Below are 107,549 nucleotides of genomic sequence, written 5' to 3'. Positions count from 1 at the left end.
ACTCATCCAAGAGCCATAAAAGTAGACAGATGCCATTTCAACACCTCCGTACAAAACATTCTGACAGTCTGTCCTGATCTCCCCAGGCCCGCCTCAAGTTTCCCATTTCTGGGGGGGGAACCGCTCCTTCCCCAGTGGCTGGGAATACCAGATGCTGAGAACCATAGAGTGGGGTTGCACTCATGACCTGCTTGCAGACTTTGAATTGAGGCATCAGGCTGGCAACTGAGAACAAGCTGCTGGACTAAATATGCCTGAAGCATGATTCAGCAGGGATCTTCTCAGTGTTCCTACGTCTCTGTACTTCCTAAGCTGCTTTTTGGAGGGCAAGGAAAGGCGTTTGCTTGTTAAGCTATACTCATCTGCCTCTGACATTACGTTTTTGCTCTAACTCCGCAACTGCTTTTGAGATTGTTGAGCCTTTGCAGTGATCGTAGCTCTCTACACTCCCGAAACATTTCAAATAGGCATGCCTAATTGGGCCCCGGTGCAAAGTGTTGTGCAACCATTTCCCCGGGAATCCGCCTATCCAGTAGGTTTCTTAGGCTTTAGCACGAACTCTAGCAAGATGTAGACCAAGGGATGCCTGAGTACAGTAAAGCCTTCAATGGCAAAATGACTCAGAGCTGATGTACTTTTTAGGATGGCGAGAAGCCTGCCATGTAGCTGTGATGGGATTTATTAGCAGTCCTATTGAAGCTGGCTCATTTCATGCCACTCTTTAGGGAAGGTTTAAAAAAATATGCCTTTCAGCTGCAGGGCTAAGCATGCAGGATTTGCAAGTGAGTGCCATTGAAATCATAGAACCGTGCAAAGAACCCCAAGAGTGTTATCGACTGGTTGGACGCCGAGGAACCAGCTGGGGAACCCCCAAGGGTAGAAGGCTCAGAGTCTGGGGATTGGTGGTGGGATGTTAATGAGTGGTCAGAGGGAGAAGACTGGGAGGAGGTGGTGTCAGAAGCTGAAGAGCTAACAGGGACAGGGTTTAGTGAGCTGGGAGAGTCTGTGGCAGAGAGAAGTTCAGATGCAGAAATGGAAGCAGAAGCAGGAAAGGAGGGAGACAAGAGGCAGAGATCAGTCTGGCTGGCAAGGAAGCCAAGTTGCCTCCCCCTCCTGCTGTGACAAGCTCCCCTCTTCCCTGATCTCCCAGAACCAAGGGAGGCATGAAGTGGGAAGAGCAAAGGCAGGCATGCCTGCAGAGTCTCAGATTGCTTGGGGAAATGATTAAATGAGGAGGGGAACCATGTACACTACTCCTTTGAGGAAAAAGTGGTGTGTAAAACAAACACTGTAGGCATATCTGATTTTTATATACCTGTGAATGATTGCTGTGGCACGTATTGCAGAAAGTAAGGCATGTTTATTTGAAATTGGGGTCAGTAGAAACGTGATCTTTCATTCAAGCGCTCTCAACACTTGTCCTATTCCTGTGAACAGACCAAGAATTAGGCTTTCTTCACTAGGTGCTGGTTTTTGTTTTTGTTTTGAAAGAAAGGCAATGAAGGGCTTTCCCCCTGGGATGTCATGCCCACTGCTGATTTAGAACATGTGCAGAGAGGAGAGCAGGGAAAGACTTCCTAACTGTTAATGTAAGTAGCAGGTATTGTCAAGAGAGAAGACTAGGCTACAAAAATTATTCCTGAAGCCCTGGCTTTCAAAAATTTAACAAAGGATGAGACGATAGAATTAGAACAAAGGGCGGGAATTATGACCGCTAAAAAGGTGAAATATCTTGGGGTGTGGATCACGACAAAAAATATCAACCTATATAAAGACAACTATGAGGTCACCTGGAGGAAGATCAAGAAAGATTTGGAAATCTGGGAGAGAATGAAACTATCCTTTCTAGGAAGGATAGCGGTAGTTAAAATGAATGTTCTGCCCAGAATATTGTTTTTATTTCAAACAATTCCTGTACTCAGAGGTTTGAGTCGATGCAAAGAATGGCAGAGAGCTCTCGCAAGATATATCTGGCAAGGGAAAAGACCCCGAATAAAAATGAAAATATTGGTGGACAAAAAAGAAAGAGGGGGCTTTTCCTTGCCGGATTTGAGTCTTTATTACGAGGCGGCATGTTTGGTATGGCTAAAGGATTGGATAAAACTGGAAAACACAGATTTACTGGATTTGGAGGGCTTTGACAACAGGTTCGGGTGGCACTCGTACCTGTGGTATGGAAAAGCCAAGATACACAGGGGGTTCTCAAACCACATCTTCAGGGGACCTATATTTCAGGTATGGGAGAGGAACAAAAATCTTTTAGAAAGAAAGACCCCATGGTGGATTTCACCAATAGAGGTACTAGCTATTAAGAAAACCAATATGGAAGAAAAGAATGCCACATATAAAGAACTTATAATTAAAACAGAACAAGGTGTCAAACTTAGACCGTATGAGGAGGTTAAAAACCAAGTTACTAGCTGGTTGCAATACCACCAGGTGAATGGTTTATTAAATGAAGATAAAAAGAAAATAGGATTTGAAGATAAAAAATCTAGATTCAATGAAGAAGTGGTAGAGGGTGAGAGTAAAGTTCTATCTAAGATCTACAACATACTATTGGACTGGTACACAAAAGACGAGGAGGTGAAGGAGGTAATGACAAAGTGGGCGATGGATATCGGTCACAATATCGAGTTTGAAAGATGGTTGGAACTATGGAATAACAACATAAAGTTTACGGCTTGTATGGCATTGAGGGAAAATATCTGGAAAATGATGTATAGGTGGTATCATACGCCGGCAAAATTGGCAAAAATGTATAGATTAAAGAATAAAAGTTGCTGGAAGTGTGGAGAAGCAGAAGGCGACCTCTACCACATGTGGTGGTCTTGTAATAAAGTGAAAGTTTTTTGGGAATTAATTTATAATGAACTTTAAAAAATCTTTAAATACACCTTTCCCAAAAAACCTGAAGCCTTCTTGCTGGCAATGCCAGGCAAAGAAATCCAAAAAGAGGACAAAATGCTATTCCTCTATGCCACCACAGCCGCAAGAACCATGTTGGCGCAAAACTGGAAATCGGAAATAATACCTAGCATAAGTGACTGGAAAGTAAAAATGGTAAACTATGCTGAACTTGCTAGATTAACAGACAGAATACAAGATCATGATGAACAGAAATTTCAAAAAAACTGGAGTAAATATTGGAAATATATTGGAAATGAATTCTAGAAAGCACTGGCGGTTTTAGGACTAACACTTACAGAGAAAAATTAATATTTAAGATTAAAAAGAAAATACGTGATCGTGGAATTTATTTGATACTTACCAAAAGGGTGGAAGGGAGTCCAAGGCTCTTAAATAGAGCCCAAATATAGAGAATTTTATGGTGGTGTTTTTGTTTTTGTTTGTGTTTTGTATAAAAGGGGAGAGAATATATTGTATTATGTAAATTATTTAGAATTAATATGTTTATTAATAAGTGTATTTTTTTTTTTGTTTTTTTCGATGTGTGTGATTGTATATCTTGAATAAAAATGTATTAAAAAAAAAAAAAAAGAATTCAGACATGCAAATCGCTGCCACCTGCAGTCCTGAAGTGGCTGAGTCCAGGAATTGTTTTACCTGCCGGATTCTGCAGTTTGTGTAAGGAGGCCTTCCCAGGGGAATTGTGTGGAGGAAGAACCTGGAAAATTCACGCAGCTTTGCTCTAGTGTGGAGGGGCGGCTATGGTCCTGTAGTATCTCATTGCCCGGTATCTCAATTCACCTGCATCTTTTCTTGCGAGGGAGAGCAGATAATTTGGAAGTGCCCATCTTCAGGGGTAGGAATGGTTCCCATACTCCCTATGCCAGCAGTCCCTGCCACGGCGGCACTCCCTTCCATCCCGGCTTGGTAAGTCCTGTGACACGCCCTGGTTTCTTGAACAGCAGGGCTTGCTTCTGGGAAGCAGAAGCCGCAGGTTTCAATGGGCTCTGGTGTCTGGCTGCCGCTGGATCCGCTCCCCACGCTCCCTGCTTCCATTAGACACTCTGAAAAATAAGCCCATGTGCATTAAAGCGGGAGTCTTCCCAGAAGCTGCCAGTGTGGTGTGGCAGGCAGTATCAGGTAAGGAGCATGAAGACACGAGTTCAAATCTCAACTCAGCCATGAAAATCACTGCATGAGGTTTGGGCCTTTATTTATCCAGGCCAAGTGTTCCTACTTTCCGGGGACAGTCCCAGATTTACAGAAGCCATCCTGGTTTTATCCCGGAATGTTCCACTTTGCCTTAGGACGTCCCTATTTTGCATCAGAGAAATATTGAAGGTTATGGGTCCCTATTTTCATTGGAGAAATTTTGGAGGGTATGGAGTTCTGCCAAGGAGATAACTAACTATACAACCTTTAGAAGACATTTGAAGGCAGCCCTGTACAGGGAAGGATTTTTTTAAAATGTTTAATGTTTTATTATGTTTTTATATATGTTGGGAGATGTCCAGAGTGGCTGGAGCAACCCTGTCAGATGGGTGGGGTATTAATAATAATGATGATGATGATGATGATGATGATGGTGTTATTAAATAGGATATCCCCATTTTCATTGGAGAAATGTTGGAGGGCATGTTTATCCATTATATTTATAATCCATCCAGAAGGCAATAAAGCTGGGCATTTGCTGAGGCCTCCACACCAAAAGAAGCACAACAGAGTGGAATGGATGGCACAATGCACAAAGAGTATCTGAGGAGGCTGGGAAAGGCGTGAGAGAATTATTGGGTTGCTGTGAGGTTTGGGGGGCAGAATAGAATCTTGCACACTGTCCTGAACTTAAGAAGAGGAACAGTGTGCGCTAAACAATACCTTTCACTGCTTGGGGTACATCTGTTGGTTTTATGCCAGTCTTAACTGCTTCACATGCCCTCCCAAGTGTCCCTATTTTCCAGGGACAGACCAGGAATTACAAAAGCCATCCCTGCTTCTGATTTGATCCTGAAATGCCCCTATTTCCCCCATCAATCTCTTTCCCTCTTGGGAGAGCCCTTTCCCCTTCACAGAACTACTCCACAGGGAAGCAAGAATTAATGTCAAAGCCTAACCCTGTAGAGTACATACCAGTGTCATTTTTTTTTAGCTGCGCAGCTGGGACCTGTAATAAAATGTTGTAGCGTGAAGGCTCTTTTTTGAGGGGGGTGTTCCTTCCCTTTCTTGCGCTGCTGCAAACCAGGGGGTTCCACCAGTCCCCAAACTCCCTGTTGTGCATGAGCAATGCTGTTTTGGCTACATAAACAATGGCACCCCCAGCCTGAGCATAAGGTAGAATGGTACTTTCCTCTGTTTTTCTCCTTTCTCTCCCCATCACTGTAATTTTTAAAAGTAAGAAAATAAAAGTGGAGGGGAGATAAAGGGGTGGTTGTTGCAGCGACCTGTGGCATAGGCTACTTGTGGAATCTTTCCTTCCAGTTGAAGACCAGTGTGGTATAGCTCTTGAGAGTGTCAGACTGGGATCTGGGAGACCAGGGTTCAAGTCCCCACTCAGCCACAAAGCTCACGGGCTGACCTTGGGCCAGCCATTATCTCTTGAGACTAACCTATCCCGCAATCTTGTGGGAATATGATTGGCAAGGGGCAGGGGGAGAGAGAACCATGAACGCTCCCTTGGAGCTCCTTGGAGGAAAAAGAGGCTGTGAATGCAGTAAATAGCAATGTCATAGATAAAAGACAAATGCATTAGGGGGGGGGAAAGGCCTCTATGAGGCTGAAAATGTAAATGAGAAGAGGCAGTGGCATGGTGCTAGGTTTGCCAAGCTTCCAGGCCTCACTCTGGCTCCCTGCAGGTGGCAAGTGGAGCGCTGGCATCAGAGTGCATTTAATAGTATTAAGAAGACTGTGTATGTGTATGCATATTGCAAGCTTCTGCCCAGCGGGAACCGACTGTGGATATGAGTCTGGATGTGTGTTGGCTGCCTGCTTCCATTTCCCCCTCCCAATTAACCTCCATCTCCAAGGTTCACTGATGTGACACCACCGGAGGCTGCTTCTAGATCTCAGGTTTCTAGATCTCTGAAATCTCGGGGTCTGGGATGCTCCTGGCCTGGCAACCCTACACAAGGCAAGCCACTGTTGAGGGAGGAATCCAGCAGCCTACGAAGCCTGAATTTTGCTTTGGGAAAGGTTCCAAGTTCTGGTGGCAAAGACGCACTTGAAGATTGTAGACCAGGGAGGTCTGAGGAGATGGGGTGTGGGCTAGGGAAGTTTTTTGGTGGTGAGTGTGTGCTTTGGAGATGGGAGTGTGGGGCTTCCATTATCTTCAGAGTTTCCTGCAAAGTCCCCCTGGCCTAACAGAAGCAGGAAACAAGCGAGCATGTTTTTAAGTGGGTTAAATAATTTATACAGTTTTTCTTGGCACAGGAGGGAGAGAGAGAGAGAGTGAGTGTGTGTTTAGGGCTGTCCTCTATTGAAAGAGATTTGTTTGATTTCTTATAGGCACTTGATCACTTAAACTAGTGAAATACAGAAATCCACATATGGGTAAACAATTATAAAAGGGGTGGGTGGGAGAGAACCAAATTATTATTTATTGGGTGGGGGGAGGGTGTTAGTGCCTGCCAGAACAGATGAAAGCATTCTCTGTCCTGTGTATGTCACTTTTTTGGGGGAAATATTAAATGTTTCAAAAAATTAAATTAATGCCAGCTTTTCTATTAATCTAATAGATTAATTTACTGTGGGTTACATCTTTAGACCAGAAGAGTTTACTGTGGCATAAACACAACCTTTGATAAAGCAGAAATGCTGAGGTCTGATAGTAGACTGTTCTCCTTTAGACTTCAGTGGGGAATCATAGTTTTTAACATTCTTCAGACAAACCTCACTGCAGTTAAGAGTTCTAACTCAGCCAACTTTACGCTCTCCTTTTCCTCTTGTGGGGAAAGCTTAAAAAAAATAAAATAGGAGGAGCATATACCAATGTGATTGCCACACCTATTTATCTAAAGCGTACAGTCCTCCCCACTACCTGATTCATTTTGTTTTATTATTTTATTTTATTTATCTTGACAAAGTAATAATCATAAATAAATAAGAATAAAAATGTGCACCCCACCACTGAGACCATTCCATTGTAACTATCCAACCTCCCAAAACTTCAACACCTCTTGCGACGGTTTAACCCCTTTCCATTTTAACAGTACAAATTCTACAAACGCCCTCCATATCTCCTCAAAATCATTCCTCCTGCATATTCCACCGTCTTACCTTAATGGCACATGTTAATTTATCATTAATAGCTATATCCCACACCTCTATACCATTCTTCCATTTTATATTCTGCTGCCCCTTCCACTTCCTAGCTATAATAACTCGTGCAACTGTCAATAAATTTGTGAGCGAGTCCTTTATTGCCTCCCACCACCTGATTCTGATGCATCTGTAGATCTGACCCGATTCTATGCTGGACAATGTAGATTCTGCGTTTGAGAAATCTGAACTCAAATGATAGAAAGCATTTACCTTTGGGGCTGTCATTTCCTTTCCGGCAAGCAATGGTACCGGCTTGGCAGATCGCCGCATCCACCCATTTCCTAAAGTGAACCCAAGTCAACAGCAAGGAGAAGAGCAGAGTACACAGACAGATGCCCAAGACCATGTAGATGACCATCCGCTGGTCACACGCACTGTCCATCTTGCACTGGACACCCTGGAGAGCAGCCACCGCTGGTAAGGTAGGTGTAGCATCCTCTGAAAGTCAGTGGAGGGGCAACGAGGTCAACAGCTGCTTATCTAGCAGGAATCCTCCATGGAGCTTTGGTCAACATCCTGTGTACAGTGCCTAACGCAGGAATCAGGAACCTTTACCAGTCCAATGGCCACATTCTGTGCTGGGAAACCTTCCGAGAGCCACGGGCCAGTGGTTGTACAATCTTACTTTGTACACACACATTACACTATTCCCCACCCCCACCCCCACCCCCAATCTGCCTGGTGTGTTGGCACATCAGCCGTACACGCTATACCTTTAAAGAATTCTGCGCACTGTAGTTTCCCCCTCACAGAGTTACAATTCCCAGCAACCCTTAACAAACTACAGTGCCCAGAATTCTTTTTTTTTTTTTTTATAAAATTTTTATTGGGTTTTCACATTTTATAAACACAAACACACACAGACAAAGACAACACATATAAAGTTTCATATCCTTACATTCCTAACCCCAGTTCTTGACCTCCCCCACCCCCCCTTCATACATCCTAATTCAATTGAATTAGCTCAGCAAGCTCATGTCTCTCATCCTTTACATATTGTTGTTATATATATATATTAAAAAAAAAAAAATACTGCCCAGAATTCTTTGAGGGGAAGGATGTGCCTCAAATGTGCTTTAAAGCCATAGCGTACACTGGATCTTAGCAGCAGCACAGAATTCTGTCCTTTATCCCCAAACGTTTTGGTTTATACAGGTATCCTCTGACACAGAAGCTCTGTAATCTAATTCTGGAGTGTTGCGTCTGGGCGGGGCGGGAGGGAGTTGAGCTGTATTTACACTCTGAGAGGGAACGCTCTCTCTATATGCCTGGAGGTATCATCTGGGGCTGAGAATCCAGTGAGGAAAACCCTGCTTTCCAGCTCTAATGTGGCCCATTCATCCCAGGCGCTTACTTTTGCAAAAAGGGTTGCATTCCCTGGGGTGCTGCCCACAGATAGAAACACAACTGAAGCACTGCCTCAGGAGCCAATCATAGTAGAAGCCCTCATGTTTGCTGCAGTCCATGGAACCTGAGGAGACAAAACAGGGTTTGCATCCATTGTATTAAATAAATAACGAGCGAGATGCTCCAGTCACGAGTCAGCATTTTCTCCGGTCCAATCTTGGGCCCGCCTGCAGTTCATTGGCTACCGGCTCATGTTGCCATGGGAACAGCAGCATCCTTGAGGTTGGCGAAAGCTGGAAGAGGGATTGCTCTCCTCTCGCCACTGAACTGCTGGAGCATCTGGCTTGCCAGCCGGTTCACCTTATTCCGTGAAGCTTTTTGCACCTATTGCCAGCTGTTAAATCAGCCTGCATCTACCAAGCATGGCTGACGCGCCCTTCAGATGTTGCAAAGCGCTTGTTGTCAGAAATAAGTGGTGATAAATAGGGATCGTGATTATTTTTATGGGCTTCATAAATTAGCTCATTATAATATTTTGTTGTGACGGGGATGGGGGAGTCTGTGGCACTCCCAATGCGGTTAGACTCCAGCTGCTATCAACCCCAGCCTTCGTGGTCAGGGATGATAATAGTTGTAGTTCAAAATACACGGAGAGTCGCAGATTCAACATCCCTCTTCGTAAATGAGCTCCGTAACCCATGCCAATTCCAATTAGGGTTGCAGCTATATTCAATTAGCCATTAGACCGATTGATTAAAACCTTTTCAAACAAAGAAAATATGCTTCTTGCTCTGGAAATTATTATTGAATTGCATTTATAGCCCACCTTTCCTTCAAAGGGGGATGCATGGTTCTTCACCGCCTCCTTGAATCTTACAACAACCCTGTGAAGCTGGTTAGGCTGGTTAGTGACTGACCCAAGGTCGATGTCATGGACTGGCTGGGCACTGAGGAGTAGTGGGAGCTACCATCTGGGGAACCCCCAAGAGACAAAGGCTCAGATCCCCGAGATTGGTGGTGGGACGACAATGAGAGGTCACAAGGAAGAAGAAGAAGAAGAGTTTGGATTTGATATCCCGCTTTATCACTACCCGAAGGAGTCTCAAAGCGGCTAACATTCTCCTTTCCCTTCCTCCCCCACAACAAACACTCTGTGAGGTGAGTGGGGCTGAGAGACTTCAGAGAAGTGTGACTAGCCCAAGGTCACCCAGCAGCTGCATGTGGAGGAGCGGGGAAGCGAACCCGGTTCACCAGATTACGAATCTACCGCACTCAACCACTACGCCACACTGGAGAAGAGGGAGAAGACTGGGAGGATGAGGTATTGGAAACTGAAGAGGTAACAGGGCTTAGTGAGCTGGGGGAGCCTGTGACAGAGCAAAGTCCAGAAGCAGAAGCTGACTCAGGAGAGTAGGCCAAGAGTCAGAGGTGAATCAGGCTGGTGAAGAGGTTATGGGTGTCTCCTGCTCCTGCTGCGACAAGCTCCCTTTGGAAAGTATGTTGGCCAAGGCTGAGCACCACTGGGAACATCTGGTGGACTCTGGAAGAGGACTCTGATGAAAACACCCCCTCTCCAACCCTAGAGTTTCTTTCCTACTTGGTGGAGCTCCCTATTTGAAGGGCTGTCTTGTCCAAGTCTGGCCAAAAGATAAATACTAGAGTTGTCAAATCAGGAGCATCCCCAATCCTGAGGTTTCACATCCCAAACCTCTGAGCTAGGGTGGCCCCTGGTGATGTCACAGGATGGGCCCTGGAGATGGAAGTTAATGGGGGGGCACTTCCCCACCTCCAAGTATGCTACAATTTGTAGCTGGCTCCTGCTGGGCTTTGTAAGCTTGCAAGCTGCATGTAAGTCTTCTTAATAATATGTATTATTATTAAAGGGACTTTTGTCCACCTGGAGATTCACCTCCATCTGACATCTACAGGGGGCCAGGCACACCTGGAGACTTCAGGTCAGACTGGAGGTCTGGCAACACCAATAAATACCCTTTAGAAAGGAGGGCAAGGGCCTTTTCAGCTTCCCATCAAAGGTTAGTAGCACCTGAACAGCAGGCTGTGCAAAACACACAGCTCACTTGGCCGCCCATTTCCCCAGGACAGAGAAATGCAATATTAAATCATAGTCACACATTTTTCATTTAAGCTTACAAATTAACATATTCAATTTTTGTGCAAATTTTATGCAAATGAACATCCTCTTTTTTCTCTCTCTTTTTTTTACAAAAAAATTTATACCACCATTTTTCCAGGAAAGCGTGCCAGGAGCCGGGAGAGATTATCTTTCTCTGGGACCATCAAAGGCTATTTCTGAACTGCCATTGCAAGGGGAATGCAGCAATTGATGTCAGCTGATCTGATTCCAGGATCTGGGAGCATCATGGTTGAAAAGAGGCACGCAAATATTGCAACTTTTTTAAAAAATAAAACATCACATGTTCCCAGGACACTCACTGCAGGCATCGGCACATCCTTCAAATGGGCGCGGGTGACATGTGACATTACAGGATACGCACTCTTGCAAGAGCTCGTCCCAGAACTTGTCCTTTGTACATGGCATGGCAACCCAGGAAGACTGTGGAAATAGGGAGGGGTAGAGTGAAAATCCCACTGTTAAGTGGCAATGGTGCCAGGCTCACTCTCTGCAAAAGGGGAACTGGGGGACCACAAAGAAGGGTACGAGGGGTGGGTTTCTCTTACCCCACAATCTCACCATAAATTTAAAGCAGTATCATGCCACTTTTAAACAGTCGTAGCTTCCCCCCAAATAATTCCACGGGTTGTGGTTTGTTAAGGGTGCCAAGAGTCGTCGGGGAACTCCTCTTCCCCTCCTCAGAGCTACAATTCCCAAAGTGGATGAACAATCAACCCCTCTTCACAGGAAACTCTGAGAATTGTAGCTCTAGTGAGGGGAACAGGGGCCTCCTAAAATGTCTCAGCACCCTTCATGAACTACTGCTCCCAGAATTCCTTGGGGGAAGCCATGGCTGTTCAAAGTGGCATGATACTGCTATAAAGGCATGTCGTGAATGCGGCCTTAGTTCTCTCTTCTTCTTTTTTCAATCTTAAATTTCAATCTCCAGCATCCTGTTCTCACAGTGGCCAACGTAGGAGCTAACTCCTAGGGCAGGCATAGGCAAACTCGGCCCTCCAGATGTTTTGGGACTACAATCCCCATCATCCCTGACCACTGGTCCTGTTAGCTAGGGATGATGGGAATTGTAGTCCCAAAACATCTGGAGGGCCGAGTTTACCTATGCCTGTCCTAGGGGCTGAGGTCCCTTTGCTCCCCTTCCCATAAACCATCTGAGGGGGCCTTGGACCCTCAAAGTTGATGGGCACTGGCATTCAAATGTTGTGTGTGTTGTGGTTGATCATGTGTGTTGTGGTTGATCATGCTTAACTGGGCCCCCCAACGTTTTGTTCAAGTTGGTACCCCTGCTGGACAGCCACATGCCCATGGACAGCCTAAAAGCAGGACCTGAACCTCTCTCCCCCCCTCCAGCTGTTTCCAGTCACTGGCCTAGGCCTGTTTCAAATCCATCCAACTTGGTGACCCATCACTGCTTCTTTGGGGAGCAAATTCTGTAGTTTAACTCTGTGGTTTGTGAAGAAGGAATCACTGAGGAGTTGGAAGGGAGCCTGAGGGTTATCTAGCCCAACGCCACGCAATTCAGGAATTTCTGTTGTCTGTCCTGCGTCTTCCAACATTCTGCTTCTTTGGGTCCCCAAAGGTCTAGCATTTCGAGGGAGAAGAACTACTTCTCTGTGCTATGTATAATTTTATGTGCTTCTATCATGCCCAAAATGCTATAATCTGTCCTAACAGAGGAGTCGTTTCATCCCCCTTGATAATTTGGGTTGTCCTTCTCTGAACCTTTGGGGGAGGTAAAGGTAAAGGTAAAGGGACCCCTGATCATTAGGTCCAGTCACTAACAACTCTGGGGTTGCGGCACTCATCTCGCTTTACTGGCCAAGGGAGCCGACGTTTGTCTGCAGACAGTTTTTCTGGGTCATGTGGCCAGCATGACTAAGCTGCTTCTGGCAAAACCAGAACAGTGCACAGAAACGCCATTTACCTTCCCGCCGGAGCGGTACCTATTTATCTACTTGCACTTTGACGTGCTTTCGAACTGCTAGGTTGGCGGGAGCTGGGACCGAGCAACGGGAGCTCACCCCGTTGCAGGGATTCGAACTGCCGACTTTCCAACTGGCAAGCCCTAGGCTCAGTGGTTTAGACCACAGCGCCACCCGCATCCCAAGGCTCCATACCGGAGGTGGAGCTCAGAACCTATGACAGGCAGAACCAACGAATTCCCCATCATCATCCTTGCTTATTTCTACAAGGGGCAACGTTGAGACTTAGCTGACAGTTTATAATGAAGAATGGAAACCCTTTTTGGAATACCTGAGAAAGAACTGTAGTCAAATGAATTTTGAAAGGGTTTGAATTATGAGCAGCGGATTAAGAAGGGCAATAAGTGTAACAGAGGAAATATGTTATTAGAGTTTGACATAAAATGCAGCAGATTATGGGTTGAAACAAAAACACCACAGTAAGGTAAGGGTGGGAAGCCACCCTGCTTATTTTGAAATAAAAATGTATGCAGAATTTGAAGTTATTGTGTTTTAAGTTTTCAAAATGGAATAAAACGTATTAGAATTGGGGGGAGAGACTTAGCTGATACTACAATCCTCTGGAGTGGTTGCAAGTAAGAGGGTTGACTGACGCTGGTGGGGCAGTGCCCCCCCCCCATCTGCCCCAATGGTCAAACCACCCCTGAATGCTGGACAATACATTGAGGCCAGTGAAAAAGGATTGTGGCAAAGGAAAGTGATACCTTTTTTTTAACCTAATTTCCCAAGGAGAGTCTTTGGACTCCATTCTAGTTGTTTGCCCTTTTGGAAAACCAAAAATTTATACAAGACGCAGCAATGGTTATATTTTCTCTCTTTCGAACAGTTGTTAGAGCCTGCATCAGATGGCTTCTCCAAGCTCATTCTCCTGTGGTGCTTTCATTGAAAAACTGGCACTGTTAACTGTCTCTGAACTGTGACAATTTCAGCTTCAATACGCCCTCCTGTGGTCGGATCTAGTTGTTGCCATGGCAGGGCAACGCTTTCTTCTGTGGCAAATGCCAGAATGTGATTAAGGATGTGTGGCTCTGGCTATTTCCATTCTGTGCTGCCATTCCCTCCCCACCCCCACCCCCCACGATATACATTTAAAGCAGCAACATATCACCTTAAAGCAGGGTTGCCGTATTTCAAGAAGAGGCTAACATCCATCTGATATTATCAGATGGAGAAGCCATATGATGCAGGCTCTTACAACCTCGAAAGTTGTTGAGCTTTATTTAGGAACACCCCAAAGTTGTTGAGCTCTTTTAAACAAAAACGCCAAAAAACCTGCATTTTTTCAGTTTGACTTGCCTAAGATCCAGGACAATGTGTCACCTTCCCCGCCCAGACGTCAATTCCACCTTTGAAAGCCCGGACGTATGGCAGTCCTGTTTAAATAGTCAGGAGATATCTGGCATTCCTTTTCGTGGAAACGAACCTGCAGGTAGAAAACAAACAAAAACAGGGTGGGATCCAGCCTCCTTCAGGAAGGGCAACATGCAAGGAGCGGTGACTTTTCAGAAGTTTGAACCGTCTGTGTGCCAATCTCTTGTGAGAAAGAGGGCTGCTGTGTCTGTCAGTGATTTTTCAGCACCAAAGACTTTGTTTTTGTCTTCTCAGATCTTTTAGCATCTTTTAACACAATTGATGTCATCCCCTCCCCCCCAGGAATTACAGAATTATGACAATTCTACCAGTTTTAGGTTTTAGCATATGTTTTGTTATGCTATATCTATCTATCTATCTATCTATCTATCTATCTATCTATCTATCTATCTGGTTGGCTGCCAAGGTTTGATTTGTTAAATAAATTGGAGTTCTTGTTATTAAAAGCTCTGTTAGAGTTTGGAATCTCTATTTGAGTTTGTAATCCTTGTCAGAATACATACTTTGGAATGGATTAGTTTTTATTACAACTATTAATTTGCGAGTAGGAACCACTCCCACTATTGAAACTTACATTGGCCTGAGTTCTTGGTGTGCTTTTTTTCAAGGTTTGATTTGTGCCTGCCGATATATGTTGGCTTTTATGAGTGAATTTTATTATTTGCTATAGCTGGGTTGGTTTCTAAACTAGATGGCATGCTATTTAAATTTGTCTATTTCACTCGGTAAGCTGCCTAGAGAATTATTATTATTATTATTATTATTATTATTATTATTATCATCATCATCATCATTATCATTATCATTATCATTATTATGGCAACTCATGAAGGAATAAACATGGAGAGGCTTTCAAAAACGGCATTTCCCAATACCAATGGCTGTTGGTGTCCATTGGAATTGATAGGGCAGGTGGCAGGGAGGTCAAGAGGAGGGGCAGCCAGAGCCAATGACAGGCAGGACCAAGTAAATCTATATTCATCCCCTCTCTACCTCTCTACCTGATCACCTCATCTGTCTCCTGAGAAATCTCTATGTGGGACAAGAAGCTACAGTTAGAACTGGATATGGAACAACTGACTGGTTCAAAATTGGGAAAGGAGTACGACAAGGCTGCATTTTGTCTCCCTGCTTATTTAACTTATATGCAGAATTCATCATGCGAAAGGCTGGGCTGGATGAATCCCTAGCTGGAATTAAGATTGCCGGAAGAAATATCAACAACCTCAGATATGCAGATGACACAACCTTGATGGCAGAAAGTGAGGAGGAATTAAAGAACCTTTTATTGAGGGTGAAAGAGGAGAGTGCAAAATATGGTCTGAAGCTCAACATCAAAAAAACGAAGATCATGGCTACTGGTCCCATCACCTCCTGGCAAATAGGGGAAGAAATGGAGGCAGTGAGAGATTTTACTTTCTTGGGCTCCATGATCACTGCAGATGGTGACAGCAGCCACGAAATTAAAAGACGCCTGCTTCTTGGGAGAAGGGCAATGACAGGCCTAGACAGCATCTTGAGAAGTAGAGACATCACCTTGCCAACAAAGGTCCGTATAGTTAAAGCTATGGTTTTCCCAGTAGTGATGTATGGAAGTGAGAGCTGGACCATAAAGAAGGCTGATCGCTGAAGAATTGATGCTTTTGAATTATGGTGCTGGAGGAGACTCTTGAGAGTCCCATGGACTGCAAGAAGATCAAACCTCTCCATTCTGAAGGAAATCAGCCCTGAGTGCTCACTGGAAGGACAGATTGTGAAGCTGAGGCTCCAGTACTTTGGCCACCTCATGAGAAGAGAAGACTCCCTGGAGAAGACCCTGATGTTGGGAAAGATGGAGGGCACAAGGAGAAGGGGGCAACAGAGGACGAGATGGTTGGATAGTGTTTTCGAGGTTACCAGCATAAGTCTGACCAAGCTGCGGGGGGCAGTGGAGGACAGGAGTGCCTGGCGTTCTCTGGTCCATGGGGTCACGAAGAGTCGGACACGACTAAACGACTAAACAACAACAACTCTACCTCTCAGCTGAGTTATGCAAGGGCAACGCTGAGTTTGAGGAGGAGGAACAAACTGATAGACAGCACAAACACACCCTAAGAAAGCACCCTTCAACACTCCTCTAATGAAAATAGGGACTTCCTATTCCATAATAATAATAAGTAATAACAACAATAATAATTTTACTATTTATACCCTGGCCATCTGACTGGGCTGCGCCAGACACTCTGGGCTGCTTCCAACATATATAAAAACATAATAAAACATGAAACATTGAAAAAACTTCCCTATACAGGGCTGCCTTCAGATGACTTAGGGGTCAGATAACTCCATACCCTCCAACATTTCTCTGATGAAAATAGGGACATCCTAAGGAAAAGCGGGCTGCCATGGGACCAAATCAAAGATTAGGACAGCTTCTGTAAATCCAGGACTGTTCCTGGAAAATAGGGAGCCTTGGAGGGTCTGGGGGAGGTGGGTACTGGCTGAGGCCAGACTGAGGTTGCCCTATTTATCCTAATGGACCAGCCTCCACAGCAGACTAAAGTGAGCCAATCTACCTCAGGATTCAATCTCCTCACCCTCCCTTTCAGGTGTGGCCCTCCAGGGATTGCTGGACTACAGTTCCCACCAGCCCCTGCAAGCATGGCCGATGGCCAGGGATGATGGGAGTTGTAGTTGTAGTTCAAGCAACATCTTGAAAGGCCAATGGTTCCCCACTAACGGTTCTCTTGCCTGTTTTTCACCAGGCTTTATAGATGCTGGCTCTTTTTTCTTTTAAGTTTTGCGCTGACAGAGCCCATACAGTTAAGCAGGCCGAGGTGACGGACGGGGTGGGACACAAGTTGAATCTTCCACCTCAGGTGGACAGCTGGGCTGTCTCTGGGTTTTGGTACTGACTTTCACAATGGCATGGCTGTTTTCAAGCTGTGTTCTGGTGAACTCTATGGTTCCTCAACGAAAACCGTAGTAACAGTGCTCCGGCTTCCCTCAAAGCCAGGCAGCCTGCCATTGTCCATCTCCACATGCAATGCAGCCCCACAGCGTGGTATTGACTGTGTTCGTGGCCACACTCCAACTAGACCAACAGGCCTAGTCAGGGAATGGAGAGTGAACCCTTAAAATATGCTCTCCCTACCCTTCACCACGATTATAGCTGTCAATTTTTCCCTTTTCTTGCGAGGAATCCTATTCGGAATAAGGGAATTTCCCTTTTAAAAAAGGGAAACGTTGACAGCTATGACCACGATCCTTTGTACTGCACAAGGGGTTCCTGGGATTCCCCAGCAAACAAGCCAGAAAGTTCCCATAAGGTGGCAGTTTTGAAAGCTACTGGTTTAGTGACCTGGGCCATATCCCCACAGTACATTTAAAGCACACTCATGCCATTTCAACAGTCAAAGCTTTCCCCCCAAAGAATCCTGGGAACCATAACTGCCAACTTACAGATTGGAAAATAAGGGACCAGCAGCCTTGAAAATAAGGGATCAGCAGCCAAAATAAGGGATTTTGCTTAGCTTATGCACATCGTGGCTGCCGCCGTCCTGGCGCGAGGAGTTCCATCGGCCCTTCCCCACCCGAGAGAGAGGGAGGGAGGAAGAGAGACTCTCGCCCGCGAGCCCAGCATGAGGCGGTTGCGGCGCCCTTCTGCGTCTCTCCCCATCCCCTCCTCTTCCTCCTCCCTCAGGCCGCCTCCTCAGCCGCCTCCGGCTTCCCCTGGCAGCACGGCGGAAGTCTCGCAAGAGAGGGACTGCCTGCCCGCCCGCCGCCACCCGTCTCCTCACGACAAGCCCCTGAGGGGGAAAAAGGAGAGACAGAGACGCAGCAGCTCATGCGCGCTCTCTCTCGCGGCGGAGGACCCCGAGCCGCTGCTTCCCTTCCGAGCCGGGCGAGCATGAAACCCGGGAAATTTAAGGGACATCATCAATCCTGGACAGCAGTAGGACACGGCGCTGGGATAAGGGAGTTTCCTGCCAAATAAGGGACAGTTGACAGCTATCCTGGGAACCATAGTTAAGGCTACCGAGAGTTGTTAGGACCCCTCTTCCCCTCACAGATTCCCAGACTTCCCTGGGAAGCAGGATGGACTGCTAAACCACTCTGAGAACTTGTAGCTCTGTGAAGGGAATAGGAGTCTCCTAACAACTCTCTCTCAATCCTAAATAAACTACAGTTCCCATAATTCTTTCGGTGTGGGATGCCATAGCTTTTAAAGCAATATATGAATACTTTAGAACTTAATGGCATGCATGTGACCTTAGCGTGCTTCCACACGGCAGCAACTTGGTACAGCTCATGCATGCAGGGTTTTTGAAATGTCTGCACCCTGCTGGCGTCACTCCATACTTCTTCCTCCATGTAAACTGGGTTTGCTGTTTCCATGTTGTTTGCTTTATTACTTAGTATTACAGGGCATTGCAAGGATGGTTTGCATCCATGAACAGCACCGAGTCCATAATGCAGAAGTGCCCTAAGGCTCTCTGGGATTACAGTGGGGAACCTTTGGCCTTCCAGAAGTTACTGAACTACAAATCCTATCAGTCCTAGCGAGCATGGGCAATGGCGAGGGATGATGGGAGCTCTAATTCAGAACATCTGGAGAGCCAAATATACAGCTCCTCCATTATGCGGATTTATTGTTAACTGCTAGCAACTTCACACATTGGAAGAGATGGCCTATGCATTTTAGGCTCCACCTGCACTATGCATTTAAAGCAGTATCAGACCACATCATGGCTTCCCCTGAAGAATTCTGGGAACTGTATCTTGTTAAGAGTGCTAACAGTTCTCAGAATCCCCTTGGAAGAGGAGTTGGTGTTTAAATCTCTCTGGGAATTGTAGCTCTGTGAGGGAAATTGGGGTCTGCTAACATCTCTCAACAAACCACAGTTCCCTAGATTATGTGGGTGAAGCCAAGACTGTTGAAAGCGGTATGATACCACTTTAAATGTATAGCGTAGATGTGGTCTTTAAAACTTAATAAACCTAAACATTGTCTGTGCAACACTGATTCTTTATTCACAAGGCGTATTGAATAAGAATAATCTTATTATTTATACCCTGCCCATCTGGCTGTGTTTCCCCAGCCACTCTGGGCGGCTTCAAGCACATGTAAAAACACAATAAAACTTCAAACATTTAGAACTTCCAATAGTAATAATAATTTTACATAGCCTCCATTTGAAGCAGGGATGGGATGTTGCTGGACTCCAACTCCCATCATCACACTGGCCATGACCATGGTGGCTGAGGCTGATGGGAGCTGGAGTCCAACACTTTCAGGAGGACCCCTGTCTCAATGCCATTTCACAACCAGGTCTTGTCATACGTGCGGAAAGAACACGGCTCTGCTTGTCTCTTTGCTAAGACTGCATAACTATTGCATGTGCTGGGGTCAGGCAGAATCCCAGGTTTGTAAGGTTTGTAGGGGGGGGGGAGAATTGTCACAAGAGAGCCACTCTTTGAGGTTTGCACGAGGCTCCTGTCATCTTGAATACGACATGGTCGGCTGCCAGGACACCGCTTTGTGCTGTTTTTTCTTTCTCTTTTTGGGGACAGAAAGCTCTCAACAAGTCACTCCAGAATTAGGTCTGACTGAAACCAAAAGCTGTGTAGCTGGGCTCTTTCTGACTTGCCAGGGTTGTTTGTACAGTATTCTGCATGTTAAGGCGTGCTAACTATCCTGACTCTCTGTGGCTGCTGACGTTTTTAAGGGCTCGGAATTACCACAGCTCATGTGAATTTTAGAGTTGGGAGATCCAAAAGGATTTCCCCTGCCACTTTTCATTTCCTTACGTCACAGCTTGCGATAGCTATGCCTGCAGCGTGCTCTGGGTTTTCTCAACCAATATGGATTGGGTCCAGAGTAGGGATGGATGGACCCATCTGTTCCAGTTTTATCATTTTTTTCCAGTTTTAAATTGAGTTTTCCCCATTTCTACACCATTTCATGATTCCCCCCCCCAAAAAAAAGCTTATGAAAATTCACCAGCGTTTTAGTGTGAATTTCTTATAATATACACGTCTGTGTGCAATTATGCAGATTGTTGGAAAATACTTTTCCCTAATAGAATGCATTTTTCTTTGCTGTTTTCAGTAATATGTGCATTTTTAAATGCACAATTTACCTTATCAAATGCATTTTTGTACAAACTATTTGGCTAGAGAGCTACACTGCAAAACTTAGAGAAGAGCAGGTTTCGAAGGGTGGTTGTGCTTCCGTTTGCATATTGTTTCGGTAGGTGTGAATTAAGTAGCTTTGCCTATAAATGTGAACCTAATAAAAACTCTCCCCCTGTCCAGGAGGAAAGGATAAGCAAATGGACCACAACGAACGGTCAGGAAGAGGCTGGCCCATTCCTAGAGGGGGCAGATCCACTGAGGGCCTTTTGCCCAAGTCCTCCAAGCTTGTAGCACTTGTTCTGCCATCGCCAAAGGCCCAGGAAAGCTGCCTTATACTCTCTCAGAGCATTGATACCTCCATCTCAATGTTTCCCAAACTTGGGTCTCCTGCTGTTTTTGGACTACAATTCCCATCATCCCTAGTTAGCAGGACCAGTGGTCAGGGATGGTGGGAATTGTAGTTAAAAAAACAGCTGGAGATCTAAGTTTAGGAAACACTGCTCTAGTTCAACACTGTCTACAATGACTGGCAAAAGTTCTCCAGAGTTTCTTGCAGGGAGTCTCTCACAGCCCTACCAGGAGATGCCTCTTACCTGGAGATACCACTGGCATACCCACCAAGGGCTCTGGAAAAAATGGGACATCTGTTTTTTTGCCTGGGATAATGGGCGCCATTTTGGGTGCTGTGCCCTCACGCACACTTCTTGTGCTTTGCTCTTGCCCAAAAAAAGTGCTTGGGGGGGGACGAGAGCAAGGTGTGGGTCACGTGACACACCCGGGAGTGCATCCTGGAAGACGTGTGTCTCTGTTTTGGGTTCCCAAAATTGGGACGATATGCATTGGGGATTGAACCCAGCTGCTCTACCACTGAGCTATGCCTGTTCCCCTGCTGATCCTGAACTGAATTTGTGATACAGGTCTCAGCACTGGTTGCAGATATTGTAAGACCCCTTGGACAAAGCACCCTTTGCGGGACCCCCTCCTTCTTCTTTATTGCTCCAACAACATGCTTTCTAGCAAGTCAGATGGCCGCTACATAAGTCGTCACCGCTCTTCTTTTTCCTGGGCCAGAGTGAGAGGCCGGTGAACGAGCCAGCAGGTTTTGGCGTATACCGGGGGAGCAGGTCCAGGGGTCTTTTGGCAGTGGGCCCCCTAACTGTGGTAGGGCCCCCTCAGCAAATGCCCAACCTCGCAAAACTTTGGCGCCAGCCCTGATATAGAAAAAGCCATGCTTGTTGAAATTCTCATTCCTAGATAGCTCTCAGGGGTCCCAGAGTTGTGTCCAGACCTGGGCCTAGCAACTAGGGCAAGCTGGTCCATTAGGACGAACGAGTCACTAACCCACAAATCTCAGTCAGCCCCACTCATCTGCCTTCCTACTCCTATTCATCATCCAGTCTTGGCCATGCCTCCCTCCCAGACCCTCGCGACCACGTAGGAAAACAAAAGGACTTGCGTTTACTTACACTTCCCCACCTTCCTGGTCTGCTCAGAGATTCTCCCAGCTGTAGGTCATCTCATCTTTGAGCCCTGAGCCCAGTCACTCTGGTCCTTGACAGAGAGATTTATTATTAGTACTTGATTTGAGTAGCCTCTCTGCTGTTTGTTTCCGGGGGGTTTCCCTCGCATTCTTTTGATGCAAATGAACCCCACAATGAATCTCTTGAAATGGTAGGAGGCCCTTTTTCACAGCTGTGTCAAGGGGACAGAGAAACTCCTTGCCACACCTTTTTTTCTGAAGAGAGAGGATACAGCTTAGTTTCTAAATACCCAGGGATGTGAGTTGCCAGTTTGAACCCTGCCAGGGGTCGTGGACCTATAAGGAGGGGCAGATTCTTCCAAATATGGCTCTCCCTGCCCCCAATTGCTATACACGTACTATTCCCAATTTAGTGGGTTTTTTTTTAATCTGAGAGATTGGTCATTGTTTTCCAATACTAACTGTTGGTTCAGGTTTTTTTCACCGTCACATTGGGCCTAAAGCTGGGGAGATGGACTAAGGGTGGGAGAGAAATTAATTTTGTCTGCATTTTAATGAGAAACTGCATCATTCACACTTTACAAATTTGCACTAGGCGACCTGAAACACAGTTCACACTCCTCCGAATTTTGCAAAGCCATTCTCCAACTCAACAAAGTTTAATGAACTATGCAGAATTGGTGAAATTGACATGCAAATGACAAGACAAGGACAACTGTGATTTTAAAGAAGAATGGGAACCTTTCACAAATTACTTAAAAAGACAACAAAATGAACTGGACTCCTTGGCAGGTTTTGAATAAACAGACACAAATTTATTGAGGGTCAACATAGTAGATAGATAATATAAAGATGTATTTACAGATAGGTAGCCGTGTTGGTCTGCCACAGTCAAAACAAAATAAATTTTTTTAAAAAAAAAATTCCTTCCAGTAGCACCTTAAAGACCAACTAAGTTAGTACTTGGTATGAGCTTTCGTGTGCATGCACACTTCTTCAGATACACTGAAACAGAAGTCACCAGACCCTTCTATATAGTGAGAAGGTGGGGAGGGGTATTACTCAGAAGGGTGGTGGGATTGGGTGATTGGCAGATAGCTGTGATGAGCCTGTTGACGACTCTTAACGACTGCAATAGGTCTTACAGGAAAAAGCAAGGGGTGAGAAGGTGAAAAATGGCTTTGTCATGTATAATGAGATAAGAATCCAATGTCTTTGTTCAGACCAGGTCTCTCCATGGTTTTAAGTTTGGTAATAAGTTGCAATTCAGCAGCTTCTCTTTCCAGTCTATTTCTGAAATTCCTTTGTAATAGAACAGCTACTTTGAGATCTTGTATAGAATGTCCTGGGAGACTGAAGTGTTCTCCTACTGGTTTCTCTGTCTTGTGGTTCCTGATGTCGGATTTATGTCCGTTTATTCTTTGGCGTAAGGTTTGGCCTGTTTGTCCAATATAGAGAGCTGAAGGACACACTATCTGAAGAAGTGTGCATGCACACGAAAGCTCATACCAAGTACTAACTTAGTTGGTCTTTAAGGTGCTACTGGAAGGATTTTTTTTATTTTGTTTTGATAAAGATGTATGTAATTTTATAATATGCAGAAGTTAAAATTGGTTGAGAAATCAGAGAGAGAAGCTGAGGGAAGTCTTAGGGGGGAGGCAGGGAGGGTTTGCTGGGGAGGGGGAAATGGGGGGGAATAATGGAGATGATTTGTTTGGATAATTTGGTATGTGAAAACTGTTAATAATGTTTTTTAAAAAAACACCACAAAGTTTACAAAAAAACATAGAATGGGAGAAATGTACATAAAAGGCATATATGGGGGTACATACTCAAATTCATTATATTGTGGAGAATTGCTTGCAGAAGTGTGTATATTAGTCAAAACTGATGGGGTTTTTTTAATTCTCATGCAAATTCATCAACATTTGAGCAAAAATTTCTCCTAATAATCCTAATAAAATACATTTCCCCTAATAGACACATTTTTCCTAATATTTATATCTTCCCTAATGTCATGCATTTTTGCATCGTTACTAATATATGCATTTTTATGCACAATTTATTTCAGTCCATGCATTTTTGTACACGCTACTTGACCAGAGAATTGCACTGCAAAATTCAGAGGAGTGCAAATGTCAAAGGATGGCTGCACTTTGGTTCTCTTCTGTTGCTTTGGAAAGCGCAAATAAGTTTGCCTTTAAATGCGAACTGTGCCGAAATTCTCTCTGGTCTCTTATTCCCCACCAACTTTCTTTAAAAGCATGCTTCCTCCAAGCACAGAAGTGGCAGCTTATAGCCATCATGACTAGTAGCCATTTTTAGCCTCATCCTCTTTTGTTGGTGGCCATCTGCGCAAGTCATGGAAGCGGATTCTGTAGTTTTATAACTATGGTTCAAACAGGGATACAAAGAGCCTTCAGCAATGTGTATCAGTGGAAGGGGCGACACTTGCGAGTTATCTTTCCCAGTGCCTTTTTTCCTTAAAAAAAATGTTTAGGGCTACTACCATTTTCCTACTCATATTGAAATACTGCCCTTCAATGAGGCCAAACTTAGATTCACAAAATGTTTAGGGGTATGTGTACCCCTGCGTACCCCCATAAAAAAGGCACTGGTCTTTCCTATGAGCACGGGGGTTCTGCAGCAAGCACACCCGTTTTTCACTTCTGGGAGGGTGCTTCTTCCTTGCACATTCTGGTTTTCTGCTTCAGCTGCTTCTGAGATTTAGGTCACTTCAATGACACGCATCGGACGGCCGAGCGTCCAGAAGACATGAAACCAAACACCCATCCTCCTGTTCCGCCTTGTACTGCTGTTTGTTGTGACATGAATAATTAAGGCCTTCTCCCGCCCTGCCCTGAAAGGTGTTTCATGGGAAATATCCCTTAGCATCTTTGATTTCGTGTGAGAAGCATCAGCAAGCGAGGAGGAGAACTTTGGTGCAAAGCAGCAGCAGCAGCCTTGCTCTACGATTCAGCTGGGCAGCTGTTGACTACGCAGTGGTTTTTTTGGCGAGGGTGGGAAGGGAGATGCATCCTCTTAGGCTGCAAAACTGTCATCTGCGGGGGTGCCCCAGATTTCTTTTCTCCATTTTATCTTTGCACGTAGCCACTCTAAACCTAGTTTACCTACATAGCACAATGGTGGGGCAGAGGACCAAAACGCAGAATGGACTGTACCACTTCAGACAGTTGTTAGGGGATGGCTTTTGTGAAAGTTCTCCTTTGTCAAAAAAACTCCTTGCAAACAGAAAACCAGCACAGCAGGGAAAGAACTGGGGCTGGAGCCTTTCTCCTTGATGTGCTAGCTTTCTGCTCGTGGGGATTTATTAACTTTATTTTACACAGGAGCATGTACAACTGAAGTCCACCACAGTCATTCTACCACGTCATTCCTATCTCATTCTTTCACCTGTGTAGACCAGGTCTTACACCTAAGCAGGGAGTAAGAGGAGAGAGTTTCATGCACTGCAAAATCCTTCCCCCCCCCCCCCAGTCTTAGTACATCCACCACCCACAGTTCAACCTGCAACTTCCCATTTTCTAATCCCACGCAAAGGTAAGGTATAAGGCTTCCTGCCTCTTCAGGTATCCATTAATTTGTTTAACTGGGGGGTGGGGGGGAGCAGGTTACACAACTTCACATACTGTATGTTCAATCTATAACATTTTTAAAGGTAAAGGTAAAGGTACCCCTGCCTGTACGGGCCAGTCTTGACAGACTCTGGGGTTGTGCGCCCATCTCACTTAAGAGGCCAGGGGCCAGCGCTGTCCGGAGACACTTCCGGGTCACGTGGCCAGCGTGACAAAGCTGCATCTGGCGAAGCAAACGCCACACAATTAGTTGGCTAAGATTTCTTTAACTGGGTGACACACCATAGCACCCACATAATCCAAAGTGATTCAAAAACACTTCATAAACAAACAAAAACCAAGTATTTAGATGCGGTTAGTGGCGCTGTGGGTTAAAGCCTCAGCGCCTAGGGCTTGCCGATCGTCAGGTCGGCGGTTCGAATCCCTGCGGCGGGGTGCGCTCCCGTTGCTTGGTCCCAGCGCCTGCCAACCTAGCAGTTCGAAAGCACCTCCGGGTGCAAGTAGATAAATAGGGACCGCTTACCAGCGGGAAGGTAAACGGCGTTTCCATGTGCGGCTCTGGCTCTGGCTCTGGCCAGAGCAGCGATGTCACGCTGGCCACGTGACCCGGAAGTGTCTCCGGACAGCGCTGGCCCCTGGCCTCTTAAGTGAGATGGGCGCACAACCCCAGAGTCTGTCAAGACTGGCCCGTACAGGCAGGGGTACCTTTACCTTTACTTTTTAAGGAGGAAGAAAACCACGATGCAACACTGCATCATGGGAATCGGTTCGCAGGCGCCAAAGCACTTCTCTCAGCCATGAAGACCTGAGGCCTCCGCAGGAGAGAGAAGACCTAGCAGTTTTCTGACTCAACCGAGGAAGGCAACCAACCGTGTCAGGGAAGCCAGTGCTCTATAAATGGTCAACTGAAACCCCCAGAGCATTGAGGCAGCGCCCCCCCCCAGAGGGGATGGAAACTCCTGCGGCTGAAATTCACCCAGTCAAGCAGGCAGCAAAGAAAAATGCCAGTCAGAAATATGATGTGATTCCGGCTTCCAAAGTCACTTACAAGAAGTGGGCCTCGTTCCTGCTTACAAGGCAGAGCGGGAAAACCTAGAGAAAAAGCCGTGTTGCAGAGAACTGCTTGTTTGTTATCATATACACCAACTGCGTGGGGCAGCCCGTTTCCTCTCGGGGAAACAAGGGGGACAAACTAGCTGCGATGCTCATCATGTTGTTTGTGTCGCTATTTCCCCCCTCGCTTTTTTAAATTTTATTTTACAAAAAGATGCTGCACTGTAGGGGACCCCAAGCAGGACCTTGTTGGTGAGGAGGGGAGGGTTAAGTCACCCCTCCGTGACATGTCCCAGTCTGGCTTGACCCTCTCCCTACACACCAGCAGTGCAATATGCCAAACTTAGTTTGGCTCTCATACAGTGGACGCTCAGGTTGTGAACGTGATCCGTGCGGGATGCAAGTTCGCAACCCGCAGCGCTCACAACCCGCAGTGGAGCGTCTGCACATGCACAGGTTGCGATTTGGTGCTTTGGGGCATGTGCAAAGCGCGATTTAGCGCTTCTGCGCATGCGCGACTGCTGAAACCCGGAAGTAACCCGTTCTGATACTTCCGGGTTTCAGCGGTCCGTAACCTGAAAAAACACAACCTGAAGCATCTGTAACCCGAGGTATGACTGTATTGCCCTTACTGTCTTCTCTGGAAGGGGGAATTTCAGACCTGAGGGCCAAATGTGAACCTCCTGGCCTTTCTATTTGCTCCTATGGATTTCCCCCAGCTGTGCCTGTCTGGCAGGCCTGCTTCCCACTTCCACAGAGTAGTTTTTATTGTGGTTGTAGTTCTGGCGGGAGCGTGTCCGTGCACTCTGATCATGCCTCTTGCTTGCATAGACGCAGGACGGAGAGGGGTGTGTGTAGTGTCTACAGAAACTGGCCCAGAGGTGAGATTTGCAGTCACTGTTCCATTTTGGCCCAACTGTTCTGTTAACTTGTTCCAACTACACTACACACAAGAATACATGTTCGAGGTGTGAATTGCGTTTGGCTGCAATCTTCATTGGAACCGGTGGGATTAATTCTGAGTAGACATGTTTTGGTGTCGCACAGTTAGTCTCAAACACACGTAGAGGATAGTCCCATTGTGGCACTTTAAAAACTAGCAGGTGTCAGGGCCAGAGTCAGACACACGAAAGAAGCAGGGCTCCCTTGTCAGTGAAGTTAACTCTTTATTCAAAGAAATGGCATACTGTACAAGACCTTACTGTACTTGGAAAATCAATACAACCCAGGTGGTTAGGAAAGCCAAACAGAGACTCCATCTCCTCAGAGTATTGTGAAAGAACGATGTCAATCAACATTTGATTATCTCCTTCTACCAGTCCACAATAGAAGGTGTCCTTTCCTACTGCATCACAGTGTGGTACGCTGGTTTGACATCAACTGATAGGAAGTGCCTACAGAGGGTGGTGAATACAGCACAAGATATTATGGGCTGTCCCATGAATCCGCTGAAATAGCGGAAGAACGTTGCCTCAGGAGCGTGAGGAAAATTCTCAGGGATGATTCACACCCTGGCTGGCACTATCTGGATCTCCTGCCCTTGGACAGAAGATATAGAAGCATGATTAGTTGTGCCAACAGGGTAAAGAACAGCTTCTATCCATGGGCTGTTAGGCTGCTGCATGAAAAGATAACAACAGGGCAACTGACTTTTGGGTTTGGTGGGTGTGCGTCAGTAAATGAGGGGAATTAAGACTAATAGAGCTGAGTGGAGGGGTGCTTGTGTAATCTCACAGTATAAAAGTTGTACAAGTGACAATAAAGTATTTCAATTTCAATTTCAATACAACTCAGCAACCCTTCCTAGCAGCTCCTGCCCCTATGGACTGAGGTTCTCTGCTTCCCACCCTCCCTAACGCTCCTCTCCCAGATGTTTCCTAAGCGGTCTCACGTTGCATCTGCGCACCTCTGGTCTGCTCTCATTACTCTGCACTTTCTTGGAGACCGGGAGTGAAGCTTGTCGCAGCAGGAGGGGGAGACTCCCTGGATTCCCCAGCTGCCGCTAACCCCCCCCCCCCGCTTCAGCCTCAGAGTCTGAACTGCTCTCTGTCACAGGCTCTTCCTGCTCACTAAGCCCTGTTGCCCCTTCTGCATCCAGCTCCTCCTCCCAGTCTTCTCCCCCTGACCTCTCCTTAGTGTCCCACCACCAATCCCTGGGCTCTGAGCCTTCCTCCTCTAGGGTTTCCCTTGGGAGTTCCCTGGCTGGTGCCTTCCACCACTCCTCTTCATCCAGCCAGTCCCTGACAGCAGGTGTATTGAGACATTTATGCTGTCATATGCCTGCTTTAATAACTGTGATCTCTCTGCTCCATGCCTCCCCCCCCCCACTTTTCAATGCTACTGATTATCTGCAGGGCCAAACTACAAATGGTTGACTGACCACCAGTGAGATCCTGAACATTTTCTGCTCAACATTCCCACTGGATATAATGGATCCTACACAGACCCATTGAAGGCAATGAGCATGCCTAAGTTAGGTGCATCAATGCATCTGAGAAATAAATTAGCTGGATACAACCCATTTACAGCACATGGTTCCATGCCACAGGAATCTTGGGAACCATAGGGTGCTGGAGAACTATGTTTCCCAGGATTCGTTGAGGGGGAAACATGTGCTTTAAGGGCAGGTCATCGTTAGACATTTAAAGCACATTAAATGTGCATAACTCTCCCCAAAGAATCCTGGGAACCCTAGCTTGCATAGGCTGCTGGGAACTGTGGTTCTGCACAGGGAAAATCTGCAATTCCCAGTACTTTTCGGTGGGGAAGTCATGTGATTTAAATGTACAGTACAGGTACAGCAGGTGGGGGGGGGAACCCCTCAGTCCCTCTGAGAAGCGTAGCACGGCCTGTTCCGTCGCACTGGTCGCTGAGCCTAGGGGGCACCTCAAGTTGTTGCAACTATGACAACTGAGCAGAATGGAAGGCAAGAGGTGTGGAGGGTGTGTGTGCCGAATTTGAAAGACCAGGTGTTGCTGAACTATAACTCTCACCTGCTCCAACAAGCCAGGAGTGGTGGGAGTTGTAGTTCAGCAACATCTGGCGGGCCAAAGCTTCACCACACCTGGTGTGTGTGTGTGTGTGTGTGTGTGTGTGTGTGTGTAGCAGGCACGTCCAACAGGTAGATCGTGATCTACTGGTAGATCACTGGACATCTGTGGTAGATCACCGGTAGATCACTGACTCCCCCCAAAGAAGCTCAACAACTCTGTCTGCCCTATGAAAAGCTTAACATTATTGCCCTGCACCCCCAAAAAACGGGGCTTTCCTCCTCCCTAAAAAAAACCTTTGACCTGAACTCCTAAAAAACGGGGCTTTCCTTCCTAATAAAAGCTCAACCCCCCCCCAAAAAAAACCAGGGCTTTCCTTCCTAAAAAAGAGCTCAACAACTTTGACCCAAAAAAAGTTGGTAGATCACTGCTAGTTTTTAAATCTGTGAGTAGATCGCAGTCTCTTGGGAGTTGGCCACCCCGATGTATAGGATCGCACGGGGGCGTCGGATAGCGCCACCCTCACCTGGAGATAACAGAACTCTCTTGTGCGTGCGCTGCGCCTTTAATATTTACGGTTCTCCTCCCCGCTGGAAGTACAGTGCCGCCAACACCAAGCCGGGCTCCTCTGCAGTGGCTTTTCTTCCTCTTAGGATGGATGAATTGAAGATGTAAGCCTGCCCGCCCGCCTAGCTGGGGGTGTCTCCTGGTCAACCGTGAGGGAGAGGAAAAGGAGCCACCTCCTGCCGTTTGGGGGGGGGAAAGAGCCAGGATTTGCCCCACACCCAGGAAATCTCTCCTGCCAAGGACCCCTTCCCAGGGTAATAATATTATTGCAGGAGACCTTCTTATGGCTACTAGGGCTTTACGCGCTAGAGCTTCCCAACTAAGTCCATACTCAGGAGGGAGACCCGCTGAAGTCAATGGACGGAAGCTGGGCGTGAGGGGCCAGGGCTTTCAATGGGCCTACTCTTGAGTAGAAGCTTGGTCGGAGGCACAACCCACGGATCTCCTTTTCTCGCCCATTGCATCGCTCAGGAAGCGAGCGGCGGGGAGAAAGGGGTACTGAATCTCACCCAAAGGTGTACATCTCCAGGCCTTCTAAAACTGAGAGGTTTGGTTGAGTGAAAACGAAATAACGTTTGCAAAAGGAAATAAAACGTGTACGGAGGGACTACCCTGCTTGGGATCTCTTATAATAATTGTGTGGATGGTTTATTATCGCAGCAAACCCCATTCTGTCTTCCGAACACCCTGTGATTATTCATTATTTCTTACTATTCCTGCATAGAAATAAGTATAATTAGTGTCACCACTCGCTGTCATTCCCTCACTTCCAAAATTAAAATTTAATTTTGGGGCATAAATGCACAGTTTACCTGGGAGTAGATGCCATTGAACTGGGTGAGTCCTACACCTGAGTAACTGCGCTTAGCACTGCACTGTTAGAAAGTTTTTATTTTACTTTTTGAAGTGGCGTTTTGGCAAAGCTATGAGTTAGCGTACAACCAGGGTAATAAACCGATATTAAAAGTATCTCACACATATCTGCCTGTCTAGATATGATAATATCTGGGGGTTTGTGCAAGAAAACCACTGGTATTTTCCTTTTTTGAATGAGGGGAAATCCTGTGGACCTCTTTCACTTGCTGTGGCAAAGATCTTTGCTTTTATAGCAGAATGGTGAAATGGTTTTGTCAACAACATGCTTCATCCAAACTCAGCAGAGGGGCGAGCAGCCTGGAAGGCAGAGATGATGTTTTTCCTTCAAGTAAATAATTGGTTTATAACAGGGATGCAGCGAAAGTTAGCAGTGCAGGTGGCTCTCCTGCAACAATATCTTCAGAGATTTTAAATAGGATATAGCTCATGAGATGAGGGTCGTGGGTTTTAGCCCCACGTTGGGCAGAATATTCCTGTGTTGCAGGGGGTTGGACTAGATGACCCTCTTGGTCCCTTCCAACCCTACAATTCTGTGCTTCTCTGTGTCTTATGTCATGAATGCCGAAAAGAAACATGCAGCCAGTGGCGTAGCGTGGGTTGTCAGCAGCCGGGGCAAGGCAAGTAATTTGCGCCCCCTAACCCGTGGATTTGCGCCCCCTAACCCTAACCCCCAGATGTTGCGCCCGGTGCGGCCGCCCCCCCCTGCACCCCCCACGCTACGCCACTGCATGCAGCAAAGTTTGAAAAAAGTGTGCTTGTAATGCAATAATAAATGCAGATGGAAGCCTGTGCCCTTTGTATCTGAAGTATTCAGATTTATCCAAAAATCACAGCCAAACTTCAAAGATGAATTCCCCAAATACTGGAACCCAAACAATCCCTGTGTGCCAGTGAGCAGCTTTGCATTTTTATTGTTTGCACTCCAAGCCAAGGCCTGGTTACTCCAAAGTAAGTCCCACAGATTTCAGTGGAATTTACTTCCATGTAAGCACACCTGGCCATTGCACACCACAAGAGGTGTGAGGTAGAATTCTATTTAACTGCACCAACTGTCTCCTTTTAAACTGAAACATTCTGAAGCCACGTGATGCAAAAGCAGTTCTCTGTTGCAGCAGCCTATGGGGAGAAGAGACTTATTGGCATATGTAATACGATTGGCTACCTTTTACACCAGATTCTTTATTGGAAGATGCTCATGACCACTTTGGTCTATGGTCCCAGGAGTATAAGAAGCGGTTGTTATTACCTTGGGGTGACTAAGAGAGATTTATTTATTTATAACAAAATTTACATATCGCTTGATTGTAAGAAAACCTCTGTGTGGTTTTCAAAAAAAACAACAACAGCCACGTTGGGGGTTAGTAATGACTACCGTTCACCAACCCACCCTCTTCCCATTAAGTAAAACGAAAGCAAAATACAGCCCCACATCTGATATATTTTGTTTATTTCATACAATGATTTCCACCCAAGACCTCAAGGGGTATATATGCTTACCTCCTTTTTATCCTTGCGACAACCCTGCGAGGTTGGAGAGGCTGAGAGATCATTGTTGCTCCTTCACTCCCTTACCAGGGTGGCAATGGGTGGCGTGACTGAGAAGCCGCTCTACATAATGAATGAACTAGGCTATGGGTTCCTTCTATGCCCTTTCAAGCATCCTTTTTAGTGCTCATTCATGATTATTTGGGTTCCTAATGTGTGAAGAACATGTTGCAGAAAACACCAAAAATTTAATGCTTGATTTTATCTAGATCTTGCCAGATTGAACGCAATCTAAAAAAGAGACCTGTGCCATGTAGGAACTCATTCCAAACACCTAACTGGACGGCACAGCATTTACACAATTAGCAATTGAGATAGTGACTTTTTGAAGTAAATTTCAGGCAAGGGAGCCCTGATCTGCATTGGGACCCTGCTGCTGGGCGGGGGGGGGGGGGGGTAGGGGCGCAGAGGGGCTTTAAACCTTTGCTTCTTGCAAATGTTCAAACCTTTAAACCTTTGTCTCTGGTTGGAAATGAAGCAGTATGGCCACCCCAAACTTTTTGCAAGTGTGGATTGTATCAAAAACAGAAGTGTGTATGACCGCCCCCCCCCCCGGTTAATAGCACTGTGAACACAAATGATCATGAATGTGTGATAAAAAGGCATGGGGCGAGGCCATAGATACTGAGGCAAAACAACTACATATATGGACCTTATTCATGAACTGACTAGAGAATGAACTGATCCACTGGGTCTTCTGCTTTTTTTGTTGAACTTTATGAGACTTCTGTTGAAATCTACAATTTGATGCGATGAATAGTATACCTTATTTATTCAAAAGTACAGCCGGTTATGTCTTGTGTGTTTATTGATTATTGCATAGGTACAGAGGATATATATATATATATATATATATATATATATATATATATATATGTATGTAGTTCCTTAAATAAGAACCAGACTGAGAAACATGGAAATCTTAGAATTAAAGAATTGTAGAGTTGCAAGGGACCACGAGGATCATCTTGTCCAATCCCCTGCAGCGCAGGAATCTTAAACCCATGGTGCTTTGATTAAGAATCTTATGCTCTGCCAATGGCGCTGTTATTCCTGTAGCAACAGCAGCAACAAAATTGGTCTTTGTGCTCTTTCAACAGGTTATGAGAAGGAGATACTGTTGCTCCCACCTTGGTGGAGTTTTGTAATACCAGATCCGGTGGATCCCTGACCACCCCCTTAGTGCGCAATGGAGAAATCTCAGCAGAAAGACCAAAAAAACCCCAAATCCTCTAAACAAGATGCCCAGCCTGCTGAACAGAAACTTGACACCGGTAACAGAGGGCTGAAGAAAGTGAGCAACAAGACAGTGATAACAGGAGGTGCTGGCTATTTTGGCTTTACCCTTGGCCGTGCCCTTGCCAAATCAGGAACCAGTGTGATTCTCTATGACATTAACCAACCCCTCTGGGAAATTCCAAAAGGAGTAGTACTCGTACAGGTATTTATCATTTATTATTATGATCGTAACACCCCACTTTTCTTTTCCATAAGCAACATATCGTGTAGAGAGAGATTATTATCTGCTGTCAGGTGTAAGGCAGGTAAAGTGTGGTTGTGGGGAAAGGGTTTGCAAGCACCAGTGATCAGTGGCACCCCGCTGCAATGGGGGTGGGTGGGGTAGGTGACTATGATCTCTGCAAGATCGGGGGTGGGGTGTCCAATCCTGCCTGTTTTGAACTTTCCAAGGACCAGGAAAACCCTCATTTAAAGGGGGGAAGTTCCAGGACAACACCATGGGATGGGAAGGGCAACCTGTGGCCATCCCTATATTAATGAGACAGGCAAGTGCAAATCCAGAGTTCTCCAGTATGGACAAACACTCTCTCTTTCTGCACAGATACCCATTGGATTTGCTTTGCAGTTCTTCCATCAAAGGGGTGGATGGTGTGTGAGGCCTCCTCCATCTCTTATGATGGCATGATTTGCACAGTATGTCTCCTGACCCTTTGCAATGACAGAGAAGATCTGCATGATCAAAGAACTGGGTCCTTGCCCTCTCTTCCCTGTTGCTGGTGGTCTTAGAGTGTGTATCTTGGCTTCCCAGCATCCTTTGTTGTCTGTTGCCTGGGGGAAAAACATTGCTGACCCCCCCCCCCCCGCAGCCACCACTCAGGAGTATGTGATCTCTGTGTTCTAGGCAGACGTGAGGCACTATGACCCGCTTTATGCAGCCTGCGAAGGGGCGGACTGTGTCATTCACGCAGCCGCGTACGGAATGACAGGATTGGAACAAGTGAGTTGGCTTCTCTTCGTCTTGAGTTTCTGCAAGGAATCAACCCCTTTCATGTGGCCTTTCCAGATTGTGTTGAACAGATTTTCAGAAAATTTCCCGCTGTCCTAAATCAAACGGAGATCTATTGGTAGTTTTTTCCCAGGGCCTGTCCCTTTCAGAAAGGAAAATAAAACACACTAGACTCTCAGCCAAAGAAGCCCTGAATGGATACAGACTGTCTGGGATAGCTCAGTCTGTAGAGCATGAGACTCTTAATCTCAGGGCCGTGGGTCCAAACCCCACATTTGGCAAAGGAATCCTGCACTAGAGGGGGTTGGACTAGCTGACCCTCTGTCAAGGAGCTGTCAGGCGAGCACAGGTCATCCAAAAGTCAGGAAAGAACTTGAGACACAGAATGCAATTAGCTTTTAATTCACAGAAAGGAAGCAACACAGCAGCGTCCCTCTGGCTTGTCTCACCTAGCTCCTTCCCCTCTCACTCCAGATCCCTCCCAAGCAGATGTAAAATGCGGCAAGGGGGTGGGCTCCTCCTCTGGGCCTGTCTGGCCCGCTGCCGAGCAGCGTGTAGGACTCTCCTCAAGTGGGGAGTCTGGGGAGGAGAGCCAGTTTCTTGGCAGCAGAGGCAGCCTTGGACTCTTCTCTCTCTGAGTCTGCACTCGTGCTGAGACTCTCAGCACCTAGCGCTGTCTTGGAAGACCTGCCTTCTCCTGACACCACACACACACACACACACACACACACACACCGATCACTCAACCCTCCTGCATCTAGCATCTCCCAGCTCGACACTCCTGCACACTGGCCCCCTGTGTCCCACCACCACTGTCCTGGGTCTAAGTTGTCATCTTCTGTGTCCTCCCTGGAGGGGTCTCTTGCATAGGCGGCGCCCAACACTCTTCCTCATCCGACCAGACCCTGACACCCTCATGGTCCCTTCCAATTCTATGAAGCTTTGAAAAAAGATGCCTGAGTGATGCTGAATTAGATCACATTCTCTTAAGCAAAGGCAACAGTAAGAATATGTACATTTTTTAAGAAGAGAAATGTTTTATTTTCAGTAAACAATGTCCTGAGAGGGGTGCATAAGTAAATTATCATTTGTTATTCCACATCCACTTTTGGCCCCACCTAGAAACATGTGACCTCTGGAGGACTATAAAAGGTTCCCTGTGCTGGATTTCACCCAAGACTAACTAGTGGTTCTCCAGGGTCTTGGGCAAAAACACTTTCCCATCACTTGTGGTCTGAACCTTCTAATTGAAGATGCAAGGGAACGTACCTGGGACCTTCGGCAGGTACACAGCCTCTGAGCAATAGCCCTTCTTGACTGCTTTTTTCAGATGATTTTATTTTATTTTATTTTATTTTTGCGAAATTCAACTTTTACAAGCTGGCCTTCTTGCCGCCTACGGAGCAAGCCAGGCCAATTCTCCAGAGACCAAAACAAGCTAAAGCAATTCATTTTGCTTTGATTGCAGCAGCTGGTGCAACATTAAACCTCTTCCTGCTTTTCCTAGATGCACAAGAGACATATTCGGTCTGTCAATGTCGGAGGAACCAGTGTCGTCATTGAAGGTGCGTACAGCCTCAGTGCTTTGTTTTGGATGAGTCCAGGCTGAGGGCTGTTGATGGTCGGCTTGTTTACATACCACATCTCCCACAAATAAATCTGTGCTCAAAAGCAGTTCGCACAAAAGCCAGTCTAAATACGATAAAGAATAATAATGGTAATTTATTATTTATATGCTGTCCATCTGACTGGGTTGCCCCAGCCACTCTAGGCAGCTTCCAACACATTAAAACATAGTAAGACATAAGACATTCAAAACTTCCCTAAACAGGGCTGCCTTCAGATGTCTTCTAAAAGTCAGATAGTTGTTTATTTCCTTGACATTTGATGGGAGGGTGTTCCATAGGGTGGGCGCCACTACCCAGAAGGCCCTCTGCTTGGTTCCCTGTTACCTCACTTCTCACTATGAGGGAACCGCCAGAAGGCCCTCGGAGCTGGACCTCAGTGTCCGGGTTAAATGATGGTGGTGGAGACACTCCTTCAGGTATACAGGGCCAAAGCAGTCTAAGGTTTTAAACCTTGAATTGTGCTCAGAAAAGTACTGGGAACTAATGTAGATCCTTCAGGACTGCTGTTATAGGGTCCCGGCAACTGCTCCCAGTCATCAGTCTGGCAGCTGCATTTTGTCTTAGTTGTGGTTTCTGAGTCATCTTCAAAGGTAGCCCCACGTAGAGCGCATTGCAGTAGTCCAAGTGGGAGCTAACTAGAGCATGTACTACCGTGGCAAGACAGTATGTTGTCAGGTAGAGTCTCAGCCTGGGTACCAGATGGAGCTGGTAGACAGCTGCCCTGGACAAAGAACACAATAAGACAAATAACATCACTGCATAATAATGCAACCCCCCCTCCAAGAATCAACAATTAATAATTAATTAAGCAAGGATAAACATTTAAGAAGTAAGTATACAGCTTACTAATAGTTCAGGCTAAAGTATTTATTAAGCAATTCCCTTCTGCAGGCTCCTAGGGCTGGAGGGTGGAGCGAAACCAATCACCCCCTGATAGCAACCCCAGAGTCTCCCCCCCCCCCACGGTTCTTTCTCTAGAAAGAGCTCCCTTTTGAAGGCTCCTAGGAACACAGCTGGCGCTGTGGGTTAAACCACAGAGCCTAGGACTTGCCGATCAGAAGGTCGGCGGTTCGAATCCCCGCGATGGGGTGAGCTCCCGTTGCTCAGTCCCTGCTCCTGCCAACCTAGCAGTTCAAAAGCACCTCAAAGTGCAAGTAGATAAATAGGTACCGCTCCGGCGGGAAGGTAAACGGCGTTTCCGTGCGCTGCTCTGGTTTGCCAGAAGCGGCTTAGTCATGCTGGCCACATGACCCGGAAGCTGTACGCCGGTTCCCTCGGCCAATAAAACGAGATGAGCGCCGCAACCCCAGAGTCGGCCATGACTGGACCTAATGGTCAGGGGTCCCTTTACCTTTACCTAGGGCTGGAGGATGCTGTAATGTGAGCTGGGGCAGAATCATTTGTTGGCTGCTGTTGCTCGCAGCCATCCTGAGATATCAGCCCTTTCCCTCAGGAAAGCAGGTTTCCATTTGCCTCCTTCCCTCAACGAAGTGCTTTGTGTTTCCTATGTCTCTGCAGTCTGCAAGCGGCGAAGCGTCCCCAGGCTGGTCTACACAAGCAGCATCAACGTGGTGTTTGGCGGGCAAACCCTTATTGACGCCGACGAGCAGAGTGTGCCTTATTTTCCTTTAGCAAAGGTATTGGGGTTGCTCCCCTTTTTAGCATTTGGTTGCAACCGATGGTGTGGGGGGCAAGAGAGAGGAGGGCCGAGTTGTTTTTTAAAATGACCTCCCCACAACACAAGGGAAATTATGTGTTGTTGTTTTTTCAGCCTGTGGCTTTGGATCCAAAGTGTAGGGGTGGATCTGAAGAACTGGCGGAGGCTGGTCTATTAGCCCTCAGTGTGCCCTCACCCCCACCCCCACCTCCCTGCCTTCTTGCTTAGAAGCTCATAGATAAACTATGGTACTTTAGGGGCTGTGATGGCCACTAACTTGGGTGGCTTTAAAAGGATTAGACTGTGATGGCCTGGGACTCGGGCTCGGACTCGGAACCAGAGGAGACTCAGTCTGCACTGGATCATTGCCTCAGACATCATCTGAACCAAGTCTGGGGCTTGATCCTGCCCTGGCTCCAGATGCGGGGATGACTTCATTGCCTTCAGCTGTGCCATCACTTACAGCTGCTCCCCTGGGACAGGGGAGGCTGAGGCGGCCCCTGGGTCTAGTAACCCACTGACGTCTCCCAAGCTGCAGAGACTAAGGTCTGAGAGAAGGAGAGACCTGAGTACTCGCAGGAGGAGCGCTCGCCTTTGGGCGAAACAGGGAGGTGAGTCGCTGGGGGATCAGGACCGGCCGCTACACAGACAAAGATAAAAGGTTGCCGGACCCCCGCCCCAGGTTGCGGGGAGCAATATTGCTGTATGCTAGATCCTGTCGGAGATCCTGTACCTGTCCTTGCCTGGTTTCCTGCCTCGTGTCCTGCCTTGGCCCTGTCGGACTGTCTCCCAGCGGAACCTTCGGATTCTGGACCGGACCTGGACCACGTTTCACGGGTTACCCCCGGGCCCAGCACATAGACAAATTCCCAGAGTACCAGGCTATCAAGGACTACTAGCCATAACAGCTCTGCTCTGCCTCCACGGTCAGAGGCAGCAGTGCTTCTGAATACCATTTGCTGGAAACCAGAGGAGGGGAGAGGGCTCTTGTTCTTGGGTCCTGCTTGTAAGTTTCCCACAAGCATCTGGTTGGCCAGCGTGAGAACAGGATGCTGGACTAGATGGGCCCTTGGCCTGATCCTGAAGCTCTTAGAACCAGTCGTAGTGTGCCCCTGCCTGTCTGTCGTTGGGTTTGGCTACTGCTAGTCTCCTTGCCTTCTGTCCTACCAGCCCTAGTGGGCACTTGCCTCTTTTTCCAGTGGTGTATGATGGGCTGCCAGTGCCCAGGGACACATGGAGGGGTTGGTTGGATGGGAGGGAAATGGATGCTTGTGCATCCAGCTGCTTAAAAGCGTCCGCAATCACTCAAGAGATGGCAGCCACAGATATAAGGAAAAAGAGCTCTTCCATTGTCTGGAGAGGTCGCTTCGCAGTTTGCATGGAGAAGCCGTTTTCAACGGAGCCCAGTGATAGGAGCGTGCAGCTGGACTGAGGGTGTTGAAAGTGTCCAGGGAAGCAATTTTGCACCCAGGGCAACCACCCCTGGTTCTTGCTCCTGCTATTTCATCTCTAGACTTAGGTTACCACTTGAGACCCTTGGGCACGCTGGAATTAAGAAGAGCCCTATTTTTCTCTCCGTATGATCCCTGTAGGGTTACACCCCATGCTTTGGGGAAACTGAATCACATCTTCTCACAGGTCTGTTAGGAGTAAGATACATGGAATTATTTTCACATGACATCACTTTCCCTACTGGTGTCCCATACTCCTGTAGGGCAGACTGACCTCCTCCCCACATTATTTTCACTCTTTTTAATAAATAAATGCTATTACAGTCTTGGTTAAATCCTAAGGGAGAAAGTGTTCCCCAGATTCAGGCAGAAATAAACCCCTTCCATCCATCTTCTAAATTGGCACATAGAGGTGTTCTATGTGGTCCTCCTGCAATTGTGGAAGACCCTCTGCTGGGGATTTACCCATAACCCCATGGTAAGACTTGGAGCTGTGATTAAAATCGCATTATATGGGCTGTTCTTTGGCACCAGGGATGTAGATGGTGACTGACTGAGTGGGAGAAAAACATATTACCTGTTCAAGCAGATCTGTTGGCTTCCAGTGTGGTGTAGTGGTTGAGTGCGGTAGATTCGTAATCTGGTGAACCGGGTTCGCTTCCCCGCTCCTCCACATGCAGCTGCTGGGTGACCTTGGGCCAGTCACACTTCTCTGAAGTCTCTCAGCCCCACTCACCTCACGGAGTGTTTGTTGTGGGGGAGGAAGGGAAAGGAGAATGTTAGCCGCTTTGAGACTCCTTCGGGTAGTGATAAAGCGGGATATCAAATCCAAACTCTTCAAATCCAAACTCTTCTATTTGCTAAATAATCCAAACTAATTAATTTGATTTCTTTTTAGCAAATGAACGAGTATTCCAGAACCAAATCAATTGCAGAACAGATGGTTCTAGGAGCAGATGGAGTGTCTTTACCAGGTACTTTTCTGTGATCTTAGCTTGTGGCAACCTTGGGGGGGGGGGAAATGATTTTATTGTATCTTTCGTGACCCCCAGAGTTGAGCAGCTATTAAGGTTCAGACTCAAGTGGCTCCACCTATGAAGTTATTCCAGGTTCACAGCTCTGGCCCTGCTCTTGGAGACTGAGAGACCGCAGAGCCTGGGCTTGGCAGGCAGGAGTCCGCAGAGGACACTCCCATACCACCAGGGCCTGTAGGCTCAGAGCCAGGACCTCCGTGGACACCTGCCCTTGAACCTGAAGAAGCCAGTGCCTCCCATTGCACCTCACTGGTCCAGCAGCACAGGGAGATATGCTCACCTTCAGGATAGAAGGTTGCCCCTTTAAGACTCCAAAGCTATCTATCAGAGGAGCCTAGAAGCAGGTAGGAGGAGGAGTCGGGAGATGCTGAAACCTGTGGCCTCTCTTGTCCCATGTGGTCCAGCATCAGCCCTAAACATGGCAGTTTCTTCAATTGACATGTCCGGAATCAGCCAACGGCTTCTTGTCCTGTTTCCTAGGAGGTGGCAAGCTGCACACCTGTGCTCTTCGACCGCCCGGCATCTATGGGCCGGAAGAACAAAGGCATTTCCCCCGGATAGCTGTACGTATTGTGACTTGCTCAGAACACTCTTCTGTGAATGTGGGGGGAAACACTACCATATGAACCTACCCGGACCCTGAGATCATCTTCTGAGGCCCTCCTTTGTGTGCCTCCTCCTCGAGAGGTCCGGAGGGTGGCAACACGGGAAAGGGCCTTCTCTGCAGTGGCTCCGCATCTGTGGAATGTTCTCCCCAGGGAAGTTCACTTGGCGCCTTCATTGTACACCTTTAGGCGCCAGGCAAAAACATTCCTTTTTAACCAGGCCTTTGGTTGATCGGATTTACATCTTATGCCCTTTTAAAATGTGGGGGGTTTTGGGGGGAGGGGCTATTGGGTTGTTGTTTTTATTTTTATTAGGTATTTTGTGGCTTTATATATTGATTTTATTCTGTGAACCGCCCTGAAGCCCCCGGGTATAGGGCGATATATAAATTCAATAAATAATAATAATAATTCCATCAGTTACAGTTAGGTACCAGAGAAAACAAGCCACGCAAGGAAAGGTTGGAACAGTTGGATATGTTTGGCCTGGAGGCGAGAAGACCGAGGGTGGGCTGGGGGCAATGATAGCCATCCTCGAACACAAGAAGGGTTGGCAGATTGAGAAAAGCAAAGACATGCCCTGGGTTTACTCTGCTTGGAATACAGTGGTACCTCGGGTTACATATGCTTCAGGTTACATACGCTTCAAGTTACAGACTCCGCTAGCCCAGAAATAGTGCTTCAGGTTAAGAACTTTGCTTCAGGATGAGAACAGAAATTGTGCTCCGGCAGCGCGGCAGCAGCAGGAGGCCCCATTAGCTAAAGTGGTGCTTCAGGTTGAGAACAGTTTCAGGTTAAGTACGGACCTCTGGAACGAATTAAGTACTTAACCTGAGGTGCCACTGTACCTGAATAGGGCTTGCTTTAAAAGTCTCCTGTTCTTCAGCTCAGGAGAGCCAGTGTCAATTCTGCATCACATCTAGTTTGCCCCTCAATTGTAACTGGCAACGTTATGCTTCAATCATACCTTCCAACAGTTGAATATTCAAAGAGGGATGTTTGTCTTCACATTTGGGGGACCAGAGACCCGGATGAACTGGGTTCATGTCAAGAATCTCGTGCAAGCTCACATCCTCGCCATGGACGCTCTCACTCCTGAGAAGAACTACATAGCTGTAAGTATATCATTACACGTGCTCCAGTTTTTCAGTTGCTGAACCTTCTGGGGATGTGCAGAGCGTTTCCTTGGCGTGAGGCACCTGGAGGGCTGTGGCATTTTCGGGATAATTGATTTACTAAGCAGCTTTTCGACAGACGTTGCTCAGTAATGCTAAGAAACCCACAAAAACACCAGTGTGGTTTTGAAATCAGTGGTTAACATCAGTGCAGCGCCAAAAGATTCAAGTCCACCATCTTGATTCAAAATGGCTTCCAGGTGTATCCAAACATGATGATGATGATGGTGGTGGTGGTAATTTATTATTTATACCCCGCCCATCTGTTTGGGTTTCCCCAGCCACTCTGGGCGGCTTCCAACAAAATATTAAAATACAATAGTCCGTCAAACATTAAAAGCTTCCCTAGATAAAAACCTGTTCCTTGCTGTCATGCAAAATTTGGCTATAGTATCTTGGGAGGTGTCCAACTCCCTAGAAAACAGATGTTCCAATATATATATTAAGTTTACTATATGGCTCACTTCTATAACTAATTTCCCCCATGAACTTTCCCTGACCCTGAGGTCATAATCTGAGATTCTTCTCTGTAGCCCACCTCCAAGGAAGGTCTGAAGCGTGGAGATAAGAGAGCAGGACCTTTCTATAGCATCCCACCATTTATGGAATGCTCTCCCAAGGGAGGCCCACCTGGATCCACCCTTGCCCTCATTTTGGTGTCAGGCAAAGCACAGGCATTTGAATAGCACCAGTGAAATGACGTTGCACTGTGAAATCTGTTTTTGACATGTTTTGCCTGAGATTATTGTTGCATTTATACTTTGACTATATATCAAACCATCAGGGTTTTTTTATTGTTTTGTTTTGTTGGGCAATAAATTTAATGCACCTAAACCTTCAGAGCTTCCAGGAAATCATACAGTTCTCAGTTGAGCACAAAAGGTGTCCAGGTAGGTTATTTTCCTTCCTAAGGCTGCAGGCAAACCGTACATGTTTGTGGTTTCCCCCCAGCAAACATGGGTGAATGACTCCAGCAACATCTGGGTGGCTACGTTGCCAATGTGTGCCTTGCTTGATCATTGGCTATGCTGGAGAGTTTAATGTCCAACAATGTTTGTATGGCCACAAGTTGCCCATGTCTATTCTGATCTCTTTCCCCTGTGTTCTTTGTAGGCTGGCCAGGCATATTTCATCAACGATGGCGAGAAGGTCAACCTAATTGAGTGGTTAACCCCACTGGTGAGTGCAAGAGCTGTTTGTTATAGACACAATTGTGCTCTAAAACCGCTTAAGCTTATTGGCTGTGGTGGTTGTGATGGATGGGAGTTCGAGTCCAGTATCATCTGTTGGGCTTCAGTTTCTCTGTTTCTTTTTTAATGTGCCTCAAGTCTCATTTGGCCTGATGTGATGCAATAATTACCGTATTTTTCGCCCCATAGGACGCACTTTTCCCACTCCAAAAATGAAGGGGAAAAGTGTGTGCGTCCTATGGGGTGAATGTAGGCTTTCGCTGAAGCCTGGAGAGCGAGAGGCATCGGTGCGCACCGACCCCTCTCGCTCTCCAGGCTTCAGGAAGCTATCCACAAGCCTTGCAAGCCCGGCGGGAGTTCCTGCGGGCTCCCAAGGCTTGCTGGCAGCAGCCTGCAGCCCCGGCGAGTGTCTGCAAGCCTTGCGCGCCCGGCAGGAGCTCCGCGCGCTCCGGGCTCCGCGTGCTTCCGCGTGCTTCCGCGTGGAGGGCTCCGTGTGCTTCGGGCGGCAAGCTGCCGCTCCAAGTTTTGCGCGCCCGGCGGGAGCTCCTGCCTGGCGCGCAAGGCTTGGGGCGGCAGCCTGTTGCCCGAAGCACAGGGAGCCCTCCGGAGGGCTCCCCGTGCTTCGGGCGAGTGTCTGCAAGCCTTGTGCGCCTGGCGGGAGGTCCCGCCGAGCGTGCGAGGCTTGGGGCGGCAGCCTGCAGCCCGAAGCACGTGAAGCCCTCCGGAGGGTGCCCCGTGCTTCGGGCAGGCGTGTGTAAGGCTTGGGGCGGCAGCCGCGGCTGGGGGGGGCGGGGGAATAATTTTTTTTTATTCATTCCCCACCCCATAAAACGAGGTGCGTCCTATGGGCCGGTGCGCCCTATAGGACGAAAAATACGGTAATAAAGGCAGCTGTATAGTGTTGGGGGGGAGGGGAATCAGGTGAATATGGGGAGAGGACCCCCTTACAAACCATAGATGACTATGTATAATGCAAACCTTTGCTGAGTATTTTACCAGTGAAAATTTCCAGACACAGAAGTTTTTTTTGTAAGAAATTCAATAACAGGAGTTGTAATTTGTTTTGGTCTTCATTTGACTGTGATTTTAACCTTCTCTGTATTTTAAATTATGGTTGTAATCTGTTTTATCTTTTTCGTAAACCGCTTTGAGGTTTTCCTACAATCGAACGGTACAGAAATGTTATGGAATAGATAGATGGATAAATGAACAGCTGCATTCAAAGCTGTCTGGTTTCAGTATTTCAATGTTTCTTTCAGTTTAAAGGACTGGGTTGCAGCAAGCCATGGATACGTGTTCCTGTTCTTTTTGCTTATTTTTCAGGTAAAATATTTCCAGTTGTTTGCTCAACAGTTGTTTGGGGTTTGCTTGTTTTTACAGTAGTTCAGACAAAACCTTGGGTTTGCACTCGGTGTGAATCAGGAATTTTATCTTGCAACAAACCATGGCTTGAGAAGCTGGCTTGTTGAACCGGCCATTGTGGTAAACCATAATGCTTAAACTGAGAAGTTTGGAAGCAGAAGCTAAACTTTGCAGAAATCCTTCTCCCAATCACAAAAGATCTGCGTTTCTGAAGCTTGACAGCCATTGCTTAGTGTTATGTGCAAATGAGCCTATTGCACTATATCGGCGCCCATCTCAACTGAGACCTGAGGGGGCAGAAGTTAATGTTTTTCAACCCTGATGTTGTTCCATAAAAAATAGCATTCTCCATGCACACACACCCCTGGCCACAACTGCATTGCCTTGTGTGAAGGATGGGAAAAAGTTTCTGTGGGGAAGTTCACTCCTATGCAGGTGTTGAGGAGGAGAGGAATTTTGATCAGACAACTGTCTGAAACCCAAATGTTACAAATATTTAATTTAATGTATAATTTAACCCAACCTTTTTGGAGCTCCGGGCACAGAGAATCTGATTAAGGAGACAAATAACAACCCTGATACCAGAGAACAGTTTAATTGCAGCTCTTTTTAGCAATATAAACAAATAAGTTGCTAAAGCTAGACTCAAGAAATGCAGTCAGGGCTCAGCAGCAGAACGTGTTATTTGCGTGAGGAATGACCCTGGGTTCAATCCCTGGTATCTGCAGGCAGATTTTGGAAATATGTCTGTCTGAATGGAGCATTGCTGCCTGCCTGTCCTGAGCTAGACAGACCCAAGCATTTGACTCACAGCTTTGTGCATGCGCTGCTATTTCAAGTGACCATTGTATTTATCAAGTGCTTTTTTTTTCTTTGTACAGCTGTGGCAATGGAACACTTCCACAACCTGTTAATGCCCATTGTTGAAATCACACCTTTGGTCACCAGAAATGAGGTAATGCATGCCTACGTTATTACGTACTGGGTTTGTTTCATAGAATCAGGAGTGTAGAGTTGGAAGAGACCATAGTGTCATCTAGTCCAACCCCCTGAAATGCAGGAATCTTTTGCCCAATGTGTGGCTCAACCCTACAATACTCAGATTAAGAGTCTCATGCTCTACTGACTGAGCCATTTGTTATAGTAACGTATACTCTACCCTTCAAGCAAATTACCAGGGCAGATTACAAAAGCACAAGAAAACTAACTTAAAACTAACTTAAAAACATACCAAAAGCCATTGTAGTGCAGAGGGAGCTTTGGAATCTGGCTGGCTGGCTTTTGTCCCGCACAAAGAGCCCATTTTACAGGTGGAGAAATCTCCCAGGTCACGTCCCAACATTCTAACCATTACGCCACACTTCTCTCCCCTTCTAATTTTTCTTTCGTCTTTACTCTGTTGATACTCTTGGCTTGCATTACATACGTCTGATGTTCTTAATGGTATTATGAATTGGCATGCTACCATATACATTTTTGTTGTTGTTTATGTGGGCAGGAATTCTAAAATAAACTATTGTGCTTTTCAAAAAGAGGGTTCAGCAGAGTCGTGGGTGAGAAAGCTATCAGTGGCTACATATCACAATAGCTATGTCCATAGCTGTCAACTTACAGATTTGAAAATAAGGGACCAGCAGCCTCGAAAATAAGGGATCAGCAGCCAAAATAAGGGATCAACAATTACTTTTATAAAATACCTATTTTGTCGCATGCAAATGGCTTTAGATACCTATTAGGTCCATCATATAGCATATATTCAACACAAAAAAACAGCAACAATTTGTTGTTGACAAAGCAAGCTGGACATAGAAAGGGCCCCATTACCTTCAGTAGCTTATTTAAGAGACATCGTCAATAAGGGACAGCAGCGGGACATGGCGCTGGAATAAGGGACGGTCCCGCCAAATAAGGGACGCTTGACAGCTATGGCTATGTCCTGCCTCCATTGGATGCCTCTTAATATCACCTGCTGGGAGTTGCAAGTGGGGAGAGGGTGTTGTTCTCAGCTCCTGCTTCTGGGCTTCCCATAGGTATCTGGTTGCCCACGGTGAGAACTGGATGCCAAGACTAGGTCGGCCTTTGACCTGATACAGCCGGTGCCTTCTTAAGTTCTTAGGAAAAACATCATTTTAAGTGTGCGATGGAAACGATGATGGGATGAAGGGAATTGTGGTGCAGGGGCATCTGGAGGGCACTGAATCTGGGAAGCCCACCCCAGACCAGGTACCCTCCATTGTCGTTTGCTCTCATGTTGTTTCAAAACAGTTTTTAAAAGAAAGCCAACTCCTTTGCTTTCGCTTCGCAGGTGTACAACATTGCTTACACGAACACGTTCAAAATAGATAAAGCCCGGCAACAGCTCGGCTACGCCCCAAAAAAGTACTTGTTTGCAGACTGCGTGGATCATTTTTTGAAAACCAGGCCCCACAAGAAGAATTATTTCATGCTGAAAAGCTTCGTGGTGATAGCCCTGTTCATCGCCCTGATCATCCTGGCAGTTTACCGTCAAGAAGTTTGGGAATTTGTTCACAAGAACTGGGGAAAGTATCGGCATCTTGTCGTGCAATAAACCAGCCGTTCTCAGGCACAGGGTCGGCCGGGGGAACATTGCCCTTGGATCGCATGGTCTGTTTTTCTTAGCTCTAAAGTAGTAGGCAGGCAGGTACATTAAGAGGAATAAGAAACATACAAATCGTCCTGCGGTGGCTAACGAACAGAAAGCCAAAATGGCCACCGAAAATCACACTCAGGAGACTCGCGCAAGGGGAGAGGGTGTCGTTTTTATATCAGCGGCGTCTGCGTTCAGTTGGTTCCTCGTCTTTCGTCAAACTGGAGAAGAGAGGGGGGCTTTCAAAGGCTGCGTACAAATAATCCTGCACAGGCACATCAGGACAGCCTCTTGCCTCTCCAGGTCACGACGAGAAACGAGGCCCACGAAGGTGAGAAAGTGATCCAGGAGAGCAGTGCCAACAGCGAACCATTTTGCACGGCACCGGATGTCTCTCGCCAACTTTGCAGCACGAGCTGAAAATAAAAGCACGCCTGAAAACCTGCCTGTGTTTTTCTGAAGGCCAAAGTGGACAAAACTGGTCTGTGGAAAAGCAGGTCCACTGGCCTCGCCATGTTTTCATATAATACGTGGTTGGAGAAGGCGGTGGTCTGTCCTTTACATGTGAATAAGCACACTTGAGGGCAGGGGAAGGTTTCTCTGTGTTGTTTGAAAAGGGATGGGGCCTTCGAAATGCCTTCGAAATGTCATTGGACTACAACTTCCATTGGCCCTGTGATGTAGTGAATTGAGCAAAAGGGAAGGCGGGGGGGGGGGGGGCAGGCCGAATTTTGGCCTTGCCCAAGGTGAAATTTGAAAGACCAAAGAAAATCCTGCTGTCCCTAGGTGAGCTCAAATTCAGTGGGGTTTACTTCCAAGTAGGGAGGGAAAGAAATTCGGTTTGGTTTACATTCAGAGATGGATTTATCAAAATCACCCTTTCCGAAGCAATACAAAATTCATGCATTGTATTCAGGGAAACCGATTGCAAAAATGTGTGGCTTAGTCAAAAACCCACATAGGAACAAAAAGCGGTATTTTTAGGAGAAATTTGCACTGAAACCCTTAAATGTTTTGGTTTTTTTTAATTAAATAAGAAATTGCTTTAGAAATAAGGGGAACTGAAGATTGGGGAAATGGGCAATGGAGGGAATCGAAAGTGACAACCGAAATGGGCATGTCGTTCCATTCCTACATGGTTTTGCAGTTCGTGTTATGTTTAGTTCACCGTCTTTCGCTTTTCTCCCCATTGAAAGCGCGTGGTTTTTGTCTAGGCAATGAATGGGCTGGTATGCATGTCAGGCCTGTTTTAGAACAGCGAGAGCTGCCAGACAGAACAGTATTTTCAGTCCCCGGGGGGAAACGACGAAATAAAAAGCGAGGTATAAAGGGAATTTCACCCGGCCGCCTTGGGAATGTGAGTCTCCCAGCTGCATTCCTTAAGGGCATTGCAGAGATCGCAATTGCATTGCAAACGGCAGCTCATCACGATCCCGAAACCCGGGATTTTGGAGAGCAGCAAAATCTTTCAAGATCACCTTTCCAATCAACGGGGAGCAAATTACCGAGATTTCGGGTGGAAGAGAGAGAAGGGAAAAAAATAAAAAATATGTATCTTGGCAGCGGTGGGATTCGAACCCACGCCATCGAAATGACTGGAGCCTAAATCCAGCGCCTTAGACCACTCGGCCACGCTACCGCCCGATTGCAGAGAGGCTCTGAACGGCATATAAGGGACGTCGGGAAATTCTTGCAGAGCTATTTCCGGCTTGCTTGCTTTTTTTTTCCCCTTCCCCGTTCATTGCAAAAGGAAAGGAGCTTCGCAGCAAATATTCCCCTGCAATTCTCTGTTGCTCGCCGCCGCCCTTACTGCCAGATAAGATGGTTTCCCCGCTGCTCCGAGCAGAAAAGCAAAAAAAAAAAAAAAAGGAACCACCGTGCAGACTCATTGCACTGCCAGGCTGTGGATTTATTTAAATAAGTGAGCAAGGAAATAAAATGCGAGCTCTCCGACACGGTTTGCTCCCTGCTCCGAAAGTGTATATATATATATTTTTAAAAATGGGTCTGGAGATTAGGATTGCTCTGCGTTAACTGCGCCCTGGAAGGCAACCCCAAACGCCCAAAAATACAGTAAATAATGGCGTCCCTCGCACCGAACTGCAAACGTGGACCTGATTATATTGCAAGGGTTGCTGTTGTTGCACATTGTGGGCACGGGGTGGCGCTGGTGCTCCAGCATTTTCCTCCCGGGTCGCAGAGTTAAGAGAAAAACGTCCACTAGAGACTATCCTTTGCTTCATCCTATTTTCTTGCCCTAGTTAGTTAACTTGCCACAAGTCCCAGAAGCTTTCATGCTGTTTTCTAAAGGAAGCTGGCCGTGTGTAGATAAAGTGGGAACCAAGGAAAGGACAGTGCTGCTTTTATTCCCCCCACACACCCTCTTCTTCAAATATGCATGCAAGCGTATTGCAGTTTGCATTTGCTCCCATACAAATGAGTGGGTCTTTATTCTTTCCCCCCCTCCAAATAAAATTTTTCCTGGGGTGGATGAGGGTGAGCAATTGAGGCTATATGTCATGGGTAGGCAAACTAAAGCCCAGGGGCCAGATCCGGCCCAATCGCCTTCAAAATCAGCATGTTTTTACATGAAATGCATCTCTGGGTTATTTGTGGGGCCTGCCTGGTGTTTTTACATGAGTAGATAGAATGTGTGCTTTTATTTAAAATGCATCTCTGGGTTATTTGTGGGGCATAGGAATTCGTTCATTCCCCCCCCCAAAAAAAATATATATATATATAGTTCGGCCCCCCACAAGGTCAGTGGACCGGCCCTTCTGAAAAGGTTTCCTGATCCCGGCTATACGTCCAGATAATAACAGTTGTACTAGCATGTATGAATAAATTGTTGGTTTGCTACAGTCACAGACCAACAGGATTAAATGCACAATCAAAACCATCTATCTCCTTAAAACAGTTTAAAACAGATATATGAAAATATGCTCACTTGATCTTTCTTAAATGAAACCGGCAAGACAAAATTATCCTCATCTGCACTGAAGTCATAAACTTATTTAATTGTTTATTTATGGCAAACCTTAAGCAAAACAACACTGATCTACAGAAGAATAATATATTCCTGGGAGATTTCTTAATGGGGGAGAATCAGCACATTATACACCAAAAGCACTTATAACCAAAAAAACTGTAGCGTTGGAAGGTCCTGAGGGTCATCTAGTCCAAACCCCTGCAATGCTGGAATTGCAGCTAAACAATTCCTGATAGATGATGGCTATTCAACTTCTGTTTAAAAACCTCCAGTGAAACCCTTGTACCCACAATAAAATACTTCTGGGAACTGTAGACTTTCTGGGTGCTGGAAATTGTAGCTTTGGGGAGAAGTAAACTACAGTTCCCTAGGATTCTTTGGGAGGGAATGTGTTTTAGGGACATGGTCAACAGACTATTGCTCCACATCTGAAGCTAATTTGCTCCCTCAAATAATTCCGGGCGCTGTTGTTTGTTAAGGGTTGGTGAGGGGGAAAACTACAGTTCCCAGAATTCTTTGAAAGAACTTGCTCTGAATGTGCTTTAAAGGTGTGGTGTATACACAACAACAGATAGGAAACGGACATTAGCTAATCAGAAAAGAGTGAGGGTGATAAAGAAAGAATATGACAGTTTAACTGGCAGATAGGGCCTGGCTAGCAAAAGAGCAAGAGGTGCTTAGGGGTCTGTCTGGTAGAATAAAGCTGTTTATTATTTCCTGAGGAAAATGACCTAGAAAGGGGCTAGAGGCAAATTAACAGCAGATAGCCATTCTATTATTATTATTATTATTATTATTATTATTAATCTATTTTTCCCTGACGGACTCAAAGCGGCTAGGAAGCAATAGATTTAACAGCAGCCATTCAGTTGTGGGGTATTATAAGTGAAGCTCTTGTTTAAACCCGAAACAGTGTTTCTGACAGAAAACGACCATGCATTCATGAAACTATTTATAGTCCGCTATCTCATGAAGAATATCAAAGCGGTTTACAACAAAAGCACACGAAAACTGCACAGTAAAAAAAAAAAGTCTGAAAGTGTGTGTGGTGGGGAGAACCCACATGAGTCAACCATTGTGGAAAATCCTGGCTACACCCCTGCTGTGAGGTAGGCTAGGCTAAGCTACAGTGACTGCCCCAAGGTTTCCCAAGCAAACATCACAGCCCAGCAGGGATTTGAACCAGGCCCAAGTCCAGCACTCTAACCATTATGCCAGACTGTAGAATCCCCGGTTTTTTGGTTGCTACTGACAGGGTGTGGCGACCAGGGCTGCAACCAATGCCGGATTTATGTATAAACTAAAAAAGCTATAGCTTAGGGCCCCACTCTCTGTTAGAATTCCTGCTCCATGATTTTAGTCATGGTATTGTTGTCTTTCACATGACGGTACAGTGGTACCTCGGGTTAAGTACTTAATTCGTTCCGGAGGTCTGTTCTTAACCTGAAACTGTTCTTAACCTGAAGCACCACTTTATCTAATGGGGCCTCCCGCTGCTGCCGCGCCGCCGGAACACAATTTCTGTTCTCATCCTGAAGCAAAGTTCTTAACCTGAAGCACTATTTCTGGGTTAGCGGAGTCTGTAACCTGAAGCGTATGTAACCTGAAGCATATGTAACCTGAGGTACCGCTGTATATGTTTTGACCCCACAGAGTGGGAAGTGATGGAGACAGGATGTTTGTGTTACTGTGTCCTTTGTTCTTTTTCTCTTTGCTGTCTGATGCTAGAGAGAGAGGGAACCATGTTGCAGTGCTCCGTGTGTGTTTATATGTAAATTAAGTAGATTAGCCAAAATGCTGAGTTGCTGAGGTCTGTCACGTGAACTGTGCAGACTCTGAAGATCCCTAAGTGTGCCGGTGTCTGTTGGCATCGATCACTGTGATGTTCGGGCTGAAGAAAGCTTATGAAGCTCCTGATCGACCAGGAGGGAGGGAACATGCCAGTCGGGCATGTGTCTCTGCCCGGGTCCTACTCGAGTGTAGGCTGAACTCCTGACACTCTCTTGGGAGCCCCCCAAAAAAATTTAAAGGGGGAAAAACTGGATGTACATTTCCAAAATATAAGATAAAAAAACAAATAAAATAAAACCTACATACAGCAACAGTGTTTTGTGTTGTGTAGGCTCCTATGATGTAATTAGGTCCATAAATTACTATATAGCATACAGTATATTCAACCCACAAAAACATTTGTTGTTGACAAAGGACAGCTGGACATATAAAGGGCCCCATTAACTTCAGTAGCTTAGGGCCTCATCAAACCTAAATCCGGCCCTGGCTGCAACCACCCTAGACTGTGCTGCCCTGCTACCCAGCTCCCAGCTCCAGGCACCTCGTCTCACGCTTTAAACACGCGCTCGATGCGCTTTAAACCCGGTCTTCATGCGGACGCCCCGAAGCCCCGCCTGGCTCTGCTTCTGGGCTTGGAGAGCCGCCTTTTCCCTCCCTCCCTCCTGCTCCAGCTCCTCCTCCTGCTCCAGCCCGGGGTGAGAACGAGGCGTGCCGTCGGATCCCTGGCTGCGTAGGGAGAGTTCAGCAGGGAGGCTGCAGGCGCCGCGCTCCGGAACGTGCTCGGTGCGCCCCAGTCCCGTCCCCGGGGGAAGCAGCAGCAGCAGCCGGCGCGCGCGGCTCTTGCACGTCGCCTCTGCTCCTGGCCCGCTTGCAAAAGCCTGGCCCGCCTCTCTGCAGGCGACTAGCTGGGCCGTCCTTCTGCAGAAAAGAGAGCGAGAGGGGTTGGCGAGGTGGAAAGCAAGCAGGAACCTCTCTTATTTTGCAAAGGTGTGGATCTGCGTGGAAAGGTAGGCCCCGGGCATGCAATTGCTCCTGCCGTTTGTTTGGGGCGGGCAAAGCAAGGAAAAGCATTGGCATTGGCCTCGTGTGTATTTGTGTGGGTTTAGGTCAGCTTGGGTGCATAGGGGACGCTTGTGTTTGCAAGGCCGCCTTAGCTGCCTTTGCAGACGGCCCCAAGCTCTGGCTATCGGCAATCGTGGCAGCCCGAGGAGGTTTCTCTTCCTGCCCCTCCTTAGGAGCGGCTAGATGCAAGCAGCGCCCGGGCTGACCCTCCTGCCATCCTCCCCTCCCGCCTTCTTTCGCTGACACGTCTGAATTCGAGAGCTTTCCTGGGAGCGTCCGCGCTGCTGACCTCCGTGCTGGCGACTGGGGTGTAGGTAGGGTTACATCAACACACAAGTGGGCTCTGTGGGAGTTGCGAGCGGCCGTGTGGACAGAAACAACCGTCTATTGTGTTCCTGGCTGCACAGTGGGCATTTTGTTTTATTTGCCTCTCGTGATTCGTTTCTGTCAATCATCGAAATCAGGAAGGGTTTGGTGAGTTTGCGCATGTGTGTGTTGGGTTTTTTTAATTTTCTAAAAACCAAGATCGTGATCAGCTAGTGAGTGTTTTTATGAACCGATCTCCAAATGCATTGTCATTTAATGAGAACAGATTGCGCGGGGGGGGGGGGAAGGACAGCTCCTCCAGAGTATCTGTTGGTTGAATATGTCTCCTGATTTGTTTGCAGGGAGGTTAGACGAAGTTGGCTGTTTGTTGAGCGTTTGTCCTCATCTGTTTGCGGGGAGGTCTGATGACAATGCATCAAGCCTTATCCCACGCTTTCCAGTGAACCTAAGAAGCTGCCTTCTACTGAGTCAGAAAATTGATCCATCTAGTTCAGTATTATCTCCACTGGCAGGCAAGGGAATACCCCTAGCTCTCTTTATCCTGATCTTTTGGGGAAGCTGATTTCTCTTGTAGGAGATCTCCAATTTTAATTGCACAATTCAAATTTGCTGCAAAGCAGTGGCATAGCGTGGGGGGTGCAGGGGGGGCCGGGCGCAACATCTGGGGGTTAGGGAAATCCACGGGTTAGGGGGCGCAAATCCATGGTTTAGGGGGCGCAAATTACTTGCCTTGCCCCGGGTGCTGATAACCCACGCTACGCCACTGCTGCAAAGTGAATGAATTGCACCCGAAAATAGCAAGAGTTTGGAAACACCTTTGGTTGCGTGTGTCCTTCTGTAGAGTTGTTGGGTTCTTTTTCCCCTTTGGATCTGTCAGGACACCATATTTGGGTGGGGGAAGGAATTCTGTCCCCGATTAGACCGCAATCCTATGCACAACAACTCAGAAGTAGGACCCATCAAATTAGGAATTAGTTATATGATTGCCACTTTCCAGCAGAATCCTAGGCATGGCTACTTAAAAACAAGTCCCGGTGTGTTCAGTAGGGCTTAGTCCCAGGTAAGTGTGAGCAGGATTACAGCCTTAGTTACTTTGTTTTGAAATTAATATACTGTATACTGATTTATTCAGCTATGGTTGACTGGTGATCCTCGACTATTTGTTCTGTTTAAAGGAAGAGATTTTATTTTGTGGCAGAGAATGTGCTTTGCATATGGAAGGTCCCAGGATTTTACCCTCAGCCTTTCTAGGTAGGAATGGGAGTGAGCCTGGACAGTTGTGGGCAATTGGTTTAGACAGCACCGAGTTAGATGCACCAGTCTTCGGATTTGGTACCCTGGACTGATCTGTGAGGAAAGCTGATACTTTTCTTCAGGGATGGTCCCAGTTCTCACGTATCACCAAACCATGGCTAAGCGTGAACCGGTGAGTGTGTGTTATCTACACTACCTGTAGATAAGCCATGGTTTGGTATAGTGTTGTATCCAGACCTGGGCTTGTGGGTTGTCTCGCTCCCAACAAACCACGAACTCTGACCAAGATTTGTTCTTGGGGGAGACAAACCATGAGCCTGGGTTTGGATGTAATCATAAGCCAAACTATGGCTGAGCTCCACGTAATGCAGCAACAGCATCACCGGGGGGGGGGGGGGTGTAGCAGGCAGGATTTCCCCCAAATACGTGGGCATTATCCCTCGTTCACACCTGACCATGTGTTGCGTTTTTGCTTCATGTGAACAGGGCTATGGACTCTCTGTTTCCCCTTCACTCTGTAACATCTGTGTTAAAACCGCTGTGATGTTGACAGACCCTAGCTGTAGCTGCGGGAGGCAGTGGAAGACAGAAGTGCCTGGCGTGCTCTAGTCCATGGGGTCATGAAGAGTCGGACACGACTAAACGACTAAACAACAACAACAAGCTGTAGCTGCAGCAGATTAGGAAAAGGCTGAGCAGGCAGAAAGTCATTTTGTTCAAGATTCAGCTATCCCAGTGTAAATGCTCCCAAAAGACAGGGCGTTCGGTGCCTAAATGATGGGTAGCATTCTGCTAGGGTGCTTTGCAATAAGGAAGCAGCCATTATCTTTTAAGGAATGATTCCCTTCATGCTGCTATTTTCCAAAAGTGCCGTGTTGTGAAGCCTTGTCTTCTAGGACAGACACTAACCAGCTTGGAAACTTGTTTCTGTGGGAGCACATTTGAAAGTACAGTGGTACCTCGGGTTACATACGCTTCAGGTTACAGACTCCGCTAACCCAGAAATATTGCTTCAGGTTAAGAACTTTGCTTCAGGATAAGAACAGAAATCGTGCTCCGGCAGTGTGGCAAGCAGCAGGAGGCCCCATTAACTAAAGTGGTGCTTCAGGTTAAGAACAGTTTCAGGTTAAGAACGGACCTCCGGAACGAATTAAGTACTTAACCCGAGGTACCACTGTAATGGAGAACAAGAAGGCTTCATAACTGCTTGAGGAAGGAGAATGGGCGAAGGCTTTGGAGTCGTGCTGGAAATAAGGGAATGAATGCTGGCTTTCCCCACAATGCCAGCACCATAAATTAACACAGAACATGGCTGGGAAATCCAAATGAGGCCTTCCAGGCCTCCCCCCCCCCTTGAAATTCTCCCCAGGACAAACTCCACATTTTTACCCCCATGTAACGTGTGTCAGTGTATTCTGGTGATTCTCTGGAGAGAGAATAGGGGAACTAGCCTGTTGTTAGGATGGCCAAATCAGGAACACCCCCAGACCCTGAGATTTCAGCGTACAAACCTGAGACCTAGGGGTGGCCCTGGCCCCCGGTGATGTCAGAGGAGTAGGGTCCGGAGACATAGGTTAATTGGGAGAAAGGAGTGGAGGAAGTGCTTGCGCTGCAATTTGCAGCTGACTCTTGGTGGGTTGACGCTTGCAAGTTGCATCCACAATCTGTCTGATAGATAGGTAATTAAAGACACTCTGGTGGACCTGGAGATTTAAGCTTTCCACCTGGAGGGGGGCCAGGCAAATCTGGAGACATCAGGTCTGGCAACCCTGCTTACTGTACCAGGGTATTTGTCTGAGGGGCATCACTGTAGAACACCAGAGTGTGTCATTTGTATGGTGTTTGTGTAGTGGAAGAGCATTTTAGAAACTGCAGTGCCACAGTCCTGTACATGTTTACTTGAAAATAAGTCTGGCTGAGCTTTCTCCCTGGTGAGTGTGTCCCACTGAACACACTGGGACTTCTCCTGTGAGTAAACATGCTTAAGCTCACAGTGCAAAAGAGCATTTACAGTAGGACGTTGCTGGGTTTTAATGCACCCAGTGTTACGTAATGGAATTAAACATTCTGTAGTTGAACAAAGGCAGGGATGATTCTCATACCCAGGAATAGCCATTTGTGTTTTTCCAAAAGTAGGCTTCTGCTCACCGGCATAAATGACAACGAGGTTGCAGCCTGCTTTCTTCCTTTTCTAAGCAGAGAATGTTCCTGGACTGTTTGATTGCAGGTTGTTGATGTAATGTCATGGCAGCCAAACACACTCAGTCAGCAGATTTGCTTATTGACAAGCTTGGATATGTTCACATATTTATGGGGATCTGAACATGGAACAGATGGAGGAAGGGAGGGATACTTCCCCCCCCCCAAAAAACCATGGCTGCACAGTACCAACCTCCTGCACCATTAAATGTTATGCAACCGTTGCCATGCCAACGCACCAAAGTGTTGCAAAAATAAATAAGTAAATAAACATTTAACTCCATGTGTAATAATAATAATAATAAATTTTATTTATACCCCGCCCTTCCCAGCCAAGACCGGGCTCAGGGCACCTAACAACAATAATAAAAACATGTTGATTAAAATACAATTTAAAAAACAAGATAGATATGTAGATATCTCATGTCCTACATTACTTGTCCTATAGTCCTACATCAGACTATAGCTTCATGGGGGCTGAATCAACATACCTATCTGGGTTTTAATTCAAAGAAAACCATACTGTGGGCTTACTAGTTATGACCTGCATCACATACAAAGATGAATACAAAATTGAATTTTCTGCATGGTTTGTGCAGAGTCTACTTTGCATTCAAACGCTGCATGATTCCTTCACTTTCTGGGTGTTACAACCCAAGAGATTGTTGTGTTTCCTAAAGCTCGATGCACACTGGGTACAAGCCCTAAAGAAGAAGTAAAAATAAATTTCCAAGATACAAAATGGGTGGGGAATTGTTTCCGACAGTATTTGTTGGAATGCTGTGTAAAATAACCGCTGCTGTTCTCAACATAAGGTAGCAGGCTCTGGAAACCTCGCGGGACAAAGACAGCGTTCTGACTTACACTGTGAGCACAGGCAGGAAGAAATGGAAATGACAGCCATAATCATCATTATAATAATTGATTCTGTGGTTTGGGAGAGAAAGTAGTTGTTGTCTCTGCAGATTGACTACTGAATAAATTTTGAAAGTAGCATTAAAAGTATTCTGTAACGCTGTTTCCCTCCCTCCCTGCTAGTAATTCAGTCAGTCAGTCAATCTTTATTATTACAAGTAATTATTATTTTGTGGCTATTGTAATGCTGAATTTAGAGCCCTGTTGCACTGTTCAGGGTGCAGATTTCTACACAAACAACCTGGGCACAAGCCCCTGAGTGCACAGGTAGAGGACAGCAGTCTTGTATGCTTTTCTGTACTCTGTTAGATATGGGTGTTTTACTGCGTTGCATTCCTGCATCGCTGGGGGTTGGAATAGATGGCTTTTGGGGGTCCCTTCCATTTCCTTAGCACAATTATAGCTTTGCAGCTCTGATCCTGGCAAGTAACAAAATGCACTTTCTAAATTCCATACTGAATCGGTAACCCGTTTAGGCGGCAATCCTAAGCACCTTGGAGTAAGTCCTAGTGGACTCGATACGACTTTTTTCCCTGAGCAGACATGCCTAGGGTTGTCTCGAGCCGCTTGGTCTTGTACCATTCCCAACTTGCACACTTTCTCAAGATCGCGGGCAACATTTGGAGATGTTGCACAGTGTTTCCAGAGAGTGCTGAGAAACAGTTTTGGACAAGACGGTTCTGGGAACCAATGTTTCTGGCCGGGTAGGGGTTTTAATATGTAGGCAAAAGGTGTTATTTTAATGCAGTGGTGGTGAAGCCATGGCTATCCAGACATTATTGAACACCAGATCCCTTCAGTTCCAGATAGCATGACCCAACAGTCATGGATGATGAGCCATGTTGTGTATGTTGCATGTTGTATGATAGTTTATCATACATCTGGAAGGCCATAGCTTCCCTATGCTGGTTCTAAAGAAATGTGGGTTTTGAGTTAGAGGAGAAGCTGCATGAACCCCACTTGCTTTCAGCCTGATCTCTAGATGTGTCTGGGTTTGTTTTTATATATAAAAAAATCATAGAGTTGGAAAGTTACCCCATGCAATACAGGAATCGCAGCTGAGGTTGTTTTGATTGATTGTGTTTATTGTAATTGGTTTTAGGATTTATGCTGTCTTTGTAAGTTGCTTTGAGTCACTTCCATGAGTAAAGCGATGGAAAAAAAGATAGTCTCACCTTTGCTTATTTGGAAGTAGGAATGGGGTAGAATTCAGTTCACACTTACACGTATTTACAGGCAAAATTGTAACTCTGAAGGGTAAACTATGGAGCCCAGAATGACACCTGCAGAATGGCAAAAGCAGGAAGTGTGCAATTTCCAAATATCGCAGCAGGAAGCCTAGTTTCTGGTCATGGCCCTCAAGACCTAATTTGGGCTTATCAGCTGACAGTCTAGAGGACCTGTCCCAGAACACCTTCCTCAGTTCTGAGATGCAATTTTAAACTTTGGCAGAAAAGTGGTATATAAATGTAGTCAGTAAATAAATAGGCTGTGTGTACACAACAGGCAGAAACTGATAACGGGAGCAGAAGTCAGCATTCTAAGAATTTCACCTTTTACTATTCAAGTTTCTAGTCCTTACGCTTTTTGAAATTCAGGAAAGGGGCAAAAATGTTGCAGAAAGAAGCATATTCAATTAAGTTCCATCTCTCATTATCTGTATCTCTTGGAGAATTCACAGAATTTTGCGGGAAGCAGAATTTGGATTATCTTATTTTGCGGGACGAGGGAAGCACAGAATATATACATAGCACCATGATGAAATATCAGGTTGACCATCAACAATAAGAACCTTCTTGGAGCTGCCAAAACAACTCCAGCTTGAGCACAGGGCAAGTTGCCATTCCTTTTAGATGAACCTTTAAAATAAAAGGTCTCTGTCCTCTTCTTGGCACAAGGTGGTGAGACTGGCCTCATTGCACAGGCTCATTGAGGTCTCGAGCAGCAGAATGACTGGGGGGTGGCAGGAAAAGAGTCTGCTCATTTGGCACCTGTACATGGCTGCCTCCTTAAAACAGAGAAAGCACAGGATGTTCTCCTGGAAGCAAACAGCTCTCTGCTCCTACATGCCAGGAAGATAAGGCCTGGAATTGGATCTGTTTCAGAAGCATGTTCAGTACTGCTGAAGGTGCAGCGTTAGTACTCAAGCTTAGAGCACAAGAAAAGTGCATTTGAATACAGTGGTACCTCGGGTTACAGACGCTTCAGGTTACAGGTGCTTCAGGTTACAAACTCTGCTAACCCAGAAATAGTACCTCGGGTTAAGAACTTTGCTTCAGGATGAGAACAAAAAATGCATGGTTGTGGTGCGGTGGCAGCGGGAGGCCCCATTAGCTAAAGTGGTGCTTCAGGTTAAGAACAATTTCAGGTTAAGAACAGGCCTCCAGAACGAATTAAGTTCTTAACCCAAGGTACCACTGTATTCTCTGCATGAGATTTCCAGTTTTTAATAATAAAAATAAAAATATTGGTCTCCACGGTTGTTGTTGTTGGGGTGTGTGTGTGTGTGTTCTCCAAATCTTGGGGAATATACATGGAGGTCTTTGTTGTTGTTTAGTCGTGTCCGACTCTTCGTGACCCCATGGACCAGAGCATGCCAGGCACTCCTGTCTTCCACTGCCTCCCACAGCTTGGTCAAACTCATGCTGGTAGCTTCGACAACACTGTCCAACCATCTCGTCCTCTGTCGTCCCCTTCTCCTTGTGCCCTCATTCTTTCCCAACATCAGGGTCTTTTCCAGGGAGCCTTCTCTTCTCATGAGGCGGCCAAAGTATTGGAGCCTCAGCTTCAGGATCTGTCCTTCCAGTGAGCACTTAGGGCTGATTTCCTTCAGAATGGATAGGTTTGATCTTCTTGCAGTCCATGGGACTCTCAAGAGTCTCCTCCAGCACCATAATTCAAAAGGATCAATTCCTTGGCGATCAGCCTTCTTTATGATCCAGCTCTCACTTCCATACATCACTACTGGGAAAACCATAGCTTTAACTATATGGACCTTTGACTGCAAAAAAAACAAAAACAAAACAAAAAAACCAACGCTCTGAATAATTTTCGCCCTGGTTTTCATAATCTTTCATCATTCATGTAGTTCTGTGGCTTGGTTTAAGGCCAGAAATCAAACCAAACAAACTTGTTCCTGTGGAAACAAGGAATGTCCAGAAAGTTACTTATTACTTTATTGTTTAGTGACAGTTACTTATTAGGGAGGGACGCAGGTGGCGCTGTGGGTTAAAGCCTCAGCGCCTAGGGCTTGCCGATCGAAAGGTCGGCGGTTCGAATCCCCGCGGCGGGGTGCGCTCCCGCTGCTCGGTCCCAGCGCCTGCCAACCTAGCAGTTCGAAAGCACCTCCAGGTGCAAGTAGATAAATAGGGACCGCTTACCAGCGGGAAGGTAAATGGCGTTTCCGTGTGCGGCTCTGGCTCGCCAGAGCAGCGATGTCACGCTGGCCACGTGACCCGGAAGTGTCTCCGGACAGCGCTGGCCCCTGGCCTCTTAAGTGAGATGGGCGCACAACCCCAGAGTCTGGCAAGACTGGCCCGTACGGGCAGGGGTACCTTTACCTTTTTACTTATTAGGGAATTCTGGCCCAGGCTTAAGGAGGTGCCATTTATACAATTAGCAATTGCATGGGTGACTTTTTAACAGTAAGCAGGGGAGGCTGATTTGAATCAGGTGGCAGGAAAGGATTAAAACACCTTAGTGCCCCCCTCCCCCCCCCCCGCCAGGAACCTCCTGGTTAGTATTGGGCCCCGTGCCTGCTACTTATTTTGTAAAATGAAAAAGTAGTTGTGGTGTGAGAGCCAATATGGTATAGCGGTTAGTGTGTTGGACTAGGACCTGGGAGACCAGTGTTCGAGTCTTCCCTCCGTCATGAAGCTCACTGGGTTACCTTAGGCCAGTCACAGACTCTCAGCCTAACCTCCTTCACAGGGTTGTTTGTAATGATATGCCACCCTGAGCTCTTTGCAGGTAGGGCAGAAATGAATAAATACAAATAAATCCATCCATGCAATTGCTAATTGTCTTCTCTATGTGTTCAATGCTGGGGTCCTTCATTGGGGCAGGATCAGTCCAGCCATGGCGGCAAATGAGGCAGTTGTCTAGGTGGCTCCCCGCTTTTCAGAATTTGGGGGGGGGGAATAAATTGGTGCCATCAGTTGTTTAGCTTGATATTTTCTGCTCAGATTGAACAGCCTCATTGAAAGCTGTTCTGCTTTTCTGCAGAGAATCACATACGCACTTGCCTTTCACTGGGAAAATACCATCTCTAATTTTAGCTTGTGTCTTACTTTAGAAGAGGTGAGAGGAGCATTGCACTGCGCCTGACGGTGAGATTTGTGGCAGGCCAGCTCTTGGTAGTGGTGGTGGCTAACGGGGCATTTTTCTCCTTTACCTACAGGGTTATAGTTTTTACAACTGCTGGTACTTCTGTGTGGCCTCCTGCCTCACTCTTCCTGCCACGTGAGGAGGCTTGCGTTCAACTTCTGCTGCCGGAAGTTGATCCACCATAGGTAAGCGCCTTTCCTTCTTATTGACTTTAACTGTAGGGTGAATTCACTGCGTGGATCTTCAGCAAACTAGTCTCTGTGCCTGGGTTTCTGCATCTGAGATCTGAAAGGTCTCTTTAAGGCAGTTACCTTCCTTTTGCACCAAGCAACCTGGGAGTCATTGATGATTTGTTATTTAGTGTGGCAGCACCTGCACTTTGGAACTTCCTGAGATCAAGCAGGGTCATTCACTGTGCTCTTTTTGGCACCTCCTAAAAAAATTCTTGCTTTGACAAGACGACCCAGATGTTTAGAAAGCTAAGTTATTCTAATCTGTTTTAGTATTTTAACTTTTGATTGCCTTAAAGTATGGTTGTGTGTGCAAGAGCATTAAGGTATAAGAACATAAAAATAAGATAATAATTAAGCAGAAGCAGTAAATATTTAAAGAACCAGAAGGGGAAGTTGAGGGAAGTCACGAGAAGGGGGGGGGGGGCGCTTCTTTTTTCTTTTGTATGATAAATGTTACATTGTGTTGTCTGACTGAATATAAAACTGTAAAAATTCAATAAAATTTCATTTAAAAATAAAATAAATTATGTTTGTGGATTTTTCTCCATGTTAGCACTTTATCTTTTTGTAAACCATTTTTATGTTGTTGTTGTTTTACATCCGAGTGCTGTGTAAATGTTACAAAGCAAGTTAGTAAATAGATAGATTAAAACAATTAATAATTCCGCCTTTCATTTCTAGAAGAAATACCAGTTGCTAATCAGAGACACAGTATGGAATCAGTTTGAGGATGTGTCTTTGTTGTTTGTTCAGATATGTTTCATGTGTAGAGTACTGATGGTCCTCAAGAAAACGTGCTTCTGTAGCCAGCCAGCCAGCTATAACCCCCTCCACAATACTCCATTGATTCTATTCCCTTTCCACCTAGTGTTCCATTCACCACTCAAGACAGTTTTCTGTACCCACTGAGCATGCCCAGCCCTCATCGGACTGCTTGGGGAAGTCACCCTTCTGTTAGATTCCTCCCCTCCCTCCCCCTGGCTAATAATTTATTGTACTTCTGAAAATCTTGGGGTTTCCACCTAGGGGTTCTTTTATGTCTGTAGGTGGTGGCATTTTGGCTGTGCAAATTTTGGCATGTGCAGCCTGGACATGGGAAATAGAGGGAGCGATTTACCCTCAGACTAGGTTTGATGAGTTTGAAATGTCTTGGATAAACACCCACCAAAGTGCTGGCACTAATTGGACCAGTTGCTCAGCTGGAAAGAGTTGCGGCGAGGTCCCTTCCCAAGAGAGTTGGATTGAGAAATTTCTGGATGCATTGCACAATTTAGCCTTTTGCAAGTAAGCGTTTAAGCTCCACTCACCCACCCCAAATCTTCCCCAACCTTTTTAAAAACGAGTCCTGCTCAGAAACAATGATGATGAGATGTATTATTTACCAGGCGCCATACAGAAGGTAGAATTACATCACCCTGCCCTCAGGCTTGCAATCTCATAAAAGGAGAGTGAAATAAAGGCATGGAACCGGAGGGGAAGGAAACCAGATCAGAAGTTAGCTGGGAAAAAGGCTAAGGGAAGTCTCGTGTTTTTAAACGATGGAAGCATGCCTCTACGGTATATGTGGAATTCATCTAAGACACAACTATAGCCATAGAGAAGGGCTGTAGCTCAGCCATGGGTCATTTGCTTTCGTACGCAGGAAGTCCCAGGTATGTCCAGTTAAGGGGCTGGGAGAGGATCCTGCCTGATGCCCTGAAAAGCCACTGCCAGATGGTGTGTAGAGAGCATGGGTAGGCAACCTAAGGCCCGGGGGCTGGATCCGGCCCAATCGCCTTCTAAATCCGGCCTGCGGACGGTCCGGGAATCAGCGTGTTTTTACATGAGTAGAATGTGTCCTTTTATTTAAAATGCATCTCTGGGTTATTTGTGGGGCCTGCCTGGTGTTTTTACAGGTAAGCAGCCACCGGGGCTTGTCCGGTGCTGTGGAGAAGGGAGGGGAGAGTCGGTTGAGGGGGTGGCTTATAGTCCGGCCCCGCACAAGGTCTGAGGGACAGTGGACTGGCCCCCTGCTGAAAAAGTTTGCTGTCCCCTGCTTTAGGGGAAGCTGTGACAGTTTGAAGTGGTATCACACTGCTTTAAATTAACAATGTGGATGTGGCCAGGGTGCTTTTTTCAAGCCAGGAGGTAGGAGGCAAATTCCATGCATACGGCCTGCATCGTCTCTGGTTGGTGGGTGAGGCTAGACATGTCTTCTCCATTGCTGAGATGTAGCAGTTGGATGGCTCCATCAGTGGCGTAGCGTGGGTTGTCAGCACCCGGGGCAAGGCAAGTAATTTGCGCCCCCTAACCTGTGGATTTTAGCAGGGGGCAGAGAACTGCGAGCGCGCCCCCCACCCAGATGTTGCGGCCGGTGCGGCCGGCCCCCCCTGCACCCCCCACGCTACGCCACTGGGCTCCATGCTTCCTGCCAACCTCTGCTTCAGCCCTCTCTGCCTCCCAGGAAGGTGAACTGCTACCCCACCTGGGAATACAGGCCTCAACAAGAAGACACTTCATATTTATCCATGATCTGGGATATTTCTCCAGGTTAGGATGGAATGCCACAAGCCTCAGCTTGCAGGTAACTTCACCTGTTCTCCCCCACATAATGAATGAAGAAACGGCAGCAAAGAGAAACGAGAGATCTCCGTTGGCTCAGGAACTGCACTCTGCGATAAAAGCAACATTCAGACCGTATCATCGTTTCATTAACCACCACGGGAACCGCCCAAACCTTTAAAGGAACACCACAAACAGAATGCAGCTGTTTTCAAACACTAAGCTGATTTCATAAACTCCTTTCCTCAGCGTAATTTTAAAAAGGCATATATTGGCGTGCGAACCTCTCCCAGCCCAAAGGCTGCCTCGCCTCATTATTTTCAGTGGGTCTACTCGGAGAGGAACTTAGCTGGATGCAACTCAGTGGGGTGTGAAAAACGGCATCATTTTTCTTCCAATTAATGCTAACCTGGTATACCTAGAACAGGGCAGCCTAACTTTCCATACCACATGGGTCACAGGAATACTTTGACATGGAACCCACGGGCCGCACACTGCCTTCTTGTGGGGGTGAGCAAGGCCAAAATTGGACGTTCCCCCCTCCCCCAGTCCTCATGCTGCTGGTTAAGTGAGGGAGCGGTCTTTGGGAAGGAGGCAGGAGGCTGTGACAGGACTCTAGAGCAGTGTTTCCCAACCTTGGGCCTCCAGCTGTTTTTGAACTACAATTCCCATCATCCCTGACCACTGGTCTTGCTAGCTAGGGATGATGGGAGTTGTAGTCCAAAAACAGCTGGAGGCCCAAGGTTGGGAAACACTGCTCTAGAGCTCTCCCGTCTCCTTCCCAAAGCCCAGCACCTTCTTTACCTGGCTTTGGGAAGGCAGGACGAGGGCTGCAGGCAGGGGCAATCAGATGTTGCCCAAGTCCACCCAAAAAAGATATTGAGGGCCATATGTGGCCCTCAGGCTATGTGTTGGACTGCCCTGGTCTAGAGCATCAGCTGGTACAGAGAGTGCAGAGCTACAGATAGACACATAGGAAGCTGCCTCCTAAAAAGTCAGGCCATTGGTCTCAGTATTGTCTAGACTCTACCAGGAGTCAGCAAACTTTTTCAGCAGGGGGCCAGTCCACTGTCCCTCAGACCTTGTGGGGGGCTGAACTATAAGACACCCCCCCCAACCGACTCTCCCCTCCCTTCTCCACAGCACCGGACGAGCCCCGGTGGCTGCTTACCTGTGTTTTTTGCGAGCAACAGGGGCTGGCAGCAGCGGAGGGACGATGAGTGGCGCACAAAAGGGTTCCGGAGAGGGGCTGCTTAAAATGGCGGCCGCTTAAGCGCTGCTGCTGGTGGCACCAACAAAGCCCAGCCCCCTTCCTCCTCTAGGCAGGACAGGGAGAAGCCAGGAGGAGGGAGGGAGGAGGCGCCGCTGCCGTGTGAGGAAGAGGAAAAGAATGCGTACGCTGGCGATCCATATGGCGATTCCCAAACCATCTGCGGGCCGGATCCTGAAGGCAATTGGGCCTGATCTGGCCCGTGGACCTTAGTTTGCCGACCCATGCCCTAAAGCAGTCGAGCAGGTATATCAAGAACTACCAAAGAAGCTCAAGAACTTTGGCTCCCCTAAAAAAAGCTCAAAAACGTAGACCTGAATCCCACAAAACAGGGCTTTCCCTCCAAAAAAGCCTCAACAACTTTGACCTGAACCCCTAAAAAATGGGGGTAGATCACTGCCAGATTTTAACTCTGTGAGTAGATCGCAGTTTCTTGGGAGTTGGCCACCCTTGCCCTAAAGAATCCTGGGAGCAGGGTGCTGAGAGTTGTTCCCTTTCAGAGCTGCAGTTCCCAGGGTTCCCTGTAAAGAGGGATTGATTCTTAAATCACTCTGGGAATTGGGAGGGGAATAGGATATGGTTACCAGACGTCCCCGTTTCCCAGAAACAGTCCCCTGATTTACAAATTAGTCCTAGAATCATAGAATCATAGAGTTGGAAGAGACCACAAGGGCCACCAAGTCCAACCCCCTGCCAAGCAGGAAACACCATCAGAGCACTCCTGACATATGGTTGTCAAGCCTCTGCTTAAAGACCTCCAAAGAAGGAGACTCCACCACACTCCTTGGCAGCAAATTCCACTGTCAAACAGCTCTTACTGTCAGGAAGCTCTTCCTAATGTTTAGGTGGAATCTTCTTTCTTGTAGTTTGGATCCATTGCTCCGTGTCCGCTTCTCTGGAGCAGCAGAAAACAACCTTTCTCCCTCCTCTATGTGACATCCTTTTATATATTTGAACATGGCTATCAAATCACCCCTTAACCTCCTCTTCTCCAGGCTAAACATGCCCAGCTCCCTTAGCCGTTCCTCATAAGGCATCGTTTCCAGGCCTTTGACCATTTTGGTTGCCCTCCTCTGGACACGTTCCAGTTTGTCAGTGTCCTTCTTGAACTGTGGTGCCCAGAACCACATACATAGTCCTCATACAAAATCCACTGAAGTTGCAAAGTGTTCCCGGATTCATTGAAAAAAAATCTGGTAACCTTAGAATACGAGTCTCCTAAGAACTCTCAGCATCGTGTTTGGCCTTCAGGGCCCTTTTCACCAAACCACAGCCACTCGTCCCCACACCTGGTGCCATATGCAAGGTCAGGTATGGGGCAGGTACTGCTGCAGCTTTAAAGGAGCAATGGGGAGCTTGAAGTGAGCTCCTGATGGTTCATTTCCTGGAGGAAGGCATATTCCCACAGTGCCTTACCATGGAATGGGAATTCGTTTCCGTAGAAACCACTGCTAAAATGGAGATATGTAGAATGTTGTGTGTTTTAATTGGTTGTTAGTTTATAATTGATTTTAATTAAATGTCTTAAACAGCTGTTTCTAACATATTTAGTTAGTTATTTAAGTTCTTACATTACATCATCAGACATTGTCATATTACATCACAAAACTTATTATACTGCAATTTTCAACCTGTATGTATACTTTATATACATAAAGAAAAAAAGAAAAAGAAACCAAAAATAAAAAGCCATTTCAAACTTACTCCGAAATCATTCATATATATATATACCAACACTTTGGATTTCCTGTCTATCCCGTTGTATATTCCTTTTTTTACAAATGAATGTACTCTTATTATTGTATATTTCTTTATATTTTATCTAATACATTCCTATATCAATATGTATCCTTGGTCTTGTTTCTCAACTCAGCCTCTCTCCAACGTCAGTCGAATGCTTGCATAGATAGTGAACTTTTATTGTATTTTTGAACATATATCTTATATCTATCTCACTGTTTCTAACCTTTTACTGATGATTTTGTTTTATTCTTTTTTTTTGCAAACCGCTTTCAGGTTTATTCAGGGTTTGTTTTGTTTTTACAACCAAGTGGCATGTAACTTTTATTAAATGAACAAATGTAAAGCCTAAAGATTCCTACATACTGACCCATTTCCCTCCTCCCGCCGTTAATTCAGATATTAATCTCCCGCCTTTCTCTTCCTTAGGTTCCTTCATTTGTAATACTGGCTACTTCAACCCCCACACGAGCAAAGCCACTCTCCCACCAGTATGGCGGAAGAAGACCTTATCTTTCACATGGAATGCTTCGATAACACCAAGCGAACGAAAGCAGTCTCTGGGAATTACCATGACACCGATAGCGAGGATGAAGATAATTACTATATCTGCCCGATAACAGATGACCCTGTTGCAAACAAGGCGGCTGGTGACAAAGTCAGCAACTATTACACCAACTTGATGAAAAATGAGCTGTATTCATCCAGCGCTTCTCCTAGGAGTTCTTTTGACATCAAGGTTAGTCCGCACCAGTCTCTCTTTCCTGGCATTCCCTGGGCTGGCATGAGGTCAAAACTTTCTTCCCCTGCTTTGCTTCTTGTAACTAACTACTGTGATGTACAACTTGCGCTCAATTTACCCAGACCTGTAGCTGCTCTCAAGACAATGGCCCACCCCTTTAGACCAGTTTGCAGTTTGCTCATATCCTGTGCGTAGACCGAAGTGTGAAGCAGTAAACATTCGGCACAGAGCTGGCTTGTGTGTTTGTAAATACGCAGAAGACACAGGTTGTGGACCTGCAGTTGATCATGGCCACAATTGTTGTCAAAGTCTGTTAAATAACGCAGACAGAGTCCAAAGAGAAAATAAATCCTGGTAATACTTTGCTGAGGCAACTGAACGGAAGGCAATATATAATTTGAAGAGAAAGGAACAGACATGTGCTGTCTTTCTCTGTCTCCAGGCCTTGTACATAGCAGGGAGGCGTCCAAGCAAGCATACAAAGGAAAACTCCCTCAGAACTACACAGCCTATAAAGGCAGTGTGCCACCTCAGCAAAACATCATGCCACCTGAACTGCAGCCCTTGTTGAGCTGGCTTTGGTCCTAAGGCCTCCATTATTATAATAATTATTGGCAACTCTCCATTTTCAATTATAATTACTTTCCATGGTAACAATGTATTACGTACTCTTCAGTCGTTGCTCTCTGTGTGGGATGTGAGACAACAAAAAGCTACAAAAGTCACAATAAATAAAAGCATAACTAGTTGCAGCAAGCTGTTTCCTAAAAGCAGCATAAACAAAAGGTAAAGCCAAAAGGTATTGGCAGGTAAAATGGGTTTTCACCTGGCAAACCTCTCTGGGAAGGTGTTTTCCCAGCTAGGGTGCCATAGCTGAAAAGGCCCTGCCTCCCACCACCATCTCTCTTCCTTCTGATGTCAGAGGGACATGGACCGCTCTTTATGCAGCAAACATAATTGCCGTGTGACTCATTTGAAAGCTCTGGCCCTTGCAGTTAGCTTCCATATACCGTTTTTTTTGCTCTATAAGACTCACTTTTTCCCTCCTAAAAAGTAAGGGAAAATGTGTGTGTGTCTTATGGAGCGAATGCAGGCTGAGCGGCTATCTCAGAAGCCAGAACAGCAAGAGGGATTGCTGCTTTCACTGCTCAGCGATCCCTCTTGCTGTTCTGGCTTCTGAGATTCAGAATATTTTTTTTTCTTGTTTTCCTCCTCCAAAAACTAGGTGCGTCTTGTGCTCTGGTGCGTCTTATAGAGCGAAAAATACGGTAACTATTTCACAATGGGATGTTGTCACTGATGTTTCTTAAGAAGTATCACTCTGGGCCAGAAGTTAGATGTCTGAAAGTGAAAGGCTGTTAGGAAGCAGAGGAGAGGAACACCAGTTGAAAGAGAAGTGAACAGGACTGTATTCTGGATGATCATAGAATTGTAGATTTGGAATGGATCCCAAGGTCACAATCCCCTGCAGTGCAGGAATTTCAGCATGCGATCCCCCATCCAATTTGAAACCGTAGTGGACCCAGGCTGCATTGGTGGATCAGATAGAAAGGTAGTGTAGAAAAACTGGCTTTCAAAAACTTTCACCAGCGCACAATGGATGTGTTGATTGTCTTGAAAAGCGACTTTCATTTAAATGCTATTTTGCTCTGTTCTACATGTCTTCTGCTTAATTGTTTCTCATGTATGTCCTTTAGAATGGCACTCAGCAGCATTCTAAGCATGGCTCGGCCGTTGACCATAGCCGGGTAGGTCAAAAGCGAATGCGGTAACATTTTAAAATAAATTTCTTGTTTGAGGTGGACGAGTGGTTTAAAACCCAGATCCCACCATTTCCAGAAAAATCATATGCAGTTTTATGCACAGTTCTCTTAATAAACACAGTTTTGTATGCAGTTTCCCCTCACACAAGCATTTTCACTAATACGCACATTCTGTGCACAGGATTGGGCTGAGTGTCTTGGAGAATGAAACAGCCATTTGTCTGGAGTTGTAATATTCATCTGCATCCTTTACATACTAACATGCCTTTTGCTTCATGTGGTGAGCTGGGATTTTTGGTTCATTTTCAAGCGGCTTTTGCATCTCAGTTCGATTATATGTAGCTTGTTTTGTGTTCTCCCCCCCCCCCCCCCCGCCCTTACTTTTTCCTCAAGAGCATGTTTGAGTTTGACTGTATCACTGGGACATTAAAAAATAAGAATAGGAATGCATGAGCAGATCTAAAGAAAGGAAAGTATCTGGCTGAGATTAGCGGTCAAGGGGCTCCCACCAGCTGAGACAGGGACGTACTCCCAAAATATTTTGTTGTAAAAGAAAATAACTTTGCATTAAAAGAAAAACACAAGTTCAGTCTTGGCTCTCGTGTTGATTATCATTTGTTGTTTTGCCAGTTCTCCCCCCCCCCCCCCCGGGGGTACTCAAAGGCAGGGCCAGATTATCGCTGTTTTTTTGTGTTGAATATATGCTATATGGTAATTTATGTACCTAATGGGTATCTAAATAATAATAATGATAATAATTTATTATTTATATCCCACCCATCTGGCCAAGCTTCCCCAGCCACTCTGGGCAGCTCCCAATCGAGTGTTAAAAACAATACAGCATTAAATATTTAAAACTTCCCTAAACAAGGCTGCCTTCAGATGTCTTTTAAAGCCATTTCCACATAACAAAATATGTATTTTATCAAAGTAATTGTTGAACTGAAATACAATTAAGAAGAAGTATATTAATAGTGAAATAATTATTGAGCTCTAACTTTATGTAGGTTTTATTTTATTTGTTTTTTATTTTATATTTTGGAAATGTACATGCAGTTGTTGTTTTCCCTTTAATTTTTTGGGGGGCCCCCAAGACAGTCGTACCTTGGATCCCAAATGCCTTGCGAGTGGAACGTTTTGGCGCCCGGGTGTTCCGGTTTGCGAACGTTCTTTGGAACCGAAATGTCCAACACAGTTTTCACAGCTTCCGATTGGCTGCAGGAGTTTCCTTTAGCCAGTCGGTAGCTGCGCCATGGTTTTCGAACGTTTTGGAAGTCGAAAGGACTTCCGGAACGGATTTCGTTCGACTTCTGAGGTACCACTATATATATTTAAAGTAGCTGAATAAATGAGCAAATTAAGTTAATTTGGATAGGCTGAAAATATAAAAAATACATTTAAGGAACCGCAGAAAGAGGGGGAAGGAAGTCAAGTTTTGAAATGTCGAAATGACTGTAAAATTATTGAAATGTATGAAATTGAAAATCATAAATAATGTTTTTTAAAAAGAAAAAATTTAAAGCAAAATGCATTTTATATATATATATATATATATATATACACACACACACACACACACACACACACACACACACACACACATATACAGGGGTGCCCCGCAAGACGAATACAGTGGTGCCCCGCAAGTTTTCCGTTTTGGAGGTGCTTCGCAAAACGAATTTCCTATGGGCTTGCTTCGCAAGACGAAAATGTCTTGCGAGTTCCTGCGGGTTTTTTTCCTCCCCCCCCCCCTTTTTCTAATAGCGCTAATCCGCTAATCCGTCAATGGGCTTGCTTCGCAAGACGAAAAAACCGGTAGATGAAGAGACTCACGGAACGGATTCTTTTCGTCTTGTGAGGCACCACTGTGTGTGTGTGTGTGTGTGTATATATATATATATATACACACACACACACACACACATATACATATACATATACATACATACATGGGTGATGTCAGAGTAGTGCAGGCATGTGTGGTTTTTTCCAAAACAGGTCCAAATGTAGAGGCAGTCCCACAAGACTTGTGTCCACAGACAAATATCCTTTATCCTGCACCGTTTTCAGGGCTCTCCCTGCGTGCTTCCCTTTGCAAGACTGAGGTCCAAAAGTGCGATGGGAGATCAGTGATTGTGCATTATCTCTGACGGCCTTTTGTGAATAACTCAACACTTTTCAACTTCTGCAGCAAGCCTGGAAGCACGCCATTGAGAAAGCCAAGCACATGCCTGACCCGTGGGCGGAATTTCATCTGGAGGACATTGAAACGGAAAACGCAACACGTTACAGGTTTGTAGTCACTTCAGCTTCTAGTACTGATGTTGCATGTGTGCCCCTGTGGGCTCGGGTGGGGGACAGGGGCACCATGCTGCGGCCACTGCTCCTGGCACTACCTACCTACTCCTGCCGCCGTTACATGCCCTACTACATCTACCAATGGTGGCACAGATTTCATACAAGATCTTGCCTATTTTTTATTTTTTAACTAACAAACAAGTTTTAATGTACCTATTCAAAATTATATTCCATCAGAAAGCACCCTTAGCTGCTGTTAACAACACAGAAGCAACACAGTCCCCCCCCCCCAACAAGCAGTCTTCTTATTCCCTCATTACAGTGGTACCTCAGGTTAAGTACTTAATTCATTCCGGAGGTCCGTTCTTAACCTGAAACTGTTCTTAACCTGAAGCATCACTTTAGCTAATGGGGCCTCCTGCTGCCGCTGCACCATCGGAGCACTATTTCTGTTCTCATCCTGAAGCAAAGTTCTTAACCTGAAGCACTATTTCTGGGTTAGTGGAGTCTGTAACCTGAAGCGTATGTAACCTGAAGTGTATGTAACCTGAGGTACCACTGTAATCACATCCTGGATTTCAAGTATGTAAGAACATGTTGATTTTCCTCCTTTTAAACGGATACAACAGGCTTTCAGAAAAGAATAAGCCTGCCTGCTCAACCATACCTAGTTATTTGTGATCCATTGTCTGTCATGCAGCACAATCCTATGCATATCTGTTCAGGAAAAAGTCCCACTGTGTTAACGGATTTGAGTCCCTAGTATCCATGAAGACTGAAAGAAAAACTACTTTTGTCCATTTAAATCCCTGATGTGTATAACCTCTGATTACACGAATTAGGCCAATTTTGTGCCAATACAAATTGATGTAGCTTTTTATGTCATGTGCATGCTTACACGTAGTAAATGGCAAAGTCAGGTTCCAAGACAGCAGTTGGTTGTTCAGCAGAGCACAGCATTGTGCTCTACAAAATCTCATGCGATTTCGGGCAAGCTCTCGCCCCAAATGGGCACAATGTTGTCCAAAATTGGTACCGATTGCGGCATCACTTCTCTGCTGTTGGCAGAGGTGCCAGGCCAGGCGGAAGACCTGCAGGTGGGCAGCCTGAGGAAGTGACCTCACCCATGCCCGATGGCTGAGCCGGCACTGGCAGGGCAGGGCTATGTGTCAAAGGGGTTTGTTTCTTTTTCAAAATAGTCCATCTTGAAGCAGAGGCAAATATTAATATCTCTCTCTCCCCCTGAGTATGGACTTTTTAGTGGCACCCTAGAAGGAAAAATGTGTGATCAGGAAGACGTTAAGAGGCTTGCTGCTGATTGATGTGCAAATAGGTTAAACAAAATGGGCAATAACCACATTACTCCTTTTAATTAGTTGTCGTATTTATGGCTCTTGCCTGTATGATAGGTTCTTGCTTGCGGGTGTTCTGTTCTATTTCACATTTTATTATTAACTTCCATTGCAGGTTTTTAAAATAAATACCAACCAACAGTTTAGGTAACCTTTATCTGAAACGGAGTTAAGCTGGTTATCCAGAGTCCGTGTGGCTTGTCCATTACTGCCCCCTGCCTCACCCCTTGTAAACATGTCTTGCACGTATCCTGATTTTTGATTCTCCAAATCTTATCTTTTTCTTCTTTGTCCCAAGCTACAATTGTGAGCTCATTGGTGTTGTCTTAGGAATTAAATCTTCATAAGGAAGAAAGCTTCCAACATGCTTTTATGCAAAGCTATAAATAGTTGGGCCTCTTAGAAACACGCTGTGCCGTTCTTAAAATAGTGTTTGCTTTCTCTCGGGTGTGCGTGCTCCTCTGCTACGCACAGCCAGAATGTAAACCTTTTAAAAACGACCAGTGCAGGCGTGCTCAGAGCACAACTGACCTCTGACTTGTGTGCGTTCCTGCTGGGCAGACAAGCTCATCGGAACATGCTGTACATAATGCACATCTGAAGTGTGCATTCGCTGGGTGTGAAATGAGTTCAACTAAGCATGTTATGGCAGGATTACATGAGGAAAGGTGGAAGAAAACTGTCAGAAATAGATCGTTGCCCAACACATTTCAATTATTATAGCTCTCTTTTCCTATTAAAAAGATCTTGAATCGCAGTCTCTGCAGAAAAAGACAGATAATATTTGAAATACATTGGCTGATAAATGGTCTCCTGTGCGACTTTTAAGGAAAGTGTTGGACACACCCTTCTTCCCAGGTCATGTCAGTCCTTTGCTTAATCTGAAACCCCCTTTCCATTATATGCATGAACCTCAGGAAAACCAAGTCATGGAGCTATATGGAAATCTGTAATTCCTCCATAAAATATTATAACCACATGAAAACACTTTTGTTTCGACAAGGTTTTCCAGCTGGATGAAAAAGTATCCACCTTAGGTGTTTGTTCTGAATTGTTTTTCAAACTTCCATTGTTTCACACTGTATTTTAAATTACTTTATGTTGCAGCCCTCAATGCCACCTCCCCTGCTGCCACCAAATGCTCCCCAAACCTTGGATCAGATTTGGGAATGGGGGCAAGGGCTGTGGAAGGAAGGGGGAATAACAGAAAATTGCCTCCTAGTGCCCCTTCATGGAGGCCTCCACAGGACCAAGGAGCTTCTATGAATGGTTGCAATGGGGGGGGGTGGCTAAAATGTTTTGATTTGAAAGACAGTTAAATTGATCTTATTTTTATATGTTTTATTACAAATATTGTGCATGTGTGTTTTAAATTCTATTTTCCCTCTCTGGTATTTTTTTTTTGGGGGGGGGGGTTATTGCGTTGTTCTTGCTTTTATTTTGATTATATATTTTGTGTTTTTATATTGTGATTTTATCCTGTGAACCTCCATGAGACCTGTGGGCCTAGGGTGGTATATAAATGTTAATAATAATAAATTTGTGGTATGAGACTACCATGAAAGGCAATTCACAAGTTAATAACACAGAGCAGTTCCTCCAGTTTCACATGTGCTTCATGTGTGTTGCATAGCATGTAGTGATAAGCAACATGTGAATCCACATGTACAGAATTGCACATAAGCCAGTTTGTGGCTGCCTCCACACCATACATTTAAAAGCTAATTTAAAGCGCGCGCACGCACACACACATCCTTGAAACTATAGTTTTTACCCTTCACAAAGCTACAATTCTCAGCTCCCTTAACAAACCAGAGTTTCCAGGATTCTTAAGGGGGTGGGAATGTGCTTTAAATGTGCTCACGGAGGCCTAGTCTTAGCACGTCTGCTGGTGTTTGCTGTGCTGATCCTTTAAAGGAAAAAATAATCCACATTCTTGTACTTACAAGGGAAAGTAGAAACTATTTCAAGTATTGTGCAGTGCGCCCCCCCAAACCCTTGTGCACAGTCACATGTGGCTCTGCAGAAGTTTTAAGGACAGAAAGAGACAGCATTTCTCCCTAGCTAGTGCCAAAGATATGCAGATGATGGCTATCTGTCTATGGCAATTTGCTGTTTCTGCTGAAAGTGAAGCGACCAGTTCCTGATAAAAGAAAACCTGCAGTGAAACAATCACACGACTGAAGCAAGGATGTTGTTCTGCCTTCACGGTCAGAGGGAGGTGGGGGGGAGGGTACCCCTAAAATCTTTGTTTCTTGTTCAACCAAACAGTGATTAAGGGTGTTGAAAGTGAGCAGTGGTTTGTAAAGCCAAATATTGTTTTTTCTCTCAGCTTCCATCCGTTGAATTTTATTTCACTGAGAGGAAAACAGAATCGCATTCTTCCCTTCAGAGTTGTTGTTATATATATTTATTAGCTGATTTACTCGTAAAAATGAGTCAGAGTGATTTACAAACACAACAGGAATACTTAAACCAATTATAATAAACAGAATCAACAAAAATCTAACAAACATGTCTATTTATTTTATCCTGTTCCAACCAAAGAGGCCACAAATACTTACAAATGCTGCAAACAAGGGTAACCCCCCCCCAGCTCCTAAAACTAGCAAAAGAGGGTTCCAGGCAAGCCCCTGGGGGGGGGGGTTGGCATTCCACAAGCAGGGAGCCACCACCAAAAAGCCCCTTCTTGTGTTGCCATAAATCTCCCTTGAAGGGGGAACATGGAGAAGGGGCTCAAATGATGATTACAAATATTTTTCATTCACTTAAAAAAACTGATGTTTTTCATTTTTGTCTATGTGTGTGTTTAAATTGCTTAATGTTGTTTCTGTGAGGCTCCTTCAAAGGGCTTGTTTTTTGTCTTGAAATATAGCATAATAAACAAACAAACAAACAGTGAACGATTCGTTATTACTTCTACTTTGACCCCTACCTCCAGAAGGTTATCTTCCGAAGTATATATGTATATATTAATATGTAAACACACATAACTGCCTTGGGTGGGGTGCACAGATAATATCCCAATAGGCCGAATGACTTGGTAGAAAGTGAAATAGCAGTTTTGCTAGGCAGCCTGCCAAGGAAAAATTGCTGCTGCTGCTGCCCTTAAAACAGTGGCGTGTGGCTGTACCTAAGGGCATATCTGAATTATTTGCCCCTTGTATACTTAGTCCCATTTTTATTTGTCCCTCTTTGTTTCTGTACTGCTCTTGCTTATTCACACTAGCAGGCCAGCACTCTCAGGGAATTGCTAGAGCTCCAGCCTCTAGGCTAACCCCACTACTGACTCATGTCTTTAGCATTTCTTTCTGTCTCCCAGACCTTCCAGCCAGCTTCGTTTGGGAGACGTGAGACAAGAGCAGGGACATTTCTCTTCCACTATCTGTGGGTTTCCCAAGAAGTGTCTGGTTGGACACTGTAGAAAGTAGGATACTGGATTCTGTCAGCCATCAATCTGACCCATGAGGGCTCTTACTTGTGTTCTTAATTTTTGCTGACTGCTGTAATTCGCTCTACGCGGGACTGCCCTTGAAACTGTCCCACAAACTCCAGCAGGTGCAGAATGCTGCAGCGAGGCTCCTCCCGGGGTCCCTAACATGGGAGCATATTCACCCAGTTCTTTACCAGTTGCACTGGCTCCCGGTGGAGTATAGGGTCATGTTCAAGGTGCTAGTCTTGACCTTTAAAGCCCTTTGTGGCTTAGGGCCCTCGTATCTACAGAACCGTCTCTCCCGTTATGCCCCGCAGAGGACCTTAAGTTCCATGAATACCCATAGTTTAGAGGTCCTGGGTCCTAAGGAAGTCAGACTATCCTCCACCAGGGCCAGGGCCTTTTCAGTGATGGCTCCAACCTGGTGGAATGCTCTGTCCCCTGAGACTAGGGCCCTTCAGGATTTAACCTCCTTCCATCGGTCCTTTAAGACAGAGCTATTCCGCCTGGCCTTTAATTTGAATTCAGCCTGATCTTTTATTTCCCTTCTCTTCCCTCCCCCTCCTCTTTTATGAAGATCACCCTCTCTGAGACCCCACAGCTAATTCTCCCCTGACCTCCTCGCTGGCCCAAGTAGGACCAATTCAGCCAGCTAGCCCTGGGGATTATCTAATTGATTTTTTATTTTTGAATTTTATTGTTCATGTTTTTATACCCTATTTTATTCTGCTTTTATAATAAAGTGTTTTAAAGTGTTTTAAATTTGTTGTTAGCCACCCTGAGCCTGGTTTTTGAACCGGGAAGGGTGGGGTATAAATAAAAATTATTATTATTATTATTATTATTATTATTATTATTAATTTCCCACAATGCCCCTGATGTAGCATCACACTGGGGCACTGTGGGAAATTCAAAAGTGAAAAGCAGACCATCTCCAAAGCCTGGCAATGTGGTTAAAACAAGTAATAATTTCTTTTTCTTCCTTGGTGATTTTTAACTATCAGACCCATGTTGTTTCTTACTTGGCAGATACAATGCTGTTACTGGAGAGTGGGTCGAGGATGAGGTTCTGATCAAAATGGCTTCACAGGTGAGAACTTTGCAAATTCTTGGCTTCCGTTCCCACCTGCCTTAATGGCGGCAGCCCCACGACAGCGGGGGATTGTCGGCGAGTTTATTTATTTATGGCATTTTAAAAGTCCTGCTCTTCTTCCAGCATTCATATTAGCCCCCCTGCTTTATCCTCAAAACAGCCCTGCAAGGTTAGATTAGGCAAAGAGTTAGTGATTGGCCCAAGGTTACCTGGTGAGCATTACGGCTGAGTGAAGACACGTGCCTGAGTCTCCCCTACTCCTTTTCTAGCCATTTAACCTCCACAGTGTTGTGTAATGGTTAGAGTGTTGGACTAGGATCAGGGAGACCCAGGTTCGAATTCCCTCTTGGCCATATGGAGCTTGGGCCAGTCACTATCTCTTAGCCTAACCTACCTCACAGGGTTGTGAAGATAACATGGGAAGGAAGAGAAATGCCTTGGAGGAAAAGTGTGGAATAAATCCAGTAAATAAATAAATGGGAGTTTGTACTGAACCTGTTGTTGCTTCAGACTGCTCCATTCCACAGAAAACTCTGGGTATTGATACAACTATTTATATGCAACAGGGAGTTTGCCCCTTTTGGACCGGGGGGGGGGGGGGCAGTAGTCTCCTTGTCTTTCACCTGCCGAGTCTATTTCTAAGTCTCAGTACTTGGCCTGCAAGTTCCCTCTGGACCTTTATTGCTTGGAGTGAATCTGCACATTACCTGTTTTGACTGGGATGCTTAACCCTTCCCACACCGCTAATTTTCTCAAGCAAATAAATGCCTTCCCATGATTTTTCCTCTCAGATCACCTTCCCATCTCAGAGCCCAGTTAAGGGTGAAAGTGAATTAATAACATCTGGGAATTAATAGCATCTTGAAGGGGAGACTTGCTGGGAAGAATTGGGTGGGGGGGACACACTGCTTCCTTCCCACCAATTCTAGCCTGCAGCTCAAACTCCAAAGCAAAGGGGTAAAGTACAGCCAGAATTTTTCAAATACAAATAACCTTTGGATCAGTAACGATTGATCATATTTATATTGATTTTCAGCCTTTTGGCCGTGGAGCAATGCGGGAATGTTTCAGAACGTAAGTGTATCTCTGCTTATAAATATTCTTGGCCTGTATTTTGCAGGATGGGAGATTGAGCCTAAAAGTGATGAAAAGAAAACAATCAGGGCCAGAGAGAGAGAGAGCGATGTGGGGCCACATTTGGCCCTAGATCTGAGATTCTGCATTCTTGCCCTACAGATTATGGGGTGAGAACCCAACAAATATAATAATGTCACCATATTGCAGAAATTATCCTGGCTCCCATGCTATCATGTTTTCAAAGAGCATTAAGTTCATTTTTTCCCCCTATTCCTTGTTCTCTCTTGGTCTTTGGTCTTGCAGGAAAAAGTTATCTAATTTTTTACACACTCATAACTGGAAAGGTGCCTTCAACTATGTTGCCAAGAGATACATAGAAACCGTCAACCGGGATGTCTACTTTGAGGACGTGCGACTCCAAATGGAGGCCAAGCTGTGGGGAGAAGAGTATAATCGTCACAAGCCCCCCAAGCAGGTACCTTGTTCTAAGTCCGTGAGCAAAACACCACCCCCACCACTCAGGGGAGGCAAACAGTTCATTGAGTTTCTGGAGCAACTTAGCCATGCAAACCCCATTAATGTTAAAAGGTAAAGGTAAAGGTACCCCTGACCGTTAGGTCCAGTCGTGGCCGACTCTGGGGTTGCAGCACTCATCTCGCTTTACTGGCCAAGGGAGCCGGCGTACAGCTTCCAGGTCATGTGGCCAGCATGACTAAGCCACTTCTGGCGAATCAGAGCAGCGTACGGAAACGCCGTTTACCTTCCCGCCGGAGTGGTACCTATTTATCTACTTGCACTTTGAGGTGCTTTTGAACTGCTAGGTTGGCAGGAGCAGGGACTGAGCAACGGGAGCTCACCCCATCGCGGGGATTCGAACCGCCAACCTTCTGATCGGCAAGCCCAAGGCTCTGTGGTTTAGACCACAGCGCCACCTGCGTCCCCCCATTAATGTTAATGCCGGCTAATTACGACAAATAAATCCATGACCATTTCACTGGCAGCTTAATGTAAGTTGAAAAAATGCATTCAGTGGAACTTGCTGTGATTTGTCTTCCACAATGGAGTGTGTAACACGGGCAGTGTTCCTGATGGACTGGGCACAAGGAGTAATTTATAACTGGCTGCAATTTCCTCTGTTCTTTAAATAGAAACTTGAATTGTTTTCAAGTGAAGGCACTTAGCTGTGTGTCACACCCTTCTGCCCAAATGCTATAAAGCGCACCAGCAATTCTACACTGATTTCAGGAAACGGATCCTCAGCATTTACCTGCATACGTTTATTTTGGGAACTATAAGTCTTGTCAGGGGAAAAGGCAGGGTATAAATAAATACCAGAATATTACAATAATAGTAAGTTTGCCCCTCACAGAACTACAGTTCCCAACACCCACAACAAACTTCAGTTCCTACAATTCTTTGGGGGGAGTGTGCTTTGAATATACTTTGGAAATATGGTGTGTATGCTGCAGCCCGTGTTCCTTTATAGCCTCCTTTTTTGGTCAGAGTTTACCATTTGACGTGAACTGTTTCTTCAAAACTTCCTTGCTTCCTTCCTCAGGTGGACATAGTCCAGACCTGTATCATTGAAATGACGAACAGAGCTGGCAAGCCTCTGTTCCACCTGGAACATTACATTGAGGGCAAATACATCAAGTACAACTCAAACTCAGGATTTGTGCGAGACGACAACATCCGCCTCACTCCACAGGTGAGACTTTCTTGGTAACTGGATTAGTTTTAGTGAGCTAGCTGTGGGCCTTTTTGGCTGTCATCAGAAGCAGTCCAGAAGCAGACGCCCGGCCCCAAGTGTCCAGGCAGGGGGTCAAGATTCGAGGCAGTGATTGGAAAAGTCGAGCAGCAGCTTAGGCTGTGTCCTCACAAAAGAAGACCAATGTCGCTTGGACTGAGGACCAAGCTCTGAGATAAGGGCTTTACAGGGACCTAAGGACAGGGATTGGCCCCATTGAGGTCACCTCACTGAGTGACCCAGCAAGCTGGTACTGCAGTGTAGATGGCGCTCACACTTTTCTGGCTATTGCAAGTGGCGTTGTGGGTTGAACCACAAAGCCTAGGGCTTGCCGATCAGAAGGTTGGCAGTTCAAATCCCCGCAACAGGATGAGCTCCTGTTGCTCGGTCCCTGCTCCTGCCAACCTAGCAGTTCGAAAGCATGAAGTGCAAGTAGATAAATAGGTACCACTCCAGCAGGAAGGTAAACGGTGTTTCCGTGCGCTACTCTGGTTCGCCAGAAGCGGCTTGGTCATGCTGGCCACATGACCCGGAAGCTGTACGCTGGCTCCCTCGGCCAGGTAAAGCGAGATGAGTGCTGCAACCCCAGAGTCGTCTGTGACTGGACCTAATGGTCAGGGGTCCCTTTACCTTTACTTTGACTTTGACTTCCTGTCTCTGAACTGGAGACTATCTACATGAACACTCCCTGATGCTTGATATGCCTGTTACATGGGGCTCTGTGACATTGCTGCCCTTGTAATGCTTTTTTGCTGAGTTATTCTAGCTTGCCAGTCTAATACCCCTTAAGCTTTTATGGCTCGAGCTTTCAAGGTTCTGTTAGCTTTTAGTTAGGAAAATGAGAATACCTTGGTATCTGCTTAACGAAGGCAGGAGCTCCTAGTCTGCCTTCTGCCTTAAGTTGTCTTGCAGCTGGTCCAGATGTTATACTCATACCTTGGTAGCTTCTGAAAAGTTGGAAACTGTGTGGCCAAGCCTTTGTGTGGGAAGTAATTAGTGTAGAGAAGTTCCTAATCCAAGGGATGATCCTGTTTTTTCCATTGTGCTGTGGCCTCTAATTTTTGGGTGGTTGAGCCTCTGTAGGTTTCTGGCTTGTGTGTACAGTTTCCCGGGTGGAAGTTCCATATTTGTGTGGAGCAAGAGCTGTAGCTCAGTGGTGGAGCACCTGCTCTGCATAGTTCAGTCCCCAGCATCTCTTGATAGCACTGGGAGAGACGCTTATCTGAATTCCTGCAGAGCCACTCTATTCAGCATAGATTAGGTGTTCCCAAACTGAGGTCCACAGACAAGCTTCATTCAGGTGGTTCACGGCGTGTCCGTGAATTTGTGGCTGAAGACGGGAGACAGCGCATCCATCCCTTGAAATATTCCTCTTAGCTTCCAATTGCATTTTTATTGCTCCTTCTGTTTCCTGTATTGTATCTTACTGTATTTCAATTTGCGTTCTGCAGAATCCAAATTGAAACACAGTAAAACGCAATGCATGAGAAATAAACGAAGCAATGAAAATGCAATTACAAATCACATGGCATCTAGCACAGAGCATTGCAATTGCTGCAGACAGGCAGAAAATCAGTAAGTGGTCCGTCAAGAACCTCCGCAATTCTCAATTTGTTGGGGGGGTGCGTGTGTGGACGTGGGAACTTTGAGAACGCCTGGGGTAGACAATGCTGAACTAAATGGACCAGTTGGTCTGACTAGATATAAGGCAGCTTCCTACATTGCTAAGCTTACAATTTCCTGCAGGCTTTTAGCCATTTCACGTTTGAACGCTCGGGACACCAGCTGATTGTCGTTGACATCCAAGGAGTCGGAGATCTTTACACAGACCCTCAGATCCACACAGAGAGTGGCACAGACTTTGGCGATGGCAACCTAGGTAAAACCTGGCCTGTCGTTTTTGTAGCCTTGGTAGTTCGTTAGTGAAGCGACTCATAGAATCATGGAATTGTAGATTTGGAAGGGACCCTGAGGGTCATCTAGTCCAACCCCGAAATGCTGATGGGCTTTGGGGCCGATGCTGAGGCAAACTGCCCCTTACGTTGCAGCCATTGGTCAAGGAGCCCTAATAATGTGGCTCCTAGTGGCTTACTTCCCTTGAAATAAAATTCCGTAACCCTGTTTAAACATGCCATTATTCATGTGCAACATTTTGAAGTCCCAAGGTGTTTTGACAACAGTGAGAGATGCCTGTTTCTGCACAATTTCAGGGGGGAGGATTTTTTAACTTTGCGTACTGAAATTCTTCTTTGGATACCCTCAGGTGTGCGAGGGATGGCCTTGTTCTTTCATTCTCATTCCTGCAACAAGATTTGCAAAAGCATGGGACTGACACCTTTTGACCTCTCCACCAAAGAGAAAGATGCCTTATTTCGAAGTAATAAATTGCTTGTAAGTGCTCCCTTTTGTACCACTAAACTGTGACCCATTTTGCTATCATATCCAGGTCTGATTCTAGATTAGACAGCTAAGCAGCATCTAATCACTGCTGTTCCATTTGGGCTGGAAATGGAGCGTATAAATTAAAATGATGCCTCTGGTCATTCAAGAAGCAGTTTTGTTCTCTCCCCCCTCCCCCCCCCCCCCCGGCCTCTGCCATGGACCTAGATCTGCTGTTTGCATTGGAAGGAAAGCTTTCATTTCCACCAGTGGAGTATTTCTTCCCAAAGCATATAGCATCCAATTGAGATTCGGACAGTTCTACCCCTTTGTCCTTAAGGGGTGAAATTCCTCTTATTCCAGCCACAGAACTTGCTATTTTCTATTTTCTAACCCATTCTCACAATTTCTAATTGCATAAATAAGGACACGTCCACATTGTACATGGCTTTCCCAAAATAATCCCAAACACTGTGGTTTGTTAAAGGTGCTGGGAATCCTAGCTCTGTGGGGAAGGAACTACAGTTCCCAGGATTCTTGGGGGGGGGGCATGTGTTTTAAGTATATTGTGTGGATGTGACTCATCAAGTCTGGTTTGGGCCCTGGGTCTGTTTCAGATGTTTTCCTTCATTGTCACCAGTCTACATCTTCCCTTGAAATAGTTGGTGAAGGCAGGGCAGCTCTTTATGACTACGTTACAGTAGCATTTCCCATGCTGACTGGGGCTGATGGGAGTTGTAGTCCACAATACCCAAAGGGCACCAAGTTGGAAAAGGCTGCGTTGGGCCCGCCATGCCTGGAACGTGTCACTGGATCATGGTTTGTCTCTTCAAATGTTGTGAAGAGAAAACGGTAACCTGGTTATCTGAGGCACTTCATGTGGAGTTTTGTTTTGTTTTGTCAAGGAAAATGCTCAGACCGTCCTGCGAGGCACAGAAGAAAAATGTGGCAGCAGCCGTGTTAGAACTGTCTCTGGCAGCCGGCCTCCTCTGCTTTTCTGTTTGTCCGAAAACTCTGGAGATGAGAGCATGAGCGATGTGGCCTTCGACTCGTTGCCCTCTTCACCTTCTTCAGCGACACCCCACAGCCACAAAACTGAACATCTGCGTAAGTGGCGTGTAGGGTTGTCGGAGGATTCTGGCTCACTCTTCATTTAGGGATGAGCCTGCCCATTTTGGCCACCCCCAGACCATGCACGTATCGGAACAAATGCATGTGGATTTCCCCCCTATATTCTGCGAACTGATACATGCATGCGTTGCAAAAACACAACTGATATACTTACAAGCTGTGCCTCCTTTATTTTTAAAACATTTTACAGCTGCTTAGAGCAGTTGGTAGCTTCCGTTTATTCACATGGTAAAACAATCTTTTATAATGCTCCCAGGAAGCCAGTGTATGTCTTAAATAAAGGGAAGGTTCTATATTTCATAGAATCATAGAACAGTAGAGTTTGAAGGTGCCACAAAGGCCGTCTAGTCCAAACCTGCAATGCAGGAATCTCATTTTTTAGACACCTTGCTGCTGATTTTCTCTCACTTTACTTTTTAATTTGTATTTTATTATGTATTTCCAACTGTTCTATTTGTATTTATGTAATATTTTTTGTTTTTACCTTGTGCAGATAGTATTGACATTTGTGTTGTAAACTGCAGGCTCTTTCACCCTTCAGTTTGCCCTGCTGCTTCCCGGAAAAAAAACACAATTTAGTGCTGAATCGGAATAAACGGCAAGCAGGTTTTCCACAGAAAATAGTTGGTTTTCTGAGGGCGAGCAGCGGGGCAAAGGCAGAACGAACCGCCCAGCTCTGTGCTTTCTAGGCATGGGACAAGCAGAAGTGTGAATGGGCCCTGCTCTGTGGTCTTTTGACAAATGGCATATACTGCCATTTCTTTAAATTTTAAATTCTTTAAGATTTATTTTTAAAGTGCAGGGGAAGTGTATGAAGAAAAAGATGGCTGCCCTCTGTGTGCCTTTGGGGGCTGACATATTCCCCCCCCCCCCGTACCAGATCCCTGGTAGCTTTATTGGAACACTGAATGAAAAAACAACACCACCAGTGACTGCTCCTTTTGGTGGGGAGTTTTATTTGAGCCTAAACAGGCTTTGTGCATATCCCCTTTTCCATCGGTGATGGTTGCCAATCGGTTGTACCTTGGTCCTCTTTTAGGTCTAGTTGTTCTGGCCCTGAGGTGTTTTGTGACTATTGCCATTGAGTTAATGCGTAACATTTTGCCCCCTAGACTGGCCGGTATTCAATGAAGTGGATAACTTGGTTCATGATGGCCTTGACAATCAGCGGGTAAGTGCCAAAGTAGATGTGATTGTGGCAGTTGTGTGTGTGTGTGTGTGTGTGTGTGTGTGTGTGTTTTTAAGTTTAAGTGTGGAACATCACATAGACACTTTGTGGGCCTCTATGAGACCAGGATATTGGTCTAGATAGGCTTTTGACCTGATACAGCAGGGCTGCTCTGATGTTCTTAAGAGCTGCCCCAGCCACACAGAAAGAGTGAGATAGGAATCTGATTTTAAAAGCAAACAGGCGTGCACCTGAGGAGTGCAGTATCCTCATCTCACCTTTCATTTTGTCCCCCCAGCCCCTCTCCCCAAGTGCTTTTCTTCCAACCAGAGCTATTCTTTCTGCGGCAGGGATTGCTATCCTTTTTTGGGCCCGTGGTCACACCTGCAAACTGGATAAACTGTTGTGTGCATCGTTTGCATGCTTCCAACACACACTCATGCCCTGCAACCATGCACACACATGCAGACTCATCTCCCACCACCATTTATGCTTGGAAAAAGTGTTTTTGCTACTCTCCCCCAATCCTAATTTACTGCCGGAGGGTGGGGGGTGGGTAGAAATATCTTCCTGAAGAATGAAGCTGGTGAGGCAGGATACAGTCATACCTCGAGTTGAATGCGCTTCGGGTTGAGTGCGTTCGAGTTATGCTCCGCGGCAACCCGGAAGTAACGGAGCGCGTTACTTCCGGGTTTCGCCACATGCGCAGACGCTCAAAATGATGCATGCGCGGTAGCGGTGAAACACGACCTGTGCACACACCGTTGCACCTTGCGTTCCGTTCAGGATGTGAACGGGGCTCCAGAATGGATCCCGTTTGCATCCCGAGATACCACTGTATAATCTTTATAATCCTGAATTCAGCAAGGTAGAGTGAGGTAGGTTCCTGCATGCCCTAGGGACAACCTCTGAGAACACATGTGAACTCACAAACCCCACAGTGGTGACCCCTTTTCAATGTGATTTCATCAGTTCTCATGTATTTAAACGTGGGTGTTGGTTGCCATGTCCAGTCTGAGCCCAACATTCCATGCAGAGGGACTGTATAAGCTTTATCTGTTTCAATTTAAATATGAGCTCGACACTGTACTCCATACAGTGTTTAGACTTTTTAATGTATTTATTTATTTATTATTTTATTTTATTTTAGTTTTCTGTGGCTGATTTCAGTTTCTAAAAGTAATAAAACCAAAAAACAAATATAATGTAAGACCCTCACTCTTGTTCCATGCATTGTAAAATGCCACAAAACTCTCCTAGTCAGAAAGGAGAAGGATGTTGAAGAATTTCAGAAAAAGGAGCAGAAATGGCTCATGTTCGCATATTTAGCTCGTGTCCAGAAAGGAAATCAATACGGTGAATATGGTCGGTATTTGCTGCTGCCGTTGCTTTCAGCCAGCAAATGATATTAATTGATTATGCCTCCCTTGCATTGGGTTTCCTTTGCACTGAAATGAGCGGGGTGGTATAACATCATTACATAAATTATGGAAGTTATTTTGCCACAACAAACAGTGAGGCTGGCCTGTGGTGGAACAGAAACTGTTGCATGTAATGAATACAGTGTGGAATGGAAAATAATGCCATCTTGCATCCCTCCTCTAGAGCAGACGTTGTATCTCTGGTGGGCATTCATTTCAGTATAGACTTAGCAATCTATAGTATAGACAAGCAGGGATCTTTATTACCTGCTGCTGCTTCTACACACACACACACACACACACACTTTCCCAGTCATCTTGATTTTCCATCATTGTGTCACAAGTTCCCTGAGCTAGTTAGGAATAGTCTTTTCATGTCTAGTTTGTTGTGTTGAGAAAACAAGGTGCAAAGCTGCTATGTGACTGTCCTGGAAGGAAATACAGTGGTACCTCGGGTTAAGTACTTAATTCATTCCGGAGGTCCGTACTTAACCTGAATCTGTTCTTAACCTGAAGCACCACTTTAGCTAATGGGGCCTCCTGCTGCTGCCGTGCCGCCGGAGCACAATTTCTGTTCTCATCCTGAATCAAAGTTCTTAACCTGAAGCACTATTTCTGGGTTAGCGGAGTCTGTAACCTGAAGCGTATGTAACCTGAGGTACCACTGTAGCTGAATTTATAAAGCAGGAGTATTTGTACTGCCTTTGCACATTGAGAGTTCAGAGAAAGTACTGGCATTGTATCCTGTTTTTTCTCCGTAGGACTCTGAAAATGGAGGTGACAGTGGATACCCCAGCGAAAAGAGGAGTGAACAAGAAGACATGGTTCACCGAGAAAAAGTAATGCCCTTCCTCTCCAGAGTGAATAAGCCTTCCCCTTGCCCCCTCATTTTTGTATTATGTAACCCATATATAATTTGCTGCTTGTTTTTCATTCTATGAATTTGAATTGTGAGCAGAAGCTCACAGCAGGCAACTGGGAGGGTATCAAGCTGTAATTTAAGGGCACTGTGACTTGTAGGTCTGGAAAAGGTAAACTGAAGTTCCCAGGATTCTTTGTGGGAAGTCAAGTGTGTTTAAATGCATAGTGTGATTGCAGCCTACATGAAAGAAACGCCATGTTATGACAGGTGCCTGTCTCCTCTATCCACCTCTCTTTTTCCTGACCTTAACATCAGAGGAAAGAGGACAGGAGGAGTGTGGCAAAAAGGGGGCAGATTCACCTGCACTTCTCTGCTCACCTATAGGCAACTGCTAGTGACCCCAGGTGAGGTAGGAAGGGACACACTTCATGTCTCTTCCGGCTATTGTTATAAGAACCAGTGCTTTCCCCCCTAGAAAAATAGGTCGGTACCATGAAGTTGTTACAGTAAGTTCCCCACTTTTTAACAACAGCAAAAAAGAGGTGCCAGTACATTTTGTACCCTTGAGTAACCCCTGAAGAAAAGCACTGATAAGAACTAACATCATTTTTACTCATTTTCTGTTTCACTATTTGAAATATTTAACTTTACTCATATTGAAATGAATGCATCACTCCAAAATCTTGGGAAAGGGGATTGATTTTGCAAAGGTTCTTAACAAAATGTGAGTCATATTCTGTACCATTCTTTTCTTTTAACATTAACGTAGGGGCATTCCAATTGCAACCGGAGACATGAACCTGACGAAGACAGTTTGGGCAGCTCTGCACGGGTAAGTAAAGCATAAAATGTCTTCAGGTAATAGCTGATTGCTGTGGTTTGGTCCTTAAATATCATATGCATATTAATGCACTTAGCTTTTCTCAGAGTAATATTTCACCCTGACTTTTTAATTCTTTTTCCTCCCTAATTAGAGAAATGCTGTTGTAAATAAATCCTCTGTGACCACTAAAACCAGTCTCCAGAGCAAACTGGTGATTCTGCATGAATATTTAAGTTACATGCTGTTATTTGCTTTAACTTTTACCCCGCTGTTTGGTTTCGTTTTCATTCTGTTCTGCTGTTGCTGCTCTGTCCACACTGTTTGAATGTTTCTCTACAAAAGGCTCCAGATCTTGGAGTACGCAAAAAGCTCTCATTACTGCTGCTCTTTTTATTCCATATTTCCTTCTATTATTATTGTTAATGCAAATGAAACCTCTTTTGATGTGTACATTCATTCATCCTTACTGATGATTTTCAACAGCAATTTTTTTAAAAAACCTACCAGCTCATTCTAAAATAAAAGAAAGATAAGCTAGTTGAAGCTTAGGGTTGCCATATTTCAAAAAGTACATTTCCTGACACCCGCAAAGTTGTTTAGCTTTTTGGGGGAACCCCCCCCCCAAAAAAAAAAAAAAATAGTAATTTTAAGCTTCTGGAACTGTTTCTGCTACTTTTTCCATCACGTTGCCATACATCTGGGCTTTCCCTGACATTTTGCTGATTTGGTGAAATTCTCCTATTCATTTATACACCCCTAACCAGGACGTGTCAGGAATTTTCCTGACGTATGGCAAGCCTAGCTGAAGAGTTCTCGTAAGCTGCAAATCTCTCTGAAACAAAGGTATTGTTTCTAGCTGTAAGAAGCACTAGAGGATGCTAGCCAAAGAGAAGTCTTAATTAAAATACAGATTCATTTGTTTTTAACTGCCAGAAGAATTGTGAACAACTTAAAATGGCTGAAAATAGGCATTTGCAATTCATTGGCGGAAGTTTCCAGGCATCTGTACTGATGGGGACAGATGGACACATTGAAATTACCACGTTATTGCCAAGCCGCAGTCTGAGACTTAAAGAGAACAGCATGCTGTTATCTAGCCTGCCTGTTCCTGCTATCTGCATCATTTCAAGAGAGATTGTTTCAATTGTTACTGTCGTGTTCCTATTTTCCTCAACCTGGTTCCCTTCAGGTGCTTTTGACTGCACTTTCCACCAGCCCTAGGCAGCATGGCCTTCAATGGTGGCAGCTGTATTCCAAAACATCCAGAGGGCGGGAACGTTGGGGGAAGGCTGATCTGAGGGCTTAAGCATGTGCCTTGATGTGTCCCCCCCAAAACCTTGGGCCTCCAGCTGTTTTTGGACTACAACTCCCATCATCCCTAGCTAGCAAGACCAGTGGTCAGGGATGATGGGAATTGTAGTTCAAAAATAGCTGGAGGCCCAAGGTTGGGAAACACTGGACTAGATGACACTTGGGATCTCTTCCTGGAAATGGTTCCTTGCCTTTCAGGCTGCTGTGGTTTTAAGGCTATTGTTTATTCCAATTATTATCATTTATTTCTCACTATTCCTGACCCACCTGAGTTCTAGTCGGTTTTCACTAGGGACCGAGCCTTTAATGAGGCAAACCCTGCATTCTAGAACTCCCTGCCAGTGAAGTTTTTCAGGAACCATCCCTCCCATCCTTTAGACATCTTTTGAAAACTTTTTTGTGTGCAGACAGGCATTTATAACATTTTTTCTTTTAACCAATCAGTATATTTTTAATGCTGTTGAACCGCCCTGAGATCTATGGATGAAGGGCAGTAGACAAATCTAAACAACAATAAAAATAGAAATGATTATTTATTGATATATTTTTTTTAGTGATTCTTAATGGCTCTTTTGTTGATACTATCCTTGTACATAACCTTGCAATACTTTTATGCAAGTGTGGGTTATGGATTCAGAAAGAAGAAGGACCACAAAGATGTCTGGGGTACCAGTGGCGAAAGCTTCTAAGGACACTTTCCAGGCATCTGGTTGCGTAATGCAGCATTAAACCAGGAGTTTGTGGGTGTGACCTGCCTGTTCTCCAAAGTTGCTAGAAATTCTGGTTGCGGGCAGAGAGTTAGGTGTTGATGTTGTTTTCACCCCTTTGCTGCCGTCACATTTCTGTTTTGAAAAGCCCAACTATAAAGCTTTGCTGATCAAAACTCATGGCACAAGAGGGATCTATCGGTTGGCGCTGTTTGTTTAGATAGGGCAGCACGTGCTCTCTCTTTTTCCTTTTCCTTTTCTTCCATCTTTTTCTTTTTACGTTTCAAACTCAAGTCACGATGCATTCGCCCTGTTCTAGGTCAGTGTGGAGAAATGGAATCTCTACAACGCTTCCAGAGTTCACATTCACAGACCCTCCTGTGTGGCGGTGGAAGTGCAGAGACTCAATGCCTTGGAGCTTGAGAAGAAAATTGGGAAGTCCATCCTTGGGAAGGTTTGATCACCACACAGTCTCTTGCATCCGGCAGGCACCAAGTATCACCTGAGCCCGATGGCTCACTGCAGAAAGAACGAGGGTTTTCACATAAATTGCTTGTCTCCTTAAGTAAAGAGGACCAGCCTGGTTCTAGGGCCAGAAAAAGGAATAAACTTGTAATCTGTGCATCAACTAATACTTAATTTTCCATTGACAATGCATTTAAACTTACTGGGTGATGATGGAGTTGTCAGCGTTGCCAGGGATAGGACAATTTAGATTAGAGAAAGGGCATCAGAGAAAGGAGTTAAACACCTCGCTCTTAGAGCTGCAGTCATCCAAACTGCTCAGTGAGACTAAAGATTAGTAAAGCAAAACAAAAAAAAGTTTATTTTGGCCTTAATACTCAGGGATGAGCTGCTGATATTTCCTCAGGGGCAGCAAATGGCTAGGCGATTTATTTTTCCCCTGGGTAGTGCTTCATAGTACCGTATTTTTTGCTCTATAAGACTCACTTTTTCCCTCCTAAAAAGTAAGGGGAAATGTGTGCGCGTCTTATGGAGCGAATGCAGGCTGCGCAGCTATCCCAGAAGCCAGAACAGCAAGAGGGATTGCTGCTTTCACTGTGCAGTGATCCCTCTTGCTGTTCTGGCTTCTGAGATTCAGAATATTTTTTCTTGTTTTCCTCCTCCAAAAACTAGGTGCGTATTGTGGTCTGGTGCGTCTTATAGAGCGAAAAATACGGTATTTTTGAGGAGGCTTAGTATTGGCACCCGGCACCCATGGGCAGCTGTTCATCCATATTACAGCCTTTTGAGGACTGCATCCAGGGGGAGCAAGAGGATCTGTGCAGGGCACCAACAATGAACCCGTGTCTGTCCGTACAGCCTCAGTTGCAGTGCAGAAGTGACTTTGAAAGCCTTCAAAATGTGCTGTTCCTTCCTCTGGTTAGCATGGGTGTTCCTCTGAGACAAGCTAAATACATGGTGGCGTTAGGTGAGATAGAGCATGCATTTGGAGACCGCTCCACACATCACTCTTTTCTCCAGCTTGAATAGGAGGGAGGGGGGAAATATTATCCCAGGCAGTACTAAGATAGTCCTGTGAATCCACTTCCAGGAATTTACCTTGCTGGCTTTTAAGGTTAAGAAATTGCTTCAGGGTTTCACGGAACAATGCCCAGTGTTCTAGGTGCTTCTGGTGTGGCGGCATTGCTAACACTAAACATGGTGTGGATGTGCTCAGCCCCCTAGATGGGAGACCACTATCAGTTCCATGTAAGAACAGACATAACATACATAATCATAAAACGATTCCTTGAAAACGTTTTGCAGAACTGAACAGGCCATCGGGTTATTCTTCATTGGGTCATCTTCCTTTCTGATTTCTTCCGTTCTCTTGATGTCTCTCTGTCTCACAGGTGCACTTGGCCATGGTTCGTTATCACGAAGCGGGCCGTTTCTGTGAGAAAGACCAGGAGTGGGATGAGGAATCGGCTATTTTTCACCTGGAGCATGCAGCTGACTGTGGAGAGCTGGAAGCCATTGTTGGCTTAGGGCTCATGTACTCCCAGCTGCCCCATCACATTCTCTCTGAGGTCACACTCGAGGTAAGTAAGGCAGTGCTTAAAGTTGCCAAAACCTGGAGAGGAAACGGGGCTCCTGCATGACCATTCCCGCACCTCTGGATTCGTGTTTGAACACAGAAACAAGTCAGGGATGTTGGATATTGTAGCAGTGGCTTTTCTGCATTAGCAGGGGATTGAACCAGATGACCTTTGGGGACGCTTCCGACTCATGAATCACATTTGTCTGTACACCTTAAAATGTGAAGTGTTAATGAGACCAGCACACGTACTGTGGTACATTTGAGTGAATGAATGAATTTTATTATTACAGCCGCAGACCAGTTCTGCCTCACTTACAATATCAGGAAAATCATAAAACACAACAGGAATACATTGAATTGCAACTGGGTATAACAGAGACAATTCAGATCTAGTGACAGTTAAAAATATATATTAAATCTTGATCACTAAAATATAACCTAAAATTATCATTTAAAACCTTAATCATGATGATAGCACACCCTTAGCGTGATCTCTAGATCCTTGTCCTCTACCAGGAATTTTAGACGTTGAAGTTCGGACCCATTTAGAGATTTTTGTATAACAGGAGTGATAAATACCAAGCGTATATCCCCGTAGAAACAGCAGCGTAAAAAGACATGAGAGACAGTTTCTACCTCCATCAAGCCGCAGGGACAGGCTCGTTCCATGTATGGTTTACCCTCGAATCTGCCGTGTAATAAGGCAGATGGCAGCATGTTGAATCTAGCGAGGGTAAATTACCGTCTGTGGTACATTTGGGTAATTTTAGAGGATCTAAAGAGGGGAGGGGCTCTTTAGATGCTAATGTATCGTACTGCATTTATTTCAAAATATTGTTGAGGGGACCCTTGTGCTCTTTCAGTTGAGCTGGGCTCTGGATGTTGTTCCAGAGCCTGACCTTGGCATTGCTGCTTCCCATGTATCTTACAAATACTGTTGCTGAGCCCTGATTTGCTGCCCGGGAGGCAGTTTGCTCAGCATTGTGTGTGGAAGGCTCCCTGTCCCCTTGAAAGGGAACGATGCCAACATCTTTCCTCACGTTAGCTGTCACATTCAGCATTCCACAAATGCAACGTCTCTTCCTGGCAACCTGATAGCCAGCTGCAGTACAGTAAGACAGACCCCCCTCCCCAAATCTCTTATTTATCTGTGGTACACACAGAGGACATTTGGCGAGGTGGGGTGGGGGTTGAGCTGGGAAGAGGGCTTGTGGGGAGGAGCTAGGAGTAAGAAACTGGTTGAGCTTTTCCCTGAGCCTTCTGCACGTTCCTACCACTCCAGGGTGGCGAAAACTTTATGGGCTCCTGACCTTACAGGTCCTGCAGTTTGCCCACTCTGTCCCTCCACCACCCATCCGTTCCATATCTTTAATTAAGATGATAATACACAATGTTCCAAGGAATGCGGGTGGCGCTTTGGGTTAAACCACAGAGCCTAGGACTTGCCGATCAAAAGGTCAGCTGTTCGAATCCCCACGACGGGGTGAGCTCCTATTCCTCGGTCCCTGCTCCTGCTAACCTAGCAGTTCAAAAGCACGTCAACGTGCAGGTAGATAAATAGGTACCGCTCCGGCGGGAAGGTAAACTGCATTTCTGTGCACTGCTCTGGTTCGCCAGAAGCAACTTAGTCATGCTGGCCACATGACCCGGAAGCTGTATGCCGGCTCCCTCAGCCAATAAAGCGAGATGAGCGCCACAACCCCAGAGTCAGCCACAACTTGACCTAATGGTCAGGCGTCCCTTTACCTTTACCTTACACAATGTTCCAGTAGATTAAGATCCCATACAAAAATCTCTTGACAATAGTTCAGCTTTTTCTACAAGCAGATATGGCAACTATGATAATTGATGGTTATCCTATTTTTGCTTCTACAGGACATCAAGGAAAATAGAAGCAAAGGGTTTGATTATTTATGCAGAGCATCAGAAGCAGGAGACCGTCCTTCCATGATTCTTGTTGCTAGAGCATTTGATACAGGCATGAACCTTCCTCCTGACAGGTACTATTTTGTTAAGGGCCTCTGACAAGTGGCAGGTGTGTGTGTGTGTGTGTGTGTGTGTGTGTTGATTCTTAAATCACTTTAGGAATTGTAGATTTATAAGGGGAATAGTGGTCTCCTAACAACTCAGCACCCTTAACAAACTATAGCTCCCATCATTCTTTGCGGGAAGCCATGACAGTTTAAAGTGGTACCATAGTGCTTTAAATGTATACTGCCATTTCTTTTCTCACTCTCTCATTCTGCCACGTTTTTCTCCTTTTGGCCACCACTTCTTATTGCCACCTTCCTCCCTTTCTCTCTGTGCCATCTCCATTTTAAGCCACATGAAATAGGCCGAAGCCTGCATAAAATTAGGGCACTTTTCCAAGGACAGATTGCCCACCCCTGTTGTAGAGTTTGGCAGATCGAATAACAAGACTCAGCAGGATGCAAGATCAAATCTTTAAGCAGCTCCAAATGTATATCCCCCCCCAATTATCCTTGGAGTTTTCCATGATTGATTTGTTGTTTAATTACTCAGATGCCGGGACTGGAAGGAAGCCATACGTTGGTACAATTCGGCATTGAACATGACAGATTATGACGAAGGAGGGGAATACGATGGGACCCAGGATGAGCCCCGGTATCTACTCCTGGCAAGGGAAGCTGAGATGTTGATGACTGGAGGGTTTCATCTAGACAAGGACCCACAGAAATCAGGTACAGTTCTGGCTTTTTTTTTTTTCCTTTTCCTTTTTTTATCTTTCTGTGTTTCATCTGTGCGTGTCTTAATCTTTATAAGATGCCTTGAATCCAATTGTTTGAGACTTACACTTCTCTGCATTCTGCAGTGCAGTTCTCCAGTGAGGGAATGTGTACAAAAATGCATATACCGGGGGAGCGTTTGCATAGAAATGCACATCTCAGTGAAAATAATATACAAAAATGCTTTCATATTTGTTTTGTATGTGTTAGGCAAAATTGCATGCATGTGAACGTTAGCAGAAACTTGCATTAATTTGCATTCATTCAAATTTCAAGAGGATTTTTGTTAAAATCATAAACTGATGTGGAAACGGGGAGAAGTAAACTTAGGATTGAAAAAAATGAAAAACAGAGACAACCCGCAACTGACAGATCCATGCATTCCTATTTGGAACTGCCTTTCATGTGATCCTTCATCCTGTTTTCTTTAAAAATAATAATTTTATAATAGTACAGAAGGAACATTAAAACAAACTGATATAAACACACAAAACATTCCAAAGATCACATTGAGAAAAGGAATACACAGGTGAACCACACATCCTCATTACACACTTTGAAAAGTATACATTTATAAATGCCAAATGTGTAGCATCAATTGCAACAGTGAAGTTAACAACAACCTTCTTTAAACCTTGGAGAAATTCTGGGACGTGATATCTAAATAAAGAAAATCTAGAGTACTGAGATAACATACCTCTCCAAAAAGAAAAGTGAATAGGAGGTTCTTCTGGTGAGGAATTAATGAAAGAAATGGAAGCTACTCATCTTAAAATTTATCTCTGCTACAGTTGTCTCTGACTACTCAGCAATATTGTGTTAGTTTGCCTACAAGTGCAACCTTCCAAAGCCTGTCATACCAGTTTTGCATAGTTAACAAATGATGGCTTCTCCATAAGAGTGGGATCTCCACCTAGGCTCCTTCCAGGAAACACATTATTGATGACTTAAATTGACAGATCCGTCCATCTCTTAACTGGAGACATCCTTCATGTGATTCTCCATCCGTTTTTCTTAGGTGAGCTGTTTACTGAAGCTGCGGAAGCTGCTATGCAAGCCATGAAGGGAAGACTGGCCAACAAGTACTACCAGAAAGCAGAAGAGGCCTGGGCCATGATGGAGGAATGAAACTTGAACCAAGGCTGTTTCCGTGTGTGTGCATGTGCGTGTGTGTGCGCGCATATCAGTATAGATGCTTTTTTAAAAGACTCTTATTTTGTGCAAGGTGCATGGGGGGTGGGAGGAAATTTTAAAAAAAGGTTTTTTTATGTGGTGTTAACTGATAATTGTGTTTTTCCTATGACGATTTTTCTAACTCTGTTGGAACAGAAATACAAAGCAGGAGCGGTGAAATGTACTGTTACTGACATTCAGAGATGCAATATCAGTTGCTGTTGATAATTTTGTAAAAATGGTCCAACCTGTCTCTTCATTTGGAAGAAATAAAGCAGACATCCACTTTTATGGTAGGCACAATAGAAAGTTGCTTCATGTTTTACTTCCCTCTTCTATCTCTGCCTCCCTCTATTAGGAAATGCAGATATTTTTGCATTTGGGTCTCTTTTGTTAGAAATGCATGCTTGTTATTGGTTCAAGATTTGGTCTTCCAGTCTAGGACATAATAGATGTGAGGAACTGGGGAATGTGGCCCTTCTATCCCCACAGTTCTTGACTCTATGGTGATGGGCAGGAAGGCAGTCTGGAACCTCCTTCCTTTGAACTTGGAAGAAGCTGTAAATTAGGAATACATCCAAGGGTGAAACTTTCTTCATCGTACAACCACTGTTGCCTATTAATCATGGAGCCAGGATGGTGGTAGACTCCTCGTTCTGTTGCCACAGGGAGCAAACCTTTCCCAATTTCCTGCAGTCTGCTGATTTTGTTTCCCCCCCTGCTCAAGCTTTTAAAATTCTTTGAAAACAAAAACCCTGAGAAGTGATTCTCTCCAATCTCATCCTGTTCTGTGGTTTAGGAGCCAATTTAAATATTCAAGAGGTCCGTGAAGAACAGTCCTCTTACAGAAATGTTCCACCTCGGTGTTTACATTTGAAAGTGCTGTGTAAGTCTCCCTGCAAACTGAGCTAGAAGCTTTCAGCCTGATTCATAATCCTTTCATGACTTTGAAGAGTAAGGAGATTATGATGTGATGTTCTGATCAATCAGGCAAATTATATTCCACATTTTGTTTTGAGGAAATGCAGCCTTGTGAGAGAGAACCTGTACCATATGCCTTTCTGTATGTTTGAATAAGTTCTTAATGAACAATGGAAAGAAACCGAAGAACAGGAAGGAGGAACAAAATTCTGCTCATGACATGTTGTTGCCAGGTTGTTGTTTTTGTTCATTGTAATAACTCATCTATCCTGAGAAAGGGACCTGGTAAACATGGAATCCTGGGGTATCATGTCTTAGTGCAATTTAACATGATGGCTTTCTTGACTCTCAGCCTTTACATTAAAACTGGGATACTGTTCAAATCAAGCTGTTCAAAAAACCAAACTTTGATGGCAGGTGTCGCCTAATAATCCTTGGAGGTATACAGTGCAGAAAAGAACTGATGCCTCCTTATATTCCTTAATTGGCTTTCCAGCACAGATGACAAGGACAACAAAATAAAGTAGATATAAATCAAGGGTGGGAAACCTTTTCAGACCAACGGCTTCCATTTCCTCATGGGCAACCTTTGGGTGTCTGCATGGCAGTGCTGGGCAGGGCCAGAGGTGAAAGTGGGCGTAGCAACAGGTGTGACACTTACCTGTTGTACAGGAGACTACATTTCAGCCACACAAAATCCAGCTATATACATAGACACACACACACCCCAAACACATTTCTCCATCCAGGCAAGCAAGGCACATATTATCACAGATGAAGGACACATTCCAACAAGGCAAAAGCACTAAATGATGTGGAGAAGAACATGAGTTGGGTGTATCCTGGAGGGGGTGGGGAACACACAGCATGGGGAGAATTCGGAGGACCAGGCAAAGCAATCCAGATGGTCACATTTGGCCCCTAGCCCCAAGATTCCCCACTCCTGGTGTAAATGAATGCAACGGTAGCAAATAAGGTGCTATTTTTGCATATCTTGATGGAAATGAAAGTCTACGGACATGGCTTCCTCATTAGAGCCCTTTCAGAGGAATTGCTTTTCTGCAATTAGCTGGAAGTGAAAAGGAGATCCAGTATAGCAATTAATAAGCACTACTACCTGACATTCAGAAGACATCTTAAGGCAGCCCTGTTCAGGGAAGTTTTTAATCTGTGATATTTTAGTGTATTTTTGGTTTTTATGGAAGCCGCCCAGAGTGGCTGGGGAGACCCAGCCAGATGGGCGGGGTACAAATAATAAATTATTATTATTATTATTATTATTATTATTATTATTATTATTATTACGGTACTCACAAGTGAGTCTCTTTTCAGCAAAATGCCTTCTGCAGTGTTAATTAAAAGCTCCTCACAGGTTTAGCCCATCTTACTGCTTCATGTTCAGTGAACAAGAATTAGTAATGAATTTCCCCTTTAATCAGCTTCTCTGGGAGTGAGCTTCAATTAATAGTTTCTCCTATTTTGTGTGTGATTTTTATAGCATAATAGCACTTTAATATCAATGAGACCACTTTGCTATGTTAGCTACCACTGCCACCGTTCACAAAACACACCTGGCTAAATGAGGAGCAATTGGGGTAGTTCGTTACTAATCCACCAGTTGTGCTGAACAGGATGTAATAAAACAGGCAGAGCCTGCACAACTTCCAATTAAATGCACATTTGTCCTTAAAATGCATTGCTTGTGCACACTTGGACAGGTTATTTTATTAGTAATATATATCTCGAAAACAGTAAATACAATGAACTCCCCGTAAAAAAGTAAGTGAAGAAGGGATGGCTATTTCAGAGAAAAGTTTGGAAGCAACCAAAAATGATCTTAATGTCTCCAAGATTGGAATTTTCTATGGGCTTTCTTGGAAGTAAACCCTACTGAACTTGGAGGGATTTACTTCCCAGTAAGCGGGTGGCGCTGTGGTCTAAACCACAGAGCCTAGGGCTTGCCGATCAGAAGGTTGGCAGTTTGAATCCCCATGACAGAGTGAGCTCCCGTTGTTCGGTCCCAGCTCCTGCCAACCTAGCAGTTCAAAAGCACGTCAAAGTGCAAGTAGATAAATAGGTACCGCTCCAGCAGGAAGGTAAACGGTGTTTCCATGCGTTGCTCTGGTTTGCCAGAAGCAGCTTAGTCATGTTGGCCACATGGTCCAGAAGCTGTCTGCGGACGAATGCCGACTCCCTCGGCCTATAGAGCGAGATGAGCGTGCAACCCCAGAGTCGTCCGCGACTGGACCTAACAGTCAGGGGTACCTTTACCTTTACCTTTAAGCATAGATAGGATTGGGTTATGGGACGCAGGTGGCGCTGTGGGTTAAAGCCTCAGCGCCTAGGACTTGCCGATTGAAAGGTCGGCGGTTCGAATCCCTGCGGCGGGGTGCGCTCCCGCTGCTCGGTCCCAGCGCCTGCCAACCTAGCAGTTCGAAAGCACCTCCGGGTGCAAGTAGATAAATAGGGACCGCTTACCAGCGGGAAGGTAAACAGCGTTTCCGTGTGCAGCTCTGGCTCTGGCCAGAGCAGCGATGTCACGCTGGCCACGTGACCCGGAAGTGTCTCCGGACAGCGCTGGCCCCTGGCCTCTTAAGTGAGATGGGCGCACAACCCCAGAGTCTGTCAAGACTGGCCCGTACGGGCAGGGGTACCTTTACCTTTACCTTTAGGATTGGGTTGCAACAACTTTTCTGACCTCACTCTGCAATACAGTCCTTGCTTGTTTGTCTATGCAAATAATGGTTTTGTGCTTTCTTCCATGGTAGCATCCTGCCCGCTTTATTATCATTAGTGACATCTCCATTCCCAGTGAAGTTCTCAGAAGCCTCTAGCCTAATTCTGAATTTTGATGGTGAATCTCTATCTAGACTTCAAACTACATGCTTTAATGTTCATGCATTTATTTATTTATTTTTTAAAAACACACCTATATATAGAAAACTAGATATCAGGGAGAAGGCTAGAACTAGGACCTAGCATCTAGATTTCTACATTCAGAGTAATTTTTTATTTTGTATAGGGGAGCACTCAGTCATGTGATCCCCCACCTGCAATCCAAAGTTGTAGACTCCTGACTGCATCTACTGCATGTAACTATTGGGCCTCTGGCTCTCCATTCCTTAAGAAAACATTTTTGATGTGACAGCCAGACTTTCAATTAAGTAGCAGACTGTTAATCATTAGTTAATTAACTTTGTCACCTTTGTACCAAGCCACTCAAGAGATGAAAGCAATTTCTAATAACATCTGCTACTTCACTGCAGAAATATAAGACCCATTAGTAAGACCCCTACAATGTTCATTCATCTCAGATTTTCATTACGCACCTTAATTTGCCATGTCCACTCTCTTTGGAGATTTCACTTGTTTCCTGATTTACTAACCTAAAAATCCTGAAATCACCTTCCAGCTGCCACCAGCGCTTTGCTTTTGAGATATTCTCCTTCTGGATTTGATCTTTGGGGCATATTCCACAGCAAGAATTGCTGGAGGGTACTTGATAGTTACGGACAAGTACTCAGAACTTGTTAAAGATTTTGCTGAGCTTTGTTGCAAAGGATAAGAGGCTTGAGTTCCTGTACCATGTTTACATTGCCTGACGGAAAGGAAGAAGCACAAAAATGTTGTGATAGGTACATTTTCAATAAATTTATGAAGAAGAATCTTATCCAAAGCTTGTGTCTTTATTTTGGGACTCTTGTGTCAGGAATGTCGACTTCATTATTGATCTGGTGTCTTATTGCATATACACAATAAAAACCATATAAGGATTTGAAATTACGGATCATCAGCTGACTATTACAGAAAATATTTTTATTGTCTGCATGATGGTATGGAAAAGTTTTCAGCAAACATTTAAAGGTGAATATGGAAGATGCCTGCTGTATCACTTAACTGGAAGAGCATTCTACAAGACTGGGCCAAAGAAATGAAAGGTTGATGTTGCCAAATGAGCCTCATCAACTCGAAAGAAAAATCAGTGATGCTCTTGCAAATGATCTTGATGGCTGTGCTGGGATATTTGGGTTCAGATGGTGCCTAACGTACTTACGTCGTTCAGGGTTTTGTAAACCTTGAACCTTGCTCAGGGGTAAATGGATAGCCACTGTAGATGTTTCAACAAAGGTGTTGGCAATGTGCCTCCATCAGCAGTCTGGCTTCCACATTTTGCACCAGCTAGAGCTGCTGGACCAGGTCCAAGGGCAGCCCCATGTAGAGTGCATGGCAGTGCGATGCTCATGCCCTCTGTGGGTTTCCCACAGGAATCTGGTTGGCTTTTGTGAGAAGAGAATGCTGGACTCAACAGTCCATTGAATTGCACCAGCAGGATGCTATTTCATTCATTCAAGTTCGTATATTTCTAATCTGCCAGTTTCTGGGCAGGATACAATACAGTTAAAAACCACGCTTGGTGACCTGGGCTTGGACAGGACATTGTTGTGGGGTGGCTAGGAGTTGGGGAGAAGTTAGATTAAGGCAAACGCACCAAATCCATGCTTTCCAAAACAACACAAACTAAAACGGCCATCCTTTGAAGTCTGCACTTCACTGAATTCTGCAGTGCAGTTCTCCAGCCAAATAATGTGTACAAAAATGCTTATACCGGAGTAAAGTGTCCATAAAAATGCATATAAGTAATGTACAAAAGTGCATTGTATTAGGGGAAATTTCTTTGCCAAAAATTGAATATATGAGAAGAAATTAGCACTAACGTTTGCATTTTCATGTGGACTTTTAAAAATTGTAAACTTACATGGAAATGTGGAGAACTGAAAACCGTAAAAATGAGAGAACAAAACTGGCAGTTTAACCCATCCTTAAGGTCCCCTAAAAGGCCCTGTTGTTGTATGTGTATAATGCCCCATAATTCCAGGATTCAAACAGTTCTGACCGTTCCAACCTAGTTTGTCATCTCGCCTATCATAAGCTTGAACAATAAATGCAAGTCACTATGTCGGTGGCTGGAGGTTGATCTGTATGATCCCAGTTGCTGCTGCTGCTTTCATGAATCCAGCCACAAGCTGAACAAGGAGAAATGCACTTTTCATCAACACAACAACACTCCCAGCTCTTGGGAGATGCCATAACGCAACTCTGTACAAAGCCACGCCCCATCAGATGAGTGAAAGCAGCGAGGAAGCTTTGTGCTATGTTGGATCAGGATGGCCTAAAGACTTTTGCAATTCTTCAGAGGTGAGTCGGAAGAACTTTGCAGACTGTGGATGACTGAGTGAACCGGAAGGCCTAATCACGAAAGGGAAGCACATTGTTGCAGCACAACAAATGAGGAAAGAGATCCTAGAACTTATCTAGACCAGAACTCATCCATCCACCAAGGATGTCAAGGTCTAACCATGGGCTGCTGTAAGTGATCCAAGTAGACAGTGTGATGGCCAGGTTCTGGAAGGGGCAGAAAGAACAAAATCTCATGCTGTGACTTCTGATCCAGAAGAACTGGATCAGCACAATGGGAAGGATCCTTTAATCTCATGATAGACCTTAGGAAAGGTGAGCAGCTGAACTGTAAGGCTGACCTGGCTTGGTTCTCAGGTCCTGCTTTTCAAGGTCTATTGAGCTACTTCCCTTGCCTGAGCACTGAAGAATATGTCTGTTTGCTTTGGCACGCCTGATCAACATGACCCACAACACAAACCCATTTACAGTAGCAGAATTCCAGTCATTTCTGGCATCTGGAGAAATGGCATCTCCATTTAGCCTGGAGAAGAGGAGGTTAAGGGGTGATATGATAGCCATGTTCAAATATATAAAAGGATGTCACATAGAGGAGGGAGAAAGGTTGTTTTCTGCTGCTCCAGAGAAGCGGACACGGAGCAATGGATCCAAACTACAAGAAAGAAGATTTCACCATTTTCTCTTTCCCAAAATGACCTCAAATATTTCTTTGCAAGGTCGAAGGAAATGGGAAAAACCTCCCCATTGTCTCTGTACTCACAAATCCTGCCTTAAGGGCACATTTAAGGTGTGAATAGGGTGAGCCTGTGACCTGTGACCTGGATTCAGGAATTAAGTAGTTATAATAACAAGAGAGTGGTCAAAACTCAGATAATGCAATCAGGTCATCTGCCAGACAGGAGATAAACAACACAGGATTCTGTTTTAGAGGACCGCCTCCTGGGATGTATGATGCATTGGAGGAGGTGGTCCTGGGATACACCCCTTCTGTGATGTATGTATCATGTTTCTGGGGTGGTCTGGAGTTTGAGGGTGGGCAATTTTAAAAGTCTATATAAGAGGGGGCACACCTTTGTTCTGGGTTGCTCCTCTTTCCTGTTTGTGGTGAGTGAGGACCCTGTTGCAACAGTTTAATAAAGATCAGGCTTACTAGCTGCTTTGCTTCTCAATATTCTCTGGTGGGTCTCTGTTATTTTATCCTACAGATAGAGAACCTACAAAAGGACTCTATATGGGCTCTTGGGTACCCCATAAGGGAAAAGGAGCAGTTGTTTTCTCATAACACAGCCATGGGAAGTTTGGGCAGCACCCTAGTAAGAAAACAACAGTCTATCAAAAGCCTGGGGGAAACGTTGTCTTTTACCTGGTGCTGAAAATATGTCAACAAAGGCACTAGGCACACACTGCTGTAAGATTATGGCTCAAAAAACCTTTTTCACCTGGCATTGAACCAATGGAATTCTTTGTTCAGAACTCATACATTTCTGCTGTCTCATGGCCCAGAAGTCATGTTTTCTCAGTATTTTTGCACAACACCAGGCCACAATATCTTTCCTCAATGTTCTGAAAGTCTGCTAACCTTGCAGTTTTATTTTTTTCTGCACTTATGTGTAATTTTCTGCACAATCTGCAGCCTCTCTCTGTTTCACAGGACTGTAGCCATAAAGAAACAAGGCAGAGTCCTGGCTCCCTCAGAGATTCTCTAGGCCTCCTTGAAGAATTTTCAGCTTTCAGTTAAAATAGCAAGTTTTTAGACCTTTTACCTGAGGGATATAAAAGAAACCATGTGCACAGTATTCTATGTGAACCCTCATTAAGACAGGGGTGGATAATGTTTTTGTCAAACCAAGGGCCGCATTCCCTTTTGGCAACCTGCTGAGGGTTAGCCAGCGGAGCAACAAATGTAAATTTCTACACACAGACCTTTTTATCTTCCATTCAACACTCAGGGCGGAGAAGCAAAGCCAGTGGGGCAGAGGAGGAGATGACTTGGGGAACATTCTGAGGGCCAAATAGAGGGCCCTGGAGGGCCGCATTTGGTCCCTGGGCCTGAGAATCCCCCAGGCTCCACTAAGAAGCAAAATGTTTACAGGGCAATCCTTCCATGTCTACTCAGAAGTAGGTCCCATTCATTTCAATGGAGATTAAGCCCTGGTACCTGGGCATAGGATTGCAGCCTTTAAAGACCTTTAAACGTTTTAGGTTAACTGTTATTTAACTACTCGCTCTTCTTTAGTCACACCTTCTCCTTTAAGATGGCCCTCACCGCAACCTGGAGGCTACGGCCTTCTTGCATCTCTATGACAACAGTGGCGGAAAGGATCTTCCCCATCTGTAGAAACTAAAGTTGTGGGGGCTTGTTTTTTTTAGACATGGAGTGAGGAGTGCAGGATCCCCTCTGCACCTTAATTCCCTGAAATTACTCTCCTTAGTGCTTTTCTTCTGAGCCAAACTGCAAACCAAGGAGTGATGTTGGCTGATGGGGCAAAAAAGCTTGCAAAGAGATGGGCTGCGGCAGTGCCAGATTACCAAATAGGCAGAGTAGGCACCAGTCTATGGGTCCCATGGCTTTTAGGGGCCCCGCAACAACAGACAAAAATAATATTGATTTGATCTTGAAAGAAAATTACAATCATGCTTTCTTAGTTCACTGTTATCCCACTAGAGCATCAACCCCACACCCCACCCCCCACCCCCCCAGATTTCGACTGCCATGGGGCCTCCACAGGGTTTAACCCGGGACTGGGCTGTGGCGAGAAAAAAAAGTGGCATAGGGAGGTGCCTAGAGAATACCGGCAACTATGGGAAAGGATTTACTGAAATATCTAATTGAACTAGAATACAAAAACGGGAGGTGTGAGGAGGTCAAGGAAGTAAGTGAATGAAAGCAAGTGATGTAAAGGTTTGATTTGTTTTTCTTTTTTTCTCTTTTCTTTTTTGTTTTTGGATGATGTCTGTTTTATATGTATTGTTCTTTCTTTTTCTTTGTTGATTGTTACTTATATTTTTTTTTCTTGTAACCTTTTTAGAAATCCTAATAAAAATTTATTATATATAAAAAAAGAGAATACTGGGAACTATAGTTTACCCCCTCACAGAGCTACATTCCACGGCACCCTCAGCAAACTACAGTTCCCAGAATTCTTTGGAGTATTCCAAAGAATCCTGGGATTCAATGTGCATTTAAAGCCAATGTGCATTTAAAACCTTTCTGGCAACCAGATGTTCTCCAGGAAGGCCCTCAAGGTGAGGATGAAGACAAGATATTTGCTCCCACTGTCAACTGGTATTCCAAGGTACGCTGCCTCTGAATCTGCAGGTTCTATTTAGCGACCGGGCTGATGAGAACATTGGGTGCTGGGTCAGAGCCGAGGACCAGCTGAGTCAGGATCCTGCCTCTCACAAATGCCTTTGGGAAGTCCACACAAGCAGGGGAATGAAGGCAATTGTTGCTCTCCCCATCAACTGGTATTCAGAGATATACTGCCTCTGAATATGGACGCTTCATTTAGCCTTCATGATGAATAATTGACGGAATCTTTCCCCAAAGAGTTAGCTGGTAGCCTAATTCTGATTATAGAGTTGCTTTCCCTCCTGCAAGCTGACCAGCCACACAAAATAATAATAATAATAGATTTCCATAGCATAACCGTTAATTTCAATGCACCTATTGTTATTTCATGCACTGTGCTATCTGCACAAATACAGCTCTGTCTCGTTTCAGACCTTGATGGGGAAGGATAATAAAATTATTATTATTATTATTATTATTATTATTATTATTATTATTATTATTATTTAAACAGGGCAAGGTAAGATATGGCAGGTGAACATGGGATCTGGATGGAGAAGGAAAATTAAATTACAGTATTAAGGTAAAGGTAAAGGGACCCTGACCAGTATGATAATTATGATGGCAATTATTTAAACAGGGATGTCTAAAGCATGGAAGGTTGAAAGATCTTGATGGGAGAAATAAAAGTATGATTATTCTTAAAACAGGGCCAAGTATATGGAAGGCCGACTCAGATTCTAATGGGGAAGAAAAATTAAATCAAAGCATTAGTATTATGGTCATTATTGTCATTTAAACAGGGAAGAATAAAATATGGAAAGTCGAGCTGTACACCTTGATGGAGAGGGGAAACAAAACCATAAACTTTTAGTATTACTCAAACAGGGATAAGTAAGAAGATATGGAAGCCGGTCTCTCCCATCTCGGTAGCGTGGCCGAGCGGTCTAAGGCGCTGGATTAA

The 107,549-nt window shown here is 45.4% G+C and overlaps 3 protein-coding genes across 9 annotated transcripts; 2 read left to right on the top strand and 1 right to left on the bottom strand.

Moving 5' to 3' along the window:
• Positions 1-3,506: 3,506 nt before the first annotated feature.
• TNFRSF13B (TNF receptor superfamily member 13B) lies at positions 3,507-21,746 on the bottom strand. 2 transcript variants are annotated; one of them, XM_079952908.1, is made up of 6 exons: positions 21,663-21,738; positions 14,005-14,131; positions 11,026-11,146; positions 8,579-8,695; positions 7,435-7,662; positions 3,507-3,974 (listed from the first exon to the last, which is right to left on the bottom strand). In XM_079952908.1, the coding sequence occupies exons 3-6, from the start codon at positions 11,129-11,131 to the stop codon at positions 3,703-3,705; spliced, it is 723 nt and encodes a 240-aa protein (XP_079809034.1). In that variant the 5' UTR covers positions 11,132-11,146; positions 14,005-14,131; positions 21,663-21,738; the 3' UTR covers positions 3,507-3,702. The 2 variants fall into 2 exon arrangements, with proteins under 2 accessions (XP_079809034.1, XP_079809035.1); XM_079952909.1 differs by lacking the exon at positions 14,005-14,131 and having other exon boundaries at positions 21,663-21,746.
• Positions 21,747-29,860: 8,114 nt separating this feature from the next.
• On the top strand, positions 29,861-47,699 carry SDR42E2 (short chain dehydrogenase/reductase family 42E, member 2). Of its 3 annotated transcripts, none has more exons than XM_079953912.1 (12): positions 29,861-29,986; positions 33,404-33,744; positions 34,444-34,539; positions 36,056-36,113; positions 37,695-37,813; positions 40,183-40,258; positions 40,799-40,881; positions 41,901-42,038; positions 43,212-43,277; positions 44,548-44,611; positions 45,532-45,605; positions 46,956-47,699. In XM_079953912.1, exons 2-12 carry the CDS (start codon positions 33,493-33,495, stop codon positions 47,217-47,219), a joined length of 1,290 nt encoding a protein of 429 aa, XP_079810038.1. In that variant the 5' UTR covers positions 29,861-29,986; positions 33,404-33,492; the 3' UTR covers positions 47,220-47,699. The 3 variants fall into 3 exon arrangements, with proteins under 3 accessions (XP_079810038.1, XP_079810037.1, XP_079810039.1); XM_079953911.1 differs by having other exon boundaries at positions 29,895-30,136; XM_079953913.1 differs by lacking the exon at positions 29,861-29,986 and adding an exon at positions 31,918-32,010.
• Positions 47,700-52,724: 5,025 nt separating this feature from the next.
• Positions 52,725-101,767, top strand: EEF2K (eukaryotic elongation factor 2 kinase). 4 transcript variants are annotated; one of them, XM_079953783.1, is made up of 21 exons: positions 52,725-53,045; positions 62,195-62,306; positions 68,335-68,644; positions 70,345-70,395; positions 72,602-72,702; positions 78,523-78,583; positions 79,623-79,660; positions 79,967-80,138; positions 81,222-81,371; positions 83,157-83,289; positions 83,674-83,801; positions 84,695-84,896; positions 86,033-86,091; positions 88,271-88,348; positions 89,141-89,203; positions 91,532-91,666; positions 93,069-93,257; positions 95,132-95,256; positions 95,780-95,958; positions 97,022-100,396; positions 100,770-101,767. In XM_079953783.1, exons 3-20 carry the CDS (start codon positions 68,399-68,401, stop codon positions 97,129-97,131), a joined length of 2,220 nt encoding a protein of 739 aa, XP_079809909.1. In that variant the 5' UTR covers positions 52,725-53,045; positions 62,195-62,306; positions 68,335-68,398; the 3' UTR covers positions 97,132-100,396; positions 100,770-101,767. The 4 variants fall into 4 exon arrangements, with proteins under 4 accessions (XP_079809909.1, XP_079809910.1, XP_079809912.1 ...); XM_079953784.1 differs by lacking the exon at positions 62,195-62,306; XM_079953786.1 differs by lacking the exon at positions 91,532-91,666.
• Positions 101,768-107,549: the final 5,782 nt, after the last annotated feature.

Source organism: Podarcis cretensis, assembly GCF_951804945.1.
Source record: "Podarcis cretensis genome assembly, chromosome: 14".
Lineage (NCBI taxonomy): Eukaryota > Metazoa > Chordata > Lepidosauria > Squamata > Lacertidae > Podarcis > Podarcis cretensis.
The sequence above is the reverse complement of the archived record's forward strand: the minus strand, read 5'-3'. Positions and strand labels throughout refer to the sequence as shown.

Coding starts and splice junctions, on each gene's coding strand:
- TNFRSF13B (XM_079952909.1), bottom strand. CDS start 11,131: ATGCCATGTACAAAGGACAAGTTCTGGGACGAGCTCTTGCAAGAGTGC. Junction 8,696..11,025: donor AGGATGTGCCGATGCCTGCA/GTGAGTGTCCTG, acceptor TTGTCTCCTCAG/GTTCCATGGACTGCAGCAAA. Junction 3,975..7,434: donor AGGAAATGACAGCCCCAAAG/GTAAATGCTTTC, acceptor CTTATTTTTCAG/AGTGTCTAATGGAAGCAGGG.
- SDR42E2 (XM_079953912.1), top strand. CDS start 33,493: ATGGAGAAATCTCAGCAGAAAGACCAAAAAAACCCCAAATCCTCTAAA. Junction 33,745..34,443: donor AAGGAGTAGTACTCGTACAG/GTATTTATCATT, acceptor TCTGTGTTCTAG/GCAGACGTGAGGCACTATGA. Junction 34,540..36,055: donor GAATGACAGGATTGGAACAA/GTGAGTTGGCTT, acceptor TGCTTTTCCTAG/ATGCACAAGAGACATATTCG.
- EEF2K (XM_079953784.1), top strand. CDS start 68,399: ATGGCGGAAGAAGACCTTATCTTTCACATGGAATGCTTCGATAACACC. Junction 68,645..70,344: donor GGAGTTCTTTTGACATCAAG/GTTAGTCCGCAC, acceptor TATGTCCTTTAG/AATGGCACTCAGCAGCATTC. Junction 78,584..79,622: donor TGATCAAAATGGCTTCACAG/GTGAGAACTTTG, acceptor ATTGATTTTCAG/CCTTTTGGCCGTGGAGCAAT.